This window comes from Grus americana, chromosome 9 (assembly GCF_028858705.1).
Source record: "Grus americana isolate bGruAme1 chromosome 9, bGruAme1.mat, whole genome shotgun sequence".
In the NCBI taxonomy this organism is placed as follows: domain Eukaryota; kingdom Metazoa; phylum Chordata; class Aves; order Gruiformes; family Gruidae; genus Grus; species Grus americana.
The window spans coordinates 16,195,813-16,301,041 of record NC_072860.1 but is presented as its reverse complement, the minus strand read 5'-3'; the positions used below and the strand labels follow the sequence as shown (position 1 = coordinate 16,301,041).

The following is a 105,229-nucleotide window of genomic DNA, read 5'->3' as shown; positions in this document are numbered from 1 at the left end:
TTGCTAGTGCACACTTTAAAAGCTTGCCCGGCTCGTTTGGCCCACATGCTGTTCTGCCCCAAGGGGCGGCAAATGTGAGAGCAGCCCCCAGCACTGGGCAGGCACCTGCTGCAGTTCAGGGCTATGCCGTGGAGACAGGCTGCAGCTCCCAAGGAGAAGCTAGGGACCTGGAGACGATGGTACCCACCTTGGCTGGCAGGTGGGGAAGAGTATGCCATGCTGGCAGCCATGGGTAGTGCTTCTGCAGGATCTGGGCTCCAGGGCCATGCTCTGCCCATGCAGGCTCTCTGCTTGGCACCCAGGTGTCCCCATTGCTCATCCCTACCCTGGCCTCCAGGTCCCAGCCCAGCTTTCCTGGCTGCCATGGTCTGCAGGGAGACCAGAAGGAAGAGTGCCCAAACCGCTCATTTGCACACCAAGGTGTGGACTGGATGCTCAGCTCTCAGGTGTGGGCAAGCATTTGTCAGGTGTTTCTTTTCAGTTATTCAGCATTCAGTCTGAGCATTTCCAAGCACTCTACTACTTGACCATGTCTAGTCTTTATCTGCACTTTCCCCCATCAGCAGCTGCAACATGAAGCCGCGCAGGAGCAGATCTGAAGGGGAAGATGTTGGGGTGGCTCCTTGGTCCCTTGAAAAGGATTTTTCAGCTCTGTCCTGGAGCAGTGAACTCTGGCAACGTGTTTTCCAGTTTTCTAGGAGAGCCTCTGATTTCCTCCAGTTTTTCCTGAGCTTCCTAAATGGCACCCCAGGGAATCTGCTGACTTCTTCCTATTTTCTTCCTGAGGTTGTTTTTGTTTGCTGGCCAGGGGCTTTTTGTTTTGTTTTGCTTTCCCAAACCCCTCTGTGAGCCTCTGATTAATTCAGCTTCTGATTCCTTTGAAATCACATCTGAAGACAAAGCTGAAGATTTCTACGCATGTGATCCGTCTTCTTCTTGGCTGCATAGCCCTCAGTGCTGGAATTGTGTAAGAAATGTTACAACAGATCCTAGTACTCTGTAGCAGGGATGTTAGGAAACAAAATATTGCACAGTGCTGTGTGAAAAAACTCTGATTAATTGAAGGTGTGGGTGGCTACACAATTGCATCAAATTATCCATGCACCATGGCGAAATGCAAGATAAATGCATCGATTTCTTATTCCAAGGACACGGTCAAGCAGCTCATGCTGAACCTGGAGACAGTTGCCAACCTGAAGGTGAACACAGGTATTTTTGTGGAAGTGTTTTTTCATAGAAACAAGAGCTAATGGGTCACCTCCAACACAAAGTGCCTGGAAGGTGCTGCAATCCCCAGCCCTAGAGCAGAGTCCAGCACCCTTCCCCCAGGGCAGTATTTGGCCTTCTGAAGGCTGACACAGAGCTCCTGCATGCGGAGCAAATACCCAGCCCCAAGCGCTGGTGTGTGTAAGCTGGTCCCTTCCCTTCTGGTACTTAGGCTCTGGCCTGAGCCTCAACCCCACAACATCCTTTGGCAGTCCTGAGCAGGGCTTCCACTTTCTAGAGGAGCAGCCGGTGGTGGTCCCTGCCCGCCTGCCACCGAGGGTGATAGCTGGAGGACACAGACCTCACTGTTTGCTCTCCCTGTTGGAAAGTTTTCTTCCAGCTTTAAGTGCTATGGGTAGCAAGACAGTTACTTCTATTATAGTTTATATTCTAGCCTTTATTGCTGCTTAATTAGTGACTTGAACAGAAGGAAGCCAGTGTTTAGGAGCTATCAGTGGGTGGGATTGTGCTGTACGTTGAAGGTTAAGGGCTCACAGTAAAAACATATGCACCAAACCCACACACAAACTCGATTTGCACACCTCTGACAGCAGTGACTCAGCTTGCCCCAAAGAAGAGATGGCTGAACATGTTCCGCCTGGCCCTGAACCTTTATCATTTCACCCAAGGGTGAAATATTAGCAAGTAACCATTAAGGCAAGTACGTTACAGTCAGGCCATGGGCAGCAGCTGTCTCAGATTATTTCGGCCTTGCCTTGGAGGTGAGGAAATTGGACATGACTGCAATCCCTGCCAGGGAAGCCAGCAGCCAGCTGAAGATGGGCAGGTGAGGATGTGAAGGCAAAGGCACTCTGCGTCCCATGTGGGCTGTGACCAGCTGCTGTCTGGAGAGGTCTCAGGAGCAGAGAGAGCTGACTGAAATTTGATTTTTAATTTTTTTCTGTTGTTTTTGTAGTGGTGTCCCCATGCCCAGGAAGCAGCACAGAGTTACTGTGGCGTTTCATGGGAGATGAAGCCCAGCAAAAGAGTCTGGCTGGGAAGATGTGGAGCACAAACTGCAGCACTTGACTGTTTTTCACATCTTCAAGAGGAACCAGAAGACCTTTCCTTCGCTCCATTTGAAGTGAAGTCATGCTGGGCCCAAGGAGCATGCTGGTTAACCCTTGCATGCCTGGTTTGGCCACAGCATCCGGAATACCTTTGAGAAGGCTCTTAGCTAGTTGAGACGGCCAAATCAAACCCAGTGAGGCTTCGGAAAAGGGTGCCCAAGACAAACATCTATACCTACACAGGCAAATTTTCTAAGCCTGATTTTCTTCCCAGTCATGCTGCTTTAGCCAGTTGTGAGCATCTCCACTGCAAGTGAGAGAAAAGAGCAATACTGACCGGGTTGGTCAGGCGAGACAGGGAGGGGGAAGGTCTTGGTGATGCTCCCAGAGCTGGCCTGTGTTTCCAGGCAGCACTCTGCCCTTTTCCCCCTCCTAGGTTAGAGCAGGAGGATCCCTCTGGTGCATTTGTCCCTGTTTATACCGAGTGTGTCTACAAGGCAGAGCTGCCTTCAGACTGCCATGGCCTGGCATCATGGTGACTAGTGACTTGCAGAGCTGCCGAGGGAGGGGAAAGCAAAGAGTCCTGTTGGGTTTTCCCAAAAACTTGACGATATTTAGGAGGAATCAGCAGCAGCCATGTCATCTCTTGGGAAGAGTGGGAGTGCTGGAAGTGAGATACAGTTTGAAGGCAGCAGGGGAGAACCCAAGGCAGTGCCTGGGGTGTGCATCCCTGGGGTCTCCCCTATGTACGGGTACTATGTGGTGTTCACTGCTGGGGCAAAGAGGTGCTGAGGGACGGCAGCTCTTCCATGTAGCCTGGAGCATGGGCTACCCAGCAGGAGCTTCTGACCTGCAAATTTTCTTTTGCTGCTAGGCCCATCACGAGAGCAGGAGAGATGTTTGTTATCTTTTGTCTGGTGGCGCCAGGGGTTGAGCAAGAGGAGCGTGAGGCTGGCTGCCGGCATCTGTATTCGTGCCATCCGGAGCTCCCACCTAATCCCGCTGGGTGGAGGACTTGCAGTCTTGGTACATTCCTGGTATGGTGTATCTCAGCTTTTGTTTCAATGTAATTAGTCTGAAAGAGGAGAAAGGATATAGCATCTTCTGCCTCAAGGGGAACTGCTAAAGATTCGTCATGTTCCCAGAGCAAACACATCTGTAGATTTGTCCCGATTCCTCACAAGCAGCGATGCTAGCAGCTCCAGCCAGCACGATGGGTCCCAGCAGCCAAGGGGTGGGCAGGCACGGCGGCAGCTCTCTGCCATGCCGACCCCACGCTCAGGCTGCTCTCAGGGCACTGGCAGGGTGCGGTTCATGGCTGCCGGGGCAGTGCCACAGCGTCCGGTGCAGATGTTCAAGCAAACAGGGAGGAACGTGCGTGGTGCCCGCTGACCAGGCCGGGTGCGTGCTCATCAGCCAGGCTTTCTCTCTCCCTGCAGTGCCTGGGTTTGGTGCGAGTATGTTTACTTTCCCCGCAGTGTCTCAGGTGGCTCTGGAGGGGTGGGCAAGCCCAAGCTGCCAGGACAGCTGGGTGGCAGCAGCATGGGCTCATGGCTGGCAGGGTGGTCTTGGCAGTTTGCTGGGCACAGCAGAGCACGGCACACCGGTTGCCCATGGCTGAGCTTTTGGAAGATGCATGTGAACATCCTTCTCTTCATTGCCATGAGTGAGGTGGGAAAACCCCTCCTGGGCTGCTTTGCTTCTGGAGGTGCTGCAAGGGCTGGGTGAGTCACCTGGGGAAGCACAAGACACAGCCAGGCTCAGGAGAACGTCCATATATACTTTGTCCCATCCCTGAGAGTCGCTGTCAGAGCCGTGTTTTGATGTGGGGACAGTTATTCTGAAAGCGGGTGCTCAGAGTGCCTCAGGGTGTCAACCGCACACAGCTCAGGGCTTTCCCTGGGGACCTTGGGTGACAACCCCCTTCCCTGCAGCTGTGCGAAATGAGGCCCGGCAACAAGGCCAGGATTTTTGGTGATCGCTCCTCGACTGGCAAGGAGCTCACAGCCTGCCTTATCCACTCCCAGTGCCACCAGCTGCCCATATTAAAGGCTTCATTTTCCTTCAACCTGTTGCACAGAGCAAGGAAGGATGGGCTTGCACTAGAGCTGTTTCCAGTGCATTTGAGCTGGGGGAGGGTAATTAAAAAAAATGCTGTGTGAGGTGGCTGAGGGTTTTCCCCACCCGGCCAGCAAGCCCGTCGCCCCGCACCCAGCTCCTCTGCTCGGAGGAGCCGGGCTGCGGCCCCACCGCTGTAGGCAGGTAACTGTCACAGAGAAGATAGACATGAAACTACTCAGCTCCTTCTGCCTCACCCAGGGCCAGGAGGGTTTTTTGAAAACAAAAATAAAGGGGAAAATTTAGTCTCCACCCATCCACCTAATTTGGCCGGCAAATCAAATAAAACAATCTCGGAGCTGGCACCACCGGAGGGGTGAATGCCAGCTCCCAGCCTCTCACACAAGGTTTCGAAATGAAAGGAGATGAACAAACAACCCCCAGGTGCCTGGGGGCAGCAAACTGGTTTTAAGATGCTGGTGGGTTGTTTTTTTTTCCTATGCAGTGGTGGGATCAGCCCCCCACGATTTGCCCCCAGGACTGGGTAGCTGCCCCCCCACAGTGCTTGGCCATCCCTGGGCCATGGACACATATTGATGGGGCTCCATGAGAAGGGCTTCATGCAAAAATGTATGTCACCACAGATGGTTTTCGTGGGCATCCTGGGGTGGGGTGATGTGGCCAGTGACTAAAAACGTGGTGAAGGGGATGTCAGGCTTGGGCATCACCTTGGCTGTGCCCAGCCACTGCAGAGAGTCCTTCAGGGATAAGCCTGGTGCCCAGATGCCCCTGCCCTGCCCTTGGCCCATGTGTGTCTGGTTACTGTGACGAGTATGAGGCTTTTAAAATACAGGGCTTTTATTTCAGTGGTTTTCCAGCCAAAACTCCCCTGCTAGAGCTACATACACTCAGAGGTGGCTCTAGGTTTGCCATGAACAGGCCTTTCACAGGTGTGACAAAGATCCTTGCAAAATTTCCTGGGAGGTCCACATTCTTCTCTCTGTGAGGGGGATCATAAGTGAGTTTCTTCTCCACCTTTGCTACGGACCAGTTAAAGTGCTGTGAGCAGCTGGGAGGTGCCTTGCAGGGCATTCACTTTCTTTTCAGCTTCTGCCTCATTGCAGACAAACCAACCGGTTTCATTGCTTGCACTGGAGCTGCCCAAAGATTATTGGTGGCAAGAGGTGGCCTCATTTCTCACTGACAAAGCAGGGACCAGCCTTTAGCCCGGCACTTTCAGCTGGCGTCAGGTGCAGAAGCAATGCAAGGAGGGAATGGTGATGCTCAGCTGCGCTGGGAGGTCAGCCACGTTCCTGGCACTGCCGGGAGCAGCTGGGCCAGTCCGACGCAATGTGTTTCCTCCGAACTTGGGAGTGAAGCCACCCTAAGGCCATTGCAAAAAAGCCACATGTGTTAAAAGGGATGTGTTTTCCAGTGTTTATCCCTGTGTGCTGGAGTTGTTGGGCTCACATGCGAGGCAGCACAGGAGCTGCTTATCATCTCACCCCATCTCGGCAGCAGACTGATGGTGCCGCTACCATCTCTGCTATTAATCTCATTACAAATAAAGGAGGGGTAGAAGCTAAACTGAGCTCATATTAATTCCCCTGCCCTGCCCTGCTCAACCTCAGGAAATACCTACTAGAACTGCCATTCTTGTTATCCAAACCACCGCTGGAAACGATCATTAGCTGACTTGCTCCTTTGCCAAGTGTGTCCACTCGCCAGCCTGGCTCTGTTTGCCCGCGGAGCCCTCGCATTGCCTGCTCCTGCCATGGCACGCACTGCGGTTGCTTGCACCCGTGCTCTCCTGCCGTGGCCTCACGCGCTGCCCGCCGCTGCCAGCCGGACCCAGGCTGAACCCTGCTCCCCTGCGGCTCACCGGCTCTCTGCCTTGTCCCAGAACAAGGTGAGGGTGGCCAGGCAGCTCCCTGAATTGCCTGTTTTGTTCCTGTAGTTTGCTGGACTTATTTTTGGGGTTGGATGGCAGCCAGGGGGTTGGGACATGTTGACATTTATGTTTTTTTTAAATATTTTTTTTTTTGCATAACGAAGTCTTGCTAAATGAAAAGGAAACAAACTCAGTGTCAGCTTTCACCATGTGTTTAAAACAAGATATAAGTAATGCTGGGCTGGCCGTAGTATCCATTAGACCTGTGGAAACAGCAGTTTGCTGGTCCAGTGTGTGCTCTGGGGATGGACGGGTGACACGCACACACATGCACACTTCGCTGTGCTCCGAGAGGACATGGGGGTCCCCTGCCATTCTCAGTGGCATCTATTGCACTTGTCCATGCCGGCCCCCCCAGGCCCAAAGTGAAGGCAGGGCTGTGCCTGGGGTGAACAATGGTGCAGGATCTGGCCTCATGCACGCTGCACTCCCTTGCTTCTGGGGTGCCAATGCTGTCACTGCCACCAAGGCATCTTATACGCTGTGTTTGGGTGTCTGCTGTGGAAATGGGGTGGTGGGAGAAGAAGCACACATATATATGTGCCCATCCACACCGGGGAAGAGCACATCATGGGACCTGGCCAGGGTCATACCCCAATGTGCAGACAAGCAGCACTTCCTGCAGGAAAAAGCGGCTCTTCTAGTGGGGTGTGGGTGTAGGAGCAGTTGCGGAAACAAAAGACATGCAGTTTCTTTCCTTTTTTAATATAGTTCTTCCTCAATGCAGGACTAGCCCATTTTTATCTCACTGCCAGCTGTTTTGTTCTTTTTTCCCCCAGGCTGGGCAAGGGTGTGGACAGGAGGAAACAACCTTTTTTTTTAATGACAGCTTTTCGTGGGAAGATGTTCGGCTGTCTGTCAGTGTTCAGGTTGGCTCTGCCCAGGTTTTACCAGGAGGGATGAACAGTGCTCAGTGCAAACTCCATGTCCTTCCTCCGCTCACATCTTTCCCCTGGCCAAGCTGCTGTAGCTCACAGGCAGCCAGCAGCTGTAATACAAAGGTGCTCCCACCCACGACCACAATGCCTCCGAGGTGGGGAGACCCTTGCACAGGGACTGGCCAACCTTAGGTGCAGCAGCTGGCGGGGATGGTGCCACCCAAATTGTCCATCACTGGGGCAGAGACTGAGCAGCAGGGTGGGGAGAGGGCAAAAGGATGCAGCTGCAGGGTGGGATGGAGTGGCAGCAGAAGAGGGTCTTCAGCTGGGCTGGCTGCTTGCAGGGCTTGTCGCTGGGTGTCCAACAGTCATCACAGCTGCTGTATTTAGGACTGTCAGTCTAGCTCCTGGGAAATAAAGGGGACATACAAAAGGTCCATATACACCATATTTTATAAGCTTACCATGACCCAGCTTGGAATCAATGGAGATTAGTCATCATCCAGTGGAGCTGCTGGGAATAGACATGTTCACATGGCCCTAGGCCTCCACAGCAATATTGGCGAGGTTCAGTTGCTTAATGCCTCAAAAAGTCTTGCAGGCTAGTGCCTGCGGGCATGCCCAGCTTTCATTAGATTGGGTAGCCACTGGACATAAAGAGCTTTAGATACTTCAGCCTTGACTGTGGATTCAGGAATTCGCAAATACCCGCAAGTCTTATTTTCAGGGGTGAGCTTTTGGCTGTAGGGAACCTTTCAGCAGCCACTTGCAGTAAGGCATTTACAGCCCAAAGGGGCACAGCCTCAGGCTTTCTGCTGGCCTCCGTCGGTCGTTATTTACCTGTACAATGTGTTTTCCATGCTCCTACCCTCTGCACAAGGCGTTGGGCACCTCGCTGGGCTACCGTGACCCCTGCTAGCTGCTGCTCCCCACACCTCGGTGCCCTCGCTGCCGCCAGCTCTGCACACATCTGCTGCCACATCCTTGACTGAGACATGCAATGAGTCATCTTCTCCTTAACAAAGGCAACCATTTCATCTGTATTTTTTTTCCTGAAACATTACTGACTCCCTGTTGCTGAAGGCATGCCTGTGGCACAGACCGGGGTCCTCCAGCCCCCCCTGCAACCCCTAGCAGCAGCCTTGTGTAAGAAGGGGTGACCAAACTTGGCTTGGGTCCACTTAAATGTCAAAGCAAAAACAAAGCTCCTTCCTAGTAAAGATCCCCTGGCAGTGAGTAACATTGCGCAGGGCTTCGCTTTCAGACCAAGGGCTGCACCCAAGCACACACATGCGCGCGCACACACACACACACAGAGCCACTTCACTGGTTTTAAATACTTTTTAATTCTATTACGTTTCCTTTATGAGTTGTTTTTTTTTTTTTTTTTTTTTCTGATTGACTGTCATAAATCAACCCTGCTAATCCCACCCTGCATATATTAGTATTAGGAGGGGCACAGCAGAGTTAACAAGGAACTAAGACATGGTTCAAGCATCACCACCTCCAAACCGCTCCCATCGCTGGGGCTAGAACTGGGGCACATATAACAAATGACCAATGCGTAAGTAGGTTGTGGCTCCCTTCGGTGCCCGAGTCTTGGCTAGAGGAGCGCAGAGCTGGCCCAAGAACCGTGAGGCTTGCTCTGAAATGCACATCAGCTTTATTCTCAATGGCGTGACTTCGGGCACTGCCTCCTTGGGGAGCTGCTTCGTGTAGAGCCTTTGGGAAGCAGCAATTACTGAGCAGGGCAAGAGAGGAATAATCAACGTGAGCCAATGTAGCAGGAAGCAAAAATGTTAGTGCACCAGGTTGTCCCTGGGGCATATTTGATCAAGGAGGAGTGTATATATTCGGTATTATTGTTAGGTTTCTTTTTCCAGGGATGTGGGTGCCCTGTGGGCACTCTGGATGTGACCCTGACAGCTCTGGCAGATGCCAGCCCCCTACATCAAATCTAAGAGTTAAAATTAATTTCTCAGTGGCCAAGCCACCTTGGTGGCAACCCATCCCACAGATACAAAAGAGACCCAAAAGCCTACATCGGTGCATGTTCCAAAGAGCTCTGTAACTTGCGCCTGTGAGGCTACAGCGTGCCAATAAATTTGGCAACCACCTCTGCTGTTGCAGCAGAAATACAAATCCATTTTTGAGCTAGACTTTGCCAGAGCAGAGAGCTGGAAAAACAAACAAATAGGAAAAGTGCCTTTGACTCATTGCATTCCTGTTTCCTGGCTTCAGCCTGGCATGGACCACAGGCAGGTCTCAGTGGCAGAGCAGCGCGGTGAGCAGCACGGCCCAGGCAGCCCAGAGTCTTTCCCCTTCTTGTGGATTTGGGGTTCATATTTGCAATTGAGTCGTGAAATGTTGCATCCTTCTGGGGCTGCTCTACTGTTCTCCACCAAAGCTGTTGTTTCACTAGGAGCCATCCAGAGCCCTGCTTTGCTCCGCAGCCTGCTGCACACCCCAGCAGCACACAAGGCTGTGACACCCTTCTCCTGCTCTCCAACTGCCTGAAGTGTGCCAGTGGTACCCAAGTTATTAGGCAGCTGGACGCAGAGCAAAGGAGATGGACAGACAGGCAAATGCATGCACACAACTTTGCTTAATCCTGTCCACATCAGTGTCTCTGACGCTCCTCCAGCACCGGGGGTGTGTGTGTGTGCGCGCGCGCACGCGCGTGCCCTAGGGCAGGAAACCCCAAAGGGAGAGGCACCATCATCAGACAAACAGCACCCCCCCCCCCAGTCTTCCCTTCTAATATTTGGCTAAAGAAAGACAAAGACAGGCCCAGATGTTGTTTAGTTTATTTCCCCTGGATTTAGACACAGCTCTGGCTAACCACCACAGCAGCAAACAAACCACGACCTGCGATGCCCTCCCCACCTCCCCGCAGGAGGACCAGCTGGCGGGATCCCTGCAGCCCCTGGGAGGGTAGGGTCTGCACCGAGCTCCTTGGGGCAGTTGCGGGGGGAGCTCTGCAGGATGTGCTCAAGCAGATGTGGTTGTCAGGGGGATGGCAGCACAAACTCATGCTGAAGGTACAGCATGTATGAGTCAAGCCTTGGATGCACTAGTGTGGTGCAGATGGGGGGGGACAACACAACTGGCATTTCATTTCAGGTCTCCAGCTGCCCTCCCCTTCTTCCCTCCAGCTTTTCCTCTGGCTATTTTAGAAAAGGGCGACTTAGGATTTGCAGGGGAGGCATGTAAGCAAGGACGGGTCTCTGAAAGCAGAGAGCTGTGGGCAGTTCTTTGGGGAGCCAACACAATGAAACTTTTCAACAGTCTATAAGGAAGGGAGATAACCACCAAGAAACAAACTACACTAGTGGCTCAGAAACACTCAAGAGCTTTCTCCCCTGCAGCTTCCACAGTGGAGGAGGTGCACCAAATGACCCTTCCATCATTTTCTTGGCAGTAATGGTGCCCCCTTCACAGTCTGGGCATTTGTTTTTTCCAGATGTGCTGAGTTCCTCTTTATCTTGCCCAGGACCAGCTTTTGAGGGGGTCTCTACAGAAGGACCATCCTTGTCTATGGCCTTTGCAGCCAGTGACTGCATTAGAAGAGGGTGCTGCTGAGCATGGAAGATTTGGGTAGGCACAAGCTGCATGAAAAGACAGTTCCCTATTGCAGATTTTAAGTCCTGGAAATGTCGAAGCTGGCAGAGGGGAGCAGAAAAGGACTAAGAAAGTGCCAGTGCAGCAGGGAACTGAGCAAAGCTGCTCAGGGATGCAAATTCCAGCCAAGATCCCTGCAGTGCTTTCTGGAGAGACAGCAGCCTTGCAGTAAATTCAACAGTAAAAACTGCTGCAACCTTCCTTTCAGGAACTGTTTTCTAGCAGCAGAAGCAGCTGTTGGGTCAAAATAAAAGCTGTCCCTATGTCTGGAATGTGGGCAGTTCTGTGACTTCCGTGTTCGTTTTGACTGAGGTAGGGGCTGCTCTGATCCACACACACAGAGGAGTTAATTTAATGGTGGGAGGGGGATGATGTACTAGCTTAGCAGCAGTTACTGGCATCATAGTAAATCTCTTGTGATAAGCAGCATGTGCTTTCACTGCAACACCCTCAGACTGGGTCAGAAATACTCTGAGGAAACAGATGCTACCACACCAAGAACAACTGCTGCTCCTGCACTGTCAGGATGGGAGGACGCAGCCAGGACATCTGGAGTACAAAGCTGCGCCATGATCACCCAACACCATGGCACAGTAACATCCCTGAGCCTGTCAGCTGCTTTCCAAAATGGACCTGGAAACGATGACTTCTAACCTTGGGTTTTACCAGCAGCAGCACTGGGCTAGAAGCAAAAAAGGATGTGATGTGAAGCAGTTTCTTTCATACATCCCAGGCCACTAGCAAGAGCAGGGATTGAACATGAGTGATAGACCCTATTTCACTGGAGTCAGCTGGAAATCAAACCCCTTCTTGGCTGGGCCCAGCAGGTGACTTCTGGAAGCTCTGCTCAGAATTAATGCCCAAATGCCAGCTTTGCATGGTTACAGGGAGATATGCATTTTGCTAGGGCCTGGGTTTTGCTTTGTTTTTTCCCTAAAAAGTATATTTCAAACAGTGAAGGGCTCCGAGATGGAAATAACTGACTTGTGCTCCAGTTTCCCCAAGGGCAGCACTGCCCGGGTCTTCAGCCAGCACTTAGCAGGGGCAGGAAGACTGGTCTGTTATCACACCTGAGACATTTCTCTAGCAGAGGCTAAAGAGAAGCAGCTATTTCTGGCTGAGAAAGAAAAAAAAGGGGTTCTCCAAGGGGGTACAGTGGGCCTGAATACATCCTGAGAAGTGCCACGGAAGGACAGGGAACCCCAGACACAGAGTCAGTCGCAGCAGGAGATGCTGGCACAGAGATGAGGGGTCCCAGCAAGAGCTGTGCTAAACACAGAAGAGGCACGCCTGAAACTCCACAATCATATTAACCTGTTAATTTATACAGCAGCTCTGTACAAAAATAGAAGGGTTCTAATAAGATTAACAATATTAAATAAATATTTAATAGAAAAAGTCTTTGGCCTAGTTCATAGCTCATCCTTTGGGTTGATGTTCATTTCACTGGGTCCTAGATGCTCCTGGTCCAACATCGCAATCACTTCATCTGCCTGGATTCGTTCCTGCAGGAGGAGAAGGGAAAAAAACTGTAACAGCAGAGCTTCAGCGCCTGCTCTCACCTTAGCATGGCTCAGCTGGGAGGACCCCCAGCAAGCAGTTCATCCAAGGACCAGCAGTGTAGCTGAGAGGACAAGGGACAGCCTGGGACTTGTGCTGGGGATTTGCTGGGCAAAATTAACCAAACCACTTTGCACCCCTAAACAAAATTCCCTCCTCCCTCCAGGGGCTGCAATGCATGGGGCAGAGCTGATGTATTACTATTCCCTTATCACACTTCACTAGCAGCCACTGCCACAGCACACCCTCCTCCTGCCCCTCTGCGTGATGGGGCTTTCCAGCTCCCTGGGCAGGGATGATGTCCCTCCACACCTGCACCAAGCATGGAGGAATTTCAGCTAGCACCAAAAAACAGAGACACAGTAAAGTGACAATAAGCTTCTCCCAAAATCTTGCAGCCCACCTGCTTCACAAGGCAAAGGCAGGAGGGTTTTGCTCTCTCTCCCTGCATTTCCTTTTGCTTGGTCTTTTATCTTCTATTCTTACAGACCAGAATTGCTGCTGAAGGAGACAGGGGCTGGTACAGTTGCCTGGTGAAAGGCACCACAGCCCAGATCTTCCAAGGCATCCAGGTGCCCAGCCCCATGGGCTTCAGGCTGCCAAACTGCCTTTGAGGACCTGGCAGCAGCTGCACATCGCTCTGGTCTCTGAGCTGCGGATGGCTGTGGAGGACTTCCCTGTTCATCGGTTTATTGCCACTAGGTGTCAGAAATGGCCAGCCCAGCCCTGCGTAGAGCCCTCCCGCACCCTGCTCAGCACCCCAGCCCAGTCCTGCACCCCATGGGCCCAGGGTGATGGGTGCCCAGGAGCATGGCTGGCAGGGAAAACCATTTGGTCCTGGAGCCACTGGCTCACGTCTGTGTGGTGCAGCAGATGGGAATGCTGCTGCGGGGGGTGTGATGGGGGGGGGCGGGAATAGATGTGCTGGGACTGGGCAATGAAGATTGGTCCAGGTTCCTCCAGGATGCTGGGTACCCCACAGCTCCCCTCACATCATGATGGAGGGACTCACCAGCTCTCTGTAAAGTGGGTCCAAGGTGAACCAGAGAGCCACAGCGCACCGCTGGCCTTTGGTAACCGCCTTCACCCCATGGGGGTTCTCGCCGCCTGACGAGAAGCTGATCATTCGCCCACACTTTGGCTTGATGGAGGCCTGTGGGAAAACAGGTGACACCAGGGTGGCAGGAGCAGCATGGCTGCACACACTGGCCATGTCTGAGCTCGCCATGGTCCAGGGCCTGGGATCTTACTGGCCATTGCCCCAAGACAGAGTGAGCTGCTCAGGAGGACATGCAGAGCTCCGAGCATAGCTGTAAAAATGTGTGGGGTAAATAGGGAGGTGTGAGGCTTGGTCCTGCTGCACAGACAGAAAGGAGATGGTGGCATGGAGCCCTTGCAAAGCCTGCAGGTGACCACCTATGGCAAAATAGGGTCATGGCATAACTCAAGGGAGGTTCAGGCTAACCCTGGCACGGGCTGTGAAACACCTCTTCTCTCTGCTGAGTCCACAACAGGTGTCCTGCAGGACCTCAGGGGCAGAAGTGCCAACCAAATCAACTCTCTGGCACTGGTCTTAGGTAGATGCAATCTGCCTTCCAGCACCTACTGGACTTCAGAGCACCAGCATGGTGGCCAGATGCTCACAGAGGGGGTCCCCAGCCTCCCAAATGGCCCCATGCAGGGGTAGGGGTTTGTGCCTGAGCCCCATCCCTCTCAGGGACTGGTGTCCACCACCGTGACCTGCTCTGGGCCAGGCACTGCATATGTAGAGACATTGCCTCGTGTTTGGCCACGAGATGGGGTGGGAGCTCAGCAGTCCTCCAGGCAGGGACGACTCTCAGCCATCCCTCTGATCTGCAGGTTTCCTGCTCGGCACAGCCTCAGGGTAGGGAACAGAAGGTCTGTGCACCTCTGCCAGCAGGATTTTGTATGGGGTCTTTGCAAGGTAGGAGCCACAGGCTGCCTGGGGAAGCCCAGAGCCTCAGCACAGGCTGCTGAGGAACGGCATTTGGTTCACAGCACCGACTTACCGTCACAGTTTTGGCATCCATCTCAGTGAAAATGAACTCTCCTCCTTCGAAATCCGCGTTCATGTACAGGAGGGCACTGGGGGAGGAAGAAGGAGACCTCTGTGAGGGGAGCAGCAGGGAGGGCTCAGGGCTGACCCCCACCTCCAGGGCAGATCCTGCATTGCTCCACTGAGGCGTGGGTGAGGGGCTGCTGGGCGGGGGGGTCCTGCTGTGGGGCCAGTTGGGGCCATCCAAACTGCCCCCATCTTGGAGCCACAGCCGAGAACCAGCAGATCTCTCCTTGGCTAGGTAACAATTCTCAAAATGTCCCCTGGTTCCCATCAGCTCTCACCCTCCCGTTCTGCACCAAAAACACCTGACAGAGACACAGTCCTGTGGGCCACACCTGGAATCTCCCAACCCTAAAATATCACAGAGCCATTACAGCTAAACTCTGGCTTGAAGCTTAGCGACGATGCTTGTGGCCGCCAGAAACTACCTGCTAGATCTCACTTCTGCCATGGCTGGGAGGTACCAGCTGTAGGACCTAGAGCCTGTGGAGCAGGATGCCCTGCCTTGGGGAGGGTGCCCAGCAGCAGGCCCCCCTTCCTATCTACCTGTAATCCCGAAAGGTGTAGGCAGGAGGCTCCTTCCAGCACTCGTTGGCCTCGGGGTCCAAGAGGCAGTTGTCAGCATGGATGGGGTGACTCAGGTCATTCCTCCTCTCCTGCTGGCCTGGGCAGGACCATGTGGAGGAAGGGGGAAGGAGAAGGGGTGGATGAGATGGAAATGCCATGCTCTGTGGGGTCCGTCACTGTGGGGGAGCCTGCCCCGACCCTACTCTGGATGGTGTGCACAGGTGAGAGGAGGAAAGGAAAGGCGGGGGAGAAAAGGCAGCATCTGAGGACTCAGATCTGCACAGCTCTGCTTATTCCTTACTGCAGGGAAGTGAGATGGAGAGCTGGGGGGGTGGAAAGGAGGAGAGATGGTGAGAGGAGGCAAGAGAAGAGGGAGGAGAAAAGAGGAAGAGTTGGAGACGGGAAAAACAAGAGACACCTCAGAAATGAGCTTCTTCAGGACAGTAGTGCCCACCTTTGCTGCTGTGGGGACGGTGACTTTGCTCAGCCCTCACCCACCGGTTTAAGCATCAGGCAAAACAGAGCTACTCTCAGGCTTGGCTGCCCCACTCATAACCCCCCCCCCCCCCGGGAGGCTGAACCCCTCCTGTCCTTCCAGCCCTGCCCCACCGCCAGCCCCCTGAGCCCTCACCGGAGAGGGCGGTGCGGCACACCAGGTGGGTGTAGGAGAAGTAGAGTGTGGAGTTCAGCATGAAGTAGGACTCGACGATCCTGCGAGCCTTCTCGCTGATGTCGTAGAAAAGCCGGGCGCTCTTCAGTGGGACACGGCCCTCGTAGCCGTACTGGGCAAGGAGAAGGGGCAAGAGAGGGTCAGTGCTGTGCACTACCTGGGAAGAGGGTATCAGAGAGGCGGAGGAGGAGGAGGGAGCTGCACCTTGAGGGCTTTGAGGACAGTGGCTCCTTCAAATCTCTCGTTCGGAGTGTGGGGGGAGGTTTTGCCCCTGTAACCATCTCCAGCCAACATGATTCCCTGAAAGACATGAACACTGGTGAGCGGTAAACTGGTTCCCCAGGAGAAGGGGAGCTGCAATGGAAGCATCTGGGACCCTCTTCCCCAAATACCCCAGGGCAGATGAGTTGGGTGGAAAGACACTGCAGCTCTCCATGAGCACAATCCATTCTGAGATGCTGGAAAACAGCCACCTACCTCCCAACTGGGGATGTTCAGGCACCCTCTGTCCCTCCCCAGGCTCAGTTGACAACAAATGAGAAGGCTCAACCAGGCTTGTGGATGAGCATCCTTTGGGGTTGTGTATAACATGGGGCAAAGAGCTATTTCTGCATGGGCTCCGTCTTTCAGCATATTTCTAAGAATGGCCCAAGATGGAGCAGCAGCTCCTGTGCTGCAGTTATGGGCGCGTTATGGGGCTAAGTGTCTGACTGCTCTCCATGGGCATCCTGGCATCAGTTGCAACACTCAAGAGTGAGGCATGAACCCAGAGCCTCTCCAGGGGCTGACCACACATTCAGCTCTCACAAGCCAGAGGCTGGGGAGGACATCAGGCACTCAGCCCAGGTGGCAGTCACGTCCCCCCCAGGGGCACTGCCTACTCACACTGGCCACCCTGTGAAGCTCTCGGCACTGCTCCTCCGAGATGACGTTATCCAGGAGTACTCGCTGGGTGCCATTCAGCTGCTGCGAGTTGTAGACAAATTTCACGTCGCTGTAGAGAAGCGGACCCCCTGATGGAAAGAGACACACAAAATGACCCTGCTGAACATGCCCTGGCCTCGGTGACATCTTGTACCGTGGCTGAGGGTCAGCTGAAGTCACACGGGTACGCTGCCAGGGAAAGCTTCACAGCAGAGAGCAGTTTGGCCTCACATCAGCAACAAAAGAAACAGAAGCGTAGGAAACACCCGGAGATGAAATCAATTTGCTGCAAGAGCATCAGCATTTTCCACCTTCTCATTAGCTGCCTTGTAAATGCAGGGACCACAGCCTGAAAACGCCAAAACCCGTGGGACACGATGAGGGACACAGACACCAGCTAACCTGGCTCTCCTGCCCAGCAGCCATAAGTTTCCATTGCATTTGCGCTGTGTGGCTCTTGCCGGCTTGGCATGCAAAGCTGCTCTCTGCGATTGACACCAGTGAGAATTTTTTTGTCTTTTACCCACACAGAAAACCTGACATGGTGCTGAGCTTGCAGCAAGCATCACCTGTGCTCCACCAAGGGGGGCTGGGAGTGGGCAAGCAGGAGGACCCTGAAGACAACCCTCCTCCACAGAGGCAAAGGAGCTGCTGTGGCTGTCCCTGTCATCCCTCCCTCCCTGCCTCTGAGCTGTGTCTCTCTGCCTGCCAGCAGCTGGTGGCTTGGCTATGTTTTGGAGGTCCCACATAGCACCCCTGGGATGAAAATATAACTCTGGCTGGGCTTCCACACTGCCAACCCTCCACCTGGTATGGGGCAACTGAGCCTTACTATGTGCTGAGCGAATGGGCAAGGAGAAGAGAGAGATTATCGCTTTACAGAAGCTTGGATCCATCCCTGCCAAACTTGCCTGATCAGAAAAACAGAGCAAGGACACTAAATTACCGTCTTCTGAAGCCTATTCCCCTCATTTCCTTGATGAGAGCGAATGAAAGAAATGACAAAAACAATAAAAACCTAAACCAGATGTTTCTCCAGGAAGAAGGTGAAACGCATCTAAATCATGGGAAAAATTATCTGTTGTCACAGAGCCACAATAAAACAGAGGAAACAGAGCCGCAGAGCTCCTCTCACCATGTGGCACAAGGAAAATTCTCTGTTACACCACTTTTATAATTACTACTTTTCTTGTCCATTGAGGCACACTGTGTTTTTGGAAGGTCTCCCTGGCCTATGGAGGACATGTAACTCTGAGGGCAGAGCCCCACCACTAGCCCACGACTTTATTTCTGAAGAGTTAGGTTTCTTGGAAACAGAAAAGATGGGATGTTCCTCATGTTCACTTTGCTGTTCTTGTTGCTCAATAATAGCATTTATTATAAATGCAGCTGGATCAGAAACAGGACTCTGAAATCCAAACGCCTGGCACACTCCAACTCAGGGCTGAGTCTTCCGGCTCGGACGTTGCTCTTCGCAGCCGTAGGCACACAAGGGATGAACCTGGAAGGCATCGCTCACCACTGGGAAGTTTCTTCTAGCTGGGGCTGCCCTGTGCCGTGAACACTGAATCCTTGTCCCACACGGGCAGTGCGCTCCCAGCTGCCTTCCTCACCCCCACCGCTTCTAAGCACCAGCAGAGAGACCCGTTTCCCGTGTGTATGCTCTGTGAAAAACACCCCAAAGAAACCGGAGTATTCTTTGTACTTTTGGGAGTGAAGGAATTGGTGAAAAGGAGGAAGGGGGGAAGGAGAGAAGTAGAAAATTAAATGGACTTTCCTTTTTCTCTTTTGGCCTTTTCTCTTCTTTTTCCAAGTGAAAAGAGAAAGAAAAAAGACAACAGAGAAAGGAAGCAGCTGGATGGACAAAAATCCCATTTTCTTTTTGAAATTTTTCAGTGTTCTTTGTAAACTTGAAAACATTCTGCAACTAAACCAGAATAAAAGCATAGACAGAACAAAAAAAAAAAACAGAGAAAGACACACTCTGAAATTATTTGATTATAGAAGGTAAACATGCCAACAAATATAAATCAACCAGCTCTTGGCTTAAGCAAGGTCTTCAAGATCTTCCTGTGGTATTCACCTATATTACGTATGGCTAGAGAAGGGATAACAATACACTGAACAAGACACTGAGCAGCTGGGGACAACTTGGGCCATGGAAAGCTGTGAAATCCCCCAAAAAGTGCAACCATCCGTTGCATTGCAGGGAGGTTTAGTTGCCTGCTGCCGTGGAGCTGGCCCACTAGAGACACAAGACACCTCCTGGCTTGAGATCCCATTGTTTTGCAGCGAGGAGCACGCTTTGGTATTTGGCCACAATATAGTTTTTCAAAATTGTTATGGGGGAAATCTTGTCTTTAGTAGAAGATGTTATGGTATTTTCTGTGGCTGACAAGAATGTGCTGAAATCAGTTGAAATCTCTGCTGACAGGCTTTAAACCCAAGTGATTTTATGTAAGTCAAGACATGCAATCACAAGTCAGTCTGCAAACAGTGCACTTAGCAAAGCATCAGGACTGGAGCTCCCAAAACCTAACGCCTTCAGCATCCGTCCTTCTGCAGCCTGGACAACAGAGAACATTTTAATCTTAAAAGCCCCTGGGGGAAAGACTCCTGTTTGTTGGTGCCACCTTCCCCATGGTGAGGAGGAACAAGCCTCCCAGCTCTGCATCTCAAGGTTCTGCACTGAGCAGCTTAGCAGGTGGGAACAGCAAGTCCAAGAGCAGAGCAGTGCTGGTGGGATCCAGAGACCAAGAAATGTGATGGCAGCAACAGAGGCTTCTCTGTCTCTCAAACAAAACTTCAACCCCCTCAGGCAGGATTGGCCCTCATTGCTCAGCTGCCAACCTTTGCAGTCTGTAGTCTCTAGCAATAGCAAAAAACCTTCTGATTTTGTTGAAACATGTTCATCAGACTTACCCTCCTTCAACTCTCGATCTGGTTTTGGCATGGGTTTCTTTGCCAGGGACAGCCGGGGCCCATCCTCTGGTTCACTGCTGATACTTGATGGGACGCTGAGAAGCAAGGGAGAAGAGGAATATCATAACTTTAGCCAGAGGTATCCAGTGCTGGGAATTGTGCACTTTTGCACTCCTTGGTAACCAATATATGAAAAAAATGGGCACATTGGTACTTTGTACAAATGCCACAACCTTACAAGTAGAAGCCCACACCCTGTCCCATGGAAAAAACATGGCTTTTTGGTAACAGGAGCAACGGTTTCCACCAGCAAAGCACAGACGCCAATTAAACCTGAACAGCACGACTTGCCTCATTGACCAAGTTCTCTCTAGACTGTTGCTGGTCTTAAGGCACTCAGATAAAATAAGGTGCTTGTGGGAATGTTTGTAATGGAAGGGGGCACAGGGCCCTAATTCAACCACGACAGTGTGCTGGGGTGGATGGGCAGGCTGGTACCCCATCATAGGCAACGTCCCCTTTACAGCCCCACTGCGGGGACCAAGGCGGGCTCACCTGTGCTCATCCTGGCGGGCACCGTACCTGTTCCAGTAGTTCTGTGGGGAAAGAGACAGGTCGTGATTCTTAATTTAATGCTCTAACCGAAGCCAGGGAGCTGCCTGCTCTGCCTCACACCCAGAGACATTAGCCAGCCTCTCTGGTATGGATCCATCCCACACAACTTCAGGCAATTACCTCGGGTGACCAAATGGAAAACTTATCCCAAACTGGCATCGTACAACAAGTATGGAAGGCGGCCAGCTTGCCCAGCCTTCTCTGTCCCACTCCACCACCATGGCAGTGGCTGAGACACAGCCAGACACCACATCAGGAGAGCAGCATTAGGCTGTGTCTGCTTCTCCTTCACCCCAGGAACAGCTGCCTCCCTTGCTCTGGCATCACCGTTTTCCCACATGGAACAAACTGGGCCAAGACCCAGCTCCTGAGTCACCTACACGGGACTTGCTTTACAGGAGAGGGAAGCTGTGAACTCCTAAAAGTCCTTGCCATTGCAGACCCAGGCATTACCGGCTCCGTGTAGGTGTACCCGAGGCTGGCCGCAGCCACCTGCAAGAGGTGAGACTCCAGCTTATGGCGCCGCAGCAACGTCTTTGCTTCCTGAAAAGAAGAGGAAAAGGGGAGTATTTGCACGTGTGGCTTTCACAAGACACAGTCAATGCACCTGTGCTTCAAGACGGGTTTGCTTTTCATGCAACACTGCAGACTCCTATGAGGTGAGGGATGCTTGGGTGATGCCTTAGAGCAGCCCCAGACACCGGGCTGAGCCGCTCACTACATTCGAGAAGGCTGAATCCCCAAAATACTTGTCCATAGCTGGCAGAGAGTGCTGAGCACCTTGGAAAGCCTCTAATTAGATACCTGGGCAAGAGGCTGGCCGGAGGAGCCCCAGCCGCAGAACGGGAGGCAGGTTCAGGCTGGTGGAGCAGGGACCCTGCCTGGCTCTAACACGGAGCCCATAGCCCGGCGGTGGGTGGGCTGCAGCACCGCAGCCTGGGACGCACTCGGGGTGCTGGGATGGGGCCCACGAAGCACAGCCAGCTAGAAATCGTCCATCAGAGGGCTTTTTATTGAATGAAAAATTTGTAAACAAAACACTGAGTTTTCTCCTAGAAAATTGCTTTTTAAGCAAAAATAAATTTTACTTTTTTTTAAGAAAACTTCAAAACACTGAAAACAATGAAATGTTTTTGTCAGCTTCATTTCTTTGTGAGGAGAAATGATAATTGTTCTTGTTTTCTTTTTTATCATTTCCCTTCTCTTTTTTTTGTGTTTTACCAAATTCACTTTGATTTTCCTGGAAATAAAGGAATTCCCAAGGGAATGGAAAGTCCAATTCCCGCCTACCCTCTGCTTACGGCACAAGGGGAATGAACGTCAGCAGGGCTGTGATGGGATGGGAGGAACTTCTCCTCTTCTGCATCGTGAGAAAGGCAGCTCCAGGGCTGCAGATAAACGCTGCCCGGACTGGAGAGGAAGCCTGTCGCGCTGGGTGACTGAGCACGCACTGTTTGGTTGTTTGACCCCAGCCTAACACTGTGATAGCAAAGCTGCTCCCTGCAGAACAGGCTGACCGCTGAACTCCAAGCTCAGTTACTCAAGAGTAATGCTGACATCCCAGTCTCCCCTTGGGAAAATATTTCTTAGCCCTCTCTTAACGGAGGTTGCCCTCTGCTCACTGCTTCATTGCATTCCTCCTCCGTGTCTCCTCCAGAGCACTGAACGAGGGGAGGGTTTACATTGTTGAGGCACTTGGTCATCACCCTCCCTGCCCTTGGTTGGGTTTTGCTAAGCTGAGGTCCCCATTTAAAGAAGATCCTGCCCTCCAGCTTCTCCCCCACACCAGTGACTCTGGACTTGCACCACGACAATTAGCATCACCAGCTAGTCCAGCATCTCCACATCTGTTTTCAAAGTGGTCCCACCGTGGGAAAGCTGTCAAGCTGCTTTTATTTCCAGCTGATGCTTTTGTTAAAGCCTTCCATCAAGGGCTTTCAGGTGACACTCACTCTCACCTTTCTGGGTTTGACGGTGTCTGGATCCATCGTACCTTCCAAGAGGCTCTCATAATAACCTGCGTTCTCCAAGACATCTTCATCGTCCGGGTGGAAGAGGAGGTAGGACTTGGCACACTCCAGGGCTTTTACATAGTCACCGACTGGGAGGCAACACAACAGTTGTCAGGGGGGGCAGAGGGGGACACAGCCCTGGCAGCGGTGCCGGGGGCTCACGCAGAGCACGGTGGGGCAGAGCCGAGGAGGGGAGCCTGCAGAGAGGGAGAGCACAGCCTGAGCTCTCCATCAGCTGAAGGGTGAGCCCAGCACTTTACAAGGCTCTTCTGATGCAACTTTCTCTTAACCGCTCCATTTCACCAGCAGGGAAACTGAGGCATGGAGACATGACATTGCTGCTGTCATGCACAGGTCACAGGGTATCCAAATTGGATCCAACTGAATGGGCAGGATGTGGATGCTGTCCAGCAGCAAACTGCCTCTTCTGTGCGGCATCCCTCAGGGCTCTGGGGATCTTACCCACCACAGTAAACCTCTAACTGGGCAGAGGAATAAAAAAGCTTGTACACCACGCACAAAATACTGCTAACTCCTCCAGCTTTCTTCCCATTGCATTGATGAATTAAGGAGCTGTAGGTTTGAGTAGCAATTTTGACCTTCCCACATTCTGCCCTTTTCAGGAAAGAGCTCTTAGCACAAGCCTGAGATAGCAGAATTCTCCCTAGATTTTTCTTTTATGTAACAGAACATAATAAAATACCATACAGAACCACACAACTGGCAGTATTTTATAGCACTGTCCACTCCTGATATTTTGCAATGTTGCCAACTCCTGCAACTTTGCTGTGAATCTTAAAATATTTGGTAATTAGCAAAAATTGGCATCTTGGGATAAGCTTGGGCTAACTTGTAAATCTGTTACATATCAACTCAGAAAATGTATGAATTGGTTTCAGAAAATGTGAAACGCCTAGATCCCCAGAACTTTAATATCAAAAGGCAAATGAAAGGACCCTAAAGAAAAGCATGATTTATTTAAAGAATAATAATATTTAAGCTGAAGGTTAGGCTTTTAAAACCTGACTGATGATTTAAAACAAATTTTACAAAATTACTTAATTGCATTTCAGTCAACCTGACTTTTGAAGAGACAATTGCCAATGTCTCTTGCTTCCTGACTCTTTCAGACCATGCCACTGCATCACTGTAGCACAGACATCATGGGGAGAGATCCTGATTTCCGCATGAAACAATTCAAACTTGTACAAAATATAACAAAACTCAGCAAGCGCTATGAGGAACAGAAAGACAGCTTTTACCTCTGTAATAGGCAAACTGCAAGTAGTCGTAATGGAGGGGAAGGAAATTTTCAATGGGCGAGATACGGCCTGAACGCGTGGCGAGTTCTCGGACACAGTCATGTTTGCAAGCCAGAACTTGCATGTAGTGATCTGCCAAGAAAAGAAGGAGAAGATGGTCTGAACTGAGAAGAATGGTGATGGTGCTGAGATGAGGACAGACAGAGGTTAAATCTCCCCAGCTGAAGGACATGCAACTCATGCTGCTCTGGTCCAGCAGGCTACTTTGCACCTAGAGAAAGAGCTCAGGCTCCTTCCCAAAGCCAATGGAGAGTTGCAATCACATTTTTGCCCCCCCGCCCCGAGAAATGCCTTTCTCCTTCTGTCAACTGTAGAGGGAGCTTGAGCATCTCTTTTGTGCACTGGGAGCTGCTGCTTCTGCGACGTGCAGGTGGCAAGTAGCTCTTCAACCCCAAGAACCAAACCAAAGGTGAGGACGCCCACAAAGCAAGCAGAGATATGAAGACCGGGTGGCCGCATGTGCGGCCACACAAAAGCCATCTCCACACTCCCTTCCTTCAGCTCATCGTTAATCCTCTCCTTTCTGCAGCAAGAAAGGTCCCGAGGGCACAAGAAGGTTTAGATAAGAAGGGTCGGTGCGGCTTCTCAAGCATGGCTGAGCAAGGCACCTGCACCGTGAGTCTGAAAGGTCTAAGGTACAAATATTGGCAGCAAAATCCCTGTGTTTGCTGCTTCTCAAAGATGAAATATCTCCCAGGGAAATGCAAGCATTTGGTAAACATCTGCCATTAGGAAGGTTTCTTAATTGGTGGGAGTCCACAATATAGGCGTTGTATCAGCTGTACGATTTCGAAGCCAACACTGACATCTGATTCCAGTTTGGAGCCTTTGCTGCAATGTACTTACAAATCTACTTTGCTTGCTCTGTCTCTGTACACCATTAAAAACCTTAAGAAACAAACACAGGCTTGAAAAAAAAAATGTACTCAGCTACCAAAGCATTTCTCAGAGCTGCCAAAAAAACAGCCTAAGGAATTTGCAATGAAATCAAGTGGAAACTCAAACCAGTCCCCATTTGCTCTGGGCAGGTAGTCTGAGTAGTTATCTGATTTACCATACACGTCCAGGGTATTACATTAAAGAAAGCAAGAAGGAAAATGACATAAATTATTTTGTTGTAATTTAAACCTATTTAAGCATCCTAGACCTAGAATAATCCATCACTGAGAAGCACTGCTTTTTCTTGGTACTGTCAAGGTGCCCTAGAAACAGGCTATATAGACTAGAATCAATTCACTGAAAGCCATCTGTCCCTGGGGTGGAGAGGTGAGAATGTTTCAACCCCATGCAGCAGCACAACAAATCAGCTTGGGATTGAAAAGAGAATCAAGTTTTGAAGAAATTTAAACATTCTTTTCTTGATGTATTAGTATTCCCACTCCCTGCTGAAACACCTGGGGCTGAGCGCCCTGGACTCAGGGGTAAACTCTGGATTATGCTGTCCTGTAAGAAACCACTTAGTTTCTTATAGCAAAGCAGTTGCATTACGCATCTTATTTCCCTCCATGTGCCCTCACTTCCCTGTTTCTTTGGGTGCCTGAATGGCCCTGTGGTTTGGAGTCGTTATTCCCCAGCATGTCTGGGAACAACAAGTGCTCGCAGCACTTGCAGAGTGACGTGCTGGGTTGAGGGCCACCACACCACGACCACGTCTGTGCTCCGCACGGTCCAGCACAGAAACATCGCTGCTCACTGGGGCTGCACTCGACTTGCACAGCACAGAAACGATTTCACAGAGACCAAAACCTGCTTGGCGAGCAGCAGCTTTCAGTGAGAAGGAAGGTGGGTTTTCTTTGCTACTAAAGGCTGCTCTCTGGGAGGGCTTGATATGGCCCTTGGTGTCTTGGTCGTGGCTTTAAAAGCAGGCATGATCAGCTGACAGTTACACTGGTACCAAGTCAGCCCTTACAACACTTCTTATATTTTTTGCATGGGTACATAAACCCAACAAAGGCGGCTTCCCATCCGGTATGTTGGTGATTTCTCATCTTGGTTGTTTCAATTAGATTTCCTGCCTCAACACAAACAGAATTATGCAAAACCAAAAAACAATCTGCATCCGAGTGAAGTATTTTCCACACAAGAAGCAAAATTCCAGAGCTTGATGCAACTCCAAGACCGTAAGCAGATAAATAAGATTTCTGTCACCAAACAAACCTTAATTTATTGCTTTTCTTTCCCTTATGACTAATTAAATGTAATCTCATTTCTACTGAGAATGAACTGTTTTAATCCCCTCTGGCTCAGAGCCACACATGCAAATCTGAAGATTACATAGCAACGTTCAATTCTCTCCAGAGATTTCAGTCAAGATCATAATTAGGTGGGCCTCCACTAATGACAAATCCATCCTTTTGGACGGGGAGGAAATCTATGTTCTGAGCCTTTTTGGCAACTTTCCTGGCTATCTGGAGTGTGGCCAAGAGGACTCTGCTGCTCTCTTCATATGCATTGAAAAACAGAGAAATTATAAACAGAGGCCAGCAATGTCTAGATTCCAGTGAGGTATATGAGACTGTATACAGGGGGAAACTGAGGCAGTTTGTGGTACAGTACCTATACTTCCAGCTCTTATGGAAAGCTGCAAATGCTCTGCACATCTGGAAATGCAGTTCTTCTAGCCCAGCTTCTACTTAGGACCAAAATGAGATGTTATAGTTTCCTATCCTCTGGATTTGCATTTTCTGGCCTTCCAACTGCCTCCTGCAGCTTTACTCACCAGCAACAGTGATGAAAGGGAAGACACTTCACCAAATCTGGCCAAAGGCTCAAACTCAGTAATTGAAAACATTGCAGGGCCAAGGGTGAGAACCCTAAAGATGCAAAAAGATCTCACCTGCAATAGCTTCATAGAGGCCAGCCTTATATTCCAGGTACTCGTGCTCCTCAAATCTCTGCGGTCCCTCACACATGATCTGGCAATCTTCATCCTCGACGTAGTACCCTTTCAATGCACGCTCCAAGAATTCAACGGCCAGCTCGTACTCCTCCTTGTCGTAGTGCCTTACTCCAGCACTGTAATCCTCCTGCAAAGTAGGTAAGCAGAAGACAAGACTAAACTGCCCGCACCACAGCATCCTGCCCTTGCCAACTGCAGGTGCTTCTCAAAAGAAGGTACAAGTGTGCAGGGACAGAACGATCACCCCAAGTACCTACCAGATGTAAGTGGTTGTACCAAACCACGTTTAAGCCATCTGGACTGCCTGACACTTAACCCTGGCAACTCTTTATCTCCGACTCACCATGTGCTGCTTGGCCTCCCGGTCAATCAAGCTGACCTTCCCTGCCGTGGTCTTGTAGTTCTCGATGTCCTGCTGTATCTCCATGTGCTCAGGGTTTGCCATGAAGAAGGTGTGAGCTGCATTTGCTGCCTCCTCTAGCTTGTTCATCTGTAACAAGGAAAGAAAGACCGAGCAAGCTGGTGACGTAGGACAGTGAACACAGCAGTTTATGCTGCACCCCCTGACATCTATAACTCTGACACCCTTTTGACACAACTGGACCGGGCAATGATGGGAAAACCAAGGACAACTTGAACACAGAGGCTAAGGAAAACAGCTGAAATGACAGGAAAGCCCAGTGCAAGGGAAATCAGAAGAGCCGGAGTTCCTGAGAGCCAGACAGGTCACTTATCTGCCTGCAGCATGGTCTACTGGTGATGGGATCCAGCCTATTTTCCAGCTGCACATGCTCTGAACTCAGACACTCCAACCCCCTGCACAGTCCCAGGTGGACAGATGCTCTCATGAGGTATCAGATGGAGAGAGGAGGGGAAAGCAGTTGCTGAGATTGCTCTCTCTGATGTCTGGTCTCACTTCTGAATCTCTACATCCAAAGTAACTTGACATACCAAGATAAACTCCTCTTTATATCTCTGCCACTATCAGCAGAGTCTGGCCTTTTGCAGCTACACACAGCTGAGCTTAATAAATGGTCCCAAGTCCCCATTTACAAACAGAAGCCCTTAGACTGGACATAGCTCAGTCTCCAAGGCTTGTAGAGAGAGCACATCCACAGCAGCTGTGGGAGCTCAGGGAGCAGAACAGATGTTCAGGTGAAACATCTGCATAACCTAGCAGGAGAGACCACTTCCATGGCTAATGCACTTGCTCCTGGAAGAAAGCCAACACCACTGAGTACCAGCAAGGTGCAGTCAGGCCCCTGGGATACATCTGCAGTCTGAGCAGGCTCACCCAAATCTTATTAGCCAGGACCAGGCTAATGCTAGCCCTGGCAAGACGGTGTCCAAGTGTTCTCCTTGTCTGCAAAACCCACACCGAACCCTGTGCTACTGCTCCTAGGCTCCTCCTGAGGCACCGGAGCCAGCAAGCTCAGGCACATCTATGCTGTGATGCCGTCATGGTACGGCAGCTCACCTGCAGAAACCTGCACACCAACCCACCAGACAATCCAACTGGCAAAAAGATGAGAACTGAAAAAGAGACCTGCAGAGAAGCATGAGCTTCACACCCTGTTATGCTATGCCTGGAGAAGGGCAGAGGGGCCATGTGAGGTGAGGTGAGGCCACGGCTGCCCTCAAGACCCTGCTCATCCCCGGGAGACAATTGTGGCTTCCTTGGGGCTCCTTAACACTGGATTACTACTCGCATGCACTTAACGAGCATCAGCTCCAGCTTGCCTTTCAGCCAAGCCATGAGAAACACCCAAAACCTCCTTCAGTGAGCCCCCATGAACTGCCTAGTACCCTGCATTTCTTGGGGGCTCAGAGCATACAAACCCTCATCACCAGCCAGGCATATAATGACTAGTTTCATCTCTGACATATGATTATCTTCAGAGATGTGGCTGAACTGTCAATTGTCTGAGCAGCCACCTTGTCAGCAGGTTGCTTGTTACCTCCACAGAAGTGTTTGCAACCATCTTTAAAATTAAAATACCCGTCCAGTAACACACAAACTCCTCTTGAACCAAGTGGGATTGACATCTGGGTGAAATCATGGGGCCTTCTCCTTGAGGGATGCCATTGCATATGTATATCCTACGGCACTTCTGCATGTACAGCTTTGTGGTGAAATACTAAGGGAAAAATGCGAAAGATTTGCTCAGGGCACTTGGCTGCAGCAACAGCATGGCAAAAAGTCCTTTTTTACGCCCAACGCTGCTCTGAGCGGGAATAGCTGGAGTGGGGCAAGAGTGACAGGTTCGATTCGGCTGGACAAGGAGAGTCCCTGTGGAAGCACCGAGCCCACACCAAATCACTCAGCAAACCTGCTCCTGTTTGGAAAGTGGAGCTGTCTGCCAGCATTAATAAAATACTCCAGCACATAAAGCTTGGCAAGAGCCAGGAGAATACAGGGTGAAAACATGCATTATTTTTGCGAGGTAACCTTCTCTAAGGGTGATGTGGAGGGAGTGCGTTTTGGCTGCGAAGGAAGCAGCTGATGCCCTTTGAGTCTCCACTCTCAAACACAATTTCCATGTGGCAAATATTAAAAAATTACTGTAACAGGTTTCCTTTGGCTTTTCCTCAAAACATTGTGAAATTAGAAAATGCAGCAAGCTGCTGAAAACAATTTTTGCATTAAAAAAAGCAGATAGATAGATGATGGTGATTGGGAGCCCAGCTTAAAGGTGAGGGAAGGGAGGAGGATGCGGAGCACAGCAGGACATGCACCAAGCCTCCTGGCAGGCAGCGAATCCCCCCGAGAAGTGCCCAGTGCTTTCATCTGGGCTGTTTAGATTGGGATGAGTGCAAACACAGTCTGCAGAGCAAACAAGGGGGCTACCGTGAGTCAAACTGGTGGCAACTGGAGCCATCACAGCTGCTGGAAATCACTGGCTGAGCTTGTCAGGGAAGTTTGGGTGATTCTGATAGGGAGACATTGAATGGGAGCAGATACCCAAATCTACCAGGGGATTTGTGAAATTGGCACTTTTATACCAGACGAGCCATTCCGGATACACTCTTACATTGCTTGCTGGGGCATGGAGATGTTTTGAAAGCAGGTGCCTGGATACGTGAAGACCTTTTGGAGGAAAAGCCCAGCCATTGCTGCGGGCCAGGGGCGCTCTCCTAAACCCCATCTTCTGCTCTGCTGCTCCAGCACAGCCAAAATTGCTTGTCCAGTTCCCAGAAAAGCCAGGGCAGAGCTGGCCAAAGAAGCACGCGTGAATACCTCCAAAAGAAAGATGAAAGCTCCGGTCAGACAGCATCACAGCCTGCTCACCAGATCTGCCCTTTGAACAGCAAAGCACTGCTCTGCTGCAATGCCCACAGAAACGCAAAAAATTTGCCTTGTGTAAACTTGAAAAGTTTTTCAGGATTAGCTCTGTGCTGACAACATAAGCAGGGAAGCCAGCTTTTACTGCAAAAACAGGATCTATTCCAGTCCTTGGAGTTTTCCTAAGGACACCACTCTTCAGCATAACAACCCCTTGGCTTCCCAGCAGGCGAGCAAAATGACTGCAAGAATTTTTTATCTAGGACAGCACACGCACAAAAAAAACCCCAACAAACAAACCCCCTCAGTGTAGAATTTTTTTTTTACATCCCATCCTGAAAAAGCTTTTCTCAACATAATCCCATCCTGGAAAACCCATCACAGCTGGACAGCATCTGATATAGGAAAAAGGACCGACCAGAGCATGCCACAATGGGAAGGTTCAGGTCATGCTGAGTGTAGGTGGGACTGCTGCTGCAGCCGGCAGAGAGGTTGAGATGGGGCAAGAGGTTTGTTGGAGACACATGAGCTGGTGCCCCGATCCAGTGGACTGCTAGTAAGCCACTATTTAAGCTGCTCGGGAGAATTGCATTCTTCCACGCTGCACCACAGATTTCTACTCACAGACAGCATCCTCTCCGTGCAGACTTGAAAGGGACCAAATGCATCTTAGCAAGGGAACTGGTCCCTCCAGGTGCAAGCTGCAATAGTCTGTCGTGGGTTGTTCTTTTTACCTTTGGTTCTAGCTCCTTTTAGGAAAGCTGTGGAAAAACTGTCACAGCTCCTAAGATGGGCTTAGTTCTTCCTGAATAAAATCCACCCCTGTGAGATAGGAAGAGTGTGATTTCTAGACAAAACAGAAAATCCCTTTCCCGCCCTCAAAACAAGGCTCATACTGTGTCTAGTCCTGTTGGCTCTTCACAACAGAGATGACCTTTGGATTTTGCTAAGTGGACTTAAAGAACATTTCAACTCAACACTTTTCAATTTATCATGTCCCATATTGGCCTTAGAAACATTCAAGTAACACAAAGAAGCCACCAGCTGCTAAGTTTTGGGGAGTTTTTAAGTGGATGCATGTATACAAAAGCAAATTAATTCCTAACTGGTAAGACACATTCAGAGACTGACATTAATTATGAAACACTCTAGGGAAACTTTTGCCAAAACACTCTGAATTCACAAGGAGCAGGATATTTTGGTGTTTAAAGGTCTGGGCTGGGACTCAGGATACCTGGACTCAGTTCCTGGCCCTGTCACAATCGCACTGTGCAGCCATTGGAAAAAAACATTTTGTTTTCTTTGTGCCTGACTTTCCATTGTTTTAAACGAATAACAATAAAAATAATAGCATTTTCCCCACAGGGTAATCGTTTTGTTTATTTAGATGGCAAGCAACTTGGGGACCATAAGCATATGCAAGCATGTAACACAAGGGGATTTTGATCTTTGTACTGAATGAAAATCAGCAAGGAAAAAATTACAACTGTAGAATCACAACCTTAGTATGTGCTCTAAGGTCCGCTTGTTCACCCCACTGGAATGAGATCGCTGGACTATCGCTGCAGCTCTGCACCAAACCCTGTGTATCTCAGCCAGAGAGGACACACAAAATCAGAACACCAGCACTGAGAGAGCCCCCAGGAACACCCTGTCCATCTTCATCTTACCATGCCAATGGTTCGAGCCAAGAAGGGGAAAACACAACATTTAAGTGCTTCTGGGTTTTGATGCTGAAAAAATATTTTTTTTCTTATTCAAATGTTAGGAGTGTTTCATTTCACAGAAAAACAGGCAAATGATTTTAAGAAGCAAAACCTCAGATTAAAGAATTTCAGCAAATTGCAAATGCTCGGTTTCATTCCCATCTGGGACAGTGCTGGCCTGGACTTCAACAGGACTCCAACTTCCAACTTGCAGAAGTGGCTTGGATTAGGAAAGCTGTTTTAACCAGAGCATTAGAAAGGACCAAACGCAGGCTGGAGAAAGGACCTTGAGTAAACATCTTTGAGCATCACTATACCATCGATGCCAATTCTCATTGATAACCATTGAGAAAATTCATTATGGAGCTTTCATGGGCTGCATGATGAAATATGTAATTTAATGTTAACAGTCTCTTAATGGTTCAAAGTCATTTTGGTACTTGTCAAGCTACATATCAGCCAGTACACTCTATGCCAAGCAATCTGATTTGTACCCGTAAGGCCACTGTCACCCGCCTGCCACGCTTAGGAAATAAACTGTCTCACTGGAATACGTCTAACGTGCTGTTTGATTTTATCATCACTTCAGCTGCTGCATCCCTCAAAAAGAAACACAGAGGATTCACCTCATCACTAGTGCCCACCCGAAAACAGCTCAGACCGGCTCAGCTCCACGTGCAGGCAGGTGCTCCGAATTCACACTTGCCCTCACTATTTGCCTACAAATGAATTCTGACCAAAGCCCCTCTAATGTCAGATGCTCAGCAAGCTTGCGTAAACCCCTACCCCCTTCCCTAGCAGATACGCCATACAACAGCACCGTCGTTTTAGCTACAATGACCCTAAACTTGCAGTCCGTAAAGTTTGCTCTCTGGTGCTTGGCAGCGGGGCTGAGGAAGCGGAACAGGCGCCGTGCCAGGTCTGCGAGACGAGCATCGCACAGCTGTACAGGCTGCTCTTGCAGCAGGGGATATGGTGCGCTGCACCACCGCCGCTTCCCTCACACTGAACGTGACATAGTGCTGTTTATGGGGGGAACAAGCAGCAGCCAGAACATCCACAGGGATTCAGGTGCTCCCAGCTCGCCCTCAAGTTTTCACAGCAAAAGCAAGGATAAAAGTCAGAGGATTTTAGCAAGAATGCAGCCAAAGCAGTATCAATTCTGACTGCCTGAGGCAAGGGGACACAGGGCATGATATAACCAAGACCTCACACTGGTTTTGACAACGAGTTCCCATTTCATTGAACACATTATCAGATACCGGCAACTGTCATACACTGTGTGACTGTCATAATCCAACCTCTTTCTGTATTAAGGTATCTTCAGCACATAAGACACACTGAATTTAAACTTTGTTTTTAGCAGGGGAGAAGTAAGCCTTATGCACTGGAAAATGTGTCAGATCCCTCAAAACCCCAGCATTTGCTGCCATGCCAAAACTGGACCTACCTGCACATAACCTCAGTTAATTGCTGGGTGCATGAGCCTGGCATGGAACTTGTGAGAAAAAACTTCAAACCATCCAGCTGAGCTAGAAACCAAAGTCTCAAACCTTCAGACAATTCCTGGTTTATTGAACAGATACTGTTTTTTTAAACTTTTCCATAGCTTCACTGCTGCTGTGTTATATCAAAGGCTTAGTGCCCTGGGCTCCGCAGAGGAGGGAGGCTCTGGAGTCAGTAAGCACAGTTAACAAGGGAAAGAAAAGGTTCAGTGTCATGAAGGATTAATCTCGTTGTGTCTGTGCAGAGCTTACTGCCTGGGCAAGTAGAAGCAAGTAGCAGTGAGATGGCTATAAATAGCACGTGACCTCGTCTCAACTATTTTATTATTGCAAATAGGGAAGGAAGAAATTCTCCAGAGAAGTTAATCAGGAAATTTTCCCTCTGCTGATGGGATCACACGTTCACAGAAAGATGCTTGAGTTGTCTGCAACCTTCAACGGCACCCACTGACCCCTCAGAAACACCGAAACCAGAGAGCAAGGTAAGCATACGGCAGGAAAGGGCCTTAGCCAAGTTTAGGGAACAGGTACCAAGTGATGAAGATGTGACGCAGCCTTTGAGTTCATTAACACATCATCCCCTGCTCTCCAAAGAGTTTACCAGTTCCTCGTCTTCCAACTCAAGATAAATAGGGTTGGTTCCCCATCCTTCCTATTACTGTGACTGGGGCAGATTTGATGCCTTCCGAGAGGCTCCACGTGCATCTTTTCAGAGGTCTTCTTCATTTTCAAAATGCAGACAACCTCCAATGTGCTTTGGATTGCTCCTCTCAGACCACCCCAGCACACATCGCTGTGTGCTGCTGCTCACCAGTCGCTCTGGTAGATCCAAATCCAAACCAGAAGAAATTTGGAGAATGGGCACAGGGAAAACTTCTCATGAGAAAGGAAACTTAGGAAGGATTTGGGTATTTTTGTTATTCCAACAAGCAATTTTTCAGTACACAAAAATGCAATTTAGTAGGTACATGGTCCAAAGAGCTGACGAGACATCGAATTAGTCTCCAGAAAGTGGCATATACTTGGAAATTTAAAACTAAACTGAACAAACCACTTCAATATTCTCCATGGAACAAATTCTTTCAATTAACAGAGAGAGAAATCAGATTTCCTGACGAATCTCTCACTTGGCCATGCTGGCAGTATTTTACATAAGTGTACACACGTATGTGCTGAGCGGACTGACTGCATCCCCCCACCTGAAAAGGCCATTTTGCGTTGAGAAAGCAAATTAGACTGAGACACTTCCTTCCTTCACTCTCTGACCTGCTCCTCTTAAACTGTTCCCAGGCAGGTAAGGACAAAGATTTTCACAAGTTTCTGGCTGTGCATTAGATGCTTCAGTGCACACGTGGTGTAGCAAATACTGCGCAAGGAGCAGAGCATTACTCACAGCAAGTGACTCGCAAAACCACTTCCCAGCAGGAAGGACTCTTCCCACATCAATCTCAAACACACTGAGGCATCGCAGGATTCATCCGCGGAGCAAGCGGTGGGAAATGTGTTTCTGTTTACTGAACCTTCGATCTGACTGATTGTGAAAAACACTCCGAGCCAGATTTTGTCCTGCGTAAACAGGATTTTCAACAAGGAAAAATTCCCAGAATATGCAGCATGGGCTCTCCTGAACTGGGGTTTTAAAGTTTGGGCAAGAAACCCGTTGTAGATCCTTCCCTCCGTGCCAGCACATGACAGCAGAGATCACAGACAGGAGCTGGCAGCACACGGATTTCAGCACGCTACTCTGTAGAAAAACAAGTGCCTTCTACCAGCAGATAGCTGGCCAGTTGTCCCCCTCCCTCCAGCTGCAAACGCACAACCACGCTGCCAACACACGATGGCCACGCTGCAGTCTGTGGTGCAAAAGCCCCTGCACCCTGGGCCATGGGAGAGCTCTGAGCAGCTCTTCCAAAAGTGGGAAGAAAGAAATAGGTTCCTTCTCTATTTTTAAGGATGCTAGCATCATTTGAAGGCTAAGTAAGATTCCCTTATAATTTTCCTTGGAAGAGGTGGGATGTATTCAGCCCTCAGCAATCTGTGCAGATGGTTACCCATGAGGCTCCTGCACCCCAGAGGTACAGGTAATTAGAGATGAGTAGCATGGGAGAAGCAATACACTTACAGACTAATGGCAACAAGCAGTGCTAGATACTGAAAGGTGGGGGGTATAAAGACAGCCAGACTTTCCAGAGCGGAGTTTTTCTCATGCATGTCTTTCCACCTGTTGTTACAGCATCCCTGTGGCAGCCCCAGTTCCTGCACATCTGGGAAAGTATCAGTCAAAGATTAGCCCGTGCGTTTTAAGCTAATGAAATCGAGCAGCTGGAAACAAGCAGTACGTGACTATCCCCTCCCCACGGACCACCAGCAAGAGTCCCGCCGGCCACAGCCTGTTAGGCAAAGTTTTCATCTGGTATATTGACTGATAATAGATAGAGAGGCAGGTGGTCCCCTGCAGAGCCTCAGAAATACCTGGGAGGAGAGAGGTGAATCTTGCTAACCCTGCCGGCAAGGAGCAAGGGAGTCCTTTGCCCGTGAAGGGAGGAAGGTCAAGGCTGGAATGCTTTAATCTGACTAAGGCTAAAACTGATCGCATGCTTTTAGGGGAAAAACAGAACAAAACAAACTTGGCAGGCAGTTAAAAGGGCTGGGGGGTGCATCATGTCAGCGTGAGTCACAGAAGGAAGCAGACAGGGCAGTCTCTCCAGCAGCAGAGATGCCACGGGAACATAACAATATTCTACATTTCCACAAAGTCTTCCAACCTCAGGAACCCGATGGCATTTGATTTAGGCCAGAAACAAAGCAAACTCATCTGTGATGAAAGAACTGAAGTGATGACACAGAGATGGAATAAGGGATGCTTGGGAGAGGATCATTGCACGGTGCTTTTGCAGACAGTCTTACGGTGTCTAAGATCCCAACGCAAGTATAATCCACAACACAGAGTCATCGGCACGGAAACAAACTTAACAGTGTTTATCCTAAGGCCAAAACACGCTGCAGCATGTCTCTACCAAAAGACTTCCCATCAGTACAGGATTTCATTAAAACAATGGCAGCCTCCTCTCCCAATGAGGGATAAGAGTTATACTCTTCTGCATACTCTTGAGGCTGAATTAATTAACAAATACTACACAAGTGATGGTGAACAACCTGGGGGCTGCGCATGACAGGCTGATGCCATCCATGTGCCTACAAGAATAAGGCAAAGCAGATTATTCTGGTAAACTTCTGGACATCAGTACTTCTGCCTGGAAAGCATCAATAGTGTTTCCCTGGTACGTCTGCAAGAATGCAGCAACACAAGTCGGAGATTGAGCCCAAAACTAGAAGAACTGTCACATATTCTCTGTTTTCCAAATTCTGCATTTTTCCTGCTTTTATGTATCTTCCCTCTCTGAGATCCATAAAGCAGCAGCATTACAGTTTAGATGGGAATTTTCTCTAGCATCCTGCCTCCCTGGACATTGCAACTAGTCGAGCTGCACTGGTTGCTAACATCAGGCACTGGGGCAGACTCCCAACCAAGCTGTCTCCACGTTGATATCTCTATAGAAATAATTACTAAAACACTTAAGAAAAACACAACACAAAAATCCGAGACAAACAGAAAAATTCTTACAGCAGAAACTTGCCTCCCTTTCCAGGGTTTAGCAATGGCTCAGAACCTTTTAAAAGAGTCAGACATGATGAGCTGTTGAATGCCCTTCAGGAGCCAAAGTCTCCTGTGAAAATGCGTATGCTTGTCTGCCGTTACTCAACATCATCCAAACAGCTACGCCTGTCCCTAGAAAACACCTTTCTGAGAGGACGCATGGATTACTCATGACCATCCTGGAGCCAGGAAGCCACACTGATCTGGTGATAAAATGATACTCCTTTTTTGCAGCCCTCTTCTGATGTAAATAGAGTTTTGTCAAATAGCTTATCTAAACCCTGTCCAAAGCCTGAAGACTGCCTCTCCCTGACCTTTCCCTGAAAGGCCATCTCCTACAGAAGGACTGACGCTAACAATTATGGTCAGTTTATTTTATTAACACCACAGCATTTGTTTGAAAAGCAGAGTGCACAGCCCTGAGGGTGGGCTGCAAACAGGACTGTCCTACCTGAGAAGGAGGTTATCTCCCTCTGCCCTGAGCCACGATGGGAGAGCAAAGGGAGAAGCAAACAAACCTTAAATCCCAAGGAGAAAACAGACTCATAGCATATCCATGCATCGTCCCCTCACACAAAATCCTCGACAATCTTCAAGGGAATGTTTTTAGTTACCATGTTTTTTTCCAGACACAATGTTTGTGGCATACCTTTTCCAGGGCTCGAGTCATAAACCAATGGATAATGACTCGCAGCAGCTGATGCTTGGAAACCATCATGATCATGATGGACATTAGGGCACTGCAGACTTGATTAATTAAATCACCATTCCAATTCAACAAGCATTTTGCAAAGACTAAAGAAGATCTACAATTCAGGGGTGGGCTCTGTTCACCAGGAGGGGAACCGACTGATGCCAAGGGGAAGCAAACTGAGCTTATGCCCTAGGTGACTTTGGAGAAAACTGCCATCTTTGAAAGGAAATTTTTATGCTGATCTGATGGATTAACCACTACTGGGCCAGCATCGAGGCATTGCATTTACTTTCTGCAAGAAAGCAATGCTTGTAGAGAAAGAGAGGGAAGTGAAAAATATATCCGTAGTTCTGCAATGTAATCTCAGTTGGTCTGGAAAGCAAAGCAAAGGTCTTGCAAGGGGCACTACCTGTATGGGCTGCCAAGCTACTTCGGGCTAAAGGTTTATGTATCCCAGGAACCTTTCCCCAGCAGTGGCCAGGGGTGGGCAGTTGTGGGCAGAGCGTAAGGGCATGACACGTACTCAGTGACCCTCACACACTGGGTATCATCAGCGAAAGCAGCAGCTTACAGGCTTCCTGAACCAGGATTTGCCTCTGGACCACTGTGCTTAAAAGCCACTGATGGACCTGTCCTCTGGGGAGCTGTGTAATCCTTTCTGGAACACATTTATACAAGCTGCAATAAATAAGGGATTTGGGAGATTTTAAGACATCAGTATATTATTTTCACCAGAGTAGATGTGTGGCTGAGAAAGACCTACCGCTAGGCTATGTTAGAGTTTTCAGAAGACATGGAGGTTGCTGCAAAATTCACCTGCACACGTTTACATGCCTGGAAGGCAAGAGCCATTGCAGCAGCACCATAAACATCCTCACATTCCTCCAACGTTTGTTATGCTAAAACTCAAACCCATCTGAGTAAAATAGGGAGGGGTTTTCCAACAAAAATGCATCTTCTGAAATGAAGGTAGATGAAACAGGGCAGGGGAGGGGGCCCGCAACCCACCTTCTCATCCAAGACACTAAGAGCACATCAGGTCTCAAGGGTGGTCTCTTGGTGGGCAGGATGAGTATGCTGACATGAGATGGACTGTGTCGATTTCACAGCGTAGCAACTGCCAGACACGTTCTCAGCAAAATCTGACCCTGCAAATTCTGGAGGAGAGGTCCTCTTTCTTAAGAGCTTCTGACTGCTGCAGCTGAGGTTGACACACAGAACGAAAGCACGCTGAAGAACCCACCTTCATGCACTTCCACCTCCAGTTTCTCCAGCACTATTGAACATGTATTTCATTTGGAAAGGATGTAATTCTACCCTTGAAAATATGACTTCACCCTACTCCAGCTCCCCAAGCTTTGATGAGCAACCATTACGAATTTGAGAAAGGAATTACTGGCTTTGAGAGAAGAGTAACACCAGTCTCCAGAATGACACCTCCGACACTCAGCCCAGGGACACGTTACGGGCAGCGTCCGCTGCTACTCTGGCTCTTGGTGCAGCTCCAGCATCTCCTGTGGAGTTACACCAGGGCGAATTTGGCTCATGCTTCAGCGAGCGAGGCCACATACCACTTGGACAATTGCCTCCATACATGACACACACCACAAGTCTCAGCTGGATTTGCTGCTTCTGAAATGAAAACACTTTTCTCGCATTCCCCAGCCGTAGCTTGGTAATCATTACTAAACACTTATCAACTAGACTGCCTTCATTTCCTGAGAGCCTGGACCTAATTACACCAGGAAACACTCCGCTTTTTCTTCAGACACTGAGAAATGTCGGTTTCTGAGCCCTCCTCATACAAAGTCAAACTTTGCTCTGATTAGTAGAGGGTAGGGGAGGGGAAAAAAATGCAGCCAAATCTCAAAAGGCAAACTGCAGCGATCATTCACAGAGATGCCCTGGCTTCACTCTACATCATTAATAATAACAATAAAATGTCACAGCTATTCCATCTCCCCTCCCTCCCTTATTAATCTTAGCTGAGCCCTGCGAGGCCCCTGCAAAGAGGTATCATTTTCACCAGCTTGCAGGTAAGGAGTCCGATGTCTCACAGCAAATCTGAACCAGATCCCGGGGTCGCCAGCTCCTAACACCATTCCTCGAAGGAGCGAAACAAGTTCCCTCAGCTCCGTTTCTTTATCAGGACATTCGATCCAGCGGTGGGATGAAGGAGCCTTTGCCAAATGCACTGCACACAGAGCAGCGCTTTCAAATCCCTCCGTTGTGCCACGGGGCTGGCTGGGACGTTGAGTTACAATCGCCTGATTGCAACAGAGCTCAGAGTATCACCATCAAATCAAACCGTTGGTTAATTAGTGTATAAAAAAAAGCCCCACAAATGCACAGTAATAGAGTGATAATGCCCGTAGCACCAAATCACAAGAGCTGCTGCTGCAGCAGCAGTGGTTTTACCCTGCGAATTGCCCAGCAGCTGCTGCCCATCCCGGCGGGCGGCCAAGCAGCGGCTGCTGCATCCAGTGGGAGCCACCCACAGCAAACCTGCTCGGGGAAGAAAGGCAAGGAGGACTTGTGCTAGGGGCCTGTGCTTTCTCTGACCAAGGTTTCCAGGCAGTCTCACTAATTCTATTATCCTGGCTTGGGAAAGAGCCTACAGAAAGGCAGAGCAGAGCTCTGGACCCTCCCAGTGCTGCAGTTGTCCCTTTGCAGGAGTTGGTGGAACAGCATGGGTGGGATGTCTCAGCTCCCTGTCTGGCCAAAGGAGTGACCCAGGAGGAAGTGGGCATGTGTGTCTCCTTGAGAGCAGCCAAGAGATGTGCCTTCTGCAAAGGGCTGATCAGCAGCACATCACATGTTTCTGACTCTGGGTTGCTCTCCTACAGGTATGTACCTTCGCCCCTCTTCTTCCTCCCAGCCAAAAGCTGGAAATAAGACACAGACCTACTACCCTGGGCAAGAGCAGTCCATGGACTGGTCTCCTGGGGACTGGTATAATCCAGAAGGGAGACCACAGCATCAGAGCTAGCACTTCCCATTGATCGCTCCAGCATTGGTGACCAAGCACCAAACCAGAAGCACCAAACAGCCTGAATGAAACAGAGCTGAGGTTTTTTGTACCACTATCCTCCTTGGCCTCTCCCACAAACACACTGCCAGTGATGCAGTTTATTTATAACCCACAGTACATAGTGCATGTGGCTCAGAGATTGCAAGCCTGTGCCTGTTACCCCTGACACGTATTAAGTCCTGACCCTGCAGCTCTGCCATGCTTGTAGCAATTTCTGTGGCTCTTCAGCAATGTGAGTCTTCCCATTTCACGCCGGCAGACGGCACTTTTGGGAGCACAGCGTTTTGCAGTGGAGGAAGAGCTCAGTCCTTGGGCAGGAAGGGTGCTGAGCCCGGACACCATGTCCCACATGGGTTGCTGCTCAGGCATAGGGACATCTGTAATGGCTGCTTGAAGAACAGGACTTCAGAGAGGAGACTTCTGTGCTCACCACTGGAACAAATACAGAGACAAAATACAGCGATATCTACCTCCGAGCAGATAAACACTTGGTCTGCACAGATTCCTGTACTGGGGGCAGATATGGATAGAGCCAGGCTGGATGGCAGCCACAACCTGGACAAACTTAAACATATACAATATTCAACTCCAACTTCTGACACCCTCATGGCCCTACTCGCTGAAAACCCTGAAGACACATACTCCTCCACAACCTTCTATACGTCAGGGGCTTAAAAGCATCCGTGCCAGTGGATGACCTTCACTGATCTCCTATACAAGTGCTGGCTCCTCAGTTTCTCAGCTCTCAGTGGCACCATCCTACAGGAAGCAACATCCTAAAGGATGTGTGTCACCTGTAGGCACAACACAGGTGTTTATTCCATCACAGCTTGCTTTGCTCCATCTGCCTGAGACGGGGAAAGCAGCTGCTTGGTGCAGCTCCAGCGAAGGATGGCAGCCCTCCGGAGAGGGAGCCCCGCCAGCGACTGCGGGATGAACAGCAGCCCGGAGCCCGCGGGGAGCCGGACACGAATATCGCGCGACAGCGTACACGGGCGGTGGTGTCTCTCACAGGGATGCCGGCAGGGATCACTTCCCTCCTCCCGAGCACGGGCTGTTATTACTCACAGCACTGACGTTCTGCATCCCAGCTGCCAGCTGCAGCCCCACCACTGATGTCAGCCTGGCAGGCTGAGAGACATTACCCGCTGTCTGGGGCAAAACCGTTTTCTAGTATGCAAAAAATGAGGAGCTGTCTGCCCTCGCTGAGGACACGGCTGTAGCCAGTGTTTTCTGAGCACTTCCGAGGGGAGTCTGGGTTTCTACTTTTAATTCCTGGCTCTGGTTCTGACTTACTGGGAATTCTTCTACCAGTCACTAAGCATCTCCATCACTCAGTTTCCCTGTTAAACAGGCGCACAAACTTTCTGGCCCTGGCTGCTTGGGAGGCTGAATGACAGCATTTAAATAGCTCAGATGACGTTTCAGGGCTTAAGATATTGCAAGATTTTTCTGTCGATCTTAAAATTATGCACCGGTCTCCTGTAAGAGCTCACTCAATCCTTATAAGTGGCTCTTTGTCACTGTTCCCATCCACACCCTGGTTCCTCTTTGAAAGGCAAATACCATAAAAGGCTGTTTATAGAGACGGAGATCTAGAAAGGAGAAGTCAAATAGGGTCAGGCTCACTACGGCTTTGCTGCCCTGAGCTGCGGCCAGGGAGGGGTGGCTTCCCGCTCCCCCCGCGATCTGCAGGGAACAGCAGTCCGTCTGTCCGAGGAGCCTCCGATGTGGGTGGGTGTTTCCTGCCCCTTCGCAAAGAACCGTTTCATCTCCAGTGGAAATAGCTAAGACGGAAAAGGAGGATGATGCCAAGACTAAGGATGAGAATCAGGAAAATAGCAAGCATCTCTAATCAATCACGCTTGGACAGTGAGGGTTTTATGTGCACAAAGACTTTGCTTAAATTCTTTTTTACATTTATCCACAAGAAAGAAAAAAACTCTGGTGGCTGAGGAAATTGCTAGATGTTGATTCACCCATGCTTTCTGCAAATGTTTCCATTTTGTTGAAAACTCAATTTGCAAACCCAGGAACCCTCAAAAAAAGGGTTTTTTGGGTGTTTTTTTTTTTAGAAAATAAAACCTGCAAGCAGCTCCAGTGACAGTACATGATGTGGATGAAGGCAGAGGAACTCTGCCATCTAGCAGACTTCGTGCTGCTAACTTTTCCCTGGCCTGGAGCAGCAGAACCATACCGCTGTCTGGTACCACGTCTGGGTTTTCCCTAGTATGGGGAAGAAAATGCTTAAAGAAACAGATATGTCAATGCAGGGATTTTTAAAATTATGGCTAACTATTTTAAAAGAAAATACAGCTAACTATATTAATAAACCTTATTGGTAATGATCCTGATCATCATCTGGTTCACAAAGGTCCTTTAACTTGCTTAAAGATGATCCAGGGCCACAACTGAGACAGGCAGAGACTGAAACAGAAGCCACAGAAGGCAGTGAGGTAGCCACGACATAATGACGTCCCATGGGACTCACCCCAAACACCTGAGTGGAAACCACAAGTCCTGAGAAATCCCATCACAACCAGTGAGAAAGATCTGCCTTCTGCATCTCAGTCCAAAGACAGCATCTCCAGTACAGCAGCACCTTAGAAACAGCTCAGGGGTTATTCCAGTATTAACTTAAAAAAAGACATCACTTAGGAAATCATCTGTAACTTCCTATCTCGTCTCTCATAAGATCCAAAGCAGGCTTGCTCAGCCTGAGTAATTTGCAAAACCTGGAGCCTAACCAATAGCTGTGACCTCCCAAAAAAACCTAAACCTATGTTCTGGTCACAGCAGGCAATGGCACGCCACAGACCACGGAGCGAACGGTGGGTTTCCCCATGCACACCACCACGCACCGCTAACATCTCAGAGCATCCCACGCTGCAGCGTGCAGGAGCAGCACCACTTTCCAACATTTCTGTTCTAAACATCAATTTACAGCCAGCTAGTGCTGGATCAAATATGAGAGGGGAGACAGAGTCACAAGTCTGTTGTCTCATTTACTCACTTAGCCTCCTGGCCCGTGCACCTAACCATAATATTGCATTTAATTTCGGTTTTGTTTTTAAAAAGAATCACTTTGGACTTACTTCCACAAAGCCCTTCTGTTTGATTTAGTGCAAAACAGCTGTCCATTTCAAGAAGCTGTTGGAAAAACATTCATCTGCTCCTAGCCCAGACTACTGTTAAAAAAACAGAGCATACTTCTAAAATATAAATAAATAAATAAAGATGCTTTTAGAAGTACAAATATGAAGAGCTTTGAACAAATGTGTTTGGGTTGTTGCTGAGGCTAATTCAAAACATAAATCACTGCAGGTGTAACTTCACTGGAAACACATGGCTTTCCATCCAAAATAAATCTGGGCCACAGAATAAAATCCGCACGACCGAAACGGTGACTTGGTTGGCAAACGGAAGCACAGGCAGACGTGCATAGCCAGCACCAGTATTGAACTCAGCCCCCCCCGCATTATTATTTGCAGATGCTTCCTATGACAACAGCATCCCTCCCCTCCCGCTCTTCGGGAGCGTTTCCCTGGCTGCTGAGCCTGAGCCTCTCCCCACGCAGGGAAGCGCAGCTCACCGAGCCGAAGCCACTCTGCAAGCCCCCGCGGCGGGGAACAGGGCACAGGTCTCTCAGTTGCACTGCAAACCTCAGCAAAGCGTGGAACGGCAGGGATCAGCCCCGAGCCTGTTTGGGGGCCCACAGCCGTTCCCACAAGCCCTCGAGGTCCGGCGGATCACACTCGGCTCACACTGCAGGGCTGTGGCACAGGCGCATGCAGCAGAAACATCCCAGGAATGACGCAAATATAAAAAAAAATGGTTTCCAGTGACAGCAGCAGAAAGGTCTCTGGCTGCCAGACCACAAACAAGCTGGAGACATTTCCCTCCCTCATCCTACTTGACACAAGACCTGAGCCAAGCTCCTTCTTCAGCAGCTTTCCAAAGGCTTTAGCATGAGACCATCCATATGTCCGATTCTTGGTTGCACACAGGCCTGTCCTTGCACTAGCAAGATGAAAAAGCTCAGATTTAGGGGCCACTGGCAGCAGCAAAAGCACTTGTGATGGGTCAGGAGGGTAACAGTGACGCTGACATTCCAACAACTCCAGGCTGGATTTTACACCTGACCAACAACAGCAGCAGCAGCTTTTGACTCCTGGAAAAAACAGAGATGCTTTGAGCGAAGCACCAGGAAGGGCCAGAGCCCAAGCTGAGCTTCTCAATAGCCTGCGCACCTCGGTTTGCCCAGACATGTGGGCAGGATGGGGTGGACTTCTCATTGCAGCCCGAGAGTCAAACTCTCCTTCAGGCATGGGCTGAGGGCTTGCCACTGTGCCTGGAACACCTCAAACCAGAGCTGTAAGGTAATTGTTGTATCTCACTCCCATACCATATCACACATTTTTCTCTTGTGTCCAACAGGTCAGCTGTCTTGCAAGCACTTCTGGTCCCAGGCTATGCAGGGAAAGAGGTCACACTTCCGTGCCCATTAATTGCACAGAAGAACAGTCCTCTTCATCAGCCCTCCCATGGAAAGGTTGTTACTTATGCATCTGATGCCAGTGGTCCCAAGAGCCAGCGCAGAGCAGGGCCCTCTGCCAGCTGGCCCATGCAGCCCCAAACACATACAAGAAGGTGGGTAACTCCTTCTCCCACGCCCAAGTCAACTGAAGGCTTTAAGAAACCCTCAACCCGGAGAACTCATGAACAAGGTTAAGGGAAGGTGCCAAAGACCAGGTCTGGAAGAGGAGGACAGTGAGGACAAGAGGGATACAATAAAGCTTAGCTTTTGGAAAGCAGATGAGCCCAAATCATGCAAGAAGGCTTTATGATCCCTCAGGCAGGAAATAAGTGATGACATACTGTCATGTTGCCGTGTCAACAAGTGACACATCGCAGCAGGATAATTTCACGGACTCCCACGTTATTTTAAAAGCTCTCTTTGAAACTGCAGAGCTAGGGCAGAGGAGCCTCAAGCCTTGCAGAGCAGTGGCTCTGCAGAAGACCCCACTGCAGTGAGAGACCTCAGTCCCTTGGGAACCAGGCTGTGCAGAGGAGCTGCAGCCAGCCCTGCCATCCACAGAAGGCATCTGGGGCTGACCACAGACGGCTGCTGATACAAGACCAAAGCACCAGCCTCCCTTCCCTTCCCCCCTCCAAGAAAACAGTACTCTGATCCAAAATGTGTTCAAAGGGTTCATTGTTGTCTGGCCGGCACACACAATGCTTGAAGCTAGCCTGGAAGTCCTCAAGGTTGTGGACAAAGTTCTGCAAGTCTCAAGCAGGCTATAGCACTTCTCAGAGTCTCCTTTATCCTTAAGAGGGGCTTTTTGTTTGCTTTTAAAATTATGCACCAGAAACAAAACATTCCTCCCTCCTGCTGCTCTCCCTCTCTTTCTTATGGGAAGCAGCCGCTTGCATTTTCACCGATTCAATCGCCTGGCTGTTTTTCTAAGGGTCTGCATATTTACTTTCTCTGCTTTTTTTCAGCAATGGGATGCAGGAGCCAAGTCCTGGAGAACTGGCCCACAGGGTCCTGCCATGCTGGAAACCAGGAGGGATATCTCCAGGAAGCCTTGGATTTCGTAGCGCTGCCAACTGGCGCTGCGTTTCTGCTTCCAGCAGCAGGTTCGGCACAAGGTATATACTCGGATACCAGCAGAAACAACTGGTTCCCCCACATTCCCTACGAGCCTCACGGAAAGCCTACCCCTATTCAGCACAAATTCTGCAAAACCCATTCAATCTCTAAGGAATAGCTTTGTTTACAATCTGGTTTTGTTTGCTGGCCCATGATGTCGGAGACAGCTTCTGTGTAGATGCATCTCCTGTGTAGTTTTGCTTTTTGGAGTGATGCCGCCTTTGGGAGAAGTTTGCTGGAGTTACCAAGTGAGCCCACACAACCCTCTCCCTTGAAAGCAACACATTAGGAAACGGTCTGGGCTCATACATCGGAGTAGGCATTTTTGCCTGTTAACCTCTTCATTTACTCACACCAGCAAAGCCTCCCCCCGCTCCAGGTTAATGCCCCAGTCCCCTGCAGCAAGCGGGCGCACAGCAGCATCACCAAGGTCTGCTCTGAACCAGCCGCAGCGCTGCCGGCCAAAGCAGGAGGCAGGAGCCCGGGCCACGGCCGTGACTCACTCTCCCAGCCCTGCCAAAGAAGTAGTTTTGGAGTGAGGAAGCGACAGGGAGATTTAAATTAGCAAGCTGGTGAAACAAAATGAAAGAAAATCCTCCTCAGCTCTCCTTGCTTGGGTCCAGCAGGGAAAAAGGGGAAAGGGTGTGCAAAGCATGAGAGACGTCAAAGCATGGTGTGGTGCTGCACTGACACAGAGACAGGCTCTGGCCAAGCGACCTTTTATTTTACATGAGTGAAACACCCTTTTCAACATTTCACCACCTGCTCTAGTGGAGCCATGACCACGTCCATGCTGCTGTCTGGCACACAGCACGTGAGATGATGCACTATACAGGCATGTGAACATGCTCTATAGGGTCCTGCTAACCATGCTGGTGCTGGGTGGGTTTCCCTCACTGCCCTCTGCCATAGAACATTAGAAGTAAAACATGTCCAGAATATTTCCTCCGCATATAAGGCTGAATAATTTTAAGTCCACACACAGGTGCAAGAAAGTATCAAGACTCAGAACCACTGCAGTCAATGGCAAATCTCCTATGGGGGTCAAAATACAACCACAAGTAAAGTGGCCCAAAAACCAGATGCTCCAGGTTTGCCTATCCCTTGAAATCCACTCCCCAAGCCCTCTCTCAATTTGGCAGATCAAATCCAGCTGTTTCTTACATACTGGCTACAGAGCTAGCTGCTGTGCTAGCCGGGCTAGCAGTCCCACAGGAGCACAGACACACAGAAGCAGACAGGGCGATGCTCAGCCGATGGCTCTGCTCCCCTCCAGCTCACACTTCTCCCTTCTTCAGTGCAGGGACCCTCCTGAGAACGGGATGGCCGCCTCTGAGCATCACCACAGACAGGCAGGGTCACGAGGGTCCCTACACACCTTCTGCCCTCTGCAGCCAAGGGTTAACTCCACAGCTTGCTTAGACAGTTATATCACATCTGCAGAGGCGGAGAGGGGAGCTTTATAAGTTTCCCAGGGAGAATTCCGTATTTCTCTTACTGTACTTTGAGCACTGTAATGAATGACCCTGACAAGACTCAGCCATGCATTTAGCTGACAAGAAGGGGTCAGAGGTGCAGCAAATCTGCGTGAAGCACAGTCCACAAATTCCTATGGAAGAAATCTGAAACTAGGACGAGCGCCCTGACCATAAATCACATTGCTGTGAAGAAAGCCAGAGGCATGGTGATGATGGTTCAGGCTGGCATTAGACTTGTAAGATAATTTCCTGCGTTGTGTTGGTTTAAGGCAGACCCTATTTTTCTGGTCCCTCAGGTCAATGTCTGCTTAGGCAGATTAAACATACAATGTGCTATTAATAAAGATTAGAAAAAATAAAAGAGCGCCAGTGACTTGGACTTACAACCATCACACTGACCCAAGAAACCCCTGTGCTAGGACCCACCTTGCCACATCCACAGGCTCAGTGAGGACAGAGCCCGAGGCTGCAGTCAGCACCAAGCATGATGCCACCCCACAGCAGCATAGCTGTGGTACGCACGATGCCAGGACCCGTGCTGGTAAGCCCTAGGAGCTCTTCCAGCAGGACTTGGTCACATCAGCTCAATGCCAGCAAGGACAGTGCACAGCCTAAGCTCAGCCCTCGTTGGGGAAGTGCCGCATCTCCTCACCTGCATCAGCTCCCAACATAAATCCATAACTCCAGTATTTGCCAGTATAACTTTTAGTTTAACATGCAAAATAAACTACAATGAGCTAATTGCACCTTAAGCATCGGCAGCCAGAGGTTCCAGCGCAGAACCTCTCCTATTAATTCTCCCAGCTAACTTTTAAGGTAAAAAGCTGTCATTGGGACTGCTGGGAAACAGAGACAAGTCACTTGGGCTGAATCTGCAAGCTGAGGAGAAAACAGGCTTGGCTATGGGAATAAGCCTGGACCAGCTCTGAGCTGATAGAGTAAGCAGACCCTTGTTTTTGAGGTTCACAGCCATTACAGGATACACATCCCAGAGCAGTTACAACCAAGGCAAACCTGACCTCTCTTCCTGTGCTTATGTCCCTGACCCAGGATGCTTCCTACAGGAAAATCCATTATATCCTGTCACACACACACACTTTGCCCAAAACCTTTCTTTCAACTTGTTGTAGCCCATGGCTGAGATTTAATAGCCAAGTTAATAACCCGGGGATGTGTCAGTTCACAGCAAGGAGGATGACAGTCAGGCTCATTTTTTCCCACAGCCCTCCGTGCCTGGTAAGTGGGACAAGCATCAGGAACGGGAGGAGGATGTCGTGCAGCAGCCCTTGGGAAATCCCACTGCATGACCGGCCGGGCAGGCTGGATCAGCTCCCAGGCAGGCAGGGCAGATATTGTCAAGGAAAGAAAAGGTCTGATTAGGCCTTTCTACCACTAATCATATCGAAATAGCGTATTGCTTTCATTGGCAGTCAAGCAGAAAATGACACGGTGCAAAAAGGAGAAGCCCCAGGTGAAGTGGACTGGAATAATGTGGTGTCTGCAGGAACGACAGCCTTCATGTGCTCTTAATACTTGAGTTTTTCTCTTGCACATCGGGAGGTCTGTGAGGTACAAGCTATCAACTCCTACTCGCCACCCCATGGGAATCCTCCCACGCTCCTGCTTTTTCATTGCTGGTAAATTGGCAAATGTCTCCTCCAAGCTACAGCCAGCCTCTGGAAAACACGAGCCGGATGGTCCTTTCGCCCACTCTGATGTGCTGGAGGAAGAACATCCTCACTTTCCACCTCCGAGAGCCATTAAAATGCACTTTCTTCAGTGCAACGGGGAGCAAAAATGCTTTTGGCTGGCATTTAACCCCAATAACGAACTGTGGCTCAAGAGTCTGACCCGTAGGCTCTCAGCTCTTAAATCAAAACCTGCAGAGGACATCTCTTTGCTGCTACACAGAATGACAGCTTAGGCTTTGCCAGACGTCGATGCCTGTGCTGGGTCTGTCGCACCCCACCTGCCCCACAGCGCGGACAGAGCCTGGGCTCTCTGGGGCAGGGAGGGTTTGGTAACACGCCTTTACGCTGGTTAACGAACTAAAGCACTGACCTTTCGTGACTCCCTGCTGCTATAGCAGCATAAATAAATAAAAGCAGGAATACCAAAGGATTAATTGAAGCAAGTTACTGGAACTCTCTAGAGTGTTCCTAAATTAGTTTCTTTTTCTTTTTTTCCCCTGCCGATTCTGTGCAAAACCCAGAGCACATGATGGAGGAAGTAGCATGCATATGACAGCGCATACCTGGCAGGCACCCTGCAGTGGCGGATAAGGGCACCGTAAATCTTCAGGATGATGTTCCCAGCCTGCACCTTCCTGAAAGCTTTAGAGCTGTTACCGTCTAAACACACAAGCGTGCTCATACACAGCAGCAAGCACGTTGCAACAGCATGTAAACTGCGTATGATGTTTGTAAAGACCTACATGCGCTTATATATAATGCATATATTGTAACAAGGGCAAACCATATGCCTCGAGTAAAAGCTGGGCGGAAAGGATCAGTTTAGAGGTGCAATGTACCCCAGCTCCAGAATTCAAAGAGCTGGATAGAGTCCAAAGTACTTTTCCTTTTTCCTCTCTGTGCCAAGTGTCTTATCCCCCATCACCCTTACCCCCAGGAAAGGCTGAATATAAACTGCTAATTCACAAGAATAATGCAACAAACTGGGCTGCTACAGGGCTTAGCACGCTCCTGAGCTCAGCTGCCCTTCAGCCCAAAACTAGCACCAGCAGCGCTCAAGAAAGCAACTGGAAACCCCCAGGTTGTGAGGCTCAAACCTCAGCCTGCTCAGAGCTCTATTGCACCTGCAGCCCAGCGACCAACACGGGCTGGGATGCTGCGAGAAGGCTCGGTGCATGAACAATGTGAATCTGCCAGCCTTTGCAGGAAGGGGTTACAAAGAGTTAAAGGCAGGGACACTGGTGGCTGTGGGTGAGCAGGATGATGTAGGTGGCAAATCCCTGAGCCCTCCCCTTCTCTGGGATGCTGAGACCGGATGGTTTTTGCTGCTTTCAGCGGTCTCTGCAGAGAACAGATGCCTTTTCCACACACAAAACAATTTCTTTGCTCTCAAGGAGACACTTCCCTCCCACACATCCATCTAGTTAATGTACATTTCCAGCTCCTCGAGGGGAGGGAAAGACCAGGGACCCCCATCCCACCTCGGCTGCTCGGCACTTTACTTCCTAGGAGAAAACAGCCCCTTTGCTGCTGGAGGGCAGCCGAGCAGAACGGGGTCCCCTGGGAGGTGAAGGGTAGCAATCGGGGCCAGGATTTGGGTCGAGCTGGCTGCTGGCAGCACTTCAGCTGGCAGTGCCAAAGAGAAAAAAAAAAATATGGGGCTGGGGAGTTAATGTCATTAAGTATCTGACAGCTGGAAAATGTGAGCAGCCATTGTTTGCAGCCCCCCTACAGCTCCTCCCGCCAAACAAGTCTGCTGAAGGCAGCAGTAATAAAGCGTAAAAGCCAAGACTGGAAATATTGACTCCCACCTCTGCCCTGCTGCTCCCACCGAGGAAACAGCACAGCTTGGAGCCCACCCTGCCCCAGCTCGTGGGCCCATGGCTTCCCCACACCCCCCGTCCCCTGCCCTCGTCCCCCCATTCTGCTCTGAGGCAGCGGCTCCAGGATTTGCACCAAGAGGCCTGGGGAGGCCACGGCAGGAGCTTTCTCATCTTTCACCCGCTCAGAGCAGCTATGCTCTGTCTCCGCACGCCGCACTGGTGTTGCTGCTGTCACCACGGGGGTGAGCAAACTGCTTCGAGCGCGGCTTCTGTCCCCACTGAGCTGCTGCGGGGAGGGAAGGAGAGAGCCAGCTACACCCCACATCACCAAAAACTCAAAAACATTGCTCCTGTCCCTTCTCCTAGCTCCACTGATGGGAGATGCTAGAGACCCTAGGAGCTGAGGGCCACCAGCTGAAACAAAACTGGTCCTCTGCAGCCTGAGAAATGACACTTACAGTGCTTCTTCAGTGTGCATGAACATTTTAGCATTGGCTGCATGAAAAGAGAAAGAAATCCAGAGCTTAAGACACATACATCATCTTCCACCAACCAGCAGTGGTCAACAACGCTAGAGGTATCAACAGCTTATTTATCCCTTGAATTTCAGACTACCTTCCCTTCTAGTAGCTGAACCTGCACCCTTGCCACATTCTCCATGCACAGGCTGGCCACTGACCCGCTCCCAGCAGCACCCTGAGCCTCCCCCAGCATCAAACGGACCTGGTGCCAACCCGAGTGGGAGTGTGCTGGACCACACTGCACGGAGGAACCTGGGGAGAAGATTTGATGGTAAATTTTGGCTTTTTTCCTTTAAAGCTTCCAGAAGATTTTAACCAAAAAGTCTTCACAGTCTTATTCTGAAAGTACTAAACTCAGGCACTGAAACTACATCCCACTTCACCTCCCAAAATGATGGGCAAGTAAACCAAAGACTCCGTTCCAGGAGGTACTTTCAAGCAACTCCAGCTGCATGGACAGATGTTGTGGGACTCCTTTTCCTAGGTCCACGTAGCGGGCTTCAAGTTTGTATCTGATCACAGGCAGGCACTGGGCTCCACTGTCACACCAGTCAAAGGACTCGAGGGAACTGCCACTGGTCCAGTTCAGTGTACCCCACACTTCAAAAAGAAATGAAGAACTGTCTTCATAGCAGCGTGAGAATTAAAATTGACCTCTGTTCATGCCTAGATGCTCCCCTTCACATCTTGACTGGGTCTTCCTGCATCCCATATCTATAACAAACTCACAACCTATCCAGAATTTTTTCAATCCCCCCAACATGAAGGCAAGCAGCAGTTGGTCAGCAGCACTTCCAAGAGATTTCTTTTTCTTGGTGGAAGCAAGCAGAATTGACTATTTTGTAGTAACTAGCAGCTAAGAACAGACCCAAACCACGTTGCCTAGGAAGGCATAACCACAGTTCCTTCCCTTTTACACCCCTGAAAACTCCTGTGGAATGCAGAGGAGGACCTTGCATGGTTTGCAACTTCTGCGTTACCAAAAGATATATTCCCCAGCACATCCTAAAAGAGATGGCAGCTAAAGCATGTTCAGCTTAGGCTGAACCCACTGGCAGGACACAGAAGGTACCCTCACGTTTCAAAAAGTATCATTAAAACACCTGACAGCAGATCCACCTTCCAGGTCTCAAGCCAAACAGCCATGTGAGGCACGATGTGATGGCCAGCCAGACACCCACTCCCGGCTGGTCACAGAGGAGGAATTATTTTTGGCCATGGCAGATTGTCCCACAAATCTGCTAACTGCTGGGTTCTTGGAAAAGAACAGGGTGGGACTACGCCTCTTCCTTGTGCTCAGACGCAGGTGCAGACCCATTCTTGCACGCACCAAGGAACATGACTCTACTGTAACCCTCTAATTTGAAGGCTCAGATGTTGTTTAACTGGAATTGCAAAAAAAAAAAAAAGTGTAAGGAAATAATTGACATGAAACCTAGACTTCTGACTTGGTATTTTTCACCACATTGTGGCTCTGTGATCTGGCAGTGTCCTTTAGGAGTTTGGTGACAATGTTAAATAACCAATGGGTGTCCTGGAGTGATAAACGCACACACACTGAGGTATCTCATTAGCTTACTTGTGTGGGTCAAATCTTGCAAAACACTGAACGGCACCAATACCCCTTGACCTTAAGAGCTCTTTGCTCAGCACCTCATCAGATGACACAACTACAACAGATCTACAGCAATAGCACGACAGGTACACGCCCCCACGTACATGCAATAGCAATAACTGAGATCCCAGGGACATTCTTTTTCTCACAACTTCCCCTGCTGAGTCCCACACGCTTCCGCAATGAACAGGATTCTGATCAAGGCAATTCATATGTGTATAAGTCACATTTTCCCTGGCATCTTCCTCACTAAATACTCACTAATTCCAAAAAAGATCATCAGAGCAACTCACAGCAGCTTGTTTTAAAGCCTTTGTGCTTCCTTCCAGGGCAGCTGCCTTCCTCTCCCTTGCCTTTGTCCAACTGGAAAACACACATTTAATTACATTCATTTATGTTCAAACAGGCCTACTGAAAAATAGTGGATTAAAAGCTGGTCTGGAAAAAGAATTAAACCCTGTTGCAGCACAGCATAGCCTGCATACTTGGGCTGGGCTGTAATTCAGGCAATGGGAATTCTCCCCTGCAAGAGGCATTTGGAATTCAAAGTTGCAGCACAGCCAGCCCCGCTACCTGCAATGCATTTAGCAGATGGCAGAGACCCACAGCCTCATTCATCTACCTTTGATCTCACGTTCTGGTCTTTCCTTCCCAGGCTAAACAGCCATTTAAGCACTGGAGAGGCTCAGTGCATTTCTGCAGATGGATCTGAACGGCTCTCGGAACTCGCAAGGGCAGTAGCTGCACATACTCATCTCCAGGCAGCAGAAGAGTACACCCACTCATTCATACCCTCACTCTCACTTGACCGTCAGCCAAGACCCACATATGGATATTCTGCTTGAACATGGCCTTTCCACTGCAGCAGATGGCTAATGCTATAAACAAGCTGGCTGGGAGCTGGCTACTGAGTTTGAACATCAACACCTTCCTCTTTGCACTTCCCAGCGGTGAGGGTAGCCAGGCCAGCGCTGCTCAGCCTTCAGCTTCCCAGGAGAGGACCCCTCCGCAGGTGGTGGAGACACCAAGACTGTGCAAGCCTTTCCTACCTCTAGACCTCGAAGTCCAGTAGCGCAAGGTAGTAAAATGCTACAAAACAAACAACAGCTCCTATGAAATTAGAGTCAAAGAGTCAAAACAGTGAAGTAGCAGGCATGTCCACCCTATGGGTGCAGAGACACCTGACTGTGCATAACACACACTAACCACAGACCTGGAAGCAGGGGAACTGCTCGGTCCAGACATCAGGACAATGCATCTCGGACAAAATAACCACATTTCCAGGATGCTCTTCTGAAACAAGTTCTGCCTGGAGTGTTTCTCAGCTGAGGGCACAGCAGTATGCAAACACAACCGTACTGTTTCCAGACCCATGCAGGTAACTCTGACGTGCTGGCCCGGGTGCTGGCTGCCACAGGACACCCACTTTCCTCGTGCTCAAAGCAACCAGGGGAATAGCTAGAAACAAACCTCCCGGACTTGTTAAGCTCAATGCCCTGCCAATTTATACCATACCAAGCTGCCGGCTCTTGGAGTCAGCTCTGTGTGGGGAAGAAAAGAAGGGACAGGAGAAAGAAAAAAATTGTAACAGCTTTTGCAGCTCAGTGAAAAAGATCAGCAGTATTTCACAGACCATTAAGAGCTGCACAAAACCACTTCGCTCCAGGCTTCCTCTGAGCTTTCCCCCTCTCAGCTTTGCTTGACTCACTTCCCTAGCAGAGCCAGAATGCAGAGCTGGCGTGCTCTTTCGTTTAATTAAGCAACAGCAATTAGGCAACACATTTTTAAGTGGTTCTCTCGCCGTCAAGCTTTCTGTTCCTTGGGAAAAGGCTGGCTTCAGCATTAAATCAGCAGCTGTGTTCAAAATGCCAAATCACTGGGTCAGAAAAAGGGAGCTTGATATGTAAACAGCCTTGTCACTAATTACCCCATGCCTTCGAGTGAATTGCAGTGGCTTCGCTCTGTTAGAGCCTCGCCTTCCTCAGGGACAGGGTGAGCAGGCAGGGATGCTGCAAGAAGCAGGAGTTTGTCTGATGGTTAAACCAGAGCCCGGGAGATGTAACAGGCACAGCCTCATTGAATATTTAGTATTGTACAAACACAGCCACCAAAAGCCAGGTACACGGAGTGGTCCCTCTCAGCACAGGCTTGGAAGATTTACCTGTCTGTTCCACAGGCTCTGGGGCTGGCGTTTATCACAGCAGATTGCATAGGAGAGAGGCTTTCTTTCCCAACTCATTTGGAGCTGAATTCAGAGATTGTTGCCCCCTCCTCAGAAACTCCTCGGGAGGAACCTAGCAGATCAGGGGGAATGGGACGACTCTGTCACACTGGCAGGGAATTGCACCCAACTTTCCTCCTCGGTCCAGCGGGAACCAGGGACTTCATGTGATCCACGTGGTTCTGAAAACACGTTCCAAAATCCCTGAGAAAAATGCTGAGCGACTCTCTCCCAGGCAACATTCAGCAGCTGCAAAGTAAGCAATGCCTGGAGGACGGCGTCCGAGGCACCACGGCTCTGGCTGCGATGCTCTGGAAAGCAGCATGGATCCCCCCCAGGCAGCACACTGCTCCGTGCCTCCTTTGCCTCCTCTCCAGGCTTTTGGCTTTCACTGGGATGTAAGAGCAAGGCCACCTAATCTATGTGTTCAGGGAAACCGCAAGCAAAATTTAAAAAGATTTCCTGTTATTTAAAAAAAAAAAAAGTAATGGCTGTTCCTCCTCTGCTTCCGTAAGGGTGAAGGTTGCCAAGGACACCCAGCAAATCTATCACACACACATGCTCCACTTCTCTCTCAGCTGAATATTTACAAATTTCCAAAGTGCTGAACCTCTTCAAGCCATTCAGCTTCTGCTTTCATCTGTAATATCTATAGCGCTTCTGAGATTTCCCTGAAGCAATCTTAAACTAATGAAGACTGGAAACTAGGCTTCATCTGTAACCCTAAAGGTCAATCACATCATTTTGCTTCAACACGCCAAACAGGCAAGAGGAAAACAAACATATGGAGTTTCCCAAAGGAAGATGAATGAAGAGCCCTGTCCCAAAAGAAAGCAAAAGCCCTAAACTAAAAATAGTTATTCCTATATGTCTAGAGAGTGGTAACACATGCAACGCCTGGGTGCTAGCAAGATACGCCAAGCTATGTGGGTTTTCCCTGTATTTCCAAGGTGTAGTAAAACATTCCTCGCTATTTTGGGACAATGCCACTGCAAAAATTTTGCATTCAAAATTAAATGCAGTTTTGCACATCTGAAGAGAGTCTGGCAGCCCCAGGACAGCCCCAAGAGGCTTGTCCTCAGTCCAGCCCACAACACCCATGTTATGCTGAGAGCACAGCTGCCAAGGCAGGAATCCCACCCCAGGGAATGGAGAGGGCTTTACAGCCTAAAATTACTAAAAACACCAAATAGCAAGTTCCAGATTAAAAGTCACTTCACTGGATAGCTCTGCTTCCTCCAACGTGGGCAACAGCATGCACTGCATGTCCTGCGCTCCACAGGTTGCCCCATCTGGTACCCATCTGGTACCGCTCCTTGGTTTTGGTTCCCAAGGAGGCGATGTGCACTGGGAGCATGCCTTAGCTCTGAGATGATGGTGTGCAGACTCCCAGCTATCCAGGGATGGGTGGGACGTGCCCCACCACACGCATTTCAAGGATCCAGTACCAGCGAGGCGAAAGCAGAGCCACATCACCTGCTATGAGACCAGCTAGTTCTGCTCTTACCAGTTGTGCAGTCCAACAGGCTGTCACACTGCAAGGGAGATGTCAAAAGATCACGTGAAGAGAAAAACACGGTCACCAACAGTTCTGCACATGAGTTATGTGGCTGGAGGACAAAGTACATCAAAATGAGTAATAGTGCTCTGAGGGGACTGCACACAGCTGGAAAGTTGAGTTTTCTTGCTTCTGCCAAGGCAGAAAAAAATCCATCATCCTTTGGTAGCTTCCAAAAGAGTCTCTTTTTCTAACCGTTTCCATCTACGTGTGACCAGTGAGGAGAAGTGTCTGCGTGTCACCCCTCACGGCCCATAACCAGCACCCACTTCATCGCTCCAGACCCTGCGCAGACTCAGACTGCAATCCCCACAAGCATTGCTCAGGCTCTTAGTGTAAGATATGAAATCATGCTCAGGTGAAAGCGGACTATGGATTTAAATTACATATTTGCAAGCTGTGTTTTCTCAGCAGTCAAAATAATTAAATATAAAGAAGCACCATGAAAGCTTCTCCAGGGACCTCCCTTTCTAGCCAGCCTTCAACTCGTAAAGTAACATCCCTCATTTCTAATTCATGTACTGTTTCATTGCCTTTAATAGCACTTTTCCCCAAATCTGCACTCTCTCTTCTGCCTAAAGCACTAATTTCCATTACCTCAAGAGGTATCAAATTCCAAACCTTTGCTGCAGCTTCAGGTTTTCACACTCTGGTTACAGACACCTCATTAGCCTCCCCACATCTGGTCCAGGCTACAAGGTGTTTGTTCTGCAACACGCCAGAATCAGTCAACACAACTGTCTGATTACATACAGGCTCCAAAATGTCTTATGTATTAAAAAAAAAAGAAGAAATTAAGCAGATGGCCTGCGGAGCACTGAGATTTGCAATTTTCTTCCTGGAAAACTTCTGGTAACCCCAGTTCCAGAAATAATACTAGGAATAGCCCTCTGTGTGGGAAGGAAGCATTTTCTAAAAACCTTTGATCTCTGTGTTCCAGAGGAGGGAACTGACACATTAATTAGAACATACTGCTGAATGGGGTTGCTATCTCACACCATAGGGCAAAACCAAAGCTGGTTGGTAGCCAGCTCCTGATAAAAATTTACTGTGTTGGTTTTTTTCCCCAGGATCTTTTTTCAATTAACAAAGTAGGAACATATCAGTTCAACTCTGACATAATCCCTATTATGATTTCTCCCCTAAATCACTGTTCATCTCCCACTAAAAATTCTTTCCACAGTTCTCACCCAGAATTTTATGCAGGTTTGTATCTGCCCTTTTTTAATATGCATGTATTATGAGACTTTCCAAATATAATGAAGTTATCCATGGCTACAAGCCTCATTTTACAAGTGAGGCACTGAGACACCATGGAGCACAGGCGTGCGCTTGGTGAGAACTGTGGTGGTTTACATCCAAAGGATAAATCCAGGTAGTCAACATTCCAGCATGACCCTGGAGTGTCCCAAAATTCCCAAGGCTAAATGTCACACCCACAAGTGCCCTCTTCCCACCTAGGTTTCATTGCAAGCCAGAATTTACAGGAAAATCACCCTCCAGACTGGACCTCCCTCCTCTCCATGGCTTGTCACCACTCTCAGAGGACATCTATGGAGGACACCCATTCCTGTCCATCTTCTCCCCAAATCTTCACCTAATCCGTGTGAAGGGCCCTTATCATCTAATCTCTCTTCATGAGGAGGCTTCTTCATTTTGGAAACAGCACATCCAAGTTATCACTGGCCCCTTCTCCCCATACTCCAGCATCAGCAGTGCCAAGTCCCCGGACACAGGAGCACGTTGCAGAGCTCACGTCCTCTTACGGAATTGCCTCTGTCTGTAGAGGCCACAAGCTGACAGCATTTGTTTGGATTCCTTTCTTGGATCAAACCTTGCTTGCAACACTGGATTTGCTCCACGTCTTCCACTTTCCTTCTGTAACATGAAGCAATACTTTTTACCCTATAAAAACTGAAATTGGGAGCATGCAACCTTAATTTCAAGGTATTTATAATTTTTGGCCCATGCAGTCTCAGCATCACCCTGCCAAGCACTACTTGCTGCTTGGAAGGCTGACAAAATGTGATCGGTAATAAACAAATGAACTTTAACTCCACTATGGGGAAGGGGAAGAAGGGAAAGGGAAAGGGAGAGGGGGGGGAAATTAAAATTCTATACTTTTTAACAAGAACCTAATGCAAAAATAAAAAGGGGATATGTAAAGCTGTTTGAAACCAATACTACAAGGCGGTAGATGTATTAAGAGCAAATGGCATCAGATAGCTATCACTTCTGCTCTTTGCAGCAGTGCAGGATGATGACCCTGCTGCAGAGTGACAGCACGCTGACGGACTGGTCTGCTATTGTCTGCCAGCGGTTTCTGGTGACGTATGAAGCCAGGATGAGGGAAGACAGGTTATCAGCTCTCTTTGGAGTCAGAGATAACAGAGTGAGGGGGAAATGTGGAAAACACATCTCCAGTTTTCTAAAGAGAGCTCATCTAAGAGCTTTAGCCCAAAGGAGCATATATTCTGTGTGGCTTTATCCATAGACATGATTGTAATAGAGATACATGGGTTGAGCTGCTTAGTGACGTTTACATCTGAGAAGGCATACAGGAAAGCAGAAAGTTAGCTACCCAATTTGGATAGTTGGAATTTGGCATAGCAATCTGACCTATATTAAGTTTCCATCCACTTGAGCGCTACTTGGAGGAGATTCTTAACCACTGTTCTTGTATCCTGTGCTTCCAGTTTGTAAAATAAGTTAATTTACAAAGAATCTGAGTTACCTCAGAGGAGGAGAATGACGAGAGACTTCCTCTGTCTGGATCTGATAATTCATTACCCAGTAGAGGGGAATTTGCTTGTAAGCATGACCACAGGACACTCAGTAAAACACTAAGCAACTCATTGTCTTCAACACTAGCTGCAGCTTCATGGTGCTGCGCAGCCAGCTCAGGCCTCGAGCTATGACCTTATCCCATCAACCAGCTCCCAGCAAAGCAGGAGGCTCCCTGAATGGCATCTGCTTCCAGAGCAATGCCCTGCAGCTCTGCTCCTGCTCTCTGGACTCCTCTTTCTGAACTGAGCCGTATTTTCCAATTAGATTGACAGGCAGCATCTAGCATCTCCCGTGTCTGCTGGCACAGCAGAGCACACGCAGCCATCGCACTGCACACGATTAAGCAAGGGCTCGGCACCGTGAACTCACTCGCCCTGGGAACTGGAGAATCCCACTGCAACACTGAACAACAGGAAGTATTAAATCAGCATCTCCTCTGGAAAAATACCACAAGAAACCACCCACGGGACTCTTCTGCTCTTGCTCTTTCGGCCCTGAATACAATTTCCTCAGCAAATTAGCCATCTCTAACAGGAAATGCTGCCTTTGTCCATCCTGTTGCCTCCAAAACATCTGCTCATCTGCACATGCCGTCAGTGTTTTCGAGTAGGCATTGTCACCCCCTTGGTCTGTATCTGTGACAGGTCCCTCAGTAGGAAGAGCCCCTTCCACAAGCGGTCTCCTCCAGGAAAAAATGCCTCTTTAGCCCTGCATAGTTTTAATCCAGCCTTGGACTTACAAACACAGAGGATACACCTGCACGACAAATACTCAGATTTCTACAGAAATTAAGTGCTAGAACAACTTGAAGAATGTGGGCTGCTCTTGCAAACAGTGTGGAGTCTCCTCCTCTGGAGATATTCAAAACCCGCCTGGATGCAATCCTGTGCAACATGGTCTCAGTGATCCTGCTCGAGCAGGGAGGTTGGACTAGATGATCTCTAGAGGTCCCTTCCAACCCCTTCCAGTCTGTGAATCTATATCTTACAATAACATCAGTCTTAGCAGTCTCACTGCGGGACACGAGCAACAAGAAATGCAAAGTCGATGTTTTGAGAAAAGTGAACACAAGCTAAACAGAGTTCAGCAGAGTTGGGGTAGAGGGGAAGGGAAGAGAGAGATAAAATGGCTCTGGAAGGTCTGGTCCAGGAGGGAGGGCTGAAAGTGGTGCGTTTTCTCATGCTAGAATTGAAAAAAACTGAGAGGGGAGCTGAAAACAGCCTTCAACTGTATAAAAGGCTGATACATAAAAAGGTGATGAGGAGCCAGGGTCTACCCACTGGCTTAGATTGTAGTGTACAAAAATGTTTATCTAGGCATCAGAAAAAAAATTGCCAACTTCAAGGACTGGTAATCTGGGACATTTTCCTTTGGAAATTCAGGATTCGCCTTCTCAGGAGGATTTTGAAGCCACATCTGATAAATACCTGGCGTGTACCCATCTCATAGCAGGTGGTTGGACTAGGTAAGTTTTCAAAGTGCCTCCCAAACCAACATTAGCACACATCTATGATTTTGCACAATTGATTTAAATTTCTGAAAGATCTTGAGCTCTTTTAGTTCAGAAAATTTCCCAGGACATAAGATTTGCCCTAGTTCTTAATGAATCACTGCAGTTGCTAACTGCCCTTAATATTAGTTGCAGCTCCCAGCAGACCCTGTTGTGGGTTTGTCGGGTGGACCGCAGAGCTTTCTCCTGCTGTTTTGATTTTCCCACACTGCCCTGTGAGCCCTCCACCCCACTGACCTCCCCATCCTGCCTCCTTACCACACACAAATACACATGCACATTATTAATATGGCACAGAAATCTATATGTCAATCATCTGCAATGAAAGGACAATTCAAATACCCTGTCCTGCACAGTAACCCCCCCTCCTCTTTGTTTCTTTGATTGGTTTTTCAGGACATTTTAGACTTCTGAAGTTGACCAAGTCATCAATAAATAACTACATTTCAATGAGGGGCAGGAAGAGGAAGGAGGAGGTGACAATTTCAGACCAAAGGCAACATTGTCAAGTCTTCATGCAGAGCATCATTACACTCTGAAGCCCTCGCTGAAGGAGCTGTGGATACAAAACATCTATGAAAGTTCAGAAGCAACCAGAGAAATTTATAGAGGAAAAATCCAGTGGAGGCTCTCACAGGCACAGACACCAACCTCAGATCTAGGCTGCCCGACAGCCACCAGTTCTGGAAGCTAGGCGAGATTTGAGGCAAGTGTCACAACGTTTTCTCTGTTCTCCTGTCCTTCCTTGAGTGCCCAGTGCTGGCCACTCCTAGGGACCGTTATTCTAACTGCATACAGCTGCTCTTGTGTCAGTTGCCTAAAAACAAAAAACAAAAACAAACCTCCCCCTCCCACCATACTATTAATCATCTATTTTCTAGTGCACACAATGTTACTAAGAGTAACAACAGCAATAACAAAAAGCCTGGGACAAATAGGCTTTCTCACTAGAAAATCCAAATGTGGTTTCTGCACTGCATGTCAATAGTCTGTTATTGCAAGGAGCTTCAAAGAAGCAGAATTGTAGAGTTTATGACACATCTGGTATGGGGCTCGAGTTTATCTGGAAGGGATCTTAATTGAAACAGAAACTTCCTAATTAAGATCGGAATCCCTAACAACCTTCCCAGCACCCAAACAGGAAATTCCAGGTGGGAAACTGCTGCTCTTCCAACTCTGCCTCCTCCTGAAACCAGGAGCCAAAGGAGCGCTGCGTTGCCCAGGCAGCGTGTCACCTCTGATTCTGTGCTGCTCCTTGGCACCCTATCGAACCCAACAGTATAGACCCAAGAAAGAGGAAGATGAAAAAGAGTTGCTTGACTGATGTCATGGGTATCTTTGAAAACCCAGGAGCAGGAAATCAATCTGTGGTGCAAGATCAGTGCATCAGGCCCAGGCAGGCAGCCACTCGTGCACCACTGCCTTCATCAGCGTCCCCTCGGCCGGTACCTCAAGCTTCAGCCTGATGTACTGCTCCCCCCAGAGTGCTCGTTGAGCCTGATTGTTTCCTCATGCTGGGACATTTCAGCTGAAGCATCTATTGCGTGAGAAGCATCAAAAAGTCGCTTGATGAAATTCATATTAGAACTTCACACCTTTTAGGATAAAAATAACCAAAGGAAACTGGGATTCATCCCAAAACACACTAGATGATTCACATTAATCAGGGGATGATATACCTGTGTTTCCAACCCTTTACCTCCTCTTCTCCAGTAAGATAAATGGCAAAGAAAACAAACCAACACCCTCTACATTTTTCTTCTGCAAGGATCCAGTTTCCATGAGACTAGTCTGCCTTGGCTGTGAGCTGGAAAATAAACCAGAGCTCTGCTCTTTCTCAAGGGCCAAGAGGCTGTGTACAACCAAGAGTGAAAAAGCCCATGACACTCTACATTTTCCAGGCTCCATTCCAGGCTGGTTGCTTATAACTAAAGTTGTGAAGAAGCATAGCTACTCTCTTCCCGGAAACAATCTCTTTTGGACAAATGTCACAACACAGGGATCGTCTAACATCTCCCCCATCTGCCTTTCTGAACCAGCACCACAGTAACTTCCCAGCCCAGCAAGGTTTCCCGCAGCAGCCAGCATCACAGCCCAAAACACCACAGCCAGAGAGAGTCCTGACTCCTCAAGGCTGAAGCAGGAAGGCCATCAGCTCTCCAAGAGGCCAACACCAACGTTTGCCTCTGGAAATTCAGTGTGAGGTTCACAACAGCTGTCAGTGCTCAGGGCTTCTGAAAACTTACTTAGTTGCTCTCCTCTAGGACAAGACACCAAACTGCAGGCTCCTGGTTTCAAAATGTTGTGACCAAATGGTTCTCAGTGAGGGTTTGGTCCCTTCTGAGACTTTCCAGACAAAGCCATGTTGGTATTTCTATTCTAACCTATTCAGCATCATTTCTGTTGACACAGTGCCAGTACAGCGATCCTCATATCCCAGTGAAAGGCTAAGTGTTGGGAGCAGTTCCTGGATTCCAGACATCACAGGGCTTCAGGTGATGAGCTCCTGAAGCCACAGGATCAACCATGCTTCCTGCATGAAAAAGACATAAAAATCCAGGTCCTTCCTCTGCTCTTTCCCTGAAGGATGAATCAAGTCCCTTAAATTCTATTTTTGGCTGAAACCACAATGACCAACTGGGAGGTCTGCAAGGGTGGAAAAACCTGGAAAGTCTGAGATGCGAACTACACCATCTCTGGGCTGCATCTGCTTGACTTAGCAAGCTGTAAGGGGGTAAGACCAGCAGCTGTGGTAACTGAGAGCCTCCTCCTCGCCTTACAAAAATGTGCAGTTGTGGCACAGCCAGATTCTTAGCAAGCAGCGTATTCAGAGGTGAAAGGGAGGTGAAATAAAAATTCTTTCCTTATCTAGCAGATTACAGCAAGACTTTCTCAGTAGGGAGTGTGAAATGTCAGCTGTCTCAGGGAAGCAGCTCCAGCACCACAGCTTTTATGGTAAAAGGGTTTCCTTGCCCTGTCTACTGCATATCACACTTGAGACAGCCAGAGAGGGACCTGGTGGCACTATCAGCATCCATTGAAAGATGTGGCAAACCTCTGTCTTGGGAATATTAAGGAAAGACCAAAAGTAGTTTCCCCCTTACACTCACTTGTGGATTTGGTTAGGTCTAACCAGAAGCACAGGGTGTAAACGAGTGGCTGCGCTGATGAACCAGATAGCATCTGGCGTGGGAAGGAGATACAGAAGAAAAAGAAAAAACGCAACATGAATTGCAGGCGGCGATTCACACCTGCTGCCCTGTAACAAGCTTAGATCAAACAGTCACAGCTTGCTAATGAAGAGATAATTCTTGTCCACCTGCCACCACACACAGTTCAGCCTGATCCCCACGCTGCGGTGAAGGCTTTTTCCTTCTGCAGTTATCTGCAGTGAAAACCTGTAGAGCAAAACCTCCCACCCGCACATGAGTTTGAACAGCTGTATCTACATGACTGAAATCAATTTAAACATGAAGAAAGAAGGATGGACTTCAGGTCATTGGAGAGACCCATGCTGTCTGGAGCCCTGCTGGTCCATTTGCCGTTGCTACCCTTCGGTCATACATTGCTTTTTGGTTGTTTTTTGGTTTTGGGGTTGGTTTTTTTTTTTACATTTTCTATGGAAGGCAACTCACTGAGGCCTTTTAGTCTTCTAAACTGAGTAAGTCTAACAAGTGGTGGTGTGATCTATGGCAAAACACATGATCAAACTTTTACTCTCTTCATATCTTTTAATTTTATTGGAGTGGCGGGTGCCTGATGCCCGACAGATTCTGCCCACAGTCACATACAGAAAACAGGCAACTCTGGTTCCTCCTTTCACCTTGCCAAACTTGTCTGCTCTCAGTAACTTAGCTCCCACATCAGTGCAAGCGCTGCAGGCTCTTTGAGATCAAAGTCCATCAACTCCAGAAGCTTGTACGCCTGTTACAGGCTCCGAACATCCCATCCGCTAGCACGGAGCAGAACCACACACTAGCTCCGTGCAGATTACACAAAATAAAAACCATTAGCTGGGGCAAAATAAAAACCATCACCACTGTGAAACAGGAAAGCTGTTAGATAAGCTTCGTGTGCTTATTTGCTCAGCTAAAGTGAGCTTCTTGCCTTGGACCCCCTACAGCGCAGACAGAAGTAATAGCTTTTCTTTCTCAGTACCAAGAGGTCTTCTCATCTTTTTTCGTACTTCAACAACTTTGTATCAGGTATGAGCACATAACATCAATCATTTCTGTCTGATTGCTACGTTGCCGCTTAAGCAACAAACGATGTGATTAATGAATCTCTGAGGGAGAAAACAGAGGCTTCACTAAACATAAAGCACCAGCTAAGCACTGTGAGCTTTTCTTAAATTCCCTAAAAATGAAGAGCAGCTGCCTGGCACCGATTCCCCCAGCAGCAGTAACTGCAGCATTCAGAGCAGCACTGGATGCTTCTGAAAATAGGCATGATCTTGTGCCAAAGAAAATAATCCCTTAATTTTATAGGTGTCTGAATCAAAAAAAAAAAAAAGAAAATGAGAGTGTCTGGGGAGACACATATAACGCATTGCCTGGTGTCTAAAAAGGTCTTTCCCTTTGCCTCTCTCCAAGTGTTGGCAAGTGGAACCTGACCACACTTAAACTGAGAATTCAGGGGCTTCAATGTAAAAACCTTTTCACTTGATGATCAGTTGGCCATTGTTTTCAGTTGTTTGTGGTCAAGCCACTCAAAAAAAAAAGGGGGGGGGGCAAAAATTGACATCTTTCCCAATACTAAAGAATCCTAGCAGTATCCCACAGCAATAAAAAGTCCTCAGCAGCTCCATGTATTGGCTGCTGGCAGAGATTCGCCTAAAATTTTTTAGAGGAGATTTTAGGCTCTCTGCATAAGCAGTGGCATATTCTATTGCCGTCTCCTGATGTGAAACTGGTGGGGAGACAAAGCTGGGCAAAAAAATATATTTTTTCTTCCTAGGTAACTCTTCTGGTCTACGTTACCAGTAGCAGGAGGAGTCAGGTTGGAAACAACCTTGATGGGGCTCGGTGGTGAACACGGGAAGGGGACGCTCGTGCTGAGGAGGACATGTGCCCTTCTGGGGAGGGCTGAAGTCCCTCTGCTGGGAAACCTCCACCCAGGAGAAGGACTGATAGAGAAATCTTGTGACTGCCTGCGCCACGATGCCCTGCTAACCCAGTGGTGAATCACTGAAGCAACGTATGAGCCTCTGGAACAACTTCTAGAGAGAAAGTGGGGAAAGCTCCCACCAGAGCATGACGCAAAGCTCTGGAGTTATTTAAAGCATGGAAAATACCAAGAACAGCCATGAAATGGCAGCTGTGTGGGACTGGTCTTTTATAAGCTACTCTAAAGAAAGCACTGAATATCCTACTTATGTTGAAAATTATATAGGTCATCTTCCATATTTAGTGCGGAGATGCACAGACTTAGCCAGGGGACAAGACACATTCATACATCTTTAGGACAACTGCCACCCAGATCCATATGTGATCTTGGCCTTCTAACCCTGTATTTAAACTACAATAAGCTGTGCTTTGCATTCAAGGAAAAAGGAAAAAAAAAAAAAAAAGGATCCAGACCTTTGTGGGGAAGGTTTCAGTGAAAAGGCTGGCTGCTTCTCTGTGGTTACTGAGGTAATGAAACTTCAGCAGGGGCTTACACAATGTCAGAGTGGAAGAAATTCTAAGCATCTACTAGAAAGGTTTTAAGTTACTCAAAAGCCTTACTGATAGGATTTCAGAGCCAGCTACTCTATTCGGACACTAATGTGCAAGCAAACACGTTTTTCAAAACCACATGTGGCCAGGCTATTCATCCTCCAGTCTTGTTCCCTACCATTCACAAGTAGGAGTGTGAAGCAGCAGGGCAAATCAAATAAATGACTTCATTCCTCTGGGGATATGAGCAAATGTGAACAAAGAAGCAAACATTTACAAATTCAGGATGCCATATTTTTGCCAAGTTTTCTTCCAGTGGGGTACTCTGAAGGATTCAGGGAATACAACTTTTATTTTCTTTCCTAAAGCTCTGCACCCATGAGTGCACATGAGTGCGTACGCACAAGCAAGCTCTGAGATCTCCCAAATCCGCAAGACTCCCTGCGCAGCTCTGCAGAAGACATCACAGGGCAGTTTAATATACCAACACTGGTGTAATTGGACACAATGCCTCGGGTAAAGCAGAGTTTGGGGTACTACATCACGCGCCAGGTAAGCGTATCCCTTTTGCTAAAGCAAAGGCCAAAAGCTCCTGGAAATCCTCACTTGGTAGTAGGAAGGGTGTTTATGAACAGGCTAAGATGCTCCCAATTGCTAACCTGGGAACCATCAAAAGATCAATCAGCTCCGTTATGAATTTTCTTCTGTAACAATAGGTGTAACTGTAGTTCAGAAAAGAAATCTGTCTATGCTTGCTGCTGAAGACCAATGCCCTACAAAAGAAAGGTTATATTATAAATATGAAATCTTCTAGTGGGGTCTGAACAAACAGAAAAACCTCAAAAATCAAATTTTGGACATGCTTCAGTGATGGGAAAACCTGACACGCACTACCTGAGAGCAACCTTAGTTAAACATCTCTGACTACCTGGCCTGGAGGACCTGTCCCTCCTGGGGAATGACCAAATCCCCCACGTGACAGCGCTGGCTTTGCCAGAGACCTGGCGCACAGGCTTTACAGGGGTGGAAGCAAAGCTACACGGCCTTCAAAACAGTGATGCGGACAAGACACCTAACAAATTAAAAGACACGACTGACAGCCATTTCCTTTGTGCAGGGTTTATACCCTGCGAGATACTACCATCAGCTCCGTCTTTCCCCGCTGCAGCGGAGCCTCCCTGGCTGCTTCGGTGTCAGCACGAACTCTTGCTCCAGTTTTCTGCACAAAGGAGTTCAAATCCGACCTTTTAGCAAGTTCCTCCTTTCTAGACAAACTGAACCCGTCACTCCTCATCCTCCTCTAAAACTTGCTACAGGTGAGTGCCCCACAACACGACGGCATCCCCACGGCGTCATCCTCCAGTTTGGTGCAGGAAGCTGCCAAGCACATGTTGATGCTGTGACTCGTTTCCCCTCATATTCTTCTGCCATTTCTGTTCCCTGCCTCACTTTTCTGACTCACATTTCTCTTTTGACTCTCTTAGGGGAGGAAGACAAACTGGAACATGCTCCAGAGCTGAAATTACAGTTCACTCTATGCATCTGAAATTAAGCAGAATATTGACTTGCCAAAAAACTCTCAATGGATGTTGAAATAATTATTTTTCCAGCAGTGTGTTGTTTTTGTTTTTTTTTTTTCTTTTAAAGCAAAGCAATATGAAAAATAGATAAAGTCTTGCTGCAAAGGGAGAGTCACTCTCAGTAACTTTCCTCAGGCAGCACAGCTGCAGACAGGACAGGCTGTCAGCCCTGCTCAGCCCCGCGGCTGGCTGGGCTAGAGCGGAGGAAGATGGCTCTGACTCTCCTTGCACCGCTCGTGCTGATTGTAGGGGTTTTGCCGATGAGGTTCAGCAGAAAGAAATACAAAGGTGTGCAAAGCAGATTCCCAGGGGAATTTGTGGTGTGATGATGGGATTTATGGAATGGTATGGTGATGTGACAAAGGGATGGGATTGGGTTCAGGACATTGAGGACCCCCACTTCACACCTTTCATCTGTGACCAGGTACATCCTGCTCTGTGAAATGAAAGCTGTTGCCCCTGGACAAGCCAGCTGCCTTTCCAGATTCAGTCCAGATCCCAACCAGAAACTGTTTTTACCTCAGGAACCACTCAGAAAAACCCCGCTTTGGGTCACATTCCTACAGTGATCCCATCAGGCTTTAAAGGCCCAAAACAAGGAGAACCATTATGCTGCAGCCTGGTAATAATTTAGGGCTCCTACTCATCTGAGATGCTCAATTTCCCACAGATCCCAGGGATGCCATCAGGTTCTGAGAGCCCTTTAAACAGCAGCAGCAGCAGCTCAGGGAAAAACATCTGGAATAAAATACACTGAAGGTCCCAAAGTCAAAAAGATCTCTGCAAAGGTAATAAGGAATACCTAACCACAAACGCTTGCTGTATGGAGTCCTGCGCTGCTGAAGCACAGACACCGTGCTGCTCACTGCGAAGGAGCTGTAACGAAGGGTCATGTCTGAAGCTGACGTGTCCTGGACCCGCATGGCTGTCATGTGTGTCTCCTCTGTCACGTGTGAGACAGTTGTGACTATTCATACTGCTGTATGACTGGTTTCCACCGAGAGGACAGTTAGCTCAGGCTCTGCTAATAAGCCAAGCAGCACACTGACTCTGAGCAAACCACTTCCATAATTGGGCTTTTCCCTTGCAGTACAGAACATCTTTAATTAATCTGCTACTGTTTATGCGTGCGATTCCCGTCGGAGCTCACTCGCAGTGCACAGACATCATGCAGCGCATCTGACACTCTCCAAACGTGTGATGTCAGTTATGTCTTACAGTGCCTGGTGCATAATTACTGCACATCAAATTCATTCCCCAGATGGGTAAATCAGGGCATGGAGTGCTGGGTTTCCTTCTGCCCCTACACTGACAAAATACAGGCTGTAATGGACCAAACCCAGCCATTTCTGTCCTGCCTCTCAAACTGTTGTCGGTGGCCAGAGCAGCTCTTGTCTGGGTCACACGCTCCCAAATAAAACACAGTTGGGACTATCAGGCAGTTGCTATGTAGAAGCATAAGGTCTGCCAGATCACACCTGAGTGCTGTACAGAATAAAAACCCAACATGCTGGATTCAAAATCCCTGGTTCGACATACAATGCAGTAGTTGTGCTTTAGTAAGTCATCAGGCATCAATCTGGGTCATCAGAACTGATGTAAGCAAGTTCACAGCAAGTATAGATACCAACTCGGGTAACTCTTTCTTTCTGCATAAGCTAAGTCATGGTCCCTTCCATTTACACTAACGGCCTCCAGCTCAGTGTTTGCAGATTAAAGGACAGATACGCCTATGCCATTACACGGTATAAACCTGCAGGCTTTATTGCTAATATCACCAGATTTCAAACCCAGACACCTGTGAGGACATTCTGCTAAATCCATCAGCAACTTACAGTGCAGTCTGGCAGTCAGAGCAGTTGTTCTCAGGACGGACCAAGCACAAAGTGTGCACCTCAAGAGGCTCCAAACTCTGCTATTTTCAGCAGCATTTGGTACAGAGCAAAATTAAGTATGGTTGAGAGCACAGCTGTCTGGGCTTAATAGTAAAATACCCTCGATAGTAGAGGATAACCTCCAAACTTGGTGTTAAATAGCTTAAATAAGATGGACAGTGAAGTGGTTCATATAATGCACTATTGACCCAGCTGTACCATGGCACCTAGAAGGACCGATACCTACACCAGTGTACTGCTTCACTTGGCACAGTAACCCTGATCACTTCCGAAAGACGCTTCTTTCTAGGCTTGGGTACATTCTCACCCCAGTGAAATAATCCCTTACGCATGGGGCCAAGCGTTGCTGGCTCTTACACCTGCGCCACCACACCTCCCGTCTCAGGTGCACACACAGGCAAACACCAGTAAGGTTCTCCTATTCATCACGCAAGCCCCACACTTGTTGGCGCACACGTGAGAAGAGCCTATGGTGCACATCCGGAGCGTGCAAGAGCACAGCTATCAACTCTACTTAGCAGGACTTTGCTATTCAGCACAGGCCGGCTGCAACACCAAAGCATCCCCAAAGAGCGGCACAGAAGATCCCTGTGGGCAGTGCGGGAGCCCCTTCTGAGCACGGCTCCACTGCCTGACTCTGCTGGCAATTCCACTTGGGAGCTGAACTGCAATAGCCACTGCATAAAATAACAGCAAAGGAACAGGAATGTAAACAATAAGCCTGAAGTATGCAAACCTTTCCTATCTAATACTTCTCAAAAGTATCATGAAGGACAGTATGGTTTCTGCACTGTGTTTTCCAAGATAACTGAGCGCACTGATTACTGGAAGGTCAGTGACAGCTTTACGTGCTATAACTTTCAAAGAAGAAATCCAGACAAATGATTATTCAGGTCTCTCTACCTGGTTTGGTTTGATTCAAAAAACATTAGAGGCTAAAAATGGTTTATTTAGGAGTCTGTAATCTAGATAGATTTCAAAGCAAGAATCCAAAAATAGATTTGGAAAACAGAAGTACGCTGATTAAAATAACAGTGATTTGGAGTTAAAAACACTGCTGTGGGAAGACTTGTGCTACAGTGCAAAAGTCATTTTCCAGGGACTGTTTTGTTGAACATCCAAATCCCGAACAGCAATTAGGCTGGAATGACTCCCCTAAGACAGGGAAATCTCTTTTATTAAGCTCAGACCTGAGCTTGGGAACATTCAAAGAATCACAGAATAGTTCAACTCCCAGAGCTTCAGCTGTCACACTGGAGAGGCCAGCCGCCTCTCCTGTGACCTGAAACTCTCCTGCACATCCCAGGCAGCCAGGGAGCTACAAGCCTTGTCCTCTACAAACCACTGCCTTGCAGAGCTGCCTCTCCCGGGCACCTACCTCCTCTCGTGCTGCTCACTGCAGCCTTCCCATCGTCCAGGCTCGAACTACCCACTCGGGCACTGTGGAACAATCAGGCACTGATGTCACATGTTGTGCCTCACTTACACCCAGGTCATTGAGGGCACTGGAATGAGATTGTCATCCAGCATTACAGCACTGAGTATGTACAGGATCTGCTCCTTTATACAGTGGTGAGTCAGGTCTAGGGATGCTCAGGTCACAGCAAGAAAGATTCTGGCAGTTTGGAGGCAGAGGGCAAACCAAGCAGCAGGAAGGATGGCCAGGAAAGCACAACACACAGAAACAGAAGCGGCAGGAGGGCACAAGGAACAGCACATTGGGAGTCAGGGGTGCAACACCTTCAGCTCCCCCATGCAGGCGAAAGTGCTGCATGAAGCCTGCCCAAGCCAGGCTTCAGCTGTAACCCAGCTGAAGGCTATGGGCCAGATATGGACATTACTCAGGGAAGGAGCTCTGCAGCAAGCAGGGTTAGCTGCCTGGAGCTGAATAACTGCCCAGTGGATGCACACGTGGCTAAAACAGGGTGCTGTTGGTCTGCCACAGCAGCCAGACAGAGGGGAGTGCAGGATGCACAGGCAGCTCAGACCCAGGCAAATCAGAGAGGCAAAGCTGTATGAGCACTGCTGGAGCTGGCTGCCTGATGTAAAGAGGGGTGGGAGCCTGAGGATGTCCTTTGCATCCTTACAACATGCAGAACATGCTCGCAGAGAGGTACCAAAAGCATGCAGCCTGGGCTGTACAGAAGGGACACGCAGTTGACAGCTGCTGAGCAGACAAACTGCTTCCTAAAGCGGCACACTGCTGTTTTATTTGCTATTTGCCTGCCTTATAAAAGGATCCAGTTTGAAATCAAGTTTTATTAGCAGTACTCTAGTGAGCCAAGGTGGTTGGCTGGAGGAAGAGACAAACTCGAACGGGCAGTCACAGCCAGCGAGTCTGCGACTGACCCCAGAGAAGCAGCAGAGCCACCAGCATCTGGACACCAGGATGCAACGCCTATGTTAAAGGAAACGGAGTGAGACTGCCAAGCAAGGGATGAGGGGAATTACCAGCTGCCAAAAGACATTAGTATTTAAAGGAAAGGGAACAGAAGTGACCAAATGCAAGAGCAATTCTGCTCTTGCCATGCTGTCTGCCTGAGGAGGCTGTGTTGGCTGTCAGGCGCCCCAGTCCACAGTGATGCCAGTGATGCTGGCGCTGGGGGCTGCATTTTGGCCCACTCATTCCCCAGCTAAACCTATTCGGTGACAACCTCGGGGCGCTTAACCCCTTCTGCACCACGCCAACCAGCCTCACGGCTGCACAGAGCTGTGTGAAATGGGTACTGCCTGCCCCGGGGGTGGGAGCGCTGGAGCAGTCCCTGTGAAGCTGCAGACCAGCTTCCCCAGCAGCCCACAACGGGGGTTTGCAGTCACTGCAGCACCCTGAAGTGCCTACACACAGCGTGCTGACTCCCCACCACGGTAATTCATAGCACAAGATGAACCAGCATCACTTGCTCAGGCTGCAGCAAACACTGCCCCAACCTCCTGCTCTCAGCAGGAGAGATCAGCAGGACTCAGGAACACCACCAAGCAATAAAAGCCTTTCCCAAAACTGACGTGGGTCCCCTCTAAACAAACGGCCTTCCCTCACTCACTGTAGATGAGTGCATCTCACAACTCTTGTTTAACAGCCTGCAAACACTTCCCTGGGATCAGTGCTGCCCATGTGTGAGACAATTCCTGTCCGTCCTCAGCTCCTGTGACAGAGACCAGCGGTCCTGGCAGGTAGGATGCTTTGCAACACACCTGAAAGGGACATGGGTGAGGTGAACTCTGAAAATAATGGGTTTTAACTAATTCTAGCTTCCTTAAAATAGAATGAGGTTTAATAAAGTCCTTAAAAAAAAAAATCAATCCCTTATCTCCTACCTACACATCTCCAAGATTATCCCTAGAAAGACTTCAAGAATAAAATGAAATGTTTTGTTCAATGAACCGCCTCAGGGATACCAGTGCATGAAAAAACCCCACTTATTACACAGCTCTATAAGTAAGAAAAATGGGGATAAGACACAATGCATTTTCCTCCCCATCTCTAAAATATTTTGCTCAATCACAGATTCTTTGGATGAGGCTGGCAGCCCTGGATGGGGAAGTGTTTTCCAGCAGCAGCTCAGTGCAACATACCACAAGTCAGTGCTCTTCCTTTCAGACTATTTCAAGGAAACTTTGCAGTTTCTCATCTGCTTCCAAAGAGACAGAGTAACTCAGGACACAGATGCCCCAGAATATATATAAGCCTTAGAACAGGCAGTGCCTTGGCAAAAACCACTTTAAAAATAGAGCTTTCTAAGCAAGGGAACCAACAGACTCTGCTTCAGTCCCTGGGCAGTCACAGCAACACCTTCAGCAAATATTTTGAAGGGTATTTTCCAAGCTCTTTCTCTCTGTACCACACTGATCTTTTCTGGGAAGGGATATGGCTGGCTCCATCTTCAAAAGCAGTTGCACCCACGGCCCTGGGCTATGAACTGCAGCACGTCTCCCCATCACACCCTCGGGAGTCCAGCCCCGACCTCAAAGAGCTGTGGGTTCAGGCAGCGCCCTACCTGCAATACTCGCACGCAGGATTTGCCCACCCTTTGTTTTTGCAGCAAAGCTGCAGGCAGAAGGCTCTCCAGATTCAAGTGCTCCTGCCTCTAACCTTGACAGGACACGGCACGGTCTCAGGCTTGTCTTTCTGCAGGGACACGACGTGAGATGAAGGCCACCACTGCAGCTGTTTTGGAAAAAAACATGGTGAAAAGCAGAATGTTGGCGTCTAACAACCATTTTTGTGATTTTTTCTGATTTTTGTTTAAATTCCATTGCAAAATCCCCATGTGCTGGGAGAGGAGCATGTGCAAGACCCAGTGTGGCTTTGCACAAAAGAGGAGCAGAGGGCCTGGCACAGTGTCTCCACACAAAGGAAGGAGCGATGCCACGTGGCAAGGCAGTAAGCAAAGGTTTGGCTCTGCCAGGGCAGAAACCCACCAGCCTCGTGCGGGTCAGTGAGCAGTCACATTAGCATCAATTGTCATTTATTGCAGCCACAGCTGTTCCCGATGGCCGTGTCATGTCCAACCCCACTTACACCAGCTGCATGCTGCGGTACCTGCACTCACAACGTTACAGCTAGCTTGGACACGCGTGTGCCAGAAAGGGACTGCACACAGCGTGATATCGCCCTGCACAAACCCGGTGATGGGTGAGAGGCGGCAGAGCTCACACTGCTCCCTGGAGCCAACAGCATCCCCACAACATGCTTCTGATCTGCTACCAAATTATAACTCCACACTCTAAGAATGCAATTTGCTACAGTGGAAACAAGATTTTTTTAAAGGTGCAAACATGAGTTCGGCTTTAGACCTAAATCCCAGCTTTTGAGCACTGAATGTTTCTCCTGCAGGAGCCCCTGTCATTCAGCACATTCAGGGAAACCGTTCTCTGGACAAATCTGACGTTAGTGCCTTGGTGTGAAACTCTCAGGACAGAGGTACGTTTTGGTGGTGCCGACAGTCTATTTCTGACAATGCCACTTCATTTTCTTCTCCTTCAAGGGTTTTCTGCCACCTCCCAGATGCTCCCTCCACCCTTAATAAAACCTCTAGTGCTATGAAGACAGAAGTTTCTCCCGCCCGTGGATGGCCCATATTTAAAACCTCCCGGCTGCCCTGTGCCCCTGGTGCTGACGCCGTTCTCCCAAGCAGTCCATCTGCAACCTCTGCCTGACCTGAGAACCAGCATCAGGGCAGGGAGCGGAGGGCGATGGTGGCTGCCACCAGATCACCTCTCAATGGCCAGCCTGTCACCTCCGTAGTGTGAGGGAACACGTTCCTTGGTGTGACAGCATGGTCAGCGTGCTGTCCCGCACCCTATCTGCTTCCCATCTCAGCACGAGCACAGACTCAGCCTTTCATCCAATCCTGAAAGAACGTGTTTTTCTCCTTTTTTTATTTTTTTTTTTTAAAGTGAACAAGAAGCTACAAGCGAGTATTTGGCCTTCACAACTGATGGGATGCAGCCAAACTCTGCCATATGTTCCAGCTAATACATGTGGGCTTTGCTTCCCATCCAAGAAAGGAAAAAAAGGACATTTATGAGCCGGGATTCAGCAGGAGCATGTGGGAAGGAAGGGGTGGGAGGGGATGCTATTTTTGTTGCTATAATTATTCAGTGGCCAAATCCCTGACCCTTGACGTCAGCTCTGGAGGGTCTGTTTAACTGACCAGTTGTCATGGAAAGGAGAAGGTTGGGAGGTACAGGCTGACGAGGAACAGCTCTTTGCTGCCTGAACCCACACACAGGCAGACCCCCTGCCTTCATTAGTCATCACCAGCTCGTGGCCAAGAAATAAAAATGTCAATACCTTATTGCCGATACATTGGCTGGAAACACAAGCATCCAGGGAACTTCACACCTTCCTTCCTGCCATCGGTTACCGTAAAAAAGCACGGGCCAAATCCTGATCTCAGCCTCCCCAGTGTAAAGGCAGAGAAACTCCTCGGCCCTCAGCTGGGTCACCCCAGGTTCACATGGACGTATCCAAACTCAGCCCGGCCTTGGTCCACACTACACACATGGAAATATGCCATGTGCAGAGTACAGGGGTCCCTACTCCTTGGGAACAAACCCAGTCACAATGACTAATTCATACCACCTCCAAAGGAAAAAACTAAGATAAACAATCCCTGAATCCCTTGCTCCAGATGTCAAGCGCTGCCTCCAGCCGAGAGTCCTGCTAGCATGGCTCCTGCAACGCTCAGGAGGCTGGCAGCAAACGGCTCAGTTACTGACACGATGGTTTCTCATTACTGCCCACGCCATCCATGATGAAATCACCAGTTGTACGAGGAAATGGGAATAATCCTTGTTGAAGTCTCAGGCACAACTAGTGAGTACAGGGCATGAGTTTGCTTAGCAGGGCTAAATTGCATTGCTCATTCACATACAGTTCATTACCAGCTGCCATTAGTTATTCCTGTGGCCAAGGACAACAAAAGGACTCGGCAGAAGCCAGAGCAGAGCTCGCTAGGACCAAAAAGCCATTTAACAAATCCCAGCACAATGCGGCACGCGGACGGGGCAGTTCAGCAGCAAGGCTTGCCAAGGAGCAGCCAGCGGAGCAAGTCATCGTGAGATGAGTGAAGAGCAAGGTGCAAAAAACCACAGGAAACTAAGGAGATAAAAGAACAGGGAACAGGCAGGTTCCTGGGTTACAGCACAGCAGCAGAAGTCCATTCTCCAAAGCCAACGGGCTCTCCTGCACTATCGGTGCCTAGTTTTACCCAAGTTGGGTTGTTAACCTAGCTCAGGTGCTGGGATGCCCTTACATCAAGACCTTGAAAGATCCAGTGAAACGGTGTGAGTCACACCACTGACTTCTCCGTCATGCAAGCCATGGCACCAGGGATTGCCAAGAAATAAGGAGGAGTACATGGTTACCTTTTTTTCTCCAAAAGACTGAGAAATATTGCAGGCTGTGACCTGCCACCAGTGTATTTTGGAGCCCTGGCATAACTGCATAGCTATGAGGTGAGAAAGAAGAACTTGGCAAGACAAAAGAGTAGCCCTGGCCATCAAATGGCTATTACTAGCCTGTACGAAATGAGATCTGAGACCAGTTTGTGCTAACTGGTTGTGTCCTGATTTGCAGTGGTGCTGAACAGGACTGTGCTAATTTACTGTCAGCTGAAATGATGTGCAAATCTGTAAACACCATAGTTTTGGATTTGCTCTATTAAAAACAAACAAACAAACAAAAACCCAGCAGAAAGTCACTACAACCATCTAGTCTAACTTTTAGTACAGCACCAGCCCAGAGTCAAGTCAAAAAAGTCAAGACCGAGTCTCCTGTGAAGATGGCAAGGGAGTCCAGTGTAATTCTTGGTACATTGGTTTCAACTGCTAGCTCACGTTCACCACAAAAACACGTGCCTAGTCTGCACTTGCTAGTGTCAGTACTGAACCACTGGGTCACCTCTTTCCCTCTCTGATATGTTTCATTTTAGGTTGAAAGTATCAGAGACATTTCAACTGACCTGGTCAGCAAGAACAGGGGAAGGGGCAGTTGGGTTAGTGTCTCACATTTAGGGCAGGATATTTAGTCCTGCCCTAAACCTGGGACACTGACCCAACCATCAAGACTCAGAGTTTTCCATCCCATAAACTGACTTTATTTTTGTCTACATAATTTTAACTTTCTGAGCACTAACATTTACCCTCTGGTGAGGTCTAGGAATGCTCTCTCAGAAAATCTAAATAAAGAGACGTTCCAAGAGATTAGTTCTGGGATCTATTTATTTATCCAGTATCTGAGTAATACCAGTTCTCAAGATTAAAGATAAATAAACACCGCTAATAGTAATAATCCAAATAATAATGATTATCTGACGGTTCTACTATCGGTCTTTGTCTGGGATGTGCCATATAAACCCTATGAAAACAAGACCAACTGACCGGGCAGACCTTGCAGGACAGGTGGTGTCTGTGGTGAGAAATAGCCTCAGGAGGCTGCTCCCGCAAAGACTTTTAAGTAGCTGGGTTTTCATGTTATTCTGTGTCACTACCCATGCGATGCCATAAGTGAAATCACCACCTTTGCCCCAAAGGCTGCAGTTCACCCCTGGACAGAACACTATTGTCTGCTTAAGTCCACGCAGCATTGCAGCATGAAGGAAAACGGAAGAAAACTTTCATGGAAAATATCAGCAATTGAGTGAAACAAACCAAATTCCCAAAGCAGCTACATTGGTGGGAATCCAGAGTTACTCTGCAATCCCTAGGTAGGTAATCCAGATATCTGTCAAGCAGACAAAAGACTCTGGCCCAGTGCAACAGTGCAGAGGTTACTTGAGGTGGAAAGAATTTGGTGGAGATGTCTTAACACCCATCCCAAGGCTTGCTACAGGCGCTCAGAGACAGACGCCCAAGCATGGCTGGTGGTAAGGCTCACATGAGCACTGGCAGAAGACAGACAAATCAATCTGGAGTGGTTAGAGGCCTGGTTTACGTACACAAGTCTGCTCCCTTGAGTTTGGATTCCCATAAACAGGCAGTTTTCAAAGGCACGAGTAGAATAGGGCAATAACCTGTATCGCCAACATTTTTGCGAGCTTGGGCTCCCACTGTTTTCTTTTTCCCCCCCCCCTCCTGTGGTCTTTTATCAAGATATATTGTCTCTGTGTTGCATTTCAGAAATCTTGGTGGCATGGGTGGGCAGGAGAGCATGGTGTGACCCAAGGACACGCTCCCAGCGGTGCCTCCAGCACTGCCCCATCAGCTGCAGCATGGAAGACCAGCAGAGAAGGTAACAGTGCAAAGTCAAAGTTCTCCACAAACAAGACCACTAGAAAGATTAAGCTGCTTGTATAAAGTTTGTGTGACTAGAAAAAGATTTTTTTAAAAAAAGATACAGCTTTGAAGAACAAATAAAACAGCCTCTCCTACAACATAGAAAACCTAAACACTATTGTTTTATGCTTCCAACACATGAAATCATGGTAATAACAGAACTGAAGCACATCTCAGACACGTTAAATGGGAACTCAAGACAAAGACAGAATAAGCCAGGTATAGTCAGACTCTTGCACCTTTTGCTCCACCTATGATCTGACATGACTAAGAGAGGAGCAATGCCCTACGTGCTGGAGACTTGTTTTACATCCAAGCACAGACTAAAAGGCTTTTCCTCATCTAGATCCAAGGCTGGTGGTTACAGACTACATACGTGCGATTCCTGTCTTGCTTCACCGATGTGCAACGGGGCATGCAGGCAAGTGGGAAGATGAGACCATTGTGAGTCGGCATTTACAAAATGGGAGCAAGTGCCCAGTAACAGCACACCAATATACAGAGGAAATTAAAATGAGATACAGCGATCAACTGAGCAAACAGGCCAGGGGATGCTGTGGCTGGGAACAAGATGAGACAAGGGAAAGAGACCTCAAGGGAAGGGTTAGTGTGTGGAAGAGAAGCAAGTCCTGGTTTTGTAATTGATACAGCAATCAACTTTTCCAGGTTACTACTTAGTTTTGGACCAGGCTGACTTGCAGGAGTCAGCACGGGGACTGGAAGCGATGCTCTGTCACAGGGTTCGTGCAGACCGTCCACAGCAAGTTCCAACATGGCAACTGAGTCAGCAGCTTGCAGCCAGCAAACGCTCGTGCAGTGTACCTCGTTTCCTCCTTCTCCACTCGCTTTCAGAGCTAGAAAACACCCCTAAAAGGGCGGGGGGGGGGGGGGTGTTAGAAACATCACGGCCTGCAGGCTAGGTTTTAACAGAAACAGGATGACTAAGGCAGCAAGGTAAGGAGGATATGATTAATAAAATATTTAAGAGGACAAAGAGATCCCCCGCAAGCCTAGAGGGTGTTTCACTGACAAAGACCAAGCAGCCAGCATGCAGCAGAGAGCCATCAGCATAAGGCAAACTGCCCTTCTGCCATGGGACTCGACATCAGAAACCCACTGAAGGTCCTTTTCTCTGTGGGCTGAGAGCCCACTACATGCACTACAAGAGTTAAATCCCATATGCTCATTACCTTCTCTGTTTCCACATCTTCTCAAAATCCATGCCATTCTAACTGCCTCAGCTAGCTGTACCCAGTGTATTTCTAAATTACCTGAAAACATCAGCTATCCTAGGAAAAGGAGGAGTCTTCCTATTTGGAGGCTGCAAAGATGACTTGCGAGTGCATTTGGACTTGGGCTGCTTGTTCAAAGCAATTTGTCAACAATCTCTGTAAAGACTGTGATCAACCTCAGAGGCCTGATCCAGAGCCCAAAGCCCATAGAAACCTTCAGCTGAACCCACAAGCTGGCCCAGTCCTGCAGTGCACCACAGTCTCCCCTCACATCATGCTAGAGTCACCAAAAACACTCTGATCGCATGTGTGAAACAGAACAGTGATCCTCAAAAGACCGCTATTTCTATTTCAGAAAAGTACCAAGGAAAAAATATAATTAGGAAATAATTTAGGGAACTGATAGGATGACATGGATTTAGAGACTGATGGGACATGTTCTTACACAGGGATACCACTGGCATTTAACCTAATCACATCATCACCTCCTTGTGACTGGACAGCGCTCCGTGAGGGAGTATCTAAAGCATCTGCTCTGAAGCAGGAGTAACGCAACCCAGGGCAGCCACTGCTGGGGTCCAGTAGGCAGCAAGGAAAGTCCCAAACCTCCAATTCTAACATCAGTTTTCTACCAATTCACTGCAGAGACTAATTCACATCACCACGGCCGGGCCAGGCTCTGCTGGTGCTTGCTCTGCAGTGAGAGAGCGGAGGCAGCGGGAGACCCCAGCCTGCTCCCAGGGCGCACGGGGTGGCTCCACTCCCCAAAAGCGCACACGGTGGAGGCCAACATTTGGCCTGTGCATCTGTCCAGCAGGACTAAAAGCCTTTGCTTTTCGTACTCCACAGGAGCGTTGCAAGGATTAGCTCATGTTTGTTCAGCACCATTTTTCAAAGCACTGCACAAGAGCCAAACGCGTTGATTTTTTTTTATCTATTCCTTGCTCTGTCAGTCCCTCCCAAAGGGATGTGTTTCTTCCCTCCTGAGAAACAAACAAGTGCAAGGTCAGCAAGAGTGGGAGGTGGGAAGCACATTCCAGGCTGCTCCTCCTCTCTCAAACCACAAATGCCACCAACCCTGCTGTCTGTCCAGCCCAGCCGGCACCCCACGCAAGTGCCCAGCATCCAGGCCTCCCCACGCAGCCCGGGAAGGGGCCAGACAGGATACACAGCAGGATGTTTAACCTCATCTCATTTCCTTTCTGGTTTCAAGGAGCAAAACAGAGGGGTCAAACAGCCGTCCCTGGAGCCGTGCAGCCTGCCCACATGCCCATGGCAAGGTGGTGGGAGCGGGGGGGGGGGGGGGGCTCTGCACAAGCCCCACGTTGCAGCTCCCCTTCTCAGACAAAAAGCCGAGCGGATGCTGCAACCAAGGTCTCCCTGGAGGGTGCGTGTGCCGATGCATCCCAAGCCTGGGGAACATGCCAAAGCCTTTGCGCTCAGCCTTGGCATGAGGGGATGGTTCACATCCGAGTGTATGTTAGTGCGAGACATCAGACCTCGTGTTTTGTGCAAGTGCAGGCAAATCCAATGTGGGGCATTTTCTTCTGCGCACAGACTTGTTGAGCCAGATCAAAACAGCAATCCTGGGAACAGAGCTCACGTGCAGGCAGCAGCAGGGCGAGGATGTGGACGAACCACTACAGGTTCTTCTGTGGGACAAAGCTCATCAGAGTGCTGCTTACAAAACCCAAGAGCATCAGAAAGAGCTAAAGGAAAAGGTATTAAAAATCATGAACAGATCTGTTCGAAGAGTACCTTCCCTCGGCTACGGTGCCCAAAACCTGGGCATCCATACAGATAGCAAGAACATCCCCTAGTCCATCAGAGAGCAGCAAATTCAAAGTGTTAGCACGGATATAAAATCTCCAGATGTTGCAAAAGCAAATTAAGGTGTCACACATAAGAAAAAAGACTGTTTTCAACACATTACTTTGATAAGTTTATGATGCATTTCTAAATGAGGAAAATAAAAGCCTCAGACCCAGTAGAAGCAGAAACGGAAGAAGAGACCATACCCCAAAAATCACCTGGATTTTTGTATATCAATTTTACTGAAATGGGAGAAAAAATCCCTAATTTAGCAGAAAGGTTTTCAGTGAGCTTAACACGAGCAAACCTTTGTGACTCTAGGAAAGGCTTTAAGTTCAGGAGAAGAAATCACTTAATTTTTTAGCATGACAAATTTAGTGTCACTTCCCACAGATGGTGACATTACACAGAGCATCTTTCAGGGTGAAGACTGCAAGAAAATTCTGCCAGCTTCACTGGGATCTCATACAAGCCAAATTACAGTCCCAGTTCACTCCTGGGATTTCTTTCAGGAACTCTATGCAGCACACGGACACTAGAGTTTAAGCCAATGCAGTTCTAGTCCCTGACTTGTAAAAAATGACATTAAGACAATGACAGAAAAGGAAGTATGGAAAAAGCAACATAGCCACGATTTTCCAAAAGTTTTTAAAATGCAGTAGCTAATGATTTGCCTCTTTGTTCCACTGCTGCACAGGCACCGCACCAGTGGCACTGCCTAGGTGTCCTGATTTTCAGCTGGGATAGAGTTAATTTTCACAAGGAGCTGGGAGGGGACACAGCCAGGACAGCTGACCCAAACTAGCCAAAGGGGTATCTGATACCATATGATGTCATTCTCAGTATATAAGGGGAGGGAGCTGGCTGGGGAGGAGGGATAGCTGCTGGGGGACCAGCTGGGCATTGGGTTCTGTGCGGTGAGCAAATGGCATTGTGTATCACCTGCTTTGTATATTCTTTTATTAGTATTGTTTTTATTTTTCTCTTCTTTTGCTGTCCTATTAAAGTGTCCTTATCCCAACCCACAAGTTTTACCTTTTTCTTCCGATTCTCCTCTCCATCCCACTGGGAAGGTTGGGGGGCGGGGGGGAGCGGGGCAGTGAGCAAGCAGCTGTGCAATACTTAGTTGCTGGCTGGGGCTAAACCATGACACTAGGACAGATGTTTGCTTCTTCAACTGGAAATGGATTTTAGCAGAATCACCCTCCCCATGCTCTGCTGTGCAGGTCTTCACCTATTAAGTTGCCTATAGCAACTAAAAGGTTATGAATGTGCTCAAATAAAGCAGAAATCCAGAGGGAAATGTTCCAGAAATGTTTTAAACATTCAGCTTGGCATGAAATAAAATTCCCACAGTTTCTGTCCTTACTAGTCATGAACAGGAAGACTTACTACAGGTACCTGGCTTGACAGAGCACAAGTCTTGAACTAAAAGAAAAATACCATTAACTATTCTGGCAGAGGGGGAGGCTGTGTTGGAGTGTTTTTCCTTCTTTTTGGCAAGGAAGTTGAAAGAATAACACCATTTTCCTCAGGGAAAGTAACAGCTACAAGGCAGAAGTTACTGGGATAAGAGGATGATACTCAACATGCCAGTGGCTGCTAAGTACTGGCTGCACAGTGTCATGCAAAGTATTTCATATCACACAAGAAGATAAAGACTCGGGCCCCAGTAGCAGAGGTTATATACTTCCCAGCTTCACGCACACTCCCAGCTTCTGGAACAGAGCATCAGTTCAGTTTGTCTGAAAGCAAAACACCTGGGGCAGAGAGCATCGGGGTGATAGTGGGGCGGTGGGGTCTGGGGGCTTTTGTCTGCAAACTCTCCACTGAAGACAGATCATTTTCAGAATTACACTTCGTTACACTACAAGACAAACGGAAACATCCTTCCCCAAAACAAACAAACAAAAAAAGAACAGGAGTAAGGCAAGGCTGGACAGAGTCCGAGTTGCCAGCCAGGATGCTCCGCGTCTGGAACAGGCCATGTCCTCTGTCCCGACACATCAGTGAGACTGGGGGCGAGGAGGGGGGGCATACCTGGGCGGCTTGAGAGAGATGGAAGAGGGGGACCACGCCTGGGATGTTCTGGGAAGACGGAAGAGCGGAAAACCCTTCGAAGGGGGGAGGTTAGGAGGGACGTGGCGGGGGACAGCCCTGCCCTGGGGGGTCGGGCGGTGCCTACCTGGATGTAGGCGCGCTGCAAGTAGCTGTAGGGCACCCTGCGCTGGAAGTCGGCGCGCACCTCCTCGGCGGCGCGGTGGCGGGAGGCGGCTCCCAGCCGCGGTTCCTCGCAGCGCCGCACGCAGCCGGCACGCCGCAGCACCGAGCCGAAGAAGGGCAGGTCTCCTCCGGCGCCCGGACCCGGCGCCGCCAACCGCACCTGCCCGCGGCAGCGCCGCCGGCACCGCAACCGCGCGGCCCGCAGCTCCCGCCGGCTGCGCAGCGCCCGCTCCAGGCACCGCGCCGCGCCCGCGAAGTCGCCGCCGTAGTACGCCTCCACGCCGCTGGCGTACAGCGCGTCGAAGGGCTCCAGCGGGCCGCCTTCCCCCGCGCATCCGCCGCCCGCCCGGCTCGCCGCCGGCAGCAGCAGCAGCGGCAGCAGCAGCAGGGCCCCCCAGGGCCGGCTCCCGGATGCCATGCCCGCCGCACCGGCGGCCCGCGCAATGGGGAGTAGGGGTCCGGTGTAATGGGGGTCCGGGCACCGTGTAGCGGGGCTCGGTGCGATAGGGTCCGGAGACGGGCTGCGATAGGGGGCGATGGGGTAGGATCCGCGGGTCCGCGCAGTGGAGTCCGCCGCGGTGGGGTCCGGGGGTCCGTGCAACGGGAGCCGGGCACCGTACAATGGGTCTCGGTGTAGTGGGATCCGGGGGTCCGTGGAGTGGGGCGCGATGCGGCAGAGCCCAGGGGTCCGTGCAGCGGGAGCCGGGCACCGTGCAACGGATCTCGGTGCAGCCGGCTCCGGGGGCCGTCCGAGGGGCTTCGCTGCGGCTCTACCCTAGCCGGTGGCGGGGCCGCGACTCGCTGCACGCCCGGCCCTGTGCCGCCCTCCCGCGCCGCCGGCACCTCTTAAAGGGCCCCGCTCCGCCGGCCCGGCCCGCCCCGCCTGCCCCCCCGAGCGAGGAGGTGGCGCGGGGGGGGGGGGGGGGGGGTAGGGGCCACCACCGGCCGGGCGCCGCTCAGAGCATCCCCGCTCCGCTGCTCGCCCCGTGGCTGCAGGGATTCTTAAATGACGTCGTGAAATTTAAATCGCCCCGGGGTGATTTAAAGGGCAATAACAGCCTTTTCTCCCTCTTTTCCCGTCCGTCCTCTACGCCTCCTCCTGCTTCCCCACATCCCCGCGGCTGCCGTCGTTATTCGCAGGATGATTTTTTGCCTCTCTGTGAGGCTGGTGGTTGGGAGCCGTTTTTCGCTGGGTTCTCCACCCCTAGTCCCTTTTGCCCCGACAGCCTCCTGCCGCTGGGAATTCTGCAAACAGATCATCTGGGATGGGCACAGTGAGTGGCTGGTGAAGCCTTTGCAGCTCCCAGCTGTGTGGTTTTTACTTCGCTTCCTCCAAGGTTTCTCTCTTCCAGTGCTGCAAAGCCCTACCCTGCTGAAAATGTTACTTTTTTCTTTTTTTTCTTTTTTTTTTTTTTTTGCATGAATATTAAGGCATTCTTGTGATGAGACGTTTGGCAATGCAGCCTGGTGACACACGAAAAAAAAATGTTAGGTGGCATTTTAAGTAATCTCAGTGTTGAACACCTGTCAGTAAGAAGTTTTTCATATTAATACAGTTAATTTGGCTGAAATCAGCTGTTCCTGAGTGAGAGGGAATGGGCAAATCCTGGATCTCGTTAGATGCTTTACTGTAAGCTGTTCTGGGCTTGAGTGCTCCAAAGTCTGTGCATACAGAACTGCGCTCAGTAGGGTCTCTCACCAGGAATTGTGGACATAGTGATTTCACACGTCAGGAATATCTCTATAGATGTTGTCTATATTTTCACAGGCTAAAATAGCTGCAAATGGGAGATGCTTGAAAGCCATTTGGTCCAGGCTTTGTTATTGCATCAAGCCAGAGATGTTCCTCACGTCGTTCTGGGCTCTCCCCTCTGCTTTGCTAGTGGCATTGATCAAATTGTTTCACATTTATGCTGCTGCGTCCAGGATCAGAAACAGGGCTCAGCACCTTTTCCTCGGGCAAGTGATCAGATTATGGAGTCTGGCATATGACTGTTTCACCTCAGAGAAGTTTTTTCCCACATGGCTGGAGATTTACTAAAGTTCTTGGTGAAGAGCTTTCCCATCTATTTCAACCTTCGCAAAGGTCACAGAGGTACCACTGGTGATTGCACAAGTTTAGACTGGGAGTCAGCTGTGTCCCAAATCACAGAGAAAAAGCACCCAGCTCCTTGGGTGCACTTTCTGAAGGATGCACCTCAGATGATCTATATAATTCCATATTGTTTCCAAGTCAGTAACATCTCTGCATGCAGTGATAACATTGAGGCCCTGCGTAGGAAGGAATGCAGAAAGTACATGAATGACTGGAGAGAGAATGACGTCAAACAAAATGTTTTATTTCAGATTGCTGCATTTTCTGATCCAGATGTTGCTTTCATTAAAAATCATTTTCGAAACAGTAAAGAAAAGGTTCTTAGTTCTGATGCCCTGCAGCCCAATTCTGCTGCACTTCCTCCATGGTTTTCTCTGTAGGCACCCACTCACTCTAGGACCAGACTGCCACTACCCCAGCTCTGCAGTCCTCCTGCCTTGGGTCATGCTTTCTTTGTTCACAAAAGTTTGTGCTTTCCCTCACTTTCGTTGCTCCCTAATTGCAGCTCAAAAATAGTCAGCACATACAAGGCACTCAATCCAGGGTATCTCTAGGGCATTTGGTGCAGTTGCTTGAGCAACCACTCTTATTTTTATACACCTGCTCACTGCCTAAATGAAAAGGAAGCAACAAGGTGCAAAGTTTCCTGGTCCCCCGATTTGGGGTCTTGTTCTTGCAGACGATCTGAACCATAACAATTCAGCAGTGCAGCTGCTACAGGCAGCAGGGTGGTCGGCAAGGTGAACTTGCCTTCTTCGAGTTGGAAAGGAGCTGGGTTTAGAAGTGTTGCACATATAAAGGCAGGATTTCACCCAGCAGAGCAATTAGTAGTTTAGGATGTTACAACTCTGAATCAGGCCCCAAGATGCCCGAGATATTCCTCATGCCTCTAATGAAAGGAATAATTCTAAAAATGTAACAACTCGGCCCGTGTTCAGATGTTGATCCTGGCCCCTGTGCAGTTGTTTTGAAAGACTTTTTCCTACGTAAATAGATTCATCTGAAGCTTTTTTTTTCTTGAGGAAAACTCTGATATGTGGGTCAAACCACTGATGATTTGGCAACAAGATAAGAGCAAATTTTAGAATGCCTTTCAAAATGGCTTTTCAACATGCACTTTACAAGCAGACCTGTTTCAAGCCTTCTCTGTTTCATTTGTAGATTTGCCTTCATGGACAAACTTTATAATTCCCAAATCAAACTCAGGTGACCTCTTCAGCCATGTACCTTAGTGAGAGAGAGAGCTTTGAATCAGATGGAAAAATACAACACAGCCTCACTGAAGGGCTTTGGTCCTTTCCTCATGTACAAAAGTACAAGTTTATTGAATATATCAAAACCATTACTGAAGTACTTCATGATTTAGACCTGAATCCAGACCAAAATTCTGTAGAATGCCTCCATCCACCCAACACCTTTTTGATTCAGGAAGGCGTGGGAGTGATTGTGAATGTCAATAGATGTCAGGAAATGAATACCAAATAAATAGATGTGCTGCAATAACAATCACGTGACACATTTTGGGACTCTCCTAGTAAAAATCCATCATCAGAGTCACATAAAACTAGTCTCGGTTTGAGAGGGGTGAAAGGATGAGTGACCAAGGAGGAATTTTTTCTGTAAATTATAATTCTTGTTATAGCAAGATGTAGACATTGTAACAAAGCAGGACATGGATGGAGAGAACACAAGGTGCGTGCTGGGGATGCCACCCCATCCACTCCAGGTTGTACCTGTTGGTTCTCTGCTGCTGACTTACGAATCTGCTTCCCCCCAGGTGTCCCACCGTACATTTGAGCCTGTGTCTGACGCGTTGCTGCCGGTGGGTCACTGATGACTTGAGGTCAGCACAAGTGAACAGGAGGTCTTCAATTTTTCTTCCTCAACTTTTTTACTTTTACTTCCTTCTAGCAATATTTCTGTAGGCTTAGGACCTGGGAGCAGCTGACTGTTACAGCTGATCTGTGATCAAATGCTGTATGTTCTTCTTCCATAAACTACAATCGCAAGAACCTGGAACGTCCTCTGTCCCGGCAGGCCTCTTTCCTGACATTTCTCCAAAGCATGTCCATCTCATATCTTGCTGATGAAAGCCTCTTTTTTTTTATTACTTCCTCTTGACATCTGCAGAGACATTACCTCTGCAGATGGACAAGATGATTGCCAGCGAAGCTTTGCTTACAATGTTTCTCTAAGTGCATAACCCACTTGTGTATCCTTCCTCACACAGAGTGTCAAGGTCATCTCATATCCTCCTTTGCAGCATCCAGTAAAGTTGTCTTGGCCCAGGCTTGTCCACTTCTCTCTCTGCTACACTCCATTATTAATATCAGCCTCGACAGCTCATTCCTTTCTTTGTCCTGGTCTCGCCTGTCTCTCTGCTTCATTTCATGGGGCTTATTGTGTCTCTGCCTGTTTTGGACAAGGTTTTGTGCTCTAGAATTTGCCATCGCTTCTCTGTTGCAGCACAAACCAAAACTAATTCCCCAAAGCCATCTCTGCAATGATCCCTCCTTTGTGCCTCTCAAGGCTTTGGACGCGTGCTTTAGTTTGCAAGTGCTTTGTGATACACAGAAACCCCTGTGCTGGATCTGTTATAAAAACCTTAATACAAGAGCACAGACAAGTACAACACAAAGCGTGCTGTTGGCACTCAGCAGAGAAATACAATCATATAAATCATGTAAGCAGAAGATCCTCGTGTCTTCCCATGTGTAGGCAACAGTATAACCTTACTAAATTCCAAGTGTCTGTACACTTTGCTTACTCAGAAACTTGGACTCTACTGCCGTTATAAATTAAAAACCAATAAAAATAAAAGTTCAAAAAGTACAAAATACACAACCACAGGCGCACTGGTGTCTTGGAGGGGCTGGCCACATGCCTGTATCTTTGAGCTTGGATTTAACATACCTCCATGGCCTATATTATTTAGGATGACAACAATTAGTAACACTAAGGAATTATTATATTCTGCTTTACATAGCACTTTTCTTACACTGACAGCACAAAAAGTTTTACGTATTGAGAGTTGCTGTTATGAACAGGAAGGTACCTATAAATGATATAAACTGAAAAAATTTAATCATAGACTCATATGACACAGTTATTTTCAATGCATAGTCCAGAGTTAATGAGACGTGTGAATGGTTGCATTGTGTAACAGTCTGAACTTTAGCTGTAAGCTGTGGCAGTTTCAGTTTCAGAGGGTGAACAGGGTCTGATTCATGACTGCTGTAATTGGACCGAAGTTGGTGACATTGCCAAAATGATGGGTCAACTGCAGAGTGTGTGCGCGCACAGCCGGAGTCTGGCTGTAGCTCTCGGAGGTCCCACACATGGTGAATGGATGGGGGTGGGACAGGCTAGATGAAGTGCCCTGTTTGAGTAAGGTTTGAAAGACATGAAATTCATCTAGGAGGGGTAGAGCCTCTCTCTGACATGACTTTGGTACCCTGTGGTGGTGTGTGAAGCGAGAAGAAAGACGGGGGGGGTGGAGGAGACATGCCACACATAGTGAACCTCCTCGTCTGCCCAAAATCAGGTGGAGATGAGTGTGGATGGAGTGGCTCAGGCTCCTGTGCAGCTGGGGTGGATGTTTGTGGACTCACCATCTCTCCAGGGAAGAGCTCCCCGTGAAAACCATGACCATGAAAACCTTTGGGGTAAACATCTGATGGATTTGACTTCCAGGTTTCCTTGTCCTGGCAGCTCTGCTGCCTGCAACGGGGCTGTTCCTGCTGAAAGTGTGAGGACCGAGCTGCTGCGGAGCAAGATGGGGAATCACAGTTTGTGAAAGTGAGATGTGGCCACTGAAGTGGGACAATAGGGAAAATATTCAAGGACCCCTCAAGAGCTGTCTGAAGCAGTTCATGTCTTTTAGTGGAAATGTCAGAGTCCCCATTAAAATCAATATAACTATTCACAAATGCAGTGTGGCCGTATTTTCCTCTGCGTGAACTTGTGCTTATTTTTCCTACGCATTAGCTCATAATCTGGGCACCTTGATACATTTATTATTTTTGTCATTCCCTTTATCGGTTCTTGTCTGGTCTGAAAATGCTGTTCAGCATTTAGAAAACATTTTAAAATAAGATTATGTGAAAGCCACGGGGCTGCTGAGCCAGCTCAGATAGATGCTGCATCCGGCTCTGAAACGCAACCTACAAACAGCAAAGTTTTATCCACAGACCGTTCTCCCCGCATTGCTCAGCAGTGAGAGACTGGGTCTCCAAGAGTAAATATTTCCTTTCCCTGCAGAGCTCTCCCTGTAAGCCAGACCCCAACTTATTGTGGGCAGAAAGAAGGAAGCGTCAGGCAGGGGGAAGGGGCCCACTAGGAGGGCAATCTGACGGCTTGTCGCAGGGGGAAACCCAGCGTCCTGCCTGCCTCTGAAATCGGAGGAGGGGAGAGAGCTGCAGGGGAAGCCCAAGAGGCAGAGAAAGTCTGCTGAGGAAATGCAAAACCAGATTTGGCAATGGCAGGACACGCGCTGCGGAGAGGAGCTCCCTGGAAGAGGCACGGCTGAGCGCCAGCGGTGATAACCAGGAGTGCTGCCATCCCCAACAGGACCACAGCAAACACCAGCAGCTCTCGCTGCCAGCAGAGGCGGGGAAGGGGGTCTCACATTGCCAGTCTTTCCCAATTTTAATTTTTGTGATTCAGTGCAAAGGTGGGGGACTGAGAGGCTATAAAAGACATTGAGCTCATTTCTTTCACAAGTATTGGGTTCCCTGTGCCTCCTCTTTCACAGTCCATCTTTCCTGCACGTTAACGCAGTTCTGACTAATCCAACCAAGAGGCGTAAATCAATATCCACAGCCCAGTCATTGGCAACACCACGGAAACTGGAAGAAATGGTGTGTAGTTAAGTATAAGTCGATAGCTCTGTACCTGCTCCTTGATCTCCTCAAAAACCTGCCCTAAGTAAAAGTCAAAAATCTTCATGATGGTGAAGTGATGTTGGGGCAGATCATAGGTATACTGTGCGTGCAGAGATAGAGGCTCAGAGGTGGTTAAAACTAAATCTACTCCAAAGTGGGTTTGGCTGAATCATTTTTACTGCGAGGTGCTAGGTTTATATGGCAGTAGTTTTCATCCTAGAGAATCCTAAAATGCTCTGCTAACACTATACACATAAAACTCACTTCACTACAGCTGCTAGGCAGACAGGTTCCTGGCACACTGCTTCCCACCCAGATGTGGGAAGGGAATAACCAACCCAGGACATCTCAGCAAAATCCTGTCTTAAGGGAAATTACCGCTGGGAAAGGAAGCAGAACTTGAGTTGTTAACATTTCATGTAGTATGCAGACCTCTGGGGGTTCTGGTCTCTCCTCACAGATGTAATTTTGGAGGTGGAGTGATGTGCATCCCTGGGGCAAACGAGAGGAAACACCAAGATTTCAGAGTTGGGCTGTGAGTATGCAACAAATCAAGCCCAGATTCACCTGGAGGTGGGTCTGTAGCAGCTACTCTGCATTGCTTGGTACCAGCTTGGTAACACACAGCAGCAGGGGTACCTCCTGCTCCCAGCCCCGCCAAGAGCCTTCCCAATATCTGATCAGCCCAACCAAGAAGCCTGTCCAAAAGGAATCAGGAGACTGAGGGTCTGTGGCCAGCCAAGGTGTGAAGGAGAACGCACCGTCATTCCTCCTCTCGCCACATCCTTTGTACCTGTATCAATAACCGGGGAAAGCTGGACACTGCACAGGTACTATGCAGGACCGTTCCTGCTGGAGGAAGGTCTGGAAGGGGTGAGTGGAGGAAGGAGACTGGAACTGGTGGCTGAATAACACTGTTATTTGCAGAGCTGCTGCAGGCCAGTGGAAAACATTCAGTTTGAGAACAATTCTGCCAATCCAAGCAATGACATGTTCCCTCACTCCCTTTTCTCTTTCCTTCTCTTCCCCCATGGCCAATTTTTAGGTTTTGTTAAAGCTGAAGTAAAGCTGGACGAATTCCCCTGCAGCAGCGTATTTACTCTGGTTTCAGAGTGGTATGAATTACAGAAAATTTGGGTATCGAAACTGGGATACAGTGGTGCAGTGGTGTATGGATGCAGAGTGACTCCAGTTTGCTCCAGATCAACACTGAAGCCTCTGAGATGAGAATCTGCCTTGAGCTGCCCCGTGCCACCCTCTCCTTCCCTTCTAAGGGATGCCAGCTGGCAGTGGCACTGCATGGAGTGACTGGAACATCAGCTGGGGAACATATGGCAAGAGCAGTGAATCCAGATGGTGATAATGAAGTGGAGAGGAGCAAATATCCTGTCTCATTGAAGTGTTCCCTATAATTAGAGAAATTGCAGAAGAGAAACACTGCTGAAGAACGGGAAGGGAAATTGCCTCTATGTTCCCTGTGGTGTCATGCTCTGTGAAAGCTGATGTTGATGCGATTAGTGGCTGTTTCTCCAAGGGCAGCAGAAGTCCTCAGAGGGAGCAGATCCTCAGCACACAAGGTGCTGTGCACCCGGCAGGAAAGCGTGTGGCCTGAAATCACTCAGGAAAGAAACAGCTCTCCTGACTCTCCTCCCCGAGACTTTGCATGGGGACACCCTTTGCTAGGTCAGGCACTGAAGGCGAGTGCGTCAGCAGAGAGGGTGTCACCGGCACGGGCTGTTCACTACGGCTTCAGCAGTTTCTCCAGGGCCTTTTTTAGCTGAGGATGGAATGGGGGGGGGGGGGGGGGCAGATCTCAGCCTTACTGTAATCACTAAAAATAGATCCTAGTGTGCATTTGCTCTCTCTCTCCTAGATTGCATTACCTTTGGGACTTGTCCAGAAAAAGATTTAGGAAGGTAGCCAAGAGGAGAAGATCTCTGAATACAGTAGCAAGAACTCTGTTTTCCTTACTTTTCTCATTTCTATAATATAGCTTTTAGTGAAAAACAAGTAAGCCACAGACGGTGCTGCTTTTGTATCTGCTCCTTGCATCGAAGATCTCAGCTGTTAGAAATTAGAGTGCGGTTACTTCTTTGACCCCTGTAATTTCTGCAGAGAACGGTGATCTGGTCTCACAAGCATCTCCCTGGCCAATCCTTCAGGACTAGGAGTGAAATTTGCTCAGTATGCCAGGCTAAGGGTGCTTTTTGAAGTATATGCCTAGAGAAGGAGAGCTAAAGGCTTCAGCAACCTTTTGCTGTGTTAATCCATCATACTCTGACAAGCGGATGGCTCGAATGGGCTGGATCCTTTACAGGAGGAGGAGGGAGGTTTCTCATGAGAAGTGGGATTTTAATGGCAAAAGAGATATGTGAAAGCTTTAATCTTTGTGCCAGGGTCTGGTTTTGTTTAAGAAGATTCTGACTTTATTCATCAGGAAAGATTGCTCTGAACCTGGCTTTGCAACTGGCCGGACTGTATATTTATTTCTTTAAACAGCCTCCGTTGTCATACGCCAGGAGGGTCACTCTGAGCAGCAGCTGCTGAAGAGGCTGGCCGGCGCCCCGAAGCAAAGGTCACCAGAGCATTTCCAAGCAAAGTGCAGAGCATTTCCAAGGGATTAGCAGCCGGTTGGGTGGAGATGCACTCCTAAAAAGCATCTCAGGAGGTCTTTGGCTGCAGCTGGATGCTGATCTGGGGGTGCCTCATGCCAGTAAGACTAGTGCTGTTGTGAATGACTACAAGCGTTTGAAACAATGTGTACTTGGAAATGCTGGGTTTGATGGTGTTTGAAAGGGGCTGCACCAACAGCCCTGGAGGCTGTTTCCCCACTGGCTCACAGCTGCAATCAAGGACAGCATTGCTATGATTTTATACCATGCTTTTACCAGCCTCAGTTCAGTTGGCATCTGCAAAGGCAAAATCGAGCCTTTATTCATGGGTGGTGCTCCTGCTACAACAACAGCAGCAACACTTACAGTGCAAATCACTGCATGTAGGTAAAACATAAAGCTCAGGCTTCACTGTGGCATTTCCCATTGGAGCAGCCAGCAGAAAGCCTTTTCTGCCAAGAATAAACAGGATGTGAGAACAAGAGGGGGTTCGTACCCCATTTTGGGTTCAGACCTCTTCTTGCCACTTTAGTCAAGACAGAAGTTGAAATCTCTTCTCTATGGCAGTCCCTGCAGGGACACAGCAGAGCATCCTTATAGCCAGGAGGTCTTTCAGATAGAGCTCCAGGCAGACTTTTGAAGCTCAAGACTCAAACTGAGGTAAGACACATGGCACGCTTTTGAGGGAACAGGACTCTTACTTCCCTGCTGGCATCAGTCTCCATGCTCACGTGAGTGCTCGCTATGACACGGGTAGACTACAAAATTCTCTTTTGCCACTATGGAAGAAGCAGGCAAAGCAACAAGAGGCCACTCTGAGGGCTCAGAGATGCTCTCGGCCCTTGGACAGAGGTGGCAGAAGAGCTGTTCAGAGGCAGAAGGACAGCACAGCCTCCAAAATTTTCTGAATGCCAGCATAGTAAATACCATCAAATGCCCAAGCCCTGCAGCAGAGCGGGTAAAGAGGCAAGTCATTACATCAGATGGGGTCCTTCAGCATTTCATGCAGCCGGGCAAGGCTCTAAAAGTGACAGAGCCCAAAGAGAAAAGAAATAAAGGATTATGGAGTACGTGATAAAACTTATGCCCCTTTGGAAGTCTTAATGAGTAGCCAGTCTGCTGTTTTGCAGACAGAAACATACCTTGGGACAAACTATGCTGATATGTTACAGGATTTTCAAGCGCATCTTGTGCTCATTTTCCAAACTTCTGGGATAAGAAGAGCGTATGGGCGATTTTGTACCTAGTTAATTTTATGGAGTGCATTGACTAAGGGTGGATTTATTTTCTCAGCTAGACATAATTTCAAACATTGCTTTGTATTTCTTCATTGGGGACACAGGGTACCAGTTTATTGCCTTGTGTAAATTGCTTGTTGTTTTATTGAAGCATAAAAACACTTGGCAAGGCTACAGTGTCCCATTATCTTTCAATCGGGTGGGCAATAATTCCTTAAACAAACACAAAGCCTTATTAAACTCTCAAATACCTAGAAATCAAAACAACTCAAGAACAGGAACGTCCAATATGCTGCAGGTAATGAAGAAATGAATGTGCTGTTTAACTACTGAACACAATTAAATCTGGAAAACCACCCTGAAAGCTAAAATAAAAGCAAGTCTGATGTTAGTGCTGCCTGCAGTGTTTCCTTGTTTTTCTTTCTGCTTCCGCCTCTGCCTATAAACATGCTACATTGCTGGGTATTAGCACTGACCAAATCCCAAGGAACTGCTGATATTTTGCTTCCAGACAAGTTTGCAGATATTAATCCAGTAGGGAGAGATGGCGAAAGAGAAGCTGGCAGAGCTTCTTGTGTTTGCTAAGCCCTTGGAGAGGGATGTGTGCCAGTGCTGGACTCTGCACTGAGGCTGTTGCTGGTGTCTCTTCGTATGCACATGGGATGGAGACCAAGTCAACAGCTAGCCCCCTTCTGCAGCATTCCTGCTTTGTGAAAGCTGACCTCATCTCAGGCAAACCTCAGCACATTCATCACCAGGAATCTGTGAGTCATCCCAGGGAAACTTTTCTCCCTCTGCACTAACCATCTGACCAGAACAGCTCATACTGCATTAGCCACAGCTTGGCTGCCAGGTAGGGCTTCAGGGGATTTTCTCTGACTTGCCATGAAAATGGCTTGCCGATCAGAATCCTGCATATCAGTGGCACACGGAGAGGCTGTGCCCACAGCTTTTTCTTCAATCCCTCTCTCCCCAAAGAGCGGCATACTGGTAGAGATGCAAGGGTCAGTCCCTAAGCCAGGTGGGACAGCTCACGGACAGCACAGCAACTAGACACAGAGCCTGAGGAGAGAAGACAGCACAATCCAGCCGCAATGACAGCGCTGAGGGTTGCCATTGACATCAGGGTCAGTGCCAGCTGGCAGAGAGCAAGGACATCTCCCCAGGCCTGTGGTTTCAGTGAGCCACCGTCAACTCCCCAGCTACTTAAAAACTGCCACCACCTTTGGCTCCTGTTCTCAGCATGGCACATCTCCAGCCATATGTTACGTGGGGGAGAAGCAGCCTGTTTTGAGCATCGCCTCCCAGAAATGAGGTGTCAGCATGAGTACTATGAGCCCAATGCCCCAGCTGAAATGAGAGGCAGCACTGATTTTCAAACTCATGATGGTCAGATTGACAGGAACACTAAAGGTCTATGACCCTCTTCCTCCCTCATAAATTGTGGCAGGTCTCTGCAGGACATTACCATGGCTTTGCAGAGGGCCCCTGCCCTAAGAACTGAAGATGGAGACTGAAGAAGGACCTATGTAAAAGCATACTTCAGCTCCAGGACAAACTGAGCATCAGAGTGACGGGAAGAGATGAATGAGCAAGTAGAGAACCTGAGGCAAAATAACACTGCCCATGTTATGGTGGGAGAGATATCAAGTCACACAGCCCATCTGCTAGTGCTAGATTTTCCCTGATTGATGCTGTATCCATTACACACACACTCGGTGCTTCCATGAGGGGAAACACTGCCTGCTAAAAGAGCCCAAGGGAGGTGCTTCGGTTTTGGTGGGGAGGGGGCTGAATTAACAAGTTTATTTTAAGAGAAACTCTTCGATATTTGAACCCATCCCCATGGACACCTGCAGAGAGTGTCTGCTCAGTCAGATGTCTTCCCCAAATTTAGCATTTAGGAAAGAGGAGGCTAATTTCTGCTCTCAGATGGGAGGATGGTGTGGAAGGAGTTCGGGCAGCTGGAGGAAATGGCAGTAAAGGCATTACGAATTCTCATAAATCATCTCTGAGCATTTGGATGCTTTGTTGTATGCCTATGCCAACCTGCTCACTTTCTGGGCCAAACATCACTGATTTTGTTGGAGTTTCCCCAGTGAGGCTTGGCCAGGAGAGAATGGGACCTTTTTTCTTTAACCGTGTGTCCACTTCTTCATCACAAAACATCACAGCAACTCAGTCTTCCCTACGCTGCACTGCTTTGCACGCACATGAACATTTCTGTGCTAATAGAGTGAGCTTCTGTGCTCAAGAAAGCATCACTTGAGGTTTGTGTGTGTCCAGCCTAAAAAGCTATGTCAAGGCTGAGTTCCTTCTGCCCTGAACACAGAGCAGGGTCAATGCCGAAGTGGGCAGAGTTAGCCCCAAATAAAAGGGAGATCAGCAGTCGGTGCCAAGAGCACTTCATCCCTCTGCAGTGGTTTGGCCGTGGAGATTTCTGCTGCACTTAGCACAGCAAAACTAGAGACTGAGACATTTCAGTGACATTCAGCAATCTGACACGGAGACACGAAATCCTTGCGTTTGTGAACTAAGATGCTGCCTCCTCTCAAATCAAAGGGGAAGAGCCTGGGCAGGCACCCATGAAAACAAGCCACCCTCTTCTACTCCCATGCCTCCAACCATCCTATTTGTCTTACATGTGTCTTAGCTATTTTTTCCCTCCTCCTTTATCCAAACACCTAAGAGAGAAAAGGTCAAGGTATTCCTCCCCTAAACGTATTTTGAGCTGGATTTTTATCACATATCAGTGTTACCTATTTATTTCAGAGAGGTGTTTGCTGATTTCCAGCATAGTCTGTAAGGTCAGTGAAGCACAGAGCCAAGGTCGGGTCCCTGGGGCAGCCACTTCTCCCTGAAGGGCTGAGAGTTGATAAACTATAACCAGCACTGCCCGGTACCAAATAATCTCTCACAATGACAGGTGCATGTGAGAAAATTCAGACAGAAATTTCTAGCCACATGTAATATTTCAGTGACTGTCAGGTTAAATATAGTAACCCTGCCACCACAGGACAAGAACCAGGCAGCTATGTTGATTAACACCAGCTATGGAGCTGGTCCAAGCGTTAGATGTATAGGTTAATCATGCACCTCATCATGAGATCAGGAAGCAACATAACCTGTTATATACACAGGAATTTTTAGAATGTACGTGTGTTATGGCAGCACTCAGGACTTGTGCAAAGTGCTGTACAAATGCAGAACAAAACCCCCAGCCCTCTCTCTCAAGATCTCACAACATTAAAAAAAAAAAAAAAAAAGAGGCAGCTAGACACAGAGAAAAGTAGATAAAAAAAGAAACTTCTGGTGCCTAAAAAACCCCCCACCAGCATTCATCTGCTTTACTCACCATGTTGATGGGCACCCATTTCCCTGTGTCTGCAGTCAGGTCTAGTTTCACAGGATGACTGCTAGCTGGTGAGAGCAGGCATTTTGGTTGAGAGCATTGTGTAGGGACCAGACTCAGAGTGTTATTTAAATACACAGACTAGGGACACCAAAAAGGTGGAGAGCAAACTCTTTTTAGGAATACTTTTAGAATGAGACCTAATTTATTGGTATAGCTGTCAGATGTGAAGCCTTAAACCAGCAATTTTCTATAGGGTTTTACCACAGAAAGAAACAAAGATCTTCAGACTCTCTAAGGACAAATAAAGCTGCAGCAACAGGGCTTGACTAGATTAGTAGCTGCTACCCAAAGGCTGCTGCCCTCTGTGCCACACCTGCTGTGATTAGGCAGTCTGGCATGACCTGGGAAGAGGAAGATCATGGTTATATGGAAAAGTCTGCTACATGCATCTGAGCCAGCAGACAGAGAGCACAGACTCAGGGCCAGGTCTCTGCACAAGCCTCTTACCTCTCTAGAGCCACGTTCCCAGGGCTCTGGTAATGTTTGAGCAGCACTTTGAAGGCTGCAGGTGCTACTTAAGTGCTAAATGCTGTTTCTAATGGGAAGCCAATAGGTGTGATATTGCCTGCATTTGTGCCAAAAAGCACAGGGGTTTGCATGACTTCCACACTAACCTATAAATCAGCCCAGGCTTTTTGGAAGCTTAATGTGAACTTACTCAAAACTTGGCCTGCCTTTGGAGAAGGTGGGTGAAAGGTTTGCAATCCAGAGTTATGGATTCATGATGACAAACGAACCAAGAGAAACCTCCCCCTTCCCATCACCCCACCCAGTTCTGAGTAATGGAGAAGGGTCCCAGCCTCTGGCTGCCTTCCCTCCCTTTGGTCCCAACTTGGCATCTCGGGGTGGGGGGAGGAAAATGAATCCCACAGTGAGTTACAAATTAGGTGGTTTTGGTATGGACGTAATCTGCTAGAAAGCTGAAGAGACGTGAAGGTTGAGCCTGGCCAGGTTTCCGAAAGAGGCATAGGACCTCAGGATTAATGCAAGCCTGAGGGAGGTCGAGGAGCTGGGGATGCTGAAGGCAAGCCACAAATAAATGGCTTTATCATGTCACGCAAAGAAGTTCTCTGTTCCTAAATTGGCGAAGCAAAATGAAGGATAATTGTTCTCCATCCCGTAGTAATCCAAAAGCCTGGGAATAATTTATTATTAAAATAAGCTTAATGTTGTGCAAAGGTGGCTTCTCTGTGGTAGACACCTAGTCAGGGCTCTCATGAGGAGAGAGGACACAGAATAGAGACCCCACTTTGCAGACACACACCTAGAGTGGATTTTTAGGGTGAATATAGTAATGGAAGAATAATGGGGTTTATACATCTCGAGACAAGCAAACAAATATTTTTGGGAGGCATAAGCAGAAAGTTTTGACTGTGTATATTCACTGAATAAAAAAAGGTAAATATTATGAGAGTGTGACAGTTGTACTGCCTAACACTCTGAAATTAGGAAGGTATTAGATCTAAGGCTGCTTTATTTTGCTGCTTCTTGTACTCATGAGATAAGTGCACTACAGGAGGACTCCAGGGCATATTGTTTGTTATTTACTCTGCCTTCCTCCCCCTCAGCATTGTGGTTTGTTCAGACCACAGAGTAGACGTTCATGTCACATGAAATGATTTCTTGTTTTATATTCTCCTCATTCTTCAGCATGCAGCTTCAGGTCTTATTCAGTGCAAGCATTTAAATATTGCTCTGAGGATACAACTTCACTTTAAGCTTTTCTCTGACTGTTTTATGCTGTCCTTAAATGCTGCTCTGCCATTCATTAATTTCTTTGCACAAGAAGGAAATACTATTAGCTCCATGTTAGCTGTATAAAATTAATGCACACAAAATGAAGATGAAATACAGCAACAAATTTTGGTGTGCCTTCTGAGGCATCAATATGCTGATTTTTCAGGGTATGGCATATTTAATATATCTAGGACACAATTTCTGTTAACATCAGCCACATCAGTGAGCATCCACAAGCACCATTACCCTCAGCAAGTTCTACCAGAAGGTTTTCAGACAGCTGTAACTTGGCCAATTTGGGGAAAGCAGCAAACTTCCCACTCAAGGTGGGCACTTCCTGCCAAACCTCTGGGCTTGGGCAGCACTTTGTTTTCTCCATAAGCCAGAGACAAGAATGCTCAAAACTACATATGTGTCCCAAATCTTAGCCACAGAGAATAGGACAATTATAGCTGAAACTTTCCAAACACACGGAAATGCTTGAGGTGGACAGACCACATGGAAATCTTTAGCTCAGTGTTGGACAGTGTCATAGAGGAAGGTCTTCTGCTGGGAGGTGCTGCCCAGAAGTACAAGTGGGCACCCAGCCCGTGCCCTGTGCCTATGGTATCTATAGGGGCAATGCCGCAGCGGTCACCAGGGCGCGACCGCACTGAAGGATGGCGTCCTGCGTCATGGCTAAGCTCTGGCATCCCTCCCAAGCCAGATGTTCCCACGCTGCTGCCCCTTGCTGAGACAGAGTCTTGATGAGCGTGGCTAAACCTCATTAAAAGCAGCGTGAGTAGGAGGTGGCAGTGGAGGCCCTGTACAGCCTCTGTACTCTCCTCCTCTGATGCTGAGCAGAAGCCCAGATGGATTATTTTCAATATCAACAACTATTTACTGGTCTGGGAGTGACTCTACAGGATTGCAGCACAAACTTTGTTGTCACAGCATCCAGTCCCTGCTCCAGTGAATAATAAAAGAGTAACAGCCGGAAAAAGGGAGAAAAAATACAGCATAGCAGAGGCTGGTGTGCAGCACGCTGAGCCGGGGCCACCAGTCCTGGCAGGGGCTGTGCTAGGGTGGCTCGGTGCCCAGCTCCTGTACGATGGGAGATGCACAAAAGATTGTGCTTGGCTGAGGCCTTGGCATGGATCTAGAGGGGCTGTAGGACCGGACATGCCATTTTCCCCTGAGATGTAAAACAACTTCTGGCCATTTTTACTCATTTGAACTAGCAAGTGTTTGAGTGCTTGGCAAACTCCAAGTCGGATAGCATCATTATGCCTAGTTAAATGGTCATGGTGGTTTTTAATTAAACTCATAATTCTTTTTGATTGCCCTCTCCAGGCTTTTGTGCAACATTACCAAGCACGAACAGACAAGTGTGAGATGGGATGTAAAGAGCTCTGAGATCCCTGTGGCCATGCTGCAATTGCCATTGCTATGGTAGCTTTTACAGCCAGGTTAACTGTCCCTAAATCATTTGCACAGCAGATGTTGGCTATTCTGACTGCAAGCAGATGCATCTGCCAGGATGGTTAATCTTCCCCGATGAAATCTGAAGGATGATGGCTCCAGAGCAAGGGTAATAAGCTGTTAGGAGTCCTGCTTGGACTGTCATTGCTCTGGCTTGCCTAGAAGTATAGAGAAAAGACAGGAAAAATTAAACCGGTGGGTAGGTGTGTGTACGAATCTCAAATCCATTGATGGCACTTGAGTCCAGAAAGACAGAGGTTCAGCACAGTCTCCTGCACAAGTACATGTCTTCGTTACCCGGGGGTCAACGCTGGGTTGGGTGGGCCCATGTCATGATCCACTCAGTCAATGGCTTTACTGCTGACACTGCCCTCAAGCTGCCAGGTTCTTTACTATTCCCTGGGCAAGGGAAGCTGCTGTGTGGCACAAGATGGAAGCCATTAGGCTCATTTTGCACAGCAAGCACTTGACTCCTTCCTGATGGTCTTGCACAACAGTTTGCATGGAGGTCCCCGAGGACAGGCATGGCAGGACACTATGAGCACAGAGAACTTGAGATAGCCCTTCCCATTCCCCATCATGAATGGATTACAAATAATCTAACTGATGTCCAGGCATTGTGGGGTTCATGGCACCACTTTCTAAAAGAAGCCTGTTTGATGCATGGTACATTTGGGGTTGTGGAAAAATTTATGAAGTGTGCTGTGCTTGACAGCTTTTTCCAGGAGGGCTTTGAGTCGACTTTCTTCCAAGAGTCTGCATTCAGTTATAGTTTGGAATATGTGATCTCATGGTGTTTGTATTTATACCTCTCACAAAACCATTTTTACAACATCAGTATCTATAGGTTACTGTGAGGCACCAAGTGAAGTCATCGTAAGGTCACTCACAGGATACTGCCTCCTACGTGGAGCACATCAGTTTGGCTGCAGGATAGCTACAGCTGAAGTTACTTTCTGTAGCTACGAACGGAAGAAATATAAGCAAGGGCTATTAAAGTGATCAAATAACACAATAAAAAGGGAAAACACGCTGCAGGGAAAACACCCCCCTGGCTGAGGGCAGTTATAAGGATTTGATAGTGGAAGGGGGCTTTTCCATCACCTATTGCCATATTAGGAAAACGTGCAGTTCCCTGAGCAACAAGCTCTAAGGGCTGTTCCTTTCATGACTTCTTTAAAGAGCCCCTAATGTCTCATGAATGAACAAAATTTCTATACTGAGATATTTCTGTATCTCATCCAAGATTCCTAAGCTCTCCTGGGAATATCCCCCCCATCACACAGGTGACTCCCTTGTTACCTATCAGTGTAACAGGAGGAGGCAAATCAGCTTCACGCCATGCAAGAAGTTTGGTTCTTGCATGGCAGGCTCCTCTTCCCTCTTCTCAGCCCATTTTCAGAGGGAAAAAAGTAACCTCCTTATTGGAGGAAGAGAAAGCATGGCAAAACAGACCAGAAGAAAAGGTGCAGCAAAGGTTTGAATCAGCCTTTGACTCTGAGGTTGCAACCTTCCCTGGGTAGTTGAGGAGGAGACAGAAGCCCCCATGATTCCGACATGTGAGCTGGGGGCATGGAAACATCCACAATGTGGGAAATAAGCACCCCATGGGCAGTGTAGAGGTCCTGGAAATGTACACCTCAAAGGTCCTCCCGAAATGAGCTCTGCTGCGTGCACAGCTGCATGAGTCCATGGAGTGGGACTTGGACATTGTTGTGCCATAAGAGTGGGACAAACATGGGCCTTCTGGGTAGTTTGCCAGATAAGCTTTTTGCTCAGAACAGAAATACCAGCTTGTCTGACCCAGGCTGCATGTTCCCATAAGAAAATGGGGTTAAGAAACACCCTGATTTCCAAACCGGTCAGTGCTCTAAGGTGACTCACAGTGCCCTGAATGCCCAGAGCTTTTAAGAAAAAAAATTATTTTTTTTCCTCTTTTTTCTGTATTCAGGACTTTTTTTTTTCTTTTTTCTTTTTTTTTTTTCATGAAAGACACCTAAGTGATCACATAACCATTTCCAGAGTTCACTGCTGCTGATTATTTTATCCAGTGGAAAACCTAAGCCCTCCTTTACTCATTAAGACAGTCAAATTTATTCTGCCAAATAGCTCAGAGGCATTCCAGTACCCACTGGAAGTGATGGTAGCTTTCCCACTGACTTCAATGGGCACAAAATATTCCCAAAACTGGAAACCCCAAATTACCTGCATCTGTTCTGCACATTTCTGAAGCCTTCCAACTACTAACAAGACCATCATGTTGCAAGAGTAAGTGCAGCTATGTGAAACATTAGCGAGATTGTGTGTCTCAGTCTAAGTCCTGGTCTATTCCAGTTGATTGGAAAACTGCCATAAATAAATCAGGATTTGGCCTCAAGTGTGTTGAAAACTAAGGCCAGGTTCTTCAGCATGCTGCATGTGCAACGAGGAGCCCTTGGCTTGGGGAGCATGGGAGGGTATTATTCAATGTTCTGATTTCTATAGCTGCCCGAGGAGTTTGAATGCTTCCCACCCCCCTTGTCCTCAGCTGCGTGGCTACGATGGGTACAGGGGGGAGAAGGGGGATACAGCACGCTGTGAACTGGAGCAGTGAGGGTGGCTGCCCTTCTCTCCTTGGAATAGGGAGTAGGGTGAGAAGGAGAGTATAGGAGTATTATAGAGTATAGGAGATTATCAGGAGTATTTGGGGAGTTGCTGGAGGATGTGGAGGGTAGCAAGCAAGCAAGGGGTCTGTATTGCAGAAGAAATTTGGGATGCAGTGAGATGCAGTGACTGTGTGGGGCATGGCAGGAGAACGAACCACTGAAGTTATGGTTGCCCCGGTCTTTCTCTTCCCTAACTCCCACCCTAGCTCCTTGTCTGCCCACCCTGCTGCCCTCCTCCCAGCAGTTCCTCTGGGGAGGATTGCTGAAAATTGATGCCAGAGCAGGGAAGGGACAAGGATGGCCACAAGGCAGGTGTGAGGGTCGTGCTGGGTGCAGGCAGACTTGAGGGGACACAGAAAACCTAGGATGTCACTGGCAGGAGATGACCACGAGGGACACCTTCCCACTTCTAGGTGTCGGGGTGCTTGCCCAGGCTCCCATCCTGGGAGAATTTAAGGCTCTAAAATACAAGATCAAAAAATATCAGCCCATGGTAGGAAGTCCCTCCCTTTCCCTTCCCATGCACTTGTCCCATCCAGCACTGCCCCAACCTGCCAGAGTGGTAACATGTCCGGGAGACATGCTGCTGCCCCCCGCATCCCCCTGCTCTCTGGTATCTCATCCACTCCCACAGAAATGCAGCGGTGCCTCGGCACTGAATTCATCCCCTCTTGGAGGAGCACGATGACTCCATGCCGCCTGGGAAGCGTCTCACTTTAATAGGGAAATATCAAAAGGAAAATTAATTTGGTGGAAGGATAAGGATTAAGTTTGCATAATTCTTGCATAACAGCATCTAGCTGTATAAGGCAAACAAAACCCAGGGAAAAGAGGAGCGATAGCACAGGCGAGGCAGAGAGGGGTTGAGCTGTCC

General features: G+C 48.7%; 1 protein-coding gene across 2 annotated transcripts; it reads right to left on the bottom strand.

Annotated features, from left to right (window-relative positions):
* Positions 1 to 9,958: 9,958 nt before the first annotated feature.
* P3H2 (prolyl 3-hydroxylase 2) lies at positions 9,959 to 85,151 on the bottom strand. Of its 2 annotated transcripts, none has more exons than XM_054835586.1 (15): positions 84,232 to 85,151; positions 26,699 to 26,845; positions 26,293 to 26,482; positions 23,397 to 23,528; positions 22,081 to 22,223; positions 20,576 to 20,665; positions 20,063 to 20,103; positions 19,508 to 19,602; positions 16,547 to 16,674; positions 15,866 to 15,961; positions 15,623 to 15,773; positions 14,971 to 15,088; positions 14,375 to 14,450; positions 13,357 to 13,497; positions 9,959 to 12,289 (listed from the first exon to the last, which is right to left on the bottom strand). In XM_054835586.1, the coding sequence occupies exons 1-15, from the start codon at positions 84,685 to 84,687 to the stop codon at positions 12,197 to 12,199; spliced, it is 2,097 nt and encodes a 698-aa protein (XP_054691561.1). In that variant the 5' UTR covers positions 84,688 to 85,151; the 3' UTR covers positions 9,959 to 12,196. The 2 variants fall into 2 exon arrangements, with proteins under 2 accessions (XP_054691561.1, XP_054691562.1); XM_054835587.1 differs by lacking the exon at positions 84,232 to 85,151 and adding an exon at positions 55,178 to 55,624.
* Between the last annotated feature and the right edge of the window lie 20,078 nt (positions 85,152 to 105,229).

Coding starts and splice junctions, on each gene's coding strand:
- P3H2 (XM_054835586.1), bottom strand. CDS start 84,687: ATGGCATCCGGGAGCCGGCCCTGGGGGGCCCTGCTGCTGCTGCCGCTG. Junction 19,603..20,062: donor GCCCGCCAGGATGAGCACAG/GTGAGCCCGCCT, acceptor CTTGCTTCTCAG/CGTCCCATCAAGTATCAGCA. Junction 15,089..15,622: donor GTGCCGCACCGCCCTCTCCG/GTGAGGGCTCAG, acceptor GGTCCTGCCCAG/GCCAGCAGGAGAGGAGGAAT.